This window comes from Jaculus jaculus, chromosome 10 (assembly GCF_020740685.1).
Source record: "Jaculus jaculus isolate mJacJac1 chromosome 10, mJacJac1.mat.Y.cur, whole genome shotgun sequence".
NCBI classification, from domain to species: Eukaryota; Metazoa; Chordata; class Mammalia; order Rodentia; family Dipodidae; genus Jaculus; species Jaculus jaculus.
The window spans coordinates 36,779,365-36,923,543 of NC_059111.1; the positions used below are offsets into that span (position 1 = coordinate 36,779,365).

General features: G+C 37.9%; 1 pseudogene; it reads left to right on the top strand.

Annotated features, from left to right (window-relative positions):
- The first annotated feature begins 43,867 nt into the window (after nt 1-43,867).
- On the top strand, nt 43,868-110,642 carry LOC123463948 (annotated as a pseudogene).
- The last annotated feature ends 33,537 nt before the right edge of the window (nt 110,643-144,179 follow it).

Here is a 144,179-nt window from a genome sequence, read left to right on the forward strand (position 1 = left end):
GCTTTTTTATGACAAACACAGGAGAGTTCCAGGAACTAGAGGAGTGATGGATATGTCTGGCCTCCAACTGTTGATCAATAAGTATGTGGAATTGGTGTAACCTTGAAGAAGGAAGAGGCCACTGCTCAACCCATATGGGATCCCCCGGTCTCCACTGGATTTTAAATGGGTGGGAGGGGGAGCTGGGCAGTGGCCCTTAGAATGTTCACTGGAGTACACTTGTCTGAATTGCTCAAAGTAAGGGTCATCTCTATAATTGGGATGACGTTCCCTCACTGCCTCAAATTGTTGTTGATATTCTTTTTTATCTAACAAATCATTACAAAAGGGCTTATGGTCAGTAGTGATGAAAGCCTTTGTATCTCCAAGGATGTCTTGCCCTAGTAAGTTAGCAGTGAGCCCAGTCACCACGAGAGGGCAGACTTCTCTACTGTCCCCACTTGGGTCAGTCCAAGGGAGCCACGTGAAAGTCTTCCAGAAGGAGGATTGCCCACCAACTCCCAGTAGGGGAGGGCTGGGCACAAGCTACCAGGAGGGGGGCACTGCCTCCATTCTCAGGACCATTCGGTCTGTTCCAGTGTCGATGAGAAGTTTGAATCTTTTATTGCCAATATTTAAAATATTTTAGGTCTAAAGCCAGGAACCAGGGGGATGGTCCAATGGGCTTTGATGGTCTCTTTCTCCTTATTTAATGGGGCTAGGGGAGCCCCGGGAGGAGTTTAAAGGCTTTCCTTGCATGTCAAACTTCGACCAACACTCCCTAGCCCAATGAAACTCCTTTTTGCATTTAGGGCAGTGGGTGCAAGGGGTGTTGGTCATCCCCCAAGAGGGCGGGGGAGGCTTTGTCTTGTTGGAGCACTCCTTTATAAAGTGGTCCTTGTCCCCGTACCCAAAACATTTTGATTTTTTAGGGTTTAACTGTAATGCACAGATCATAGTGGCCAAATCTCTCTATTTTCCTGAAGGGCAGCAACCATGGCCTTAGCCTGATGGGAGATAGTGCCAATGTCCTTCGTGGCTACAATCCATCTACTCATGGAGTTGTCCTTGAAACCCTCACAGGCAAGGCGGTGATCGGCCGTCATCCCTTCCAAGACCAACATTTTAGTAAACTAATCCCATAATGCCCCTGGGGGAAATTTTCTTTGGAGACTTTATTCCACCCTATCTATAAACGTAGCCAAGTCCTCAGATGGTTTCTGAGTAATACCCATAAGTGGGGGTTCAAAAGGTACCTCATCAAGCCTTTTCCATGCCACCAAGCCCAGTGCCCAGACCTGGTCCCTATACAGATCGGGTATAGCCACCTGTTGAGTGCCTGTAGCATACTGAGCAGAGGTACCAGAGATCATCCCAAAAGTTACTGGCACAGGGTGCTGTTGACTTTGGTTTCACTCTGCCTGTTTATGGCACTCATTTTTAGAAAAGGCACACCACTTAATGTATAGGGGACATGACAAGACAGCCCTGACTAGATTTTTCCAATCTTGGATTGTACCAGGTTGATGGGCAAGTCCCTGTAACAGGGTCTCAGCCCAAGGAGAGTTAGGTCCATCCTCTGAGATGGCCTTAAAAAGCTCCTTAAGGTTTTGAGCTTCCCATGGATACCAGGCAGCAGGTTGATTGCCCCTAGGATTTAGATTGACGGGAAATAAAAAAGTAGCTTTATTTTCTGGCAGCTTGGTGGCCAAATGTGAAGGAGGGGCTGAGGGGGTCCAGCAAAGGTAAGTCAATGGAGGAGGTGGAGGAGGTCCCCCGGAAGGCCAGGGAGCACTCTCTAAGGGATCGAGTGAGGGGTATAAAGATGTACCCTTTTCTGGGGTTTTTAAAGCTGTATCTCCAGGAGGAGTAGCTGGATCAGGCTGTATACTGTCTTTTCCCTCTGTCTTTTGTTTATGTTTAGTTGGCCTTGGAGGGAAGCAGACCTTGAGGGCTGAGATCTAGGGAGGACCCATAAGGAGGGTATTTGACCCTTCTCCACATGTGCCTGACAAACAAGGGCCTCTACCCTATCCCATGTGTCCCAATCAAAGAGATTTCCTTCCAGCAGCCATGGTGCCTTCTTAAGAAGGCAATCCCAGAGAGAATTGTCTATAAAATTAGGGCTATAGCAACCCACAGACACACGAATACAACACAAACACAAGGATCCAAAAGATAGGTAAACATGCTGTACAAAAGCCTCAGTTGCAGCTTACCTGCCAACTGAAAGGAAAGAGAAAGAGAACGAAGAGATGTTGACAAACAAATACAGGTTATAGAAGCAAAGTTTAGCACATTAACTATGAAGACTGCCTCATAAGTTATTAGGGTACACTTACCTACACATATACACTGAATGACCTCCTCAACAAAGGCCTCTTATGGGGCACTAGTCTGCTGGGTTCCCATTGCCCCATGTTGGGTGCCAGATGCTGGGCTCCCCCCACAGGTAGTGGTTGGGGAGGACCAGGCCCTCTGGTTCGTCTCAAGTGGTTGAGGAGGAGGGTGGGTGTCGATGGCCAGGAACAAAACCACAAAGCTGGGATTCTCGTCAAAGCAGGAACTCGCTTTTTTGTTACAGGCGGTTGTTTATATAATGTTGAGAATGAGGGCGGGGATTTTAGGATGGCCGCCTGCTGAGCTCTAAGTGTATAGGGCAGGAACTCTAACTTCCTGTGCAGAAGTAGCAGGCCAGAGGCCATTTGGTCCCCCTGCTGAGTCATAGCTGGCTGGAGGCAGTTCACCAAACTTTAGCTAGGCTCAGGAAGTTCCACTAGGCCTCACATCTGGGCCTCTCAAGGCCCAACACATATTCACTACATACATTTAAGAACCACTAAATGCAACATTGAAATCCTCTTCTAATATCCACCTGCAAAGTCTCTGGTGTTGATCAGAGATAATGATAGCTAAAACTCTTACAGTGGTCTTTGAAGTAAATGTTCTTTTTCCTCATATCTGTAGAATATGCCTATTGGGAAGACTACGTGTCCATTGTGTGACATTGGCCTTATACATGATAATATCCTATAGGTTAAGCTGGAGTGTTTTAAAGCATATTTACAGTGTCACACTCCTCAGTAGTATTTATCCAGCCCAAATCTCCCTTGAAATGACAGATAGTAGCAGCCACCTACTAAGCATAATCAATAACATAATTGGTTTCATCTTAGAGACCTCAGTACCATAGAGTCTCTCATAAACACCACATTCTAGTAGTTCTGGCTCTTTTTCATAGAAATACAGAGCTGCTGAAGTAAGGGTTAGAACTTCTCATCCCTGTATATGAAACTTTCAGTGACTTCTCACCTCAAGGAGTCCAAGAGAACAGCATCACAGTCTTCAAGTCCCCTGACACATCTGGGTTTCTCATCTAACCTCTCTCTGCTACTGCACTCTGACCACAGAGATTCCTTAATGCTTGTTCTGTCATGTCATGCCCTCTTCCACCCCAAGGTTAGACAGCCAGAAGTTTTTCCAAGCCTGGAAGTACCATTCCCAGGTGAAGCTCCCAGGTGAATGTATCTTGCTTCTTCCTCTTTTTATGAATTTATTTTAAAATCATTATATTTGTTTGCAGTGGATGCAAATTTATAAAATCCTTGATGGATTAAAACAACATAATTTCATTTTCTCCTTATCACTGGGACTAAATCAAGATGTAGGCAAAGTCATAATTCCTCTGGAGGCTCAAAGAAGAATCCACTATGTTGGTTATATCTTCTGGCTTCTAGTAGAGACTGGACCTACAGCTATATCACACCAACCTCTGTCTATGGCCACAATGGCTCCTCTTCTCTCCAAGAGTCTCCCTTCCTGTAACAAAGACACTTATGTAACATTTAGCAGCCATCCAGATCCTACAGGAAAAGCTTTCTCTACAGCTTTAATTGATTGCAGCTGGAAAGCTTCCCATTAAAGTGACTTATACATGTTCTGGAGTTCAAAGTATCTTAATTGAATAGAAATTAGAGTGACAGAGTCAATAAAGTAGCCTCTCAAAATATTTTTTCCAGCTGGGGAGATAGCCCAGCAGTTAAAGGTATGCATTTGCAAAGCCTGCCAACCTGGGGTCAATTCCCTAGTCACATAAGTAAAAACCAGATGAGAGTTTACTTGCAGCAAATGTCCCTGGCATGCACACACACACACACACACTGCAAAATAAATCAGTAAATAATTTAACAAGCTGGATTCAGATTCAAATTCAGAGAACCCATGGCTATTACCTTATATAGAAACAGATTAGGGTTACACTGTGATCTCAGCAGTAGGAGCTTATCCTAGATAATTTATATGGGCCTAGTCTGAGCACATGTAGCCCATAAGAGAGGCAGAGGGAGTAGAGCAAGACAAGGAAAAGGCAAAGAAACTATGTGACTTATGAGGGTCACAGTGGGATGGTGGGCAAGTCAAAGCAATTTGGCAGACTCCCAAAGCAAAAGGAGCAAAGAACATGTCATTCTCCAGAGTTATGGGAAGGAGTGCAGCTCTGATGAGGCCACCCTGTGTACAGACATTGGTCACTTCTAATATCTCAAGACAACCAATTTTTGGTAAATTATAATAATAGTCCTGGGAAATTGATAAAATATGGGTATTTAAATAGCTTCTAATAATACACTGGATTAAGACAGCAAAACAAAATGTAGCCAGCTATGAATATTTTACCTGTGAGATATGGGAAATAGGGCTGGGGAAATGGCTTAGTGGTTAAGGCATTTGTCTGCAAAGCCAAAGGACCCACGTTCAATTCCCCAGGACCCATGTAAGCCAGATGCACAAGGTGGCACATGCATCTGTAGTTTGTTTACAGTGGCTAGAGGCCCTGGCATGCCCATTCTCATTCTCTCTCTCTCCTTCTGCCAAATAAATAAATAAAAATAAATTATTTTAAATATGGGAGATATTCTTATCTTGGAATTATACTTAAATTGTTTCTTGGATTCTTGTTATTAGAGAAGAGATCTTAAGGACATGACCAGATGCATGTGACATGACAATAGAAAGGGTTATCTGAGAAAAAAGGGAACCAGCCAGAAGGATGCAGAGGATACTGGTAAGGCTGGCAGTGGACAGGATGGATGGAAAGAAAGTATATGAAATTCTGTGACAGAACCCATCACTTTGTATGCTAACTTTAATAAACTAATTCTTAAAAAGAGAGTAAGAGAATTCTCAAGTCAGACTTTCTGTTTTAAGTCTGCCTTAACTCTAAGGATCTTGGTAAATGTTAACCTTTAGTTTTCTCATCTAAAACAATAAGATGGGGATGCTTACCTAAACCTGCATTAAGGAGGTTAGAAGTACAATGTAGGCAGAGGGAGAAGCCTATGTTAATGAAAGTGGTAGGTGCTCATCAGGTATTATATGCTTGGTGGCTTCCCCTAATCAGAAGCTGGTAAAAGTAGGAATTGAAACTACCAAATCCTATCTCTGGTCCTAAATGGGTACATTGAACTGCCAGAAGAGTATAAAATAGTTATCTAGCAAGAGGCTTTCCAATAAAAAACACAGACATGTAGTTGTCGCTGCCCTTAACACTCACCCAAATGGCCCTGTCAACTGCCTGGGGAGGAAAAGGCCCTTTAGGGGAAGCTGTCTATTTCTAGGTACTTTAAATAAAATATAAAGTACATCTAAAAATAGAGACTTGCCCAATGGTCTCTTTGGCCATTGTCTATTCACTATGAGAGTGTTTTCCTCCCCAATGGTCTCTGTCCATTGCTTACTCTTATCTCTTGAGAGTGTTTCATATTATTCTGTAATAAACCTTCTATACTTTGTATGACTCTTCTTAATTCTTTCAATGGCAATCACAATGATCAGGGCTCCCAGGGGAGTCTACAATGAAATATTACTAAAAAAGAGGATTTATGAAAAAGCCTGTCAAATTTGAACAATGAATAACAAATTCTAATGGAATTATGCCAAAATTATCTACAGACTATGCTAAAAAATATGGATGCCAACATTATTCTAGAGCCAGGATATCTGAGACTTGGTTTCAGCCATATTTATACTGATGGCCATGTTTTTTTTTTTTTAATTTTATTTCAAATTCTACTCAAGTTTGATGATTGCTTTAGAAATTGAGTTTGGAGTCTAATGGGGATAAAAAGTGAGATTCAAGTACAGGCCAGATCATGAATGATTTAGGGATATCTGTAAAGAGCTGGAGTATTATTCTGATAGTTTCTGGCCCATAAATTCCAGGCAACCTAGATATGAAGATCCTCTGGTGCTAGCAATAGACAGTTGAGAATTAGTAGTAACTTAGGCCTTCCTTTTCTCTTACCAGCCAGAGGTGAGCAGTTATTAAGTTAAATATTTCCTGCTTCACAAAGACAGACTTGGAAAAGACTGACTTCCAAGGAGAGCATTCTTTCCACTATGAATATGACTACAGTTCTCTGAGTGAGAAAGAAATCTCTATTTGTACACATGGATATTATTTCAAAGGCAAAAGTTAAAATTCATGTTTTGGAAATCATAAAAGAGGTTCACCTTTATTTTCTCAATCTTTAGATTTTATAAACAAGAAATTTGTTGTAAAAATGGGATGTTGAGTCAAGGGTGGTTGCACACACTTTTATTCCAGCATTTATGAGGCAGAGGTAAGAGGATCAATGTGAATTTGATGCCAGCCTGGTACTACCAAGTGACTTTCAGGTTAGCTTTGACTATAGTGAGACCCTATCTTGAAAAAAAAAAAAAAGGTGGGATATTTAGGAAAAGCAAACTTATTACTACATGATCAAGAGAAAGGAATCCACTAAATAAAAACTTGGTATTATTTAACAATGCACAATATGCATTAAAAAGGGATATTATGAAGAGCCGAAGATAGATACTGGCTAGGTTGTTAGGGTAACAAGGCGCCAAAATGGTCACCTTTTTGTTTTTTCTTGACTAAAATGGAGAAATGTCCTTGAGCCTATAAAAGAGGGATTCAGCTTTCCCTTATGTCTTTCTTTCCTAAAGGTGTTCTTGACAGACAGCCTCCACCCAGCAGGAAGCCAGAAATGCCAAAAGAGAGGGTCTAGTTTTTTTTACCCCCCTCTAAAGAAATTCCAGTTTCCTAGAAAACAGACATAAGAATGTGACTAAGACTACAAGGCACCTGGACACTTGGCCTGGGAAGGGCACTGACCAGCTCATTCCCCCATCCAGGAAAGTTTTTTTCCTATACAAAAGCTTCATTGGAGTTACCCTGCCAATGACCCACTCAAGATCCCTTTCAATTCAAGAGCTTTTGGCTTTATTTTTTTCTCTTAAACTCTATGATAACATTTTCTGAACCACACTCTATGGTTCATGTATTTCATTCATCCAATTAAGAAAACAAGAATGTGGAAAACTCAGAGTAAGTTTTGTGACCATGAACATCTGGCACCCTCATTTCTGAATGAAAAAAAAAATCGAGTTCTGAGATAGTCTCTGCCAAACTCAAAGACACCCCAACTTTCTGTAGCATAGTGGCTTTACAGTACCCCTTCCGGAGATCTTTTTTAAGCATATGAGCTAAGCAAGCTTAGAACCTGCCAGGTCCCCATCTGTTGCACAGGACTGCTGACTGCATGGTTTCTTAACTACAGCACTATTGACATTTTGAACTGGACAGTTTGGGGTCTGGAGACTGCCTAGTGTGTTACAGGATGTCCATCTGCATGTTTGTCTCTAAGATGACAATTTTAACAGCAGCAGCCTTTACCAGATGCAGAAACTGAAAGTGTCAGTGAAGGAGGAATAGGAGAAAGTTAGTTTCTTTGAATTAGATAGGGTCAGAAGACCAAAGAGGGAGTAAAAAAAGGTGCCATTCTGCTTATCTTGGCAAAACTGAAACTTGAGACTAATCCTATCCCTTTAAGTTGGCTACCACCAGTGACATGCCTAAGCAGCAACGATTCTCTCAGCCTTTCTGGGTCAGCCCTCTGAGTGACCCAATCAGGTCTTGGCTCCTCCTTGAACAGCCATCAATCTCTTTCATCGCTTTGTTGTTGTTGTTGTTGTTGTTGTTGTTTTGTTTTGTTTTGCCTTGTAACCTGGTCTGAGCATCCATATGAGACTGTCCTAGCCTGGTGGGACCAGACTGGCTGGCAGGAAGGAGAACTTAACCCTGACTTGAGTATTTTTCGTCTTGTATTACACCTATGCCAGGCTTTGGTGATGTCATCTCACTTTTGATGATATTTAAGATTTATTTTATTTTATTTTATTTTTTAATTTATTTATTTGAGAGTGACAGACACAGAGAGAAAGACAGATAGAGGGAGAGAGAATGGGCGTGCCAGGGCTTCCAACCTCTGCAAACGAACTCCAGACGCGTGCACCCCCTTGTGCATCTGGCTAACGTGGGACCTGGGGAAGCAAGCCTCGAACCTGGGTCCTTAGGCTTCACAGGCAAGCGTTTAACCGCTAAGCCATCTCTCCAGCCCTTAAAATTTATTTTTGGTCTCTGAATTCTTCACTATTTCTTAGTCCTCTCTGATCTGTTATTTGAAGGGGCTTCTATACCTGATCTTCTCTCCCTTTCCCTCTCCATATCTGTCTCTCTCTCTTTCTGTGTGTGTGTGTGTGTGTGTGTGTGTGTGTGTTTGTGTGTGTGTATAAAACTGCCCCAGATTTTTCTAGATAGTAATTGCCCCTAAACAAATTTCACAAATTGTGATTTCTTCCTAAATAAACACAATAATTCATAATATATTTTGCCTAAGTCCATTTTATCAATTCTTTGTTAGAAAACAAAATAAAAAATAAAAATAGGATAAGGACTCAAAATTGGGGTTCACAACTTTAAAAGACCTCTCCTGAACCACAAAATCTTACATCATCAGGACATAATGCCAAATGTCTCTTGGGAAAAGAGAGAAACAAAATTGCTCTTGGTTGAGAACTAGTGGTTCATTGATAACATGTAAGGTTATTTTTTGAAATTTCATTATTTTAAACTTCCATATATATGTGTAACCCATATTAAATTAGTGAAATTTATGTGTGCCAAAGTCCACCAAACTTCAATAATTGCTCATGTGTGCGTGTATAATTCAGTCCCAGTACAGCCAAGAGTGAGATCACGAAGTTGTGCCTTAAAGATCTACTTTCAGAGAAAACATAATGCTGTATATTCCTTTAACAGTTGAAAAATATCCCAATGTCTTAATAGCTTCAGACATCCAAAACTATCTCTAATCAATTCTAGTTTAGGGCAAAATCCTGTGATGTCAAGAGATTGAGTATAAAAGCATACTCAACATGAAATTTCAGTGTGTTCTACATACCCTCATTAAACTTTTGCTGGAGTATTTTTCCCCTACTGATTCATAGTGCTACCTAGCACATATGGCTTTGGCCAGTCTTTGCAGAATCGGGATCTCATTTTCTTTGGAATGATCATTCTTGGATCCAAAGGTAAATTAAGCTCCAAAAAGACTTATAGAACAAAATAACCTCCAGCCACTCTTAATCTGACTTCTGTAGATCTCATTTTGATTCATTGCCTCCAAAGAGTATTAAATCTAACACACTTATTTAAATTTGACAGTAAATACTGGCATTTTCCCCAGTATTCACAACTCCATCTCTGAATGTATTTTCAGTGACATATTGCTTAGGAAAAATTTTATATTTTATAATTATAGAAACTACTCCCTGACAATAAGAGGATATTTAAAAATTACTCCAGCCAGGCGTGGTGGCACAAGCCTTTAATCCCAGCACTCGGGAGGCAGAGGTAGGAGGATTGCATGAGTTCAAGGCCACCCTGAGACTACAGAGTGATTTCCAGGTCAGCCTGAGCTAGAGTGAGAGAGTGAGACCCTACCTTGAAAAAAGCAAAAAAAAAAAAAAAAAAAAAAAAAAAATTCCATATTCATTATCAATCATAGTGGAGAAGAATAATTAATGACATGTTTAGATGCTAAGGTGAAGTTGTAAAAGTAAAATAGAAAACTCATAAACAGTATGATCTTGATTTTATAACTATATACATATATGATTTTATAAAAATGTATTATAAATATACATATGAGATATTCATCACTCCTACTCATCAGGGAAATGCAAATTAAAACAACTATAAGATTCTACCTTATCCCAGTAAGTATAGCAAACATCAAAACATTAAATGAAAATAAACACTGGGGAGGATGTGGAGAAGTAGGAACACTCATCCATTGGTGGGAATGTAAGATGGTACAACAACTTTGGAAAGTAATATGGACACTCCTAAAACAGCTGACTGTAGATTTACCAACAGACCCAGTTATTCCCTTACTGGGCATGTACCCTAAATCCTTCAAGCCTCTGTCCAGACAGATTTGCTCAACCATGTTTATAGTGGCTCAATTCATAATAAGTAAAAGCTAGAACCAGCCCAGATGTCCATCATTAGACAAATGAATAACTTAGATGTGGTATAGTTACACAATGGAATTCTACACAGCAGTAAGAAAAAATGATGCAACGAAATTTGAAGAAAAATGGTTGAACATGGAACAGATATTCATTTTCAGTGAACTTACCCAATCACCGAAAGATAATCACTGTAGAGTCTCGCTAATCTACAGCACCTAACCTGAATCTACCCAAGATGCCAATATTTCTTCCTTGTCTTCATGGGCACTGACCTGTAACTTCCAGTACCAGAAAGTGGCTGTCATCCACAATGAGCTTTGGATCAGAGAGACCTAAAAGGTTTCCTGAAAGAATGACAGATTTCTGTCAGAGTACTTGATGACCCTCCAAAGGTTAGTGGTAAGACCCTACTGCTGAAGACACCATATGCGGTTGGCAAGTAACATGGAATGACCTGGCTGGAAGAGAGTCAGTCCCCAGACAGTCAGCGCATCTGGTGCCAGAGTGTGCTACATGGGCGGCTGGGGGAAAAAGACCAATATCTGTTCAAGCATCTAACCTACTTAGCAGCAAATAACCTGTCATGATGCTCACACAAGTGCAATAGAGGCGCACAGCCATTATTGGGAACCAACTGCTCTTGATTTGGCTAATTGATCCCCTCAGTGGTATGGGACCCATAGCTGGAGCTGGGAAACAAGTCAGAACCATATCCAAACATAAGCCCACTGTCCATTATCAAGCTACCATCAATCATGGGCTACAAGAGGGCCTACACCTATTAAATTCTCTCTAAAAAATAAGGGTTGTCCCATTCATCTGGTGCTAACTTTACTGTCCATTGGAGAATTTGCTTCTCTTTTTCAGATAGACACAGATCCTAAGGAGAGAACCACCCCATCATACCTCGAAAGGGCCTCAGCTGAAACTAAGAATAATTGGCAAAACAAGCAAGGGTGTTGTTCTCTTGATGAACCAGGTACCAGCACAAGGGTGAAGAAGATCAACACAGAGAAAAAGCAATTCCTACAAAATCAGATATCCAGAGACCCAGAGGCCTCCAACACCTCATCCCTGAAATAGACCAAAAATGAACCCAACATGGCTCAGGGAAATTTGCAGAAGAGGGAGCCACACGTTGAGTCATGATACGCAGAGATATTTCCTCCTACCCATAACTGAGAGCTAAATCCACAATGCATGACCCATATACATCAACAAGGAGGGACCAGGGGGAGAAGGGAGGACAGGGAACAGGCTAACTATGGTACCAATTTTACTATATTCACTGAGTACAAATCTTAATTAATAAAAAATATATAAATATGTATTACAAATATGCAAATATGTTTTATAAATATACACATATGGTTTTGAAAATACATATATGGTTTTATAAATATAAGTATATATGATTTTATAAATATAGACATGATTTTATAAACAGAGATATATATGATTTTATAATACATAAATAGGTGTGATTTTTAAACCTACATGTTAGAGGTGAATAAGGGACTTGCCTGTTCAGAGCAAGACAGACCCACTGCCTCTAGACCACTTTCAGCCTCCCCATGCTGGAGAAGCCTCTGCATCCTCATTCTTTTTTTTAAAATTTATTTATTTATTTATTTGACAGCGACAGACACAGAGAGAAAGACAGATAGAGGGAGAGAGAGAGAATGGGCGCGCCAGGGCTTCCAGCCACTGCAAGCGAACTCTAGACGCATGCGCCCCCTTGTGCATCTGGCTAACGTGGGACCTGGGGAACTGAGCCTCGAACCGGGGTCCTTAGGCTTCACAGGCAAGCGCTTAACCGCTAAGCCATCTCTCCAGCCCTGCATCCTCATTCTTATTACACCAGTAACAAAACCTTGAGCCATCCTTCATCTGCAGCAGACTCTACTCATGTGGACCTTCCATAGTCTTTTTGTTTGTTTGTTTTGTTTATTTTTATTTACTTATTTGAGAGTGACAGACAGAGAGAAAAAGAGGGGGAGAGAGAGAGAGAGAGAGAGAGAAGGAGAGAATGGGCATGTCTGGGCCTCCAGCCACTGCAAATGACTCCAGACACATGTGCCTCCTTGTGCATATGGCTAATGTGGGTCTTGGGGAATTCAGCCTCAAACACGGGGTCCTTAGGCTACACAGGCAAGCGCTTAAACACTAAGCCATCTCTCCAGCCCGCTTCCATAGTCTTTGATGACTAATCTTCAAGCCTTTTTCATTATTCATCCAAGAAGTCAAGGTCTATTATTAATAACAGCCCCTTCTAGTCTCAACCTCTTTGGGAAACGTGCCTTTACTTTCTGCTGACAAGAATCTGGCTGTCTCCCATGAACACTATTCCCTGAAATTCATTCAAGTGGAAACTGAATTGTTCTTCTGTACCTCTCAGCTTGGACATGGCTTTAGTGTCCTTTTTGTTCCTTCTTGTCATTCACAAACCACTTGCCTTTCTTGCTAAACTTTTACTGCTCCCTTAAAACCCATCCTGTCCAAGCATATGGCCCACTACCAACACTAGGCAGGAGTCCTTGTAAGGGCTGTCAGTGTAACATACATTCCTTCTGTGATCTTGTCTTAGGTTATTCATTTCAATATTTCTGTGCACGGGTCTTTTGTCCTTGTCATGGGTGGGCTTCTCTCATAATTCCACTCAAATCCTATTCTCTCATATGCAGTTTGGATTATTGAATAGATATATATGTGTTATACCAGAAGAAGGCAAAAAGTACATTTCTAGAGATGAGGTAGAAAGGGAATTTAAGGTTATTGTTATATGTAACAGTTAAAAAAAAGCATAACCTCAAAATTGTCAACAATGAATGAATTTTAAGCAACATGAAACAATAATAACAAATGCAGACTTTCTGACCTTTTGCTCAAGAACACAGCTTATGCAACTAAATGGCACAGAGGATTTATATGAGATTGGATCACATGAAGTTTACATATAAGCACACAGACAACAAGGGTAGAGTGGGCACAACTCAGCCTGATCTACCTTTAGAGCATAGCTGAATTAGAGTCAAGGATTGGTGTGAGAATGTAACTAAGGGTGATTTTCTAAGAGGATGACCTGAAGTACTAAATAAAAATTGATCACATTGATGATCTGAGTGCAAATATTTCTTGACCCCTGTTGGCCTATTGACTCATCCATCGATGCAGTCATAGTTGGTAAAAAAAAAACATATTAAATTCTTGGCAATCTGTTATCCCTTATTTCCACCAAGTAACTATGACTATATTGATGGAGTCCTCACTGCTGAAAAACTGTACAGTTCGTTTTGCCTGTGACCTGTATTTGACTAATTGGGCTTTTCTGACAATTACATGGTCTTTCCTGATACTCTCTATACTGAACAAGATGAAATGCTAGTAAGTAGGCTTTGTTGAGTACTAAGTACCAGACACTGTTTTAGTGTCCCAGTGTCATCTCATTTAATTCTTACTACTCAGGCAGACTGCTATCTCCTGTTGAGATGTTCATATATTAAATAACTTGTTATGTAACACAGTCAACAGAAAGAGGTGGTATTCCCTCTTAAACACAAGGGCTATTAAGTCTATGTTTTTACTCCCATTCGGTGCCACTTCCCTCATATTTTAAATGTCCAATGCCATACATTACATGATGCATATTCAGAGAAAATTTGTTCCAATTGTTTTATAGTTTTATCTTTAATCATCAAATATTTTTTTCTGTCATAAAAATGCACTTTGAGTGTTACTATTATGAATCATAATATAAAGCTCAGGTAGGCTCACAAACTTGTTTTAAGATTCTCAGGTGTTCAGTTATAAGCTTGTCAAGATTTGTATTTCTCTTGCTTCTGCATGGATTAATATTGTAAAATTGAAAAATAAAAGAACTTTTCTCTGATTTGAAAAACCAAGGCATCCTGGTTTCACTGAATGAACATAGCCATGCAGGCAGGAAGAGCACAGATGGTGATGGTCTGTCACTTCCACTGTCTCTGATGGGACACCTCCAGGAGATCTCTCTAGTCCTAGTAACTGCTCCACCTGACACTGACAGTCCTTTCTGTGGCCTTGTCATAGTCATCCTAGGACCCAATGCTGAGATCTAATGGGTCACCTTCTATTGACAATTATGAGAAAAGCAGCAATTTTAAGAATCTTTGTCTGAGATGACCAGTGCCTTCATTTGCCAACCTGCAGATCTCCTTCCTCAGAAGGGCATGTTGTCAGCACACTAGGGCAGGGATGCCTCACTGCTCTCCTCAGCTAAGTCACCATCTCTAATACATTCAACCCATACTCTGGTCTATTTTCTTGTGTATTCTGACAACCTAAAAGAATCACAGTCTTTTTTTCTTCACAATACTCTGTGTAGTTTCTGACAAATGGACTAAACTATTCTGAAATTAATTGTATCTTCTATTCCCTTTGAAACCTAATCAAAACCTATCACAAAATCAAGCAAGTATTAGCTTAAATACATAATTTTTTTTTCCTGGTAGCAATTGAGATGAAATAAGAAATCTCTCTACCTTTTGGTAATTAAAGCTTCTTAGCAATTATCTTAGGCATTAACACAACCAGGGGGCCTGGCATTCAGTACTCCTTCCACCCTAAATACCAAGAGGATGAGTTATTTTGGACCAATTCTCAGTTTCTTTCACACAGTTATTTCAATCGAACAAAGCTGGACTGATCACTCTGCAAGTGAATATCATATTATTAAAACTACATTTTTGCAAGGCTGGTACAGAGCAATGTCACCATGGGAAATATTTACTCATCAATTCCTTGGCAAATGCACTTGTGGTTTCTTAGTGTTAGGCTCATGATATTTTACAAGAGAAAAAGGAGCTGGGGAATGGCTCAATGGTTAAAGTACTTGCTTATAAAGCCTGTTGGCCTGGGTTTGATTCCCCAGTACTCATGTAAAGCCAGATGCACAAAGTGGTGAATGTGAATGCATTTGGAGTTTGTTAGCAGTGGCAGGAGGCCTCGGCACACACATCTTCTCTCTCATAAATAAAAATAATAAAAACTAGACAACAGATGTGATTGCACTTTCAGATACAGGACACCAGCCAATATATAAACTTTTTGTGAATTTTCAAACACTGTTTTCTTTAAGATTTCCAATACTGTCAAAATGATATTGGTCATAAAAAGGGGAATGTTATTGGTAAGATATTTCAGGAAAGCTTGGCAGTTATTGGCCAGATTTAAGCAGGAAGGTTAGAAGTTGAGGATATACTCCTTTTACTAAGTTCTGCACATTTTTCTACTCCCTAAGTTATCATTAATTTTGTTTCACATTGGGGAAAACAAGTTTACAGAGAATTAGTTGTCCTAAGATCATGTGGCAATGCTTACAACCAAGTTTTATACCTTGGCCTTATCTGACAGCAAAGCTGTCATATCATGTCACTGTCACTGTCATGTCAGTGTCTAATATTATGCTTCTTTGGAAGTCCAGTGGTTTATATAGCCCTTTCTTAACATGTGTGACATTGGCTACATTTACCAGGGACCTCCTATGGTTTAAACAAAATGCTCCAAATGCTCAGTTCACCATAGGTCTTTCTCTGTTCACTCTCACTGACTTACTCTTTTTGTCAGGCTGTTCTGAAAACTCCAATGGCAGCATTTTTGTTGCTGAAGTACCGCCTGGAGTGGCAGTTTATAAATGTTTGGAAGGAAATCAGAAATGCAATAACTGCTTTATTAAGTATAAGAGATCACTATACACTGAGTTTAATTAAAACTTTGGGAGCTGGTGAGATGAAAAGGCAGATAATACAGATCAGACCTGTTTCTAAAAATTCCACTTCTTGCAGATCATACCTTGAGAATAAGATAGTGGCCCCTGGTGTCAAAGGAAATTGTGAGATCTCAGGGATTAACCCTTGAAGGTACACTGCACAGCCGGACTGTCTCAGCACCATCACTGCCACCTTCAGGGACACACAGACCAGCACTCTTTTCTCCAAATGCTGTTAGAATTAATGTTGAAGCAAAAGGATATTCTAGCACAGATACTATTATAAATTTTCATTATTAAAAACTCATTGTAGGGCTGGAGAGATGGTTTAGCGGTAAAGCACTTGCCTGTGAAGCCTAAGGACCCTGGCTTGAGGCTTGATTCTCCAGGGCCCACCTTAGCCAGACGCACAAGAGGGTACATGGGTTTGGAGTTCGTTTGCAGTGGCTGGAAGCCCTGGTGTGCCCATTCTTTCTTTCTCTCTCTCCCTCTCTCTCTCTCTCTCTCTCAATCCCCCCCTCCCTCTTTTTCTCTCTGTCACTCTCAAATAAATAAATAAATAAAACTCATCGTAGTGAGATATATGATAAAATTTCCTCATAACTAATGGACCATTAATCACAGTAGAAATATATGGAGATTTTCCGACTAAATATAAAATAGGAGAGGGAAAAAATATTGGAGGTTTTAAGATGTTTAATGTCTGTTAAATTTGGTGGATAAAGGACTCTTGTTGACAAGGTACTTTTTTTTTTTATAATTCACAAAAAGGTATTAGAATGAAATGTGTCTTTTAGAACTTCTATCTCTTAGCAAGACTGTTGGCACACATCTCTAATCCTGACTACATAGTGGGCAGTGGCAAAATAATAATAATAATAATAATAATAATAATAATAATAACTGCAAGTTCAAGGAAAAATAGCAAGTTCAAGGAAAATAAAAGAGAAAAGAACAACTCTGGGGAAATAGTACAATGGTTAAGTATTGGGGTAACATGAAAGGACTTTTTTAGGTTCAATCCTCAGTACTCAGAAGAAAAATAAATCTTCCATTTACCCTCTGAGAACACTGAAAGCATCTGTAATAAACTCATCACTTGAATGTGGATTGGAAAAGAGGTGCATGTGAGCCAAGATTAGCTGATTAAAAGACTATTATCAAAGTACATTAAACATATATGTGAATATATATATATTTATTTTATATATACATATATGCATATATACATATATATAGTAAAACCCATATGTCTATACATATATGTACTTAAAATGTGTAATTCAATGTCAAAGATGCAATAATTAAGTTAAAATAAAATTTAATTAATTAAATTAAGCTAAAAATTTTAGTGAATACATTTAACATGTAGCTAATTATTAGTAATTGAACTTTTACCAAAGCATAGAATTATCTTATTTAGTAGTTTTTTTGTCCTACCCCTTATTGCCCTGTGACTTTATTTTTATGTCTATTTTGTTGTAGCAGTTTAGTGGAAAGGGAAGTCAGGGCCTCATGTATGTTAGACAAGCCTGCTACCACTGAGCAACACCTCTAGTGAATCACTGGTAGACTCCAGGCAAGTGCTCTACTGCTTTGCCACATCCTATGTCCTTCCCACCTGATTTTCTGCTCACTTGGCTGTATTCCTTAGGTCTTGAGGTCCTTGGGCTTCCAGAAGTTCTAGGGGTCTCCCTGTGAGACCAAATCCTCCTAGTCTCTGGCTTACTTAATGATTCCTGTGTTTCCTCTTTGCGAGATGTCTCTTAATCTTATTTCATGTGAGATGTCTCTTAATCTTTTTTTTTTTTTTTTTTTTTTTTTTTTTTTTGGTTTTTCAAGGTAGGGTCTCACTCTGGCTCAGGTTGACCTGGAATTCACTGTGTAGTCTCAGGGTGGCCTCGAACTCACGGCAATCCTCCTACCTCTGCTTCCCGAGTGCTGGGATTAAAGGCGTGTGCCACCACGCCCGGTTTGTCTCTTAATCTTATTACAACTAGTGAGCATTTAGCTTTTTAAAATATTTTCTTTTGTAATATTTATTTATTTGAGAGAAAGAGAGAGGGAGAAAGAAAAAGGATGGGCATTCCATGGCCTCTTGACACTGCAAATGAACTCCAGATGCATGTGCTACTTTGTCTACCTGGCCTACATGGGTACTGAGAAATAAAATCTGGTCCCTCAGGTTTAATAAGTAAATGTGTTTAACTGCTGAGCCATCTCTTCAACTCCTCATCTACTCTTCTAATGTAACTTTTTCTTTGGTTTCATAAGGCAAGCCCAGGCTGTTCTGTAGCTCAAGCTGGCCTTAAAACTCACTTCAATTCTCCTAGCTCAGCCACTCCAGTGCTGTGATTAAAGGCATGAGACTTCAAGCAAGCTTTGTTTGGTGTTTAGCTTCTCAATGGATGATGCACCAGTGGGAATTTTAATGTCATGACTTGTGGGTGAAAGAACAGATAATGATGAGATATGTAGTGAAATGGGGGAGGAAATACATCTGAACATACAAGGGAGAATATTAAACTCTATTTACATCTCTACCACTAATTAACCACATTATGCTGTGCAAGGTGTTGCATACTTGAGAATCCAATTTCAAAGTTCCAACTAAGTTTCTATGATTGCTTCCTGTATAGAGCCAAGCTAACCCAAGACAGAAATGTATGAGCTAACTAGATGCCAGTTCTTAAGGAATGTTGTCTTTAGTTCCATATTCTGAAAATAATTAATAATTATGAAATGAATTATCTCACTCAAATAAATAAAACATATAAAAAAGAAAGGAAAAATTATGTAAAAAAAGAAATTAATTCAGTCAGTTTAACCAATTCGTATTATATTCCATATGTTCTTCCATTAAATAAGCTAGGTTATGCTTTGGTAACAAATAATGACATCTTGGTATCTGAATGTTGCTTATCTGTTGTCCCTAAAAAGTTTCCTGGGTCTCTGGCAGCTCCCCAGGACAGCTTTCCTTTATATTTTGACTCAATTTTCCATACCTTTGTCTGGCTCTTGTACCCTTTCCCTGTTGTTACATGATTCCAGGACACATGGCCCAGACAGCAAGCAGTATGAGGGGTTGACCATCATCAATGCTTCTTCACACATCATCTTCCATATTTCTAAGAAAAATATGTGGTCACACCAAAAGTTAATGAAAAAGCAGTTCTGCTTGATTTAAACCCAGGCAACCTGACTCTAGAATTCAGGACTGTCTTCCTTCCTGGGAAGTGGCATTGTTTTGTATTTTACTTTCTGTCTTGATTTATGTGCCAGTTCCACGACATCACCTCATTGCTTCCTTCCTTCCATGATATTAGAGAACATACATTTAGAATCCTTGTGTTCAGGAAAGTTTGCATAAAAGGAAAATAACTAACCTACCCATTTCTAAGCTAGCCCACAGTGTCCACTGTCAGGGCTTGTTTTCAAATAATCAATGACTTCTTACATCAGAGTTCATTTTCTTAAAAAAATCAAGGTATTATATACTTTTACAATTAACATTTATTTAAAACCTTGTCTCGATATCAAAAAATCAGATAGTCCTGAAATAAACATTGAATAGAGAATTTAGTGTGAATAATTTTTTTGTTATTGCAAATATCAATACCATGATCCTTTATTAGATTAAGAGATGTACTAGTTGGTCAACACAGGATTAAGTAATTATGTGTGTTTCTTCAAAACATCCAGTTTGATAAAGTTTGATATAATTTCCATATACCAAGTCACAGGATATATATTTCCTGACAAGATATTTAGGAGACTAACTGATATACTATTGTTTCTTTGCTCCTGAAAACCATGGCTACTATCTCAAAAGCATAACACTTTTCAGCAAAACAACTCTGAAGAAAACAAATACTAGAAATTAAATGAAATTGTAGCTGACAGTATGTCAAAAGTATCCTTAGCTGATAAGAAAAATGATTAATTTTATTGTGTGTACTCTTATCCTATTGAAGGATATAAATTATTTCCCAATAGCCTGACTACCAGAAAAGGTGAATGCTTGATTCCTTCTCCAGGCTCAGCTTTTTCTGGTGCTGACCTCCAGACAACCTATGGAGTGGCTCAACAGGCTCCTCTGAAGAGACTCTTTTATTGCTGTTACTGTTTACTTAATTTCTAAGCTCTGCAAAGTAATTCAAATAGGTGTATTATAACCTCAAAGGTCAGATCTTATAGTGCAGGAATCCCAGAACTGAAATAAAACCTGAATTTATTTCTAATCAGTTCAATTACCCTATGATTACATTAAATTACTCAATTTTTTATCAGATTGTCCATTCCATTCCTACACAGACATAGTTGCTTGCTCAAAACCTCTTTGTGAAACCAAGCCTAGCTTTTTTCTGTGGTCCTCACAGAGAGCCTTTAGTGAAAACATACTTTTTTTTTGGGGGGGGGAGTCCATTGAAAAATTAAAATGTGAGATCTTTTGTTAAAATATTATGAAATTTTTCAATGTAGTGTCAGCAAAGCTTGAAAACCAGTATAGGACTCTTCTAGGCCAGGCACCTTGTGTGCCCACCAGGGCTGCACACACATATTCTTCTGCCAGCCACCAGCAATTATGATGGCAGCAGAAGCTAACCACTTCACCTAGAGTGATGCTTTTAAACAGTGGGGACAAAAATCAATAGCTGGATTGACACAATGTACAAAATTCACTTTTCTTGCCCCAACTTGGAACAAATCAATAAGGCCATGGCACCTTCAGAGTCACTGGTTCTTGGCTTAATGGTCCTCTAAGATGACTTCAGGTCTCAACTTCTCCCCATTCTTCATCTGGTTCCATTTGCCTCTATCTCTCTCCCTTTTCACAGATATTGATTTGGATGCACACCCTAAAAAAACTTCTGCATGTTAATGTCCCTGAAGTCTGTTTCCCGGGAGCCCAATCTGTGAATCTGGACTTCAAACCCCTTATACTTGTAAACATGGTGGTCATTAGAAGAGTACCTCTCCCAGCCTATCACTGCTGTACATAATTATCTAGATGGCACTGAACTGGAACTTCATGTAGCCTGATGTGGAAATAACAGCAATTCTAGAGGAATGAGGCTGCAAAGTTTGCAATTGGTGTCCACAGAAATTTTAGCTTCTCCTAAGGTTGTGTATTTACTAGTAAATATGCAAGTTTGATTATTTGGTCTTCATGAAATCCTTGGTGTATTACTTGAAGTAGTAGAATTTCCTACACCAGGAATGTAAGCAGCAGAAAAGGGACACATGGCATTTATGCAGATTATCAAAGTTACCTAGATTACCAGCCTTACAGTTAGCCTATAGCCTTATAGAACTATAGAACATGTTCAATGTCATATATATAGTTCCTGTTGAATACTATTTTTTTCTATATCTTGATTTTTCTCGATGAAAAGTACACCTTCCAGCCAAATGCCAGAATCCATAAACCAGTGGCAGGGTGTCTCAATTTCTCAATCCCAAGAAAAATCTGTTTTTCTGGATCACCCCTGACAGACTCTAGGCAACTGAACTATGAGAGCTCAGAATGTTTTTTACTTTGCATGTGTGCTCACACACAATTACCAAGAGAACTTTACATAAATCCTATAAGCTTTGCTGAGAGAGGACACCTGAAAGCTTGCACTTTCTATCTTTCAGACTTATGCCCATGTACTTTGCACCTTAGCCAAATTTATACCAACTCTTTCATAATAACAAGCCATAACCATAATATTAAAGCACGATCATATATAGCTTCTGATCTTTATGAATTAGCAAATGTAAAGTGATGTTAAAGATTCCAATATAGGGCTGGAGAGGTGGCTTAGAAGTAATAAGACACTTGCCTGCAAAGCCCAAGAACCCAGGTTCAAGTACCAAGAACCCACATAAACCAGACAAACAAGGTAACATTGTGTACAAGGTCACATATATACACAAAGTGGCACTTGCATGCAAGGTGGCACACACGTCTGGAGTTTGTTTACAGTGGCTAAAGGCCCTGGCATGTCAGTTTCCTCTCTCTTGTTCCCTCCCTCTCTCTCTCTCTCTGTCTGTCATAAAAAAAATTAAAAAAGAAAGATGCATGAAGTTTGTATGGAGTCATATGATGCTGAGGTTTAAACATCATGAATGGAGCTAGGGTATAGAAAACAGGTATGAAGAGGTTGGGAAAATGAAAATTTGAGGAGAATAAGTAAGAATAAGCCTGTGAGCCAAACTATTAATCACCGGCCACAAACTATTATATACCCACCCTTCTAACTGGTCTTCCTTCAAGAGGAAATGAGGAATCAGATATAGTATGTGACGTTCTGCCCACAGAAAGTATTTTCCCTCACCACACCATTTCATAGCCACATCAGGGTGGGCTGTAGTGTCATTTCCATTCCATCTCTGGTAACACCACTTTATTGTACTGAACTTGTGTCTTTTAATCACTTGGCCACAGAGCAATAGAGCCACATGTACAGAAGAAATGGCATGAATGTGAAATGATGGGCTACGTATTGTCTTCAATAAATAATTTTGGCATCACTACATGTGGTGGCTCATGGGACACACATGACAACAACTCATGAAACATGAAACCTAGATTCTTGTATGTCTTTTATCAAGAGGAAATGGCCTCTCCTTCAGTAAGAGGTCTGGAAAGCACCTCTGGGAATTGTTAATTAACAATGGGCTCAAGTTTAAAAATTTTATTGAAGAGCTGTGAATTTTGCTTGCCAAATTTGAGGACTTTAGTTGGCTACCCGGCTGTTTTTCTACTCAAGAGACCAATCAAAGCTGAAAGTTTATGCCCATCAGACCATTCCAATGACTACTACAGAGCTGTGAAGAATTACAGTTACAATTCCTACATTTTCTTTCGTCCTGGACCACTTGGCCCCCTCCACCTGAAATAGCCTCATCCTTTCCTGCCTATAGAGACTAAAATAGCACTCTTCAAGAAATATAGGGCTTGCTTTGGAATATCTCTCAGTGACAATAAAGGAATGTTCCCTTCCTATGGAAAGTGTTTAGGAAGAGGGCACACTGACTTTGAATGATAAATCAACCATAGCATCAGGATGGTCCAAAGCCTTCGGACATAGTTCTGTCCAATATGATGAGGAAGTCTAGCCTTAGTGTGGCCTTTTGATACCTATTACTTTAGGCCACCAAAAAGTCTGAGTTTCAAGCTAGCAACATCAATTGTTAGAGCAATTTCCAGCACTTTAAGTTATATATGGAATTCAAAATTCTGTCAAGTGAAGCAATTTCAGTAAAATTGGCTAGATCCAATTTTACTTCCTTCAGCTTTGATTGCATACCCTTAGGATCATTCTCACATTTGTCTCATGAAATATATGCAAATAGATTAAAAATAGTATTTTCAGGGCTGAGGAGATAGCTCAGTGGCTAAAGGAGCTTGCATACAAAGCCTGCCAGCCTGGGTTCAATTCCCCAGTACACACATAGGGTCATATGCACAGAATGGTGGATCCCTGAACAGGGTGTCAGAAGCCATAGATGGAGGATGAGACAGGACAAGGGGAGTCACCACAGGCAGAAGCAGTGGGAGCAGATATCCTTTCTTTTATTTTCTTTTACATTGTTTTAAGTTATGTATACAGTGTGTATCCAGCCATGTTGGTTCCATCATTACCCTTCTCTCTGTCCTCCCCACTACAAAAGGATCCTCCTTGTTGGGGGGTATAGGTCATGCACTGTGGGGTTAGCCATCAGTTATGGGGAGGAGGCAATGTCTCTGTGCATAATGACCCAACTTATGGCTCTAACAATCTTTTCACCCCTCTTCTGCAAATTTCTCTGAGGTATGTTGGGTTCATTTTAGGTCTACTTCAGGAACCTCTGTGTCTCTAGATTTCTGATTTGGTAGGAAGGAGTTGAATGTTCTCTGTATCTATCTCCTTCACCCCTGTGCTGGTACCAGGTTCACCAAGAAAGCAGCACTCTTGCTCATTTCCCCATTTACTCTATAGTTTCAGCTGGGGCCCTGGTGAGGTACGCTGTGCTGATTCTCTCCTCAGGATTCTGCATCGATCTGAAAAAGAAAAGCAAATTCTCCAATGGAGATTGAAGTCAGCACCAGATAAATTGGATAACTATTATTATTTTAGAGAGAATTTAATTGGTATAGGCCCTCTTGTAGCCCACAATTGGTGGGAACATGATAATAGAGAGTGGGCTTGTTTTTTGAATGTGGTTCGTCTTGTTTCCCAGATCCATCCACTGAGCAGATTCCTTAGCCAAATCAAGAGCAGTTAGTTACCAACCATGGCTGTGTGCCACTATTGCATTTGTGGGAGCACCACATCAGGTTATTTGCTGTGAGTAACTTAGACCATGAGTTGCTTGGACAGATGTTGGACATTTTCCCCCATCTGCTCATGTAGAAGCTTCTAGCATAGATGAGCTAACTATCTGGGGACTGACTCTTTTCCAAAGTCCAGCCTGGTCACTTCAAGAGGAACAGATATCTTAACAGTGGCACCACATGACAGTAACCACCTGGGTGGCCAGATGGCCAACAGCAGAGCAAATCTGGAAGAACCTTCAGGGAAAACTAAGCTGTTGAGTGATGTTCAGTTCCTGTGTTACTCTGGTAACTGAAACAGCAAGAGAGCATATTTGCCTCCAGGTGGGTATTACAGGCCAGGGGACAATGAAGTAGAAAATACCAACGTTTATTAGGTAATCACCAAACCAGGGTCTAAACAGGCATCTTTGGAGAAGAGTGAGGAGACCTATGGTGCTGGCGCAAACAGGGGAAGGAAGGAGCTTTGGCTGTGAGCTGAGTCTATTCATTATCATTCAAGAGCAATTCCAATGAGAATTCAGAAAAATTAGCTTCCTCAAATTAGATTGCATGTGATTGTTAGTGACGTGGTACATGTTCATTTTTGTCTGCATCTATATGATGAAAGCTTTAACATGAGCTGTTGCAGTTTATTTATTGATGGCACACAGTTTATTTATTTATGACACACAGTTGTCTCCATTTGATTATATAGTTCCCAAGAGTGCTTAGATCCTAAAGTGACTCTTGATTTTCTCAGAAAATGTTTGTGTATTCATTGAAGACTCAAACTAGAAATTTTTAAGGTTCCTCTATTTCCCATACTTATGTTTAAACAATAGCAGTTTTGCAGTCTGAAATTACATCTCTACCCTTTCCAGATATACTAATTTTATCATGGGCACCACATTCAATTACTACTTTACCTGCTTTGGATTTGCATGCATCTTTTGTTCATGTCCGTAGTATTGAGATATTTCAATTTATGCATTCAATCACATCAAAAATTTAAGTTTTATATCTCTTGAGATAAGATTTAAATGCACACAAAGTAATATTTCTTAGAGTCTTTATTTATAAATAGGAAACTATGTAAAGAATTAAAGAACAAAAAAAACACACCACCTACATAGGCTATTTCTGTAAAATATTTTCTAGCCTGAGAAAATAAAAATAAATTTCTCTTCTGCTGCCACCTAGTGGTTTAATATGTATAAATATACTGGGAAATATTAACTATATTTTGAATTTTTTGTTTTTTTTTTTATTTTACTTGTTGTATTTCAATATAAAAGGTAGTAAGAAAAATTTAAAAAATTTAGTAGCATTTACAATGCTTACAAAGAAAAAGGGTCCTAAAAGCAATTTAGTTCATATTTTTTTAAAAATTCTACTTAGGGCTGGAGAGATGGCTTGGTGATTAAGGCTCTTTCCTACAAAACCAAAAGACCCAGGTTTGATTCCCCAGGACCCACATAAGCCAGATGCAGAAGGTGTCGCATGTGTCTGGAGTTTTTTTGCAGTGGATGGATGCCCTAGCACACCCATTCTCCCCCCCCTCTCTCTCTCTTCCTTTTCCCCCTCAAATAAATAAAAAAATAAAACATTTTTTTAATTTCTAATTAAACGCAATACATCTATTTCCAACTATTCATTTTGGACAAATATTTAAGAGAACATTTGGTAAATATGTCTACTCTGTATTTGCAATATTTTTATATAATCACTGATTATTGGGATATCCAGTCCCCATTTTCCCAATACAACAAGGAAGACATATATGTATGACTACTTAAGTTAAAAGAAGAAATAAAGCAGAGAAGCCCAGGGCTGCAAAAATATATACAAGCATTTACCTTTTCCAAAACTCAGCATTTCTCTCATAAAAATATCAAATAGCCAATCCCTATAGAACTAGGGCCAGGACTCCTTCAAATATAACTTTTGTATTTCAAAAATATAAGGCAGAAAGTGTTTTGGGTGATATTTGCACATTTTCACATAATATTTCTTGAACCCTAAATGAATCATGAGGCATTATGCAGAATCAAAGCTTATTTTCTTACATTTAGTCTCATAAATCTCTAATATATACGTAGGTAGATAACTACATTTTAGTACAAGAATTGAACTCAATAGGAGGTCTGTATAGAGGACTTAATTTTCATAACCATATATTTCCAAAGTTCAGACCTCTACAGTAGGTAGTCTGTAGACATTCACTCTGCAAGACGAAGCAATACCTTTTTTTTTTAAAGCCTACCAACAAAAAGGCAGACAAATCCTACTATGGAATTTTTTTAGATGTCATGAATATTTCCTGTGTTATGTGGGATAAAAACCAGGGTTAGGGAGAACCTAATCTCTCTCTTTACAGTGGTAATTTCTGGATGAAGGATACCCTTTCATTCACTCAAATCTCTGCTGTGATGGCAGTGTTAAAGAGTATAGTTGCACAAATTAAAAATGTTTTTGTTGTTCCAGGATTTAAATTGGATGAGCAGCTTGGGACATAAAAGCATTTTCTTTTCATGTGGAATGGGGGTTTGTACTCTCTCAATATTCTTGGCTTCATACCGCTTTTGTTCATGCTATACATGCCAAAGTCCCTGTTATGTGAGTTACAGGCTATCTTCTTGGTTTGGCTATAAGGCAGATTCAACTGACTGAGGCTTCGTCTCACTGCCCATAATGTCAAATCTATGGCAGCAGCCATCCTCACAGTCTAATAGGCTAAGGCAAGTGAAATTAATTACCACAGAGAATGTGCATTCATCAGTTATTAAAGGAGCAACCTAAAATAAATGAGTCATGGGAAAAAGGGAAAATATACACTTTGGGGGGTGAAAAGAATGTTGCATATGAGGGATATCCATTCAATCTGGGACAAAGTAAAACATGGAAATGACTACTCCAAAATGTGTCAGAGAAATGAAAGATTTGAAGAGAAAAAATTTCTGTGGTGAATAGATGTCATCTTTTTGTTTTCTCTTCCAACTGAAAATGAATTCAGGCACTGTACCATTGACTTCTATTTGGAGTAGAAAATAGTTACAACTTGAATTCATTCACAGTAATGAAACAACTAAAGTTGTGGGATTATAATAAAATGATCAATCTTTACTTTATGCATAGAGTCATATAAAAATCATTAAGAATGGCCTCAGATTAATTCAGCTAAATTAGTTTTAATTCTAGGTTAACTTTTAAAACCAATAGTGAGAGCTGGAGGGATGGCTTACTATTTAAGGCATTTATTTGCCTGCAAAGCCAAAGGACCCAGGATGGCACATGCATCTGGAGTTTGTTTGCAGTGGCTGGAAGCCCTGGCATGCCCATTCTCTCTCAATCTCTCTCCCTCTCTCTCTCTATTTCTCTGTCAAATAAATAAATAAAAATAAAATATTTTAAAAACAACAGTAAAAGAGCCAGTGTTGATATTATTTGTAAAATTTTAATTTTTTGCAAGGCAATTTAAATACTTAAACTTCCAAATGAAGAGAGGTTTGAAGTCATTTGCCAGCTGGGACTAATTTTTCCCTGAATTTAAACAAAAAAACTACTCTGTAGAAACATACAAAAGTCTTTAATCATTTCTACAAGTAACATAAACATTCAAAATAATGCTCTTTTAGAAAAAAAATGTTCTTCATACCTCCAGTTCTAAAGCTTTTTATATCACCTCTTTCCATTGGTCTTATCTTTCCCTAAAGACAGGTATGGTTCTATATTACTAAGACTTGGCCAAGTTATGGTGGGCCAAAAATGTGCATAGTTTTCAAGTTTTTATTTAAATAACAGATTACTTCTTTTGGAATAAAGACATATAAGAGAACTATTTTGAACCATGTGAATGGAGTATACTGTCAATGATGACAGAGCAAAATGATATCAACTTGTACTAAATGCAGACTCTTCAATGGAAGAAAGAAAACTTGTACCTAACTTCTCTTATTTTCGGGACTCTAGTTTATATTATATCAAAATCAACAAAATTTGTCATTTTAACAATAAATATTTAATTTCAGATGCTGCAGAAAGTAAAAACACTGATATTTGCTGGACGATAACAGCAAACATTATGGATGGGTGGCTCACACAAAGAGATTACATTCCCAGTTCTAGAGACCACAGTCCAATATCCTCATGTCAGCAGACTTGATTTTCTCTGTAGCGCTGCCCCTAGACTTAATGTTGGCCAACATCTTCACATGTACTCACATGGTCTTTCTTCTTTGCACATTCATAACTGGATAATTATCTTTCCATGCAAGATCAGCAACTCTATTGGATTAAGACCTATGATAATGACCCCATTTTAACTTAATAACCTCTTTCAAAGCCACATATCCAGGTATTGTCAAAAAAAATGTATAGGCTGTTAGCACTTCAATATACAAGTTTTAGAAGGATGAAATCCCTCCCTTAACTGAGTAAAATTATTTGTTGGATACTTGATATCAAAATAAAAGTACTCCAAACAAAATAAAAAATATTTTGTGTAAATATCCTTAAAGAAAAATATCAAAGTTCTAGGCAACCTCACAGTTCTGAGTGTCAGCAAATTCAAGATAAGTGTGCTGTTGTCTTCAGTGGAGGTTCTCTGACTCCTCTTGAGCAGCTTCTGGATACATGCTCACGTGATGGAAGAGGCAAGCTAGGTTTCTCTTTTTGTGCCAGAAGTAATCCCTCTTTAGAGAGAATAACCGAAAGTTTTCATAACTTGATCTTCTTCTGAAGGCCACTTTCTAATACTGTCACATTTGTGACTAGTCACATTGTGATTCAAAATATGAGTTTTGGAGGACATACACATTCATGTCATAGCAGTGGGGTAGAAATTAAGTAGACAGGCCAAAGAACAACTCATAGAATTTGTGGAATTTCCTCCTCTGAGTCAGGCTTATGATCCCTGACCCTTCCACAATGATCTTTCATACTCACCTGTATTCAGTAGGTCTGTAATCATCTTTGGAACTTTCATTTTCTCATAGACCAGATAGTGTCCATAAATTCCATGAGTACCTCAAACATCATTTCCAAAAAATATAGTGCTTTGTTTCTTCTGGTCCATTTTGAAGCCAAACATAATTTTGAAATTTTTATTTTAAATCCATTGCTACATATATGATTTTCAGCAAATCATTGAATCTTCTGGGGTCATTGCTCTGTGAATGGGAGGATGTATCTAAATTACCACATACTTACTATAATATCATCTTCAAGTAATATAATTTTTTAGTCATTTAGGATATTGCCTCTGCAAATCACTATATTGAAGTTTTTACAAGAATAGCCAGGCAGCCATTCTTTCCTATTGGGCCCAGAGTAAACATAATCATACTGTAACTAGAAGGTAATTAAGACAGAGTACAACATTCCAGAAATACTCCTTTAAGATTCTTCCATCATCCTCTAAGAATCACACTCTCCACATGTCATTTATGCATTAAATAATTTTTAGTTATTGTCCCAAACATAATACTCCACATTCTAAAGCCTTAGTTATCATTTAAAATTTTATTTACTAACTTTCTCTTTCAGAAAACCCGGGGCCTACCCCTGGATGAGTCATATTCATTACAAAGCTCAGAGAACATTATAGAGGTACTCACAGGCAGAATATTAGTGTTGTTCTCACTGCTATTCAAAGAACCTTCTCTATGGTAATGGTGGTAGACACAGAAAACACTCAAAACTCAAAAGCAGAAAATAAGAGGCTATGGAGAGCTCAGACTAAATGATTTTCTTATATCCTCTATGGCTCATAGAACACTGTAGAAAAGAGGATAGAAAGAATGCAAGAGCCACAGGAGTGGGGGGGGGGAGAAGTACTTTGGGGCACTGCCCTCCTGAAATGAACCCACTAGTGAATTCAAGCTCCACAGTAATTACCAATACACTCACCAGATTAGCAGATTTCTGATCCTATCAACATTCTGTCATGGAAGATGGAGAAGGGAAAAAGGAACAAGATAACAAAACAAAAGAAGAATTACCTTGAAAGAAGAATATCTCCAGGGACAAGGTCAGGGGAGAAGGGAAAATAAAGATAAAGGATCTGAAACATGATTGAATTACTATATGTTCAATAATAAAGTTTTAAATTAAAAAGTATCTTCCTCTTCCTTTGAATAGAAGCTGTAATCCTGGTACTTTAGCCTTTGATATGTTTTTCTAAGTTATTTAGTTAACACATACATACTATAGCTATATAACCACACATGGGGGAAGGAAGGGTATGGAGAGAGATCGATAGAGTTTATTTTCTACCTGTATCCAGTACTGTCCTACACAAAAGACTGATTACCAAGTATGAGAATAAAAATGGTTACTATACCAGAAGCATAAGCCTATCCCTGTAGAAAAAAATTTATAAGCATCAACTTGGCTTCTATAGTATAAGAATTTTTTTTTCCTCATATACTGAAAGAAAAACAGTCTTTAAAAATGCCTCAAGCAGTTATAACAAAATGCCAAGCACCTTCAAAAATTCTAACCTGTGATTAAGGAATTGTATTTTAACTAAAGGTTATTATTCATAATACAGTCACTAAGCTTGGCTTATATAATGTAGTTAATTTTATATAATTATATATAATAATTTCATATAATCATAAAGTAGGTAACAGAAGCAAAACCAATGGCAGCTGCCTATGAAAAGTGAAGGGAGTACTCTTCAGGACTCATTCAACATGAAGAGGAACTCTGGCCTGTGAGACCTTCCACAAAATGAATTTGACTTTAAATATCAAGATTATATTTCTCATGAGCTGGAGGACAGTGATACATATTCTCAGAGAGAAGCAAATAGAACCTGAGTAAGAAGAGACAGGATTGGCATTGCTGTCCTTGTGAGAGTATGTTCACATGATGGGATGGAGGACTGAGGAAATCATGCCACTGGTAAAGAGAGCAAACAGGCAATCAGTAATAAGATTGAGTTTATGCTATGGTTGTAACATGGAACATAGACAAAATTCACTGAGTCAATCTCAAAATAAGAAATAGCTTTTAGTCCTTACAAGAAGCCTATTTTAGTCTTACCAAGTAGGAAAACAAAATTACACAAATAGAGGGTTAGGTATAGATGAAAAGGCGGTAAAGGAAATGGCACCAATAGCTCCATGTTAAACAAAGATGAAAGAAGAGGCAGCGAGGAGGACAGCATCACCCTATGACACTTTCTTCACATGATTCAAAGACATCATAGCTGAGTTTTTCTCCCTGAAAATCCTCACAATTTGAAATGGGAAACTGATCAGGCCAATAATCAGGAAACTATGAAAGATTCACCACTGCTTATGTCCCCAAGGAGAAAAAGAAAGGTCCCGGAGATGAGGAAGGCTGGGCGCATTCTGCAGAGAACTTGGACTGAGATTGAAAATCAGGTGGGAGCTTTGAAAACTGAGCCACATTAATTTATTGAGACAAGGAGATTTATGTCCAGTGAGATTCACTAAAGTATCAAAACCTTTACAGTGATAACTTCTATAATATTAAATGGTATTTACTTTCTTACTGTTGTTTCTATTGAAAAGAGAAAGGTTGTGATTCTCCCCTTTGGTTTTTCAAATACCTTAGCAGAAAAGTCAGACCAGACAGTTGCTTCTGAAAATCTAAAACTGTCTTGGAGGTTTTTCATCTTTGGTCAACAGCATCATACCTGTCTGCTGACCTCAGGGGAAACAGGAAGGTGGACAGCTCAGGATCTCACAAGTTGGCTACTGATAGCTGCCAAAGGCAAAGTTTTTTTTTTGTTGTTGTTGTTTTTGCATTGTTCCCTTGAGATGATAGTCCCAGAGCTTGCAAAACATGTGCCCAGAATAACAATGTATTCCTAAGCAATCTATGTAGTCACTTCTATTTGATGCTGAGGTTCATTGAAAAAGCCTGAAACACTAATATTGTAGTGTTGAGTTATATAATAAACCATAACAAGGATAACTGGAAATTTATTAAAGTTCTATCTTCCATAAAGGAGCACAGAGGTAGTCTGACTATCTGCTCAGCAGTTTGAAATTTGGTTTTAAGGTAAAAATAAATTATCAAGTTTTTATACAGCAGAATTGAGTGCACTGCAAAGCAGAGAGACTTTAGTTTCAATCCACCATCATGGCATCCTTATGCCTTCTAGCTCCATAATGCACAATTTAAAATTATGTCAGGATATTAAAAAGAATGGTAAGAAGCATGGTATATGTTGACAACCATTATTAAAAACCACTCAAAATTTGGTGAGTAGTCTGGGTATTCTGATAAAAGTCCATGGTGACTTCACACTGAACCCCAGGAAAAATAATGATAAACTCCAAGCACCCACTAGTGCTGATGATATGTCAAAATACACTGTAAGATGGTACTGGAAGAATTACAAATTGGTATAAAATGTGCTTTAACATGGGATGAAGAGATTGTTCAGGAGTTACAGTGCTTACCTGCAAGTCTAGTGACCCAAGTTCAATTTCCCTGTACCCACATAAAACCAGCTGCACAAAGTGTCATGTGCATCTGGAGTATGTTTGTAGTGCCTGAAGGCCCTTGCATACCCATTCCCTCTTTTTACTTCTCTTCTCTTCTCTTCTCTTCTCTTCTCTTCTCTTCTCTTCTCTTCTCTTCTCTTCTCTTCTCTTCTCTTCTCCTCTTCTCTTCTCTTCTCTTTTCTCTTCTCTTCTCTTCTCTCTCTCTCTCCATTCAAATAAATAAATAAAATAAATATTTTTTTTAAAACTTGAACAAAGCTGGATGTGGTAGCACACACCTTTAACCCCAGCACTCAGGAGGCAGAGACGGATTGTGGTGAATTCAAGGCCACCCTGAGATTGCATAATTACATATTTAATTCCAGGTCAGACTGGACCAGAGTGAGACCCTACCTCAAAAAATAAATAAATAAAAACAAAAAAAAAACCTCTTGAATAATTCAATAAACATACATTATATTATAGTGATTATATTGCATTATGTGAGGGGAATGTGTGCTTGTAAGTGTATTTGTATAGTTGCACATGTATGCATGCATGTGCATATAGATACTTCAGATTGAAATTGAATGTCTTTTTCATTTTCTTTCCTCTTTTATTCTTTGAAACTGGGTCTCTCATTGAACCCAGATTTCACTGTTTTGGTAAGATTACCTAGTAAGCGACCCATCCATTACCTATCTTGTCTCCTCAGCACTGGAATCACTGTTCCCAGCCTATATCAAACAAAGTAGACAGTGAGGATCAACACCCTGAGGTTATCCTCTTCCACATCACTCTGCATGTGCATGCTACCGCACATACACACCTATGTATATACTCATAACCTGCACATATGGACACACACATGCACACACACAAGAAAAATATCTCAAACCAGAAAAGTGTTTCTATTATATAGGTGGGATAAAAGATGAAATATAATTAATTCATTATAATCTTTAAGAAAATTACAGATGACAGTACTTAAAGAAATATAAAGAGGTAAAGATAGTAGAAATACAGTGAAATTTGTGGAAATTTAGTTCTGTATTTTCTAAACAAATAATATACACATTACTAATGTAAACAAAAATACTAAGCTTGAGAATCCTCTACATTAGCACAAACCATTGTCTAAGTGTAGAAACCATAAAAAGAATTAAGGAGGTGAAGGAAAAAGGGAGGAAAGACTGTGGAAGGAAGGAAAGAAGAAAATTAGCATTTCCATTACATCTAATTCTTTGCTGTCAGCATTAGATATTGCATTCTGATCACTCGATAAAATATGAGGGTTTATCTTTGCACATTATCAAGGGTATTGGTGCTATATCATGCCTACAAATAAGGTCAGGATACTAAGATTATCTTTAGCAATTTCTAGAGCTCTCCAAGTTCCCTTTGATACGTAATGGGCAAAATATGTCTCGCTATGACTATATCCTACCAGAGTACCCTGTGACTGTCACATAAACATTCATAGAAACATCTCATGATAACTATTGAACCAAGTATGATTGGATAGTCGTTTTATTCTTATAGGCTATATGCCAACTTGAGTTGGTGAGGTAGTTTTAATGGATGGCCCCAATATATTCAGTGTTTTATTAGTGTGTAGTTTGGATCTGTAGCCACCTGGCTGGAGGAGGTGTCACTGGGTGGATCTTAGGGTCCAGCCCTAAGATGTGGTGGTAGATTTGCAATTCCAGTCTAAAGATATGCAAGGTACCTGCAGTTCCTGAAGTGTGTTTATTGTGGTGTGACTTTTTTGTTTGTTTGTTTTGTTTTCTTCTTTTGCTTGTGGCTTCCCTCTCTCTCTTTGTTTCTGTAAGAGTAGGCCAACCTTTTTCCACCATTATAGAACATCCCCTGGATCAGTAAACTTCAATAAATATCCCTTCCTCCAAGTCTGTGCCTGGTTTGCAAGTTCATCTCAGTGAACCTAAAGTTGTCTCCTAGAAAAATCGGTACCAGAAGTGCGGTGAAGTGAATCTGATCATGTGGATTGTGGTTTTTTAGAACTTTTGTTCTGGAGGAATGTGCATGGACTTGGTGCTTACAACTGAAGATGCAGTTTGGAGTAGCAAGCCAAATATTATGGACAACTGTGATGAGAGTTTGAAAATGCTAAATACTTACAGAAGTGTATTTGTAAGCTTAATAAATAAACTTTCTAAGGGGATGAAAAGACAACAGAACTTTGTTGGAACTGGGCTACTGGCATAAGGGCTGGCTGTGTTCTGCTGCCTAGGCCCAGAACGTATGATCAAAGTTAAATTTTTAATGGACTGATATGCTTGGCTAAAGATATTGGACTTAGAGATTTAAGATTTTAACTTGGAAAACCTCAATCAAATTAAAATTATGGGCACTGAGACTAGTTTTAGGTTATCGAAGCTGCTACTATCAAACACACTAGCAACCTTAAAGAAGATAGCCCAACTGCTTTACATTAAAACAATGGAAAGGGTGCCTAAAGAAAAACTGAAGGATTTATGAATCACTCACCTCCGTGGAAAAATTCTTTTGAGCCACAAAACTTACAAGTGTGAAGAAGGCCAGATTCCTGGAGCTATCAGGCCACCTAGGAAACAGGCCTAATCCCCTTGTAGCAGTTGATCAGTAAACAAAGGAGGAGGCTCTGTGTTCCCATTATTAACTCCCAAAGAAAAGTAAACAGAGGATAGAAAGCACTTAAAGTTTATTTAACTCTACCCCAGTCCCTATATCTTGGGCTGTCCTAAAGCCTAACTTCTTAAAATCCCCAAACACCTAGTCAAGGGGGCTACCATCCTCATTTCCAGTGGGAGAAGACTGCCCCTCAGTATATTCCATTAAACTCTGTGGTATTGAGGTTGGCTTTTCTTCTCTCTTTCTTATATTCCTCATGTCATTCTGGTCAATCTTGAATTTTAACAAATGGTGCTGAACCTGGCTCTCTCCAGGAGACTTTTTTTCCTCCCTACCCCTCAACTTACCAGATTGCGCTGCATGGAGAAATGCTGCTCACTTGTGGATACTGAGGATTTTCTGGTCAGAACTGCTCTCTTATGAATGTCCAAAATCCCCTGGAGTTTACCCAGACCCCCAATGGTCCTGTTCAGGGTAGTCCACAGGACTGAACTCTCCTCTTACTATCTTCCCTCCCTGATCTTCCTTTTCTTACTGGGTTCCAGACTAGTTGCCAGTTGCTACACGAAGCTTTGGCTTCTGCAACTTTTTCTGTGTGAGTGGTGTAGGCCCATGGAATTAGCATCTTATTGACACATTTGAATAAACTCAGCTCCAGTCTTTTAGCCCTCTCTGGACCCCTATTCACTATCCTATGTCCTTCGCTTCCAGCACCGACATCTCTTGCCACTTGAACCTCCATACATCCAATACCACCAAAGGTAAGGCTCAAATGCAGTCTAGAGATTCCCTAGACTGTTGTTCTCTATCCTACTGGATCCTAGGGATCCTCTGGCTTTGGCTCTCAGGTGGTAAAGACTGGGACCACCCTTCTCTGCTCCTGGGATCTCTGCGCAGCTCTAAAGCCTCCAACTTTATCTTGATATGAAGTGACAGCCTAATACCAAGATCTAGCCCAATCTTACCTATCTATAAAATAGGCTTTAAGCTCTCCATTCCCAGGGACACTCACTTGGGTTGCCTAAAATCAAATCTAAAATCAAAGCCAAACTTTTAATTATGCTTTCTACATCTGTCCCTAATTTGCAACTTTCAAATTACAAGTCCTCACTGATTTGGACAACTTCATAAGATGGAATGGCAAGAGATCTGAGGTTCCTTATTCTTAAGTTTTGTGTTTTTTTTTTTTTTTCATTTGTGTTCATACTTCTCTCAGTCTAAACTGCTCTGCTAACCAGATATTCCTTCTACTCCTTCCTCTGTGCAGACAACTGCTCCCAATGATTTCTATTCACTGTCTGCCTTTTTTGAATTTGATCCTGCAGATGAACCCCTTCCCTTCTAAACTCTTGGCTTCCCCCAAGATAGCCTCCTCTCTGGAGATGATCTTGGTGCTCTCTCTCTCTCTCTCTTTCTCTCTCTCTCTTTCCAGACTCAAGCCATTCCCCCAAATTGGGCACCAGCTCTTCTAGAGTGCCCTACATCTGCCTACAAAGGGAACTGCTATTGTTACTGGGCCTGTTTAACTTCTTCTGCATGTGGATATCTAATTTCTCTCTCCTTGATTTCCCCCTTTCCTGCCAGTGAAAACCCTGCAGGGGAGGTGGGACTATCACAGTAAACCAACAATAGCCTCAAAGCTATATAAAATAAACAAAGGCAGGCACCTAGGGAGCTCCATCCTTGTGACTAACGGTCAGTAGGAAAAAACATAATGCCAGTTTTAAAATTCAAGCTAACGACATCTACTGCCATGTTGCTGTGGGGTGTGCTTGTTCCAGGCCCAAACCAAAATCCCATACAGTTTCTGGTATCCACTCTATCTCTTTTTCCTTTCACCATGATAAATTGCTTGAAAATTCCAACTTTCCTGGGCTCTCAAAACTCCGAGATTGTTGGAACAAATTTCCAACAGCCAGATAGAATAATTTTCCTGCCCTGCCTCCAACCATAGAGAGACCATTTGCCATATCCACTTCATCTTTAGCTCAAGAAAAGGTAAACCTCTGTCCATCCATCTTCCTAAATTACCTAGGAATATAGATCCAGACATAGCTCCCTTGTCTTGTCATCAGAGGACTGCCCTGGGATCCTGCAGTCAGAATGCCTGCTTTCTTTTGAAACCCCATTTCTTCTCCAGCAGAAAATCTCTGGTCTTTATCTTCAGATCAGGGACTCCTAATCCTTAGGCAGATGGCCCAGACTTCTTTGGGTTCCCAATTTTCAAAATTCCACTGGCCTGCCTGCTGGGTTGCCTCCTCATCAATCTTAAAACTCTTGGCCTAAAGGGAGACTTAAAATCCAAGTGCCTCATTTTTTACTGCAATACAGTTTGGCCACAAGGCAAATTGTCCTAGGAGTTCCTTTCCCTGAAAATGACACATTTGGCTTTCAAATTCTAAAAGACCTTGATAACTTCATAAACTGGAGCTGGCAAATGGCTGTGTTATTCTACCCCTGATCTTTTCTCTGTCAGCTCTGCTCTCTGACCCAGGCCCTCCTTTGACCCCATCAAACAGTTCATATTAGTGATTTACCTGGTTCTAGGCTAAGATGGCCATGACAAATGGCCATCTCTATCTCTTTCTCCTCTCTGAGTGTAATACTAAACTTCAGTTAAGTTTTCTGAAACTGATTCTGTTCAAAGTACAGCTACAAAACTGGCCTTTGTGAAAGGCTTCCAGCCCATTCCCTAGATTCCACTGGTTTCTTTGAGGCTTTTGTTCTTCCTTAAAGATTTCTAATATGATTTCCTTTCCCAGAGAAACCTGTCTAGTATCAACAGCCACATAGTGAGAAGGGGACTCTGTTCTGTCCCATGTGGGTCTTCCTTTACCCATCATAAGCAGTGGCCACATAGATTGTTCTTTATGACTCCAGATAGCATAAATAGAACCTGCTCATCAACTCCATGCATGCATGCCTCTCCCACATGTTAAAATCTTCCCAAAGAAGAAGAAAAAGGAAAATTAAATCTTCAGGAAACAATGACTCTTTGTGTTTCATGTTCTTTGCTATGTTAATGCTGGCCAGCCATATTATATCATGTGTCCTATATTTCATGTAGTCTGTCTCTATGTGTGATTAAATTCATGGTCATTGATTATTCCAATGATAATGGTCATTAAGTGTTCTGATGCTTATAGATATATTTTAAGATAATGTTAAATTATTAAAACCAGGTTTATGATGTATTTCTGATTTTATGCTTGTCATGCTTACTATAACCATAGAAATGTTTATATGTCAACATTTGATCTGGCTCCTAACAATGTCTTCTGAATGTTTATTATAACTTAAACCTTTAAAGAAGAGATTAATTTTGGTTTACTGAGAAAACACAAACATGTTGATATGTTTTGCCTATATTTGTCAATGTTAAGGTATGGTATATGCTTTCTGTGGAGCAAAATTATTTTAAAATGTCATATTTCTAACATTCCTAGTCTATATCAGTCTGGATGGAGTATAATCAATGTATCTAAGAATACATGTGGATGTGAAGACTTCCGGTCAAGATGGTGTACACCTAAGCATGCTTTAGTTCCTGGGGTAATACCAGGCAAGATGTGTGGGGTTCCAAGGTCAGAAGGTCCTAGAAGACCTCCAGTGGAAGGTGCATAGGAGCACAGTAAGGAATCCACTAATTCCCATGCTCCCAGGCAGCCCACTAGTCCCCCAGACCCCTAAAGCATCAGGCCCAGACACCATGCCAACTGCCATGGACAAGGCTCTCTTCTGTACTATCTGCATGCACTGCAGATTGAGGACCCTCACCTTTCCTCCTGCTGACCATCTCTTATGCCTCCTTCCAGCACCTTTCCTCCCTTCATCCTTCCTTTCTCCCCAACCGGGACTCTGCCCCCCGTCGTACCACCCACACCATGTCATCCCATCCCCCCATCTGCCATGCCACCAGCTTGTGCCACTAGCTCCACGCCACCAGGTGCAAGCCATCCCAACCCCTTTAAGCCCCATAGTACTGGGTCTGTGCTGCCAAGTCCAAACCATCCTACACACACCCCCTTCCATGCTAGTGGTCCATGCCACTAGGTCTGCACCATTGGGTCTGTGCCGTTCCATCCCTTCACCCCACCACATAACTGGGTCCTCCCTACCAAGTCTGTGCTGCCAATGAGTCGGTGCCATCCTATCTTCCCTGTTCCACCATCCACCTCCAGAACATGCCATCTCCTGTGTCCTGTCCTTGCAGCTACCACCTGTTGTCTGGGTCCCCACCAGGGCCATACTGGTATGGATATATCATGTATTGGCTGGTAGCATTATTTCCTTCCTCTGGTCCCCATTCCACTGAGGGCCCTTCTCAGTGGGATTGTTGATATTCACCATGGGGGTGTGGGTTTTGAGTTGTGAGAGCAGCAGTCAGTCATTGTGGTAGGTGGTAATGCCTCTGGATATTCGCTCCCACCTTGAGGCTCTTACAGTCTTTCTGCCCCCTCTTTCACAAACTTCCCTGATAATTGGTAGGTGTTTTAAGTCTATCTTAGTCTTGAGTTCTCAGAAGCTTCTGGACTTTTGTTTTGTTATATTTTGCATGTCCTCAGTGTCTACCCCTGTCACACTGGCATAGGTAATTAGGCTCACAATAGAAGCAGAACTCTTGTTTATCTTCCCAATTCTTCTGTGGTTTCACCTTAGTCCTGGTGGAAGGGGTGGTTTATCTCTTCACAGGGAGTCATCTATCTATTCTTGTACTGATAAGATTTTGGTTGTCCTTGGTCCTTGTTACTTTCTGAAGAAGAAAAACAGATTTTCCTATATAGGGAGAGTTCAACATAGGTTAAAGGGGATAAGCATCAATAATTTAGAGAAATTCTGATGGGTATATCCTCTCTTTGGCCAAAGACTAGTGGGAGCTTCTCCTTGGAGTCAATAATCTTGATCTCCATAGAATTCTGACTTGGTTCCCACTTCCAGCTAGAGGCTTCTTTCTACTGAGCAAATTTCTTAGCCAATCAGAGAACTCTTTTTTAAATATTTTATTTATTTGTTAGAGAGGGGGCGGGGAGGAGAGAAGGAGGTAGTTAGTGAAAGAGAATGGGCTTCTAACCACTGCAAATGAAATCCAGACCCATGTGCCACCTTGTGCATCTGGATTATGTGGGTACTAGGGAATCAAACCCGAGTACTTGGTTTTCACAGGCAAGTGCCTTAACTGCTGAGCCATCTGTCCAGCCCCAATCAGACAGACATCCCTTTTCTTCTTTATTACTTGAATTTATTTAAGACAAAACCTCACTATGTAGCTCAGGCTGACCTTAAACTTTACTTCCCAAGTTCTGGGGTCACTGATGTGTACTATAATATCTAGCCAGAAAAAAATCTCATTAATTAACAAAATCTTATCCAAAAGACTTTCGCTAAGCAGATTGGTTACTCACAGTTACAGAGCTGGAATTAAAGCAAAGATATCTGGGGGCAGGGGAGATGGTTCAGTGGAAAATACACTTTGGTGTAAGTATGAGGACCAGAGTTTAGATTGTACAAACTCATGGAAGAAGCAGAATATTCTTGTAAGCATTAAAAGACTTCCAATAGAAGCTGTTATCCAAATAGGGTCATAAATGAGGGAAAAAAATAACAGTCAGAAAAGACATTGAAATATATTCTAGGCAAGAAAAGAGCATGGATGAGATGGGAAACATATCATAAAAGCACATATGGATAATACATAATAATAAGGCATGGTTGTCAAATGAGTAAGAAGGTAGAGATAAATTTAGATGCCTAGACAAGTGGTACACACAGCAGAGACTATGCATGTCAGTTCTATCTTAGAATTATTTCGGGCAAAGAAATAGTCAGCCATCTCTCCAAAAAGTCACTTTAGAACCTATTTTACGTGGCCCCCAAAAGATTAAATAGTATGCCACCCTTTAAAAATACAAACATGCTGCCGGGCATGGTGGTGCACACCTTTAATCCCAGCATTTGAGAGGCAGAGGTAGGAGGATCAAGGCCACCCTGAGACTCCATAGTGAATTCCAGGTCAGCCTGAGCTAGAGTGAAACTCTATCTTTAAAAATAAATAAATACAAACATGGGCTGGGGGGGGGGGGGTTAATAGCAGTTAATACATTTGCCTGCAAAGTCAAAAGACCCAGGTTCGATTACCCAGGACCAATGTTAGCCAGATGAACAAAGGGGTGCACATGTCTGGAGTTCATTTGCAGTGGCTGAAAGCCCTGGCATGCCCATTCTTTCTCTCTCTTTCTCTCTTTCTCCCTCTTTCTCTGTCAAATAAATAAATAAAAATTAAAAATCAAAAATTAAGTACAATCATATGTTTCATAGAATTTTGGGAAAATAGACTAGCTTAAAAATAAATAGGAAGGTTTCTCCTACAAGGTTTCCCAAAACAATGACAGACTTCTGTCAGAGTACTTGATGACCCACCAAAGGCCAGTGGTAAGACCCTGTTGCTGAAGACTCCATACGCAGCTGACGCGTAAAATGGAAGGACATGGCTGGAAGCCAGGAGAGAGTCAGTCCCCAGACAGTCAGCCTGTCTAGTGCCAGAAGGTGCTACATAGGCGACTGGGGGAAATGACCAAGATCTGTCCAAGCAACACATTGTTTAACCTAATTAGCAACAAATAACCGGATGTGATGCCCACACAAGTGCAATAGTGGTACACAGCCATGGTGAGGAACCAATTGCTCTTGATTTGGCTAACTGATCCACTCAGTGGTACTAGACCCATAGCTGGAGCTGGGAAACAAGTCAGAACCATACCCAAACACAAGCCCACTCTACAATATCAAGCTACCATCAATCACGGGGTATAAGAGGGCCTACACCTATCATACTGTCTATCAAAAAAGTAAGTGTTATCTCAATTTTCCGGGTGCTAACTTACTCTCCGTTGGAGAATCTGCTTCTCTTTTTCAGATACCTTCCTAGACAGAGAGCTGCCCCAACATACCTCAAAAGGGGCCCAACTGAAACTAAGGACAACTGGCAAAATAAGCAAGGGTGATGTTTTCCTGTGAACTGAACACCAGCATGAAGGGGAAGGAGACCAACGCAGAGAAAAATCAACTCCTACCAAATCAGAGAGCCAGAGCCTCAGAGGCCCCCAACACCTCAGCACTGAAGCGGACCAAAAATGAATCCAACATGGCTCAGGGAAATTTTGCGGAAGAGGGGGCGGAAAGAATGTCAGAGTCACATGTTGGGTCATGATTTGCAGAGACATTTATCATACCAATAACTGAGGACTAATTCCACAATGCACGACCCATTTTCACTAACAAGGAGGGTCTAATGGGAGGGGGTAGATCACAGATGAGACTAAATAATGGTACCAAACTGCCTGTATTTACTGAAAAGAAAACTAATAAATTAAATTAAAAATAAATAAATAGAAAGACTACACTCATAGCATATCAGTTAGCAGATGTTCTAATACATAATAGCATAAATAATAACAGGGTAATTAGTTTTTTGTGTATTTATTCAGTTTAAGTCACTTATTTGCAATCCAAAACTAATAAGAAGTCTCTGACACATTTAAGAACTCATCCTATTATGGGTTTTTTGTCTATTTGTTTGTTTGTTTTCATCCATAACACGTACACACACTGCCTGCTGCACCTACGTGCACTGATGCCTGAGGAGAATCAAAGACCAAGAAGCAGTTCAAGAGTGAAAACTTTAGTATACTGTCTTCCTATGTATTCAGGATGGTAACCTTCCTCAGATGTGCCTCATAATGATCCACCACCACAGAAAGTGTCAAGTTTACTCCTGTGTAACATAAGATGTAATACACGCTCGATATGGCCAGAGAATAGAATGAGAAAAAGGGGCAAAGGGATCATGTTCATGAAAAGCCACAGGAAAGCAAGCATTGTAAAAGCACGTGTGTCTTCCACACATACTTCAAGGGGACCCACCCCTTCCTCCTGGCATTTCTTTTGTGCATAAACCTGCAGTCTCATGTTCATAGCATGTGGGTAATTATATTTAACCTAAGTCCATAAAAAACAAAAACACTACCAGAATAGAATAAGGGTGATCACATGGTCCTGCTTTTTTAGCCAATGAGACCTAAAAAAAATCAAGTAGGAGTTCATAAAATAAGTTTCTCTTCTTGATTAAAAGGGAAATGAGACAATGTTTCTTTTTCTTTCTTTCCCTTAAAGCTGCTGTTGCCATCTGTGAACATGAAGAGAACTGTCACCCACACAACTGGCAGTGTGGGAAGATGGAAAGCATGTGGGTCTCTAATGATTTCACTGAGTTATTGAAACAGCCCTTGAATCACCTTCCCCTGAATTTCTTATTATCTTACATAATTGCTTAAGCCACCATTAACTGAGGAATTTGTTCATGAAGCCTCATGCATTTTAACCAATGTATGTAATACAACACGTAAAATGACAGCCCAGGAATATACTGGAGAAATTAAGGGGCAAATCCAGGTCACAGATTATGGTTCTGAGTTCAAGTTCTTGGGTACAGTTTTGGGAGAGTATATAAGTATGTTAAAATGGAAAGGTTTACCTTAAAGTAACTTTATATTAAATATATTTGCTCTAACAAAATCAAGTTTTAATAATTAGAAAAAATGATATTTTATTTACCAACATCAGAAGTAATAGTTCACTGATAATGCTTATTATGCACACAGACAACTGTTCTATTATACACCCAGTCACCAGGCTGCTTCTACATCAGCCCGGGAAAGGGCTATGATGGCAGAAGGTGTTAATCACTGCAGGAGCAAGTGTCTGGGAGGTTTTCCATGACACATCTGGCAGAAATGCAACAAGGAATGTCAGTGATTGACATGAGAAAATTCTGACATTAAAAACATTTCTGGAATAGAAACTTTTCCCCCTGCTATCACTGTATTTGCTTTTATAATATGTCAGCCTTTGCAAAGCTAAGTAAAATTTATAGCACAACCAAATAGATAATTGATTACAAGGTTATTTCTTCATGTAATGTGCTTTGGGGAGAAATTGAGAGAAAGAAAATGTAATACTGCTGATGACATATGTTTTTATATAACATCTACTTATATTAGGGTCATTTGTGGGCTAGGATGGTGGTGTGCCTAAGGCATAATATAAACATTTTATTTTCCATATTCAATATGCCAATCACATTAAAATATTATCAAAGTAAACAAGAAGATCAGGCTTGAAAAAAGGAAAGTGGGAGGGCGATATGGCATTTAGTCTGTGGAGACTAGAAGGCAGACCCTCCAACTATCTCTTGGTAGCAATGGATGATCATACACTGGTTAGTTATATCAGAATAACACCTGGGTTTGCTACAATTATTGTATTTACAAAGAACTTTACCATACACAATCTCACTCAGAGGTTTAAAACAATCATAAGCAGTAGACACTTCTCCTGTGGTCTCATAAACCCCTCCCTCACATTCATTCTTCACCCTTCTCCAGTTCTTTATGATTCAAAAGTCTGAACACTATGCACTGAGCTCCTTTACTCTGCCTCCAGTTGGGCTTAACAGTGGAAGAAAGACCCAGAAGTCTCAAGGCAAAAGAAAAAATGGTCCTTCCCCTGCCTCCCTGCATGTACTATAGATCCCTCTGCAGTTACGCACCACTGTGTCCTCAGCTCTTGCTAAGGGGCTTCACTTCCATGCTTCCCTGACTCCAGTATTCCAGGGACACTGTATGCCTTGCATCTCCAAGCTTACTGTGGTCACAGCTTTAAGATGCAAGATGTGTCATGAGGCTTAGTGATATAAAAGGTACTTTGATGAACACACAGCCAGTAAGTAACAGAATTTCTAACCTATTTTTTTTCTTTGTTCATCTCTTTCCCTTATCCCATAATGTCTTTCATATACATTCTAGATATCTGCTTCTCTCTTTCTGCTTCTGCCAATCACCACAAAAATTCTTGCTATCAATATTAGAGGCATGAGAGACTACCAAATGTATCATCATTCAAAAAGATCAATGTTTACATTAGAGAAATTCCTCAAATGTAATCTTATGGCAGCAATGGGAACGTTTTTATTATTCCACTTAAAAAGTATCTTTTGGTGGGACCGCTAGGGGTAAGCTATCTCAGTTTAAATTTCTATCTTATTTCTATCTTCTTTCTTAGTCATGTTCTTCTAGGTGAACAGTTATTTTCATGTCACACTTTGAAAGTGCTTGTTCAGTCTTCTGGCTCATTACTAAGGATGAAAAGCAGTCTGGGCATCTCCACATTGTTTCCTATATTTATTTTGACTCTCCCCTTTGATCTTCTTTTTGTCTTTGATGTTTCAGAGTTCCAGTATAAGAACTCTTAAGTTTGGCCACAAATCCTCATACACATTAGACCATGGTTAAATTGTCAAGAGGCAGTTTTGTACCCACCCCCATCTATCTCTATCTCCCTCTCTCACCTTCTCTCTTCCCCTCTCTTTCTCTCTCTTCCTTTCTCTCTCTCTCTCTCTATCTCTCTCTGTCTCTCTTTCTCTCTCTCTTTTATTTTTTGAGGCATGGTCTCACTTTAGCCCAGGCTAACCTGGAATTCACTCTGTATTCTCAGTGTGGCTTCAAACTCATGCAATTCTCCTACCTCTGCCTCCTGAGTGCTGGGATTAAAGGTGTGAGCCACCACGCTCGGCTTCCCTCTCCCTCCCTCAATATCTCTCTCTCTCTCTCTCTCTCTCTCTCTCTCTCTCTCTCTCTCTCTCTCTCTCTCTTTGTACCCACAACATTTGCAAACAGCATTTATTACTTACTGACTCCTTCAAAGAGAGAAAATTAGTCCTCAAAAATCCAGGCTTGATGTAGATGGTTTCTGCTAAACTTCTGAAAAGAAACAGGACCTAATATTGTCTTTTGACCATATCAGTCTGAGACAGTCACATAATTAGCTTATGAGGGAACTAGCCATGGCTAAAAGAACTCCCTTAGAGCAGCTAGGGACTTGAAGACATCTCATCAATCTCTCTGGATTCATCCTTTTTACTCTACTTTTGCCCTTTGAGAATTTTATTTTCCTTATTGTGAATCATAAATGCATTTACAGATGCAACTGTCAATAAATCATTAACCAAGGGATGTGGACAAAGAAGATAATGGCCACAGCACTGAAAATACAAGTGCCTGGTGGGATTGCAAAATAAAAACATCACAAGCATGATATTAGAGTTCAGCTGAATTGAGTCCCTGTGGTTAAACAGATGACGCACTGCTTACCAAACACTGTGCACAATGAGCAGCAGTCTTCAGCAGGAGTTCTGCTGTACACTTCCAGCCTTTATTCAGTAACAACACGAGTTATTGTTGAGCTCAATGTTTTGAGATAATATAAGGCAAATGTACTCAGAGCTTTGGGAAACTGCTGACCAAGGGGCTATGCATTCTCTATAATCCCTTGTATCTGAACCCTTAAAAGAGCCAAACAGATTCAAATAATCATTCAGGTATATTCTTTATTATCCAAATTGTCACTGCCCTACATCTAAAATTAGGGAAGCAAATAGATTGAGAGATCTTCAGAGCCTTCAGTATGTGAACACACTACCCAAGTGCAAGTCATTTGGATCCAGGAAATTAATACATTCAGATGTCAAAACATGCTTGTAATTGGTTGGATCTAATTTAAGAAATAGGCATATATGGTATAGGTGATTTAGAGTATAGATTTATGGACAAGAAGATCAGTGAAAGATTAAGAACCAGGTAACAGAAGAAACGGATGTCAGATTTCCTAAGCCATAAACAAAAGAAGAAAATTATCAAAATGTAATTACAAGAACCACTCCTCATTCATTAAAAAAGTTTATGGGATTAGAGAGATTGCTTAGTTGTTAAGGTGCTTGCCTATAAAGCCTAAGGACCCAGGTTCTATTCCCCAGTACTCACATAAGTCAGATGCACAGATAGTGAATGCAACTGTCTGGAGATGATTTATAGTTACTAGAGGTCCTGTGACACCCATTCTTTCTCTATCTCCTTTGTTTCTCTCAAATTAAATAAATAATTTTTTAAATCATATGAATTATCTTTTTATCATACTGCCACACATCTTTTCTTCATAGACTAATTATGGTTAAAAATATCATATTTAACAGCTTTGGGCTTACTTCTGTGTGTTAGCCATAGTGTGAAAATATTGCTGATTAAGCAAAATGAAGAGAAATGCATAAAGTCATTTAAAACATAATTTTATGCAGCCTCTTTTCCTCCTTTGTCTCTTTAGCAACCCTATTAAACAAAGGGAAATTTCTTGTTCAGCTGTAATCTCTTCTACATTTATACTTTGACAAAAATTCTTTCACTTTCATATTAATTCTGCCTTTTCTACTTCTATGGTAAGGTGTTTTTTTTAATTTTTTTTTGTTCATTTTTTATTTATTTATTTGAGAGCGACAGACATAGAGAGAAAGACAGATAGAGGGAGAGAGAGAGAATGGGCCCGCCAGGGCTTCCATCCACTGCAAACGAACTCCAGATGCGTGCACCCCCTTGTGTATCTGGCTAACGTGGGACCTGGGGAACTGAGCCTTGAACTGGGGTCTTTAGGCTACACAGGCAAGCGCTTAACCGCTAAGCCATCTCTCCAGCCCTATGGTAAGGTTTTTATCTCTAACTGTGAATTGAAAAATTGGCTTCAGTTTAATGAATGTCTAGCTTCAGCCCACAAAGCAATAACTATCTAGAATGACTTTCTTGTGTTTGTAGGCCTTAATGTGTTTATCTATCCCAACTCTCCCCAAATCAGTATCCTGGCAAAATAATATATCTCTACTTTCACCTCAAACACCTGTCTGTGGCTCTGAAGATCCCTAGATGGTCCCATTTCCAGCCACAGCTGAATTGAACATTTTGTCTGGACTTCTCAATTCCAATTTAAGCACATTGAAAAACAAAGTATTGGGTTGAGAAATAGATAGATATAGGAAAAAGATTTTTTTCACATTTTTGACAATACTTAATAGTTTCACCACTATAATAAATGTTAAGTTCAGGGAAGTATCCTATTATTTCTACTTGTTATCTAATATTTTAAAGCACTCCTTGTACTGGTGACCCTTAGTGCCTGCTTAGAAGTTCTCTATGGAATATCAAGGCCATCTTCTCCTAATCTTTGCCACATGCAAAGGGATCCTATTCAGTATTTGCCATATTTGTGCTCTCTTGTTCTTTTCATAAATTTAACACTAGTAAAGATAAAAGTTATCTGGCTGACACACAAAAACAGATAGAATAATTTCAACAGATACTTTGTACAAGAGGAAGTTTATATCCACTAAACAAAGATTACACTATAGGAAGTAAAATGAACCTGGGGCTACTTTTCTTATCTCACTGGATCAGTCATAGTGGAGACCTGAATGTCACCTGAGATGGCAATTAAGATATAATGCTCCACCAGGAAAGCATAAAAGACCAAGGTCCTTTTAATGACTCTTCCTTGTGGGAAGGGTTAAGAGACTGAGCATCTATTTAATCATTTTTACAAAATTGAAAGACTACCTATCATACCAATGACTGTGGGCTAAATCCACAATGCACGACCCATATACATCAACAAGGAGGGGCCACTGGGGAGGGGGTAGGTCACGGATGAGCCTAATAATGGTACCAAACTGCCTGTATTTGCTGAATAGAAAACTAATAAAAATAAATATTTAAAAAACCTACAATAAACACAGAAATAAAAAATATAACTCCTTGAAATTGCAGACACACACACACACACACAATCAACATTCATTGTTGAGAGAAATAAAGGCTTCTATATGAATCATTAGAAAAGGTTTATGACTTAAAAGAAACAAAAAAATATATATATCAATGAACTCAGAGCTGGAGAGTTGCTCATTGGTTTAGGAGCTTGATTACAAAGCCTAAAGGCCTGGGTTTTATACACCCAGTTCACACATAAAGCCAGATACACAGAATGGCACATACATCTGGAGTCTGCAGTTGACAGAGGCCCTGGTGTTCCCTTTCTTCTTTCCTTCCTTCCTTCCTTCCTTCCTTCCTTCCTTCCTTCCTTCCTTCCTTCTTTCTTTCTTTCTTTCTTTCTTTCTTTCTTTCTTTCTTTCTTTCTTCTTTCTTCCTACCTTTCTTTGCCTGCCTCTCTCTCCACTTGCAAAATAAAATAAAATTTTAAAATATGAAGAAATGCACTCAAGTGAAACTAGTAATAAAATTATATTTTGAAATATCAATATTAACATATTAACTTTAACTTTTTAAGTAAATGTTACTTATCTCTGTCCATTGAAAAGAATAATGTCTTGAAAAGTAATGAGCTCCTGTAGAGTCTCTTGTAGCCACTATACTCTGAAATATCTTCTGCATGGAGGAAATAAAGATATTAAAACTTTTATTGTATATTGAAAAGGTTGTCTAAGGGTGGGAGAAAATATTGTTAACTATTCACCTGATGGAAGACTAGTATGTAGTACATAAAAATAACTCAAAATACCAACAAAAGGGCTGGAGAGATGGCTTAGCCATTAAGGCACTTGCCTGTGAAGAAAGGACCTAGGTTCAATTCCCCATGACCCACATAAGCCAGATGTAATGGTGGCACATGCATGGGGGGTTGTTTACAGTGGCCGAAGGCCCTGGGGTGGCCATTCCTTCTCTCTCTCTCAAATAAATAAAATAAAAATAAATAATCTTAAAACACCAACAGAAAATTAAATAATTCAATTAAAATAGAAAATAATTTGAATGGACTTTTCTTTAAAGAAGAAATATAAACAACCAAAAGTTTGTGAACAATACCTCATGCCATCAGCCAAAAAGAAATGAGAATCCAAGCTACTATGATACACTATTGCATCCCAGTGAGAATGGTTACTGACACAAAATCAATAAAAATTCATGTAAGGATGTGGATAAAAAAATTGGGGGGTATATACATTAGTATGGTCATTATGGAAAACAGCATGGATGTTACTCCAAAAACAGTGAATTTAGTGATGATCCAGATATTTGACTCCTGACTAGACATTCAAAGGAAATGAAGCCAGTTTGCACACCAGATGGTACTGAATGCTCATGATTAAGGTGGTACTATTAATAAAGAATGATATATATATATATATATATATATATATATATAATGTATACAAAATATATATATATATTATGTATACAAAATTGTAGTCTTCAAAACAGAATGAAAGGGTGATATTTGTGGCAAAGGAGAGAGAAATGAAAATCACCCTATTAAGTTAAATAAGGCAGACACAGAAAGACAAGTACCATGTGTTTTCTCCCATATATGAACATGTAAAGAGACTATATGTGTATATATTATATACCAAAATGAATATATACACATACATACATATATATATATATATATTCCTGAGCAAGTATTTGATTTGGTTGACTCAAGGTTTGCTGATACAGAGTGGGCCAAGTCAGTTGGAAGCTCATGCAGCACTACTAATGACTTGCTCAGGAGAAAGTTTCTCCTTATGCCAATTATCCATTCTTTTTCATAAAGGAGAAGAAATTATGAAATTTGAATTATCTCATTCTGCAAACCTATAATGAAACAATATAAAGAATAATTTCAATGTTTTCTGTATCCTTTTTAATTGTACATTGAGCATGTGCACAATATTGTGGTGTGCTATTGTTTATATATGCTATTCCACATATTTCCTTGAGACAGTCTCTTACTGTACCTGGTACTATTACTTTCTGTCAGAGTGGATGACAGCAAGCCTCAGTCATTCTCCTGTTTCACTCTACTCCTCACAGGACTAGAGTTATAGGCATGTGTGGCCATGTGCAGCTGTTTATGTGTGTTCTGGGGAATAGAACTCAGGCAGTCTCAGGTCCTCATTTGTGGCACATACTCTAACCTACTGTGTCATCACCTTAGCCCTAATTATGAATACACACTAATAAAAATAATGTACCAGCAACTAAGTATCTTCTTATGGAAGTACATGGTGCCACTCATAAGGTAATACTATCCAAACAATGTCGAAATAAACCCAAATATGATCAAATCACTTTGTGAAAAATGCTAGGAGGAGAGGACTAAATCCAACAATGCCACAGACCTGAACAGAACAATAAGAACAATCCAGCACTAATTTAGTTTATTATATGCCAGTATTTCTAGAAGGGCAATGCTCTTGTAATTATGCTATTAGAAAGTCTCCATCTTTTGAAAACATTTAGTAGAATATGTGAAGCCAAAAATGTAAGACATAAAATTGGCTGTAAACAATACAGACGGTCTAAGCTTGTAAGCCAAGTTGAAGTAACTTGGCCACATACTAGCTTGTTACTAGAGATGTATGATGTGCACTTAGTTCATACAAACTCCACTTCATGTATATAACTGTGCTTATTTGAAGCATTCCATAGAAATACATTTTACGGTAGTACTGAAAACCAATGAAAGGAGGATATCCTACAACATCTTTCCCCCAATATGAATATAAAGTAAAGAAGAACAAAATAACCTATAATAGCAAATAATAATCCACAGATTATACACATTAAAATTTAAGTGATCTGCAGGTAGTTTAGAAAAGGTGGAAAGGCCTAATTTATTCAACTGTTTAGTTAACAAATTTAAGTTCACATTAATTTTAATCACTTTGAATAATAAATTCAGAAAATTATTATTAAAAGTGTCTTTAGCTGGGCATGGTGGCACACACCTTTAATCTCAGCACTCAAGAGACAAAGGTAGGAGGATTGGTTTAAGTTCAAGGCAACCTGAAACTAATGTCTGGGTCAGCATGGACTAGAATGAGACCCTATCTCAAAAAAATCAAAAGTGTATCTTTGACCAATATTTGATTTTTAAAGTATAGGTAAATAAAATATTTGGCAAACTAGTTTCTTTGCAGGAACTTTGAGGAAAGAATATTTTAAAATATCTTTAAGATATAGATCCCTTGAAAGCTTGCAGATTTATATAAAAGGACAGATATATAAATAGCAAGTGTCAAAAATTTAATAAAAAGTCACTAAACATAAACTTTATCTGAGAACAACAAGATAAATCTTTAGTAAGACAGAAAATAATATGATAAGAAACAAAAGCAAGCTATAGGATGATGGGGATGAAATGGATGGTTCTAATGTGGAAGAATGCTGAGAAAGAGTATGAAAATAATAGTGCTTCATCCTTATGCTCTTAGTAGATAATAAATACCCAGGCTCACAAAAGATCATAAAATAGAGGCACTTAAGCAACTTTAGGAAATCTGTAATATCTTACTACAAAATAAGTTCTGTTGGCAATAATGTTTATATAACAAGAGCTAATGATTCATTGATATAAATTTATAGATTGTTGACTAAAGTCAGTACAAAAGATAGGCACAGCTGAGAAATGAGACATTAGTCCAGCCAATGAGGAATTATAAACAATAATAATGGTTGTTGGAAGATGTTCAGCAGACAAATTTTAAAAGTACAGTGAGTATAGAAATGTGATATATGCAACTTTAAAAACATATTTTATTTATTTCTTTATTTTCAAGCACAGAAAGATGGAGAGAAGAGAGATAGACAGAGAAATGGGTGTACCATGGCCCCCAGCCATTGTAAATGAACTCTCGATACATGCACCACTTTGTGCATTTGACTTTACTGGGTACTGTGGAATCAAACCCTGGTCCTTGTGCTTTGCAGGGAAGTGCGTTAACCTCTAAGCCATCTCTCCAACTCCACGTACAATTCTTGAATCAACTGAATGATAACCCTCCACCCATGGAATTCATATTTTCAGGATCTAGTTACAAATAATAAAAGGTTGATAATTACTCCCTCTGAAAAATCATGACCATGAATTTTCATACATCTTTGAATACAAATGTTATATTCATATAACTGAACAGAAACAACTAGTTTCTGTTTCATTTTTCTACATATGGCCATGAAATTTTTCCCACACCATTTGCTAAAAATGCTGTCTTTTCTCCTGTCTACATAATTGGCAACTTGTCAAAAATTAAGTAGCTGTAGTTATTTGACCTAAGGTTTGAGTCTTCAATTCTGTTGCATTGGTCTATATTTCTGTTCTTATGCCATTACCATGCTGGTTTTGTTTTTATAGCTCAGTAATATAGCATTACATCAGGTATGGTGATACTTCCAGAGGGTTTTTTTTTATGTTTAGATATCCGAGACCTGCTGCCATTACATATGAAATTTGAGATCATTTTTCTATCTCTGTGAAAAAATGATGCTGGTATTTTTATTGGTATTGCATTAAATATGTATGTTGCTGTTGGTAGAATTGCAATTTCCACAATATTAATTCTACATATTCAGGATCATGGGAGGTCTTTCCATATTCTCAAGTCCTCCTCAATTTCTTTCTTGAGGTCTTTATGTTTTCATTATGTTGCTCATTCATATCCTTGGTTAGTCTTATTCCAAGGTATTTAATTTTTTGTTGCTATTGAAAAATGGTATAGCCTCAATGATTTCTTTCTCTTCTGCATATAGAATGGTTACTTATTTTTGTGCAATGATTTTGTGTTGTGCCACTTTACTGAAGGAATTAATCACCTTTAGTAGTTTTGTGATGGAGGCTTTCTGGTCACTTATGTATAGGATCATGCCATCTACAAACAGGGTTAACTTGACTTCTCCCTCTGTAATTTGTATCCTTTTTATTTTTTTCCTCTGTCCTATTTCTTAGGCTAGTAATTTTAGTACTATGTTGAAGAGCAGTGGGTGAGAGTGGGCTTGTTCCTGATCTCTGTGGGAACTCCTTGAATTTTTCCCCATTAATTATTATTTGGGCTTTGGTGCTTTATATATAGTCTTTATTGTTTTGAGATATAAACCCTCCATGTATATTCTTTCCAGCACTTTGATCATGGAGTGGCATTGTACTTTGTCAAAGGCCTTCTTTGCATCAGTTGAGATTATCATGTGGTTCTATGGTTAAGTTTATTTATGTGGTGTATTACATTGACCAATTTCTATATGTTGAGCCATCCTTGCATCTCAGGGATGAAGCCTACTTGGACAAGGTGCATAATGCTTTTGATGTGTTGTTGAATTTGGTTTATGAGGGAGGACTTTGTGCAGGATATTTGCATCTAAATTCATCAGGTATGTAGGCCTATAGTCATCTTTCCAATATAATGAGTGCATATATAAAACAATTTAAAGAGCCAAAGAAATGCTGAGTCTCAAGTACTAACCTGCAGGTTCTTGCCAATCACACCTTCATCTACATGTAACATGAAGACACAAAGTAACTTCTAATGTACAAAACTATGAAGTCACATTCAAGAATTTCTCCTTAACCTTGCTGAGAGTCATTATTTCTCTACTGAAAAATGTTTTTATGTTCAAATTACCATTAAAGGATTTCTTTCATATTGCAGTAGAATCATTATACCTTTTCTTAAAATTTATAGGACATATTCTTCATGAAATTGTCCTTAAAATTCAAAAGTAATTTGTGAGCTTCATTTTGTCAATTAACTTTTTGAATACTCATGAGTGTTGTTGTTGTTTTTGTTTTTTGCTGGTTACTGTCTTAAACGTATGGCACTAAATTTTCTGTTACTATCAGAAGACATATTAAATTTAATGTACCATTAAAATAAACAAAGATCTCAAGGGTCTGCTCTATTTTTGTCCTCCTAAATCATTTTTGTTTTGCATACTTATCTATTTCTTTATTACTGTACTTCATTAAGTTTAAAAGTACATTGAAAGCAAATTTTCTGCATTTTAGTAAGTCTAAAACTAAAATGAGTCTCCAACTCAATGTCATCTTACATTCTATGGCATACAGCTAAGAACTCACCCCTTGACAATCCCTCACATCCCATGAAACCTCACAACTGAAGATGTGTGTGGAGTATGCTCTTTCATCTGGGCTTCCATCTCCCCAGATTCTGTTGGGGCCTTTGAGTGGCGTTCTCCAGCAGTAGATCAGAGGAAGGAAGGGGAAGTATGAATTTCTTTTACTTTCTAATGAAAGTTATGGCAGGATCAGAATTTCTTTATCTATCATCATATCTTTCCTTTGACAATTTCCCAAGGCTCTTGAAACTGTTCCCCCACCTTGACTTTAAAACTCAGGTTTGCTGGTAGATTCTATTATCTAGATTCTGATTTCTTTCAATGCTTTGTTTACCCAATTTTCTTTTGTAAAATATTGAATTGGCAAAATATTATATATATTTGAAGTGTGAGACATGATCATTTAATATTATACATATACTATGAAATGACACAATGTAATAAATATATGTTTCCCAGAACTTTTTCATATTATATTTGTCCCTTCTTATCAAATTGTCTCTATATTTGATTCTAACAACCTATTTAAGTGTGTCATTTTATTCTTGACATGATCCTCACTAGTAAAGTAATTTTTAGCAGGCCTCGTCTGAGGATGCATTATCTAAGTGTGAGATTTGGCTGTAACAACTTGTGTGGTTTGATTCAGGTGTCCACCATAAACTTAGGTATTCTTAATGCTAGGTTCCTAGCTGATGGAGATTTGAGAATTAATGCCTCTTGGTAGCAGTGTATTATTGGGGGTGGGATTATGGGTATTATAGCCACTTGCCACTGTTGGGCATACTCTCCTGTTCCTATTGTCCACCTTATGATAGCCAAGGGATGGAGTCCACCCTCTCCTCATGCCATCATTTCCCCCTAACTTCATGGAGCTTCCCCTCAAGTCTTTAAGCCAAAACAAACCTCTTTTATCTCTACAAGCTACTCTTGGTTGGGTGATTTCTACCAACAATGTGAACCTGACTGAAGATACCTTCAATGAACATTTTTACCAGAAGCAACCTGAGGATATGGCCATCTAATTCTGAGATTTGGCTACATGTGCCTTCAATGAACATTTTCTGTGATAAATGGGACAGTAATGATGTTGGCATATTTTATAGTGGTAATAATGGTGATGACAAGTCTGTAGGAGAGGTGGCTGTTACTATTGCTCTTTATAAAGGGCAAAAGGAAAAGATTTATTAAATGATACATATTCCAAATATGGTAAATAAGAAAAACAGCATCAGAATCAATGGAACATGTTATTACCAGTAACAGACATCCACTTAGGAATATAAATCAAATCAGGTATTCATTGTAGGTGTTATAGAGTTACAGCATCAATATAATGTGCAGTGTCTCATAAACAAGGAAAGAAATATGTTTGCTAGTGAAAACAGCTCTTTTTCCTGCCATCTGAAAGGAAGTTATGCTTTCATTTCATTGGGAGGACTTGTCTCTAAAACAAGTTCTGTTCAGGGGCCTTCCTCCCCTATGCCTTGCTTCTAGGATCATAAATAGAATGAGAACCCCCACAATCTCAGAAACAACTTTACAAGTTGTGCTCTGTGAAAACAACATGGGTAGAGCAAATTGGCAAGTTCTCATCAATTGAGAGCAGATTTTCGAGAACGCGTATAGTAGTGTATTCCTCTGGTATTTAAAAAATGGAAGACAAAATGTTAAACTAAATCAACTTTATATGAGCACATTCTCCTAGAATTCAGAATATAATGTGCTAGTAACAATGTCAATACTTGCTGAGCTGACAAAATAAAGCCTGACCCTGAGCAGAGTTGCAGTTACCTGAGATTCCACAACTCTCCCTGATATCTTATGGGAACTCTAAGATTCCAGAGATGAAATGGATATATTATATGAAACTTCATTTACAACATCGTACCACACCTCCTTGATGGCCCATAGACACTACCCTTGCTAAACATTAAGAGATGGATTACAGGGATGGAGAGATGGCTAAGTGGTTAAGGTGCTTATCTGTAAAGCCTAACCACCCTGTTTTGATTCCCTGGTACCCACATAAAGCCAGATACACAAAGCAGCACATATATTTGGAGTTCTTTTGCAATGGCTGGAGATCCTGGCATGTTCATTCTCTCTAACTGTCTCTCTCTACTGTTTCTTCTTGCAAATAATTTTTTTTTTAGCAAAAGGGATGTACTACAGAGGATCTACCAGGATACTTGAAAAGGCTAGAGATAACAATGGTAATCATGAGTTTACAGTGAAAATATTTTCATGAAAATAAGATCCTGAAAGAGAAGATGCCAGCTAATAGTTACCATTATACCCATAGGAAGTATAGTAACAGCAATAGTTATAAGAGTGGGGATTTGTATCAATGTTTGTTGAACCAAGCATCTTAAGGAAAAGAAATGTTAGAGTTCCAAGAATTTGAAACTATTTCTTGAGAAAAAAAGTAGTGGAAAAATATGCATTTAGTGGACAGAATCTAAGTTTAAGTAAGTACTGATGACTCCTTGGATGGCTCCCAGTTCACAATATGAAAACCCCTCTAAGTAAAAGAGGCCATGTGTATTTAATGAATGATCTGTAATATAAATTCTTAAAATTTCCATACATGTTTTGTCCAGATACCTTCAGCTATTTGTCAGGGTGACTGAACATTTTGAGAAGGCTAACACCAAGACGTTTTCTGCCATGTCAGATATTGGCTGTGAACTGATTCTAATACCCAGAGAAAACAAAAGTCAGAGTCTGGGCTTATACAAATTAGATGGTGCAGGGTTAAATGACTCAGTTCATCTAATGGTGACCAGTGCCAGCAGGTGGGGCCCAAACTGGCTGCCAGTGCATTGACAGCTGGAAGCATCTTTTCCTTGAGGGTCACCACCTTTTGGGAAGATGGTAGGCTTTTAATTTTCCATCTCAGGTTGGCTAGTTCTCTGCTGACTGGCCCTTCTGATTTTTACCTAGCCAATTAGGGCCCACCTATGTCTATATTAATCCCTGTATGTACCCTGTCTGTTTCAGAATTTTCATGCTTCTGGAATGCACTGTGGAACTGATGTGCTTGAAGTACAAGTCTTTCTACTCCCAGCTGCTGTGTTGATACCACCCACTGCTCCTGGAAATAACTAGACTCATAGAACAATGGAATGGGCTGTTGAAGTCTACTTTGTCAGCTGGGGTACAACACTGACAAGATGAAGCATTAACCAGTACAATTTAGAGACTATTTTAACTAGCAGGCTGGATATCACACTGTTCTCCCACAATCAAGGTGCAAGAATGTGGGAAGTAAGGATGGAGCTCACAATGGTCTATCCACTACAAGAGTTTCTTATTCCCTTCCTTGAAACCTATGGCTTGGTGGGCTTGGATTAATTCATTTTCAACAGAGAAATGTTCTACCTGGCAACACAGCCATGGATCATTTATTGGAAATGAAAGTATACAAATTTTCTGTTACTGTTGTAACAAATGATCACAGATTTAGTGCTTTAACATCACATAAATTAATTGTTTTACAGTTTGCAGATTAGAACACCATCATGGTTTCCCTGAGGTTAAATCACAATAAACAGCAGAGCTGCATTTCTTTACAGATTCACATTTCTTCTCTGATGGCTTCTTTCCCTGCATCCAAAGTCAGTTATGTTGTTTCTCCCTAGCTACCCTGCCTCTTTTTCTCCTTCTCTGCCCCCTTTTACTTTTAAGGGCCCTTGTAGTTATACTATACTCACAAAAATGATCAAGGAAAATATTTCCATTATATGGCCATCTAATGATTAATAACCTTAATTCCATCTGCAAGATTCATCCTTGCCATGTAATGTTACCAATATAATATAAACAACCTGTAAATAGGATATGGACATATTTAAGGGAGCTTATTCTGCAATCAAAGTACTATTTGGCTATTTGCTGCTGTTATAAACAATGGTAGAAAATAAAGTCATCTACCGAGAAATGGTTATCAAACTTTTTGTCAAACAGGTCTTGTAAAGATGACTCAATAAAGATGCTTTCTGAAACATGGAGGATCAGCTAGTTCATGTTTTATTATTTCCATGACCAGTAGTTAATGAAGAACTGCAGCAACTAGAAATGCAGGCAAACTAGGAACTCAGGTCCTCTAGGAAGAAAAGTTCCAACCATCACACGGAGTGGAAAATCCAACAAGTCAATTTGCTGGTGAAGGGAAGAGAAACATAGAAAGGATCATTAAATTTAAAAGTTCTGGGCTGGTAAGATTACTCAGTGGATAGAGCACTTTTCCATGTAGGCCTGATCACCTGAGTGGATCCCCAGAAGCCATGCCAATGCTGGTTTATGTGGTGGCCATCTATAAGTCCAGCCTGGTCACCTGAGTAGTGCCATGCCAAGAAGCCATGTCAATGCTGGTTTGTGTGATGACCATCTATAACTCCAGCATGGTCCAGCCTGGTCACCTGAGTGGTGTCATACCAAGAAGCTATTCCATTGCTGACTTGTGTGGTGGCCATCTGTAAGCCCAGCCTGATCACCTGAGTGGATCCCCAGAAGAAGCCATGCCAATGCTGGCTGATGGAGACCAGGGATCCTCTGAGAAAGCAGGATAGCTACATTAGCTCAAGAGTGGCTGGTGGACAAAAGAGATGGCATAGCTGCTCTATAATTATCTCCAAGTGTTGTATGCAGAGATACAAGTTAGTGGGCTTTCTACTTAGGCTTCCTTCATATTGACATTTAACTGAGCCCACAATTATTGACATCAGGCAAAGACAAGAAAGCACAAAGACAAGATGGAATATTTGCTCCATATTTCTACCTTCATAAGCATGTAGCAGTGGCTTTATTTATCCATTTGTGTCTACAGATGTTCACACAGTGTGAGTTATTGTAGATCAGAGCCTGTAGGATGGCACAGTAGCAAGCCAGGTAATCAAAGTTTGTTCATTACAGCAGGCAGAGCTGCTGTGTGCAAATGGTGTAGTAGCACATGAGCAATTAGTGCTGCCATAACCCCAGCAACAAGGGCACAAATTTTTGGTGGGCTGTAGTTTTCCCTTTCCCTGTCCAGGTTAGCTGGATCTCTCCTGAATGGTCTCTGTGGTTTCCACAACATTTGCATGCACCAAATCAATCAGTGCACTGCTGAGTGGAGGTACAACCTGCCTCTGTTGTTATAGTCCAACAACACCAAACTTGCTGCTGCATGTGACAAAGTCTTCCCACTGGCCGTTGCTGCCTACCTGTGCCCAGACCCAAACCAGCAGGCCAGTATACCTCTACCCGTGCATACAGGCTTTGGAATACCATTCCACTCTCCACTGCCCTCCATCCCAGTGTGGGGACCCAAGCCAGTAAACAGCATAGATGTACCCATGCATCCAGACTCAGGATCTCAATACCACTCCCTGCTGCCCACCACCCAGATGCATGGACCCAGGTAGGTGAGATTAGCTCCATTCAGCCTCCAGGCTCAGGAACACTATCCCACGTGTCACTGTCTGCCACCCTATGCATAGGCCCAAGAAGACCAGAGTAGCTCCACAAACACCTCCAGGCTCAGGAACACCATCCCATTGGCCACTGCTCCCCAACTCCCCTGTCCAGTTCAGGCAACATGATCATGCACTCCTCCATACCCCAAATCATAAACACCAAGCCTCTCCAACAGGTCCTCGGGCCCCCACCAGAGCCTCATGGACTCCTTTCCTCTGAGCAGGCAGGTCCAATACCATTAGAAGCCTAGTGAAAGCAAACATAAAAGAGAATAACCACTGAATACATTTAAAGGGTAGACTATATCTCCCTCCTAAATTAAATAAGCCTCCTACAGTGATGGACAGACCACAGCAGAAAAGGAATGACATGAAAATTCAAATGTAAGTAAATCCAATAATATTGCCCAGTCCCACAATGGATGTCTCTAATCAAAACAGAGAAGAGACACGCTAGGATAAGAACCCTAAAAATGATGATATAAACTATGCAACCCTGACCAAGCAAATAGCAGAACATGCAGAAAAGTAACAAAGGGCTGATAATTATGTGGGTGTTGTTCTCCTTAGACTAGATTTAATAGATAAGAACCTGGAAGGGGTCCAAAGAAAGTTACATGATCTGAAGGAGAGCAAAAAGAAAAAGAAGAAGAAGGAGAAGGAGAAGGAGAAGACCTAAATAACCAGCTGCCTAAGCTCAATGAAGAAATAAAGAAATGCAAGGATGAATCCCAAGAATCATTAAGAAAATCAGAAAATGATGTGAAAGGGAATTTGATAGAGGGATGGAAACTGTACAAGAAAAAAGTAGTAAAATATACAAACCAAATTGAACACGGCAAAAACTCTATAGAAGCTCTCAAGAATATAATCAGCCATGTGGAGGATAGACAAAACTGAAGAAACAGTTTGTGAGTGTAAAAGTTTCAATAAGTCCAAAAATTTTTGTGAACAGAACATGAAGGAACAGTGGGATAACTGTAAGCGTCCCAACATTAAGATCATGTAAATACCAGAAGGAGAAGAAATTCAGACCAAATGCATGGAGAACTTACTTAACAAAATTATTGAAGAAAACATTCCCACTCTCTCAAAATAAAGGCCCATCAAGTTACAAGAAGCTGACAGAAATCCAAACAGACTTCACCAGGGGAGAAATTCTCTAAGGCATATTGTCATTAAGACTCTAAATATTGATACCAAAGAGAAAGTCTTAAAAGCAGTTAGGGAAAAACAGCACATTACATATAAAGGTAACTCCATCAGAATGACTTCAGACTTTTCATTGGATACCTGAAAGCCAGGAGGGCCTGGAATGGAATACTGCAATGTCTAAGAGCCTATGGCTTCCAACCCAAACTATTATAGCCAGCAAAAGTATCCTTCATGATAGATGGTGAAAAAAAAAAAAACTTTCCATGATAAAACTCAGCATTAAAACTATATGAATACAAGTCCAAACCTACAGAGTATACTTCAGGAAATTCTCCACACAGAAGAATCAAATAATCAACCTCAAGTGCCTACAAGAAGCAGATCACAGTAACCAAACTCACAAAAGGCACAAAAAAAATTCAAAGTCCATGAAAACACCAACCCACATATACTATCTGAATATGGCAGGGATCAAGTCAAATCTCACAGTCATTACCCTAAATATTAATGGCCTTAATTCACCCATCAAGTGACATAAGCTAACAGGGTGGATCAGAAAATTAGAACCCTCAATCTGTTGTCTTCTAGAAATCCACAACACCACTAAAGACAAATACCTCCTCAGGGTGAAAGGGTGGAAAATGGTATTCCAAGCAAACGAGAATAAGAAACAAGCAGGCATCACTATGCTAATAATGGATAAAACAGACTTAAAACCAAAAGTAATCAAATAGACAAAGAAAGCCACTTCATACCTATCAAGGGAATGATCCACCAAGAGGATATCACAATCATAAATCTTCATGCACCAAACACAGAGCACCACAATTCATAAAACAAAACCTACTTGAAAACAAATCAGAAATAACCACCGACACCATCATAGTTGGAGACTTCAGTACTCCGCTATCAGCAATAGGTAGATCATCCAAGCATAAATTCAACAGAGAAGTGAGAAAGCTCAAAAAACCATAGAAAACCTAGACCTAAAAAAAATAAAATAAAATCTACAGAACATTCTACCCCAAATCCACACATGACACATTCTTCTCAGGAGGCCATGGAACCTTCTCTAAAATAGATCATATACTGGGTCAGAAAGCAAAACTCCATATTGTTAGGAAAATCGACATAATTTCTGGCATGATATGAGATCACAATGCTGTATTGCTAGAAAATAACAACAAAAGATGCACCAGGAATCCAATTTGCTCCTGGAAACTGAACAACACACTTTTAAACAATAAATGGGTAGTGGATGAAATAAAAAATGAAATTGTGAAATTTCTGGAAGTGAATGACAATGAGAACCAACTTGAGTAGTAAAACATAGGACACAATGAAGGCAGTTGCCAAGGGGAAAATTCATAACACTAAATGCCTACATAACAAAGACAGAGAGATGCCAAACCCAAAACCTAACCAGCCACCTAAAGGCAGTGGAAAAACAAAAAGAATCTAACCCATAAACTCCAAAAGGAAAGAATAAGATCAGAGCCAAAATTAATGAATTGGAAACTAAGGAAATAATTTTTAAAATTGATGAAACAAAGAGTTGGTTCTTTGAAAAAATAAATAAAATTGACAAACACCTGGCTAGTGTGATCAAGCAAAAAAAAAAAAAAGAAAAGAAAAAAAGAAAAAGAGATGCTTAAAATTAACAAAATTCAAAATGAAAAAGGTGAGATCACACCAGACATAAGTGAAATTTGGAGAAAAATCAGGACTTATTTCAAAAACTTATACTCCACAAAACTGGATAATATGGAGAAAATGGATTAATTCCTGGACACATACAACATACCAAAGTTAAACTCAAAGCAAATTAATCTTCTACACATACATATAACACCCATGGAGATTGAAAAGGTAATAATTTCTTTCCTTCTGGAGCTCTTTGGGTTATTAATATGTTTATATGTGTATGTATATATATAATATTAAATTATATATTATATTATTATATTATATATAATATTAAATTATATATTATATATATTATATTATATATAAAATTATATATTATATTATATATATATAATATATATAATTATATTATATATATGTATATGTTTATATGTATATATATGTCTTCTCTTATTGCTTGAGCTAGGACTTCCAGTACTATATTGAAGAGCAGAGGGTCTATTTTAGAGAATGTTCCATGGGCTTCTAAGAAGAATGTGTAGTCTGTGGATTTGGGATGGAAAGTTCTGTAGATGTCCATTTGGTCTAAGTGATCAATGGTTTTGTTGAGCTCTTACTTCCCTGTTGAGGTTCTGTTTGGATCATCTGTCTGTTACCCATAATGGCGTATTGAAGTCCCCAACTATAATGGTGCTGGTGGTTATTTCTATTTTATTGTCAAGTAGGTTTTGCTTTATGAACTGTGGTGCATACAGATTTATGATCATAATATCCTCTTCATGGATCATTCATTCCCTTGATAAGTATGAAGTGGCCTTCTTTGTCATTTTTGATTATTTTTTGTTTGAAGTCTATTTTATCTGATATTAATATAGCTATGCCTGCTTGTTTCTTATTCCCATTTACTTGGAATATTGTTTTCCACCCTTTAACCCTGAGGTGGTGTCTGTCTTTAGTGGTAAAGGTGGGTTTCTTGAAGGCAACAGATTAAGGGGTCTAATTTTTTGATCCATCCTGTTAGCTTGTGTCTCTTGATAGGTGAATTAAGATCATTAATATTTAGGGTAATGACTATGAGATTTGATTTGATCCCTGCCATATTGTGATGGTATATGTGGGTTGGTGTTTTCATGGACTTTGAAGGGTTTTTTTTTTTGCCTACTCTGTGTTTGGTTATTATGATCTGCTTCTTGTAGGCATTGGAGTTTAATTATTTGTTTCTTCTCTGTGGAGAATTTTCTGATATACTCCCTGTAGGTTTGGTTCTGTGTTCATATAATTGTAAAGCTGAGTTTTTTCATGGAAAGTTTTTCTTTCACCATCTATTATGAGAGAGATTTTTGCTGGGTAGAATAGTTTGGGTTGGAAGCCATAGGTTCTCAGACTTTGGAGTGTTTCATACCAAGGCCTTCTAGCTTTCAGGGTTTCCATTGAGAAGTCTGGAGTAATTCTGATGGGGTTACCTTTAAAAGTGGTGTGCTGTTTTTCCCTAGCTCAAATTTGCCATTCTTAAATATGTGTATTTTAGGCTTGTTATTTGTTGCTTCTTGAATTATAGTGGCATTGTTTACTCTTCTGTTATACAATAGGGAAGGGTCTCACCTGGTCACAAGCTGACTTAGAACCCTCTATAGACCAGAAATCTTAACCACTTTGTTGTCAGGATTAAGGGAGTGGGTGAGGCACCCCACAGCCTAAGGGACAGAGGGAGGACCTGGTTGTCATAATATCTACTCATGGATAACTACAATGTGCTGCTGTGCACTGAATGTTTACATTGTATAGTTAAATTTTAGAATCTGCCTGTATTTTTTCCACTTAACCTACTTGAATACTCTCATATCAGGAACACCCAACACCTAGAGTCACTTTTGTCCATACTCTGAGAGTCTTCAGAGCCACACATACGCATTAAGCTCCTACCCTAAAATCAAGATGAGATTAATCACTTAAATACACCGATAACAAGCATGGAGATTTGAACAGTTATCAATAATCTCCCAAGTAAAAAAAGCCCAGGTCCAGATGGATTCACTGAGAATTTTACCAGACCTTCAAGGAAGAGTTAACACCATTGCTTCTTAAGCTTTTCCAGAAGGAATTCTACCAACCTCTTTCTATGAAGCCAACAGCACCCTGATACAAAAACCAGGTAAAGATAGAAGAAAAAAAAAGAAAAGAAAATTACAGACCAATCTCCCTCATGAACATAGATGCAAAAATTCTCAACAAAATACTGGCAAACAGAATACAAGAATATATCAGAAAGATCATTCACCCTGACCAAGTAGGCTTTATCCCAGAGATGCAGGGATGGTTCAATATATGCAAATCTATAAATGTATCACATTATATAAATGGATTGAAGGGCAAAAATCACATGATCATCTCATTAAACGCAGAGAAAGCGTTTGACAAAATACAATATACCTTCATGATAAAAGTCCTACAGAGAGTTGGAATGGAAGGAACATATGTCAGTATAATAAAGGCTATTTATGACAAGCCTACAGCCAACATATTACTAAATGGGGAAAAACTGGAAGCTTTCCCACTAAAATCAGGAACAAGACAAGGGTGTCCAATGTCCCCACTTTTATTTAATATAGTACTGTAAGTCTTAGCCATAGCAATAAGGCAAGACACACACATAAAAGCGATACAAATTGAAAAGGAAGAGATCAAGTTATCACTATTTGCAGATGACACTATTCTATATATAAAGTACAGTGAAGACTCTACCAGCAAACTGTTATAGCTGATAAACACCTACAGCCATGTTGCAGGATACAAAATAAATATACAAAAATCAGTAGCCTTCATATATGCTAACAACAAACACACAGAAGATGAAATCAGAGAATCACTCCCACTCACAATTGCATCAGAGAAAATAAAGTACCTTGGAATAAACCTAACCAAGGAAGTAAAGGATCTCTACAAGGAAAACTTTATAACATTCAAGTGAGAATTTGCAGAAGACACTAGGAAGTGGAAAAACATCACTTGTTCCTAGATTGGAAGAATCAATATTGTGAAAATGGCAATCAAAAGTAGCAAAGAAGACACAGGATGCCAATTGAATGAAATAAAGAGGTCAATACTAGACATAAATAAGGAAATAGAAATAATAAAGAAAAACCAGTCAGAATTACTAGCAATGAAACACAGTTAATGAAATAAAAAAAACTCTGTAGAAAATCTCGCCAGTAGAATGGATGAAGGAGAGGACAGAATATCTAGGCTAGAAGACCAGGTGGCATATCTAATACAGTCCAACAGAGAAAAACAAACTTCTAGAAAAATATGAGTGGGAATTTCAAGACAATCCCGACACTATGAAAAGATCAAATATAAGAATTAAGCACATAATAGAAGAATAATTTCACTCCAAGACATAGTTGACATCTTCAACAAAATCATAGAAGAAAATTTCCCCCAAATTGTGAAAGAGGTGCCAATGCAGATAAAGGAATCCTTTAGAACATGAGCCAGACAAAACCTGGAAAGAACTTCTCCTCGCCATATTATAATCAAACTACCAAACACACGACCAAAGAAAAAAAATATTGAAACACTTAGAGAGAAAAATCAAGATACCAAAAAGGCAAGCCCATCAGGATTACAGAAGATTACTCAACACAAACTTTAAAAGCCAGAAGGGCTTGGAGGGATGTATTCCAAGTTCTGAAAGATAACAACTGTCAACCAAGGTTACTTTAACCTACAAAGCTATCCATTCAAATAGATAGAGAAATAAGGATGTTCCATGACAAAAGCAAGCTAAAGAAGTATTTGAAGACAAAACCAGCTCTACAGAAAATAGTTAAAAGAATCCTCCATGCTGAAGAAAAAGAAAAGCACACATATTAGGAAATGGAAAAAACAAACAATACTCAAATGCTAGTTAACACAAGAGAGCAAAGGTAAAACCGGAAGAACTGCAAAAAAAAAATGGCAAAAATGAACACACTTTCAATAATATCTCTTAATATCAATGGCCTCAATGCCCAAACAAAAGACATAGGTTTGCAGACTGGGTTAAAAAGCAGGATCCTTCAATTTGTTGCCTCCCAGAAACCCACCTTTCTACAAAGATCGGACAATCTCTTACGGTGAAATGTTGTAAAACAATGTTTCAAGCAAATAGACCTAGAAAACAAGCAGGGGTTGTTATCTTAATAGCTGATAAGGTACACTTCAGTTCAACATTAGTTAAGAAATATAAGGAAGGCCACCTTATATTGATTAAAGGCACCCTCCAACAGGAGAACATTACAATCTTAAACATATATGCACCTAACATGTGGGCAGCCAAATACATCAAACAAATGCTATAAGAACTAACGTCACAGATAACACCAAACACAGTGGTAGTGGGTGATTTCAACACCCCATTCTCATCAATTGACAGGTCATCCCAGGAAAAAATAAACAAAGAGGCATCTGGACTAAATGAGGTCATAGAAGGAATGGACCTAACAGATACACATAGGATATTTCATCCAAATGCTGCAGAATATACATTCTTTTCAGCAGCACATGGAACATTTGCTAAAATAGACCATATATTAGGACACAAAGCAAATCTTAACAAATTCAGGAAAATTTAAATAATTCCTTGCATTCTATCTGACCACAATGGAATCAAACTAGAAATCAATAGCAAGAAAGGCTATAGAGCATACACAAAATCATGGAATTTAAAAAGCACATTACTAAATGATGAATGGGGCAATGAAGAAATCAAGAAGGAAATCAAAAAATTTATAGAAAAAACGATAATGAAAACACAACATGCCAAAATCTGTGGGACACAATGAAGGCAGACCTAAGAGGTAAATTTATAGCTTTAATTGACTATATTAAGAAATTAGAAAGGTTGCAAGTAAATGACCTAATGTTTCACCTTAAAGCCTCAGAAAAAGAAGAACAAGGCAAACCAAAAATCAGCAGATGGGAAGAAATAATAAAGATTAGGGCAGAATATAATGAAATAGGAACTAAAAACAATACAAAGAATCAATGAGACAAAGAGTTGGTTCTTTGAAAGGATAAAAAGATTGATAAACCCTTAGCAAGTCTGACCAAAAGAGAGAAGAGACACAAATTAAAAAAAATTAGAGTTGAAAAAGGTAACATCACAACAGATGCCAGAAAAATCAAAACATCATATGGACATACTATAAAAGCATATACTCCACAAAGTATGAGAATCTGAAAGAAATGGAAATAGAAAAACATAATCCAAAAATTCATTTGAAATCCCCCCAAAACCTTGAATATCTAAAATAATACTGAGCAACAAAAATAAGGCTGGTGGAATCACCGTACCTGATTTTAACCTATACTACAGAGCCATAGTAACAAAAACAGCATGGCACTAGCACAACAGCAGACGTATAGATCAATGGCACATAATAGAGGACCCAGATGTTAAGTCCAGGTAGCTACAGCCACCTGAAATTACAAAGATTTAGCATTGCAAAGGACACTGTGAATAAATCAAAAAAGGCAACCTACAGAATGGGAAAAAACTTCACCAAATATATATCTGATAGAGGATTAATATCTAGGATATACAAAGAACTCAAAAAGTTAAATAATAAGGAATCAAACAAGCCAATCAAAAAATGGGCTATGGAGCTAAATAGAGAGTTCTCAAAAGGAGAAATACGAATGGCATATAAGGATCTAAAAATGTTCTATGTCACTAGTCATCAGGGAAATGCAGATTAAAACTACATTGAGATTCCATCTCACTTCTGTCAGATTGGCTACCATCATGAAGACAAATGATCATAAATGCTGGCACAGTTGGGGAAAAAGAGGAACCCTTCCACACTGTTGGTGGGAATGCAATCTGGTCCAGCCATTGTTGAAATCAGTGCGGAGGTTCCTAAAAGAGGTAAAGATTGAGCTACAATGTGACCCAGCTATAGCAGTCCTAGGCATATATCCTAAGGACTCATCTAATTTCCTTAGAAGTACATGTTCAACCATGTTTATTGTTGCTCAATTTATTTTTTTTTAATTTTTATTAGCATTTTCCATGATTATAAAAAAATATCCCATGTTAATTCCTTCCCTCCCCCCCTACACTTTCCCTTTTGAAATTCCATTCTCCATCATATTACCTCCCCATCACAATCATTGTACTTACATATATATAATATCAACCTATTAAGTACCCTCCTCCCTTCCTTTCTCTTCCCTTTATGTCTCCTTTTTAACTTACTGGCTTCTGCTACTAAGTATTTTCATTCTCACACAGAAGCCCAGTCATCTGTAGCTAGGATCCACATATGAGAGAGAACATGTGGCGCTTGGCTTTCTGGGCCTGGGTTACCTCACTTAGTATAATCCTTTCCAGGTCCATCCATTTTTCTGCACATCTACACCATGGAATTCTATACAGGAGTAAGAAAAAAATGACACAATGAAATTTGAGAAAAAATGGTGGAACCTGGAACAGACAATTCTCAGTAGTAAACTTACCCAATAAGAAAAAAAAAATCATCACATAGTCCCACTCATCTACAACACCTAACCTGAATCTACCCAAGATGCCTTACATACCTAGCAAGCATCTCATGGACTTATCAACTGGATGGTAGAGGAGGGAGGAGAGGGCAACAGAGTGGGTGGGAAAGACACATCTAGACCCAAACAGTAATGGTAGTATAAAATTCTATATCCTAAAAGGCAGACCAAATGTCTGAACCTTCACCAGGCCCTTAGAAAGAACACCTGAGCCAAAAATCACTGGAGAGGGTATGATGAAGACTGACCTTAATCTTCTACAGTGTCTCTCTTCTCTCTCTCTTCTCTCTAACTCTTTTATATTAGTTCTTTTTCTTCCTTTTCTTAGTGGGCATTGACCTGTAACTCCCAGTACCAGAATGTGGCTATTATCCACAATGAGTTTTTGATCAGAGAGATATAAGGTTTACTAAAAGAAACACAGATTTCTGTCAGAGTACTTGATGACCCACCAAAGGTTATTGGTAAGACCCTACTGCTGAAGACACCTTATGTGGTTGACATGTAAAATGAAATGGCATGGCATGAGGCTGGAAGAGAGTCAGTCCCCAGACAGGTAGTGCTTCTAGTGCCAGAAGGTGCTACATGGGCATCTGGGGGAAAATGATCAATATTGGTCCAAGCAACTCATGGTCTAACCTACTTAGCAGCAAATAACCTATCATGATGCTCACACAAGTACAATAGCGGTGCACAGCCATGGTGGGAAACCAACAGCTCTTGATTTGGTTAACTGATCCCCTCAGTGGTATGAGACCAATAGCTGGAGCTGGGAAACATGTCAGATCCATATCCAAACATAAGCCTGCTCTCCATTATCAAGCTACCACCAATTGTGGGCTACAAGAGGGCCTATACCTATTAAGTTCTCTATTAAAAAGTAAGGGTGATCTAATTTGTCTGGTGCTAACTTACTCTCTGTTGTAGAATCTGTTTCTCTTTTTCATATAGATGTAGATCTTAAGGAGAGAGCCACCCCATCATACTTCAAAAGGGCCCTGGCTGAAACTAAGCATAATTGGCAAAACAAGCAAGGGTACTGTGCTGTTTTCTTGGTGAACCAGGTACTAGCATAAGGGTGAAGGAGATCAACACAGAGAAAAATCAACTCTTATCAAATTAGAGATCTAGAAGCCCCCAACACCTCATCACTGAAGCAGACTAAAAATGAACCCAACATGGATCAGGGAAATTTTGCAGAATAGGGGGAAGAAAGAATGTCAGAGCCACATGTCGGGTCATGATATGCAGAGACATTTATCCTACCCATTACTGTGGGCTCACTCCAGAGTGCAGGACCCATATACCTCAACAAGGAGGGGCCAGGGATGATGAAGACTGACCTTAATCTTCTGCTGTTTTTTTTTTTCTTTCTCTCTCCCTCTTCTCTCTCTATCTCTTCCATATTACCTACCTTTCTCTTCCTTCTTTTCTTTAGCACTGACATGTAACTCCCAGCAGCATCATGTGACTAACATCCACAATGAGCTGTTGATCAGAGAGACCTACAAGGTTTCCCAAAAGAAGACATATTTCTGTCAGAGTACTTGATGACCCACAAAAAGCTAGTGGTAAGACCCTGCTGCTAAAGACACCATATGCTGATGATATGGAATATGGAGTGACCTGGATGGAATGTGGAAGAGAGTCAGTACCCAGAGATTTAGCTTGTCTAGTGCCATAAGGTGTCATATGAGTGACTGGGGGAAAATGATCAACATCTGTCTAAAGCAATTTATGGTATAAGCTACTCAGCAGCCACAACCTGATGTGATGTTCACACAAGTGAAATAGTGGCAAAGAGACATGGTGGGAAAGCAACTGTTCTTTATTTGGCTAACTGATCTGCTCATTGGAACAGAATCTATAGCTGGAGCTGAGAAATAAGCCAAAACCATATCCAAAATGAGCCCACTCTCCATTATCAAGCTAACACCAATTGTGGGCTACAAGAGGGCCTAAACCTATTAAATTCTCTCCCTAAAAAAAAAATAAAAAAAAAATGGTTATCTCAATTATCTGGTACTAACTTTACTCTCCATTGGAGAATTTGCTTCTGTTTTTCACATAGACAGAGATCCTAAGGACAGAACCAGCCCATCATAACTCAAGATGGCCCCAACTAAAACTATGAATAATTGGGGAAATCAGAAAGAATGCTCCTTTCTTGGTGAACTTGGTACCAGCACAGGGTGAAGGAGACAGACATAGAGTGCATTCAACTCCTACCAAACCAGATATCCAGAGATACAGAGGATCCCAAGTCCTCATTACTGAAGCAGACCTAAAATGAACCCAATATGGGTCAGGAAAATAAGTGGAAGAGGGGGAGGAAAGAATGTTAGAGCCCACCTTGGGTCATTATTCACAGAGATATTGCCTTTTACCCATAACTTATGACTAACCCCACAATGCACATTCCATATTCTCCAACGAGAAGGGTCTCTGAAGAGGGAGGAGGGCAGGGAGGAGGCTATTGATGGTACCAACATGATTGTATACACTGTGTACATAACTAATAAAAACAAAATAGAAGAAGAAAAAAATAACTCCAACAGCTCCTGTAGACTAAACAACACACTTTTAAATAATGAATGGGCCATGGAAGAAATCATAAAAGAAATTGTAAAATTCCTAGAATTGAATGATAATAAACAACCTACCAAAACTTATGGGACAGAATGAAGGCAGTCCTAATGTGAAAATTCATAGCCATAAATGCCCTCACAAGGCAAAATGCAACCCAAAGAGCTCCAGATGGAAAGAAATAATGAAGATTAGAGAAGAAAGTAATGAATTTGAAACTAAGAAAGCAATTTTAAAAATTGATAAAGGCTGGGTAAATGGCTTACCAGTTAAGACATTTTCCAGGTTCAATTCCCCAGGACCCAGGTAAGCAAGATACACTAGGTGGCACATGCATCTGGAGTTCATTTGTTGTTGCTAGAGGCCCTGTAATGCCCATTCTCTCTCTGTATGTCTATTATTTTTTCTCTCTCTCTTCTTGCAAATAAATAAATAAATTTTGTGAAAAATTAAAAATTGATAAAACAAAGAATTGGTTAATTGAAAAAATAAAGATTGAAAGGCCCCTGGCCAATTTGATCAAGAAAAAGAAATAGATAGAGAGAGAGAAATCTGAAGTTCACAAAATCAAAAATGAAAAAGGAGATGTCATGACAAACATCAATGAAATTCAAAGAATCATCAAGGCATACTTCTAAAACCTCTACTATACAAAATTGAATAATAAGGAAGAAGTGGATAAATTCCTAGGCACATACCACCTACTGAAACTCAACTCAGAGCAGATTAAGCTATTAAACAAACCTATCACATCTATGGAGATTGAAAAGAATATCAAAAACCTCCCCCTAAAGAAAAGTCCAGGACAGAATGACTTCTCAACTAAATTCTATAAAGCCTTCACTGAAGAGCTGAAACCAATCTTTCTCAAATTTTTTCACATTATTTGAGACCATGGATTCCTCCTCCTCTCCTTTTGTGAAGCTAGTGTCACCCTCATACCAAATCTAGAAAGAAATGCAACAAGGAAGGAAAACCACATGCCTATTTCTCTAATAAAATTGGATGCTAAGATCATGAACAAAACCTTGCAAAATGATTTCAACATCAATAGCATTATCCAACTTGACTGCGTAGGCTTCATCTCAGGGATGCAGCAATGATTCAACATACAAAAATTTGTCAACATAATGCACCACATAAATAAACAACCATAAAAACTACATGATCACCTCAATTAATGTAGAAAAGGCCCTTGAATAAATACACCACCACTTCATAATCAAAACACTGGAAAGAAAAGACATGGAGGTTTTATATCTCAACCATATAAAGGCTATATATAAAGCACCAAAAGCCCAAATAATAATTAGTGGGGAAAAATTCAAGTTCCCACAAAGATCAGAAACAAGACAGGGGTGTCCACTGTCATTATCGCTCTCAACATAGTAATAGAAGTACTAGTCCTAGCAATAAGAAAGGAGAAAGAAATAAAAGGAATTCAAACCAGAAAGGAAGAAATCAAGTTAGCCCTATTTGCAGATGACATGATCCTATATATAAGTGACCTGAAAGTCTCCATCCCAAAACTTCTAAAGGTGATAAATTCCTTCAGCAAAGTGTCAGGATACAAAATCAATGCACAAAAATCAGTAGCTTTTCTATATGCAAAGGTCAAATATACAGAGAAAGAAATAAGTGAGGCTGTCCCATATTTGGGGCAACAAAAGAAAATTAAATACCATGGAACAACACTAAAATTAAAAGGAAAAACTCAAGAGGAGGAGGTGGAAGATGAAAAGACCTTTCATGCTCCTGGATAGGAAGAATGGCAATCCTACCAAAGCCAATATACAGATTTAATGAAATACCAATAAAAACACCAGCATCATTCATCACAGATGTTGAAAAAATGATATCCAAATTCATATGGAATGGCAGAAGGCCTAGTATATCCACATATATCCTCAGTAAAAATAAATAAATAAATCTTTAGCAGTATCACCATACCCAATCTAAAGCTATATTATAAAGTCATAGTGACAAAACAGCATGGTACTGGAATAAAAATAGAAAAGTAGACCAGTGGAACAGAGATGAAGGCCCAGACCTTAGGTCAAGTAAGTACAGCTGCTTTATATTTGACAAAAGTGCCAATAATGTAGACTGGACAAAAGACAGCATCATTAACAAATGGTGTTGGACAAATTGGATGACTACATGTAGAAAAATAAAATTAGAGCCATCCATTTTACCACACACAAAAATCAAGTCCAAATGGGTTAAAGACCTCAATATAACTGAAAAACTTCAACCACTGGAAGAAAAAACAGGAAGCACTCTCCACAATATAGGACTGGGAAAAGTCTCCATGAACACAACCCAGAACCCAGGAAATTAAGCAGGCACTCAACCGAAGGAATCTTATGAAGCTAAAAAGCTTTTGCACAGATAAACATACCATAAGCAGAGCCAACAGATTACCTACTGAAAGAGAGAAAATCTTTGCCATCTACAGCACTGACAGCAGCCCAATATCTACAATCTACAAAGAACTCATACAACTAAACATTAAAAAATCAAACAACCCACTCCAAAAGTGGGCAGAGAACTGAATAGGAAATTCTCTGAGGAAGTATTACAAACAGGTAACAGTTGACTCTTAAAAGAATGTTCAACATCCCTAACCATTATGTAAATGCAAATTAAAGCATTCCTCCTTACCCCAAGAAGGATAGCAAACAGTAAAAAAATCAAGTGGGGGCTGGAGAGATGGCTTAGTGGTTAAACGCCTGCCTGTGAAGCCTAAGGACCCCGGTTCGAGTCTCAGTTCCCCAGGTCCCACGTTAGCCAGATGCACAAGTGGGCGCACGCATCTGGAGTTCGTTTGCAGAGGCTGGAAGCCCTAGTGCACCCATTCTCTCTCTCTCCCTCTATCTGTCCTTCTCTCTGTGTCTGTCACTCTCAAATAAATAAATAAATAATTTTTTAAAAATCAAATGGAAACAAATGTTAGCAAAGATGTAGAGTAATAGGAACACTCATACACTGTTAGTGGGAATGTAAGCTGGTACAAACACTATGGAAATCAATATGGAGACTCCTGAAAAAGATAAGACCCTATTATTCCCATACCGGGCATTTACCCTAAAAGCTCCACACCTCAGTTCAGAGATATTTGCTCAACCATATTTATAGCTGCTCAATTCATAATAGCTAGGAACTGGAATCAACCCAGGTACCCATCATTAGAATAACAGATAACCAAGATGTGGCATGGACTTCTACTCAGCAATAGGAAACGGTGACACGTTGAAATTTGTAGAAAAAAAAAAAAATAGTCAAACTTGGAAAAGATCATTCCAAGTGAACTCATACAATCACAGAAAGACAATAGTCACATGGTCTCACTCATCTGTGGTTCCTAATCTGGATCAGCCTGAGTTGCTGACATGCCTGAATGGCATCTAGAGACTTGGACAATAGGGAGGGTAGGGCTTGGGGGAGGGGAGTCTAGAGTGGGACACAAAACTAAACCCAAATTGAGCTGGTTCCATAGAATCATATATCCTGAAGTTAGACTAAAAGGTAGAACCCTCAGGATGACCTTATGGGGAGCACCTGAATCAAAGGCCCTGGAGAGAGTGAGATGAAGCCTAACCTTAAGCTTCTCCTATTTCATTTTCTTCTCTGTCTTTTCCTTTTTTCTTTTCCCTTGTCACTGGCCTATAATTCTCTGTGCGAGGTTGTGGTCTACATCCACAATGAGCTGTTCATCAGAGAGACCTACTAGATTTCCCAAAACAAACAAGACAGGCTTCCATCAGAGCATTTGATTACCTACCCGTGGTTAATAGTAAGACCCTACTGCAAAAGACACCAGTCCCCAGACAATCAGCCCTTCTAATGCTGGAAGGCACTACATGAGCTACCAAGGGAAAGTGGCCAACATCTGCCTGAGCAACTCAAAGTCTAAGTGACTCAGAAACAAACATCCTGATGTGATGCTCACACAAGTGCAATAGTGGCACACAGCCATGGTTGGTAACCAACTGCTCTTGGATTAGCTAACAGATCTGCTCAGTGGAAAGGAAACCATATCTTGAACTGGGAAACAAGTCAGAAAATTTTCCAGATAACAGTTTTGCTTTCCAATGTCAATCTCCCACTAATCTTGGCACATAAGAGGTTTACACTCTTTAAACTCTCTCTAAATTAATAATGATTATCCCGTTTAACTGGTGCTGACTTCACTCTCTGTTGGAGATTCTGCTTCTTTTTCTCAGATGGGAGGTGCCCCAGCCAGTGGGGAGTTGAACAAGGACCCCAGGGGAAATTAACCTGGATGAGAGATAAGAGACACACAGAAGGAGGCCACATCTATATTCGGATCAAGGTTTCTGAATCTTTATTTTTTACACAGTGGTTATATAGGGGGTAAAGGGGGGGGCGGATAAGCTGGCTGACATGATTTAGGGCCTTGGAATTGTCAGGAAACCTAGAGGGAATGTAATCAGTTGTTTATCTTATCTTGCCTCAATGGCTTAACATCCTGACTGCACCAGGCTTCACAGCCTGACCATGAACTGGCCTTTTGCAAAAGATAAGATTCTGTAAGCAATCTGCTGACCGACATTCCAGAAGTACCTAACAGAAAGCTGGATGGACCAACTTTCTGAATAATGAGCCAACTTATGAATAGGCCCAGGCAAAATGGAAAGGCTTTTGCTCTATGGCTCCCACAGAAGGAGGATCTGGGGAGATAAGCCAGCGTACTTCATCCCAGCCCCAGCTGAAACCACAGAGGAATTAGGGAAATAAGCAAGAGTGCTCCTTTCTTAGTGAACCTCATATTGGTACAAGAGTGAAGGAGATACACACTGAGGACATTTAACACCTACCAAAGCAGAGGTCCAGAGGTTCCTAAGAGCCCATAACTGAAGAAGACTTAAAACACATCCAACATGGCTTAGAGAATTTTGTGGAAGAGGGGACTAATGATTGTTAGGCCACTATTTGAGACATTTTGCACAGAGGCATTGCCTTCCCCCATAACTGACTATTTCCCTTTTAATGCATAACCCAAAATCTCCATGGAGTTGACCTGCATCTCCAACAATGAAGTCCTCTGCAGAAAAGGGGCAGGTAGGAGGGGAAAGATAGTATAAACATGTGTTGTTTACATACTAAATATGTCCATATCTAGTAAAAATAGATTCAAAAAATATTATCAAGGTTATTCCCTCAATTATATAAAATGTACAAGAAACTAAAATAAAGTCAATTTGGGGTAAAATGAGTAGGGAGAAAACTCCACTATGATTTTATGGTGTAACTTAAATTTGCAGCACTGAAAATAATATGATACTGGTGTCAAGGGAAACAAAATGATGGATAAGTGTTCTGGTTTGACTCAGAATCTCCCATATACTTGTATGGTCTGAATGCCTGGTCTCCAGCTTCTGGCAATTTGGGAGGTGAAGCCTTTCTGGAGGAGTGCTGCTGGGGGTAAGTTTAGGTATGTTTTAACCAGCTCCCTGATAGAGCTGTGCTCACTCTTGCTGCTGTTCCCAGTTGCTGTGGCAAAGAGATAATGTCCAGCCTCTGCTCGTGTGATGCTTACCTCTGCAGTCATGAAGCTTCATCTTTAAACTGTAATCTAATTAAATCCTTTCCTATTATCAGCTGCTTTGTGTTGGGAGTTTTCCCAGAAACACAGATAACTACAACAATAAGACAGAATGAAATCCCAAGATAGGCTTACACTATTTTACCTGACATCTTTATTGAGACATAAGCAATATGACACACAACTCATTGATTTAATTTTATTCTGTCTCTGTAGAATATCTCATTTCTTTCATATAAATGGATGATACAACATGCCATCTTGTGTGATTAACTTATTTCACTTAACAAATGTTTCCAAGGCTCCTACATTTTGTAACATAGATCAGAACTTTTTTTCATGCCAAATCAATACTTTGAAAATACAGAATGTTATTTGGCCTCTCATTTGTTGATAGATATTTAGATTATTTCTACTTTGGGCTATTACTAGTATGTTACTATGAACAATCATATGCAATGTTTTGATATTGATATATGTTCTCAGTTCTCTTTGGGTACATATCTAGCAGTGAAATTGTGAGCCATATGGTAACTATGTGGTTAATATTTGAGCACTTGCCAAACTGCTTCCAAAAAAACTGGACTATTGTATTTTTCTAAGTATCATGATTTCTCCATAGGTTCACCAATATTTATCTGTATGTTTATTAGAACCATCATATGGGGATGAAGTGGTATCTCCTTTTGGTTGTCAGATGACTATTCACAAAGATGCGAGGGGAATTAAATGAAAACATACTACATATGTATATGTGCATACACACACACACAATGCATACACATCACAGGATTTCCATCAGAGCTAAACTCACAAGTGTGCACACAACATTTAGCAAAGTCTTGTCCAGTCCATGATGAGCTGATGGCTTTAATTATTGCATCTATTTTCCCAGAAAACAGGTGCAACTTTCTAGAGGTGAGAAAAAAAGAGAAAAGACTTGAGAACTCAGAGCTGCCCACTATGAAGGGAAATGAAGAAGATAAATGGAATTGGAAGTAAATGTGCTCCAGTCACCTGGATACTTTAAGAACTTAAGGTGTAATGTCCTACATATGTCAAAAATAAAAGAAGTCTCCTTACTTTCTCAGCAGGAGACAAAATCAAATGCACTGAATATACATGATGTTGAGGAAACATTTTTAAAATTCTGACCTCAAAATTCCCAGGGCAATCACTAAGATATATAGCTATACATTGATGCAATGTCCCTTATTCTTTATAGTCCACTCTGACTACAGTTGGCAAAATCAATTATAATGAAAATTAATAATCTCCATGACAAATAACTTTAAATTATGTCTTTTCAGTGTCAAAAAAGAAAATTTTAAAACACTCTAAATAGTTGACCTGAACCTAACAGCCACTCATTGTTTCTGCAAATGTGTCAGTCCCACTCACCACTATTACTTTCAAAAGCTTCACAAATACTTACATTTCCTCTCATATATCCCATTTTAATTATGTATAAAAGTAGCTTTTCTTTCTCATGTTTGAATTAAGAGGGACAACTGTATCATTTATATCTACAATTCTACTACAGTCATTTGTACCTAGGTAGCAATATGTCTGACAAACAACATAGTCATACAAAAATGAGTTATTGTGTCTGCTTCAATGTCAAAAATACTTTCCATCTATGATCATGATGATGATGATTATAACAAGAGTTGATACTTGATATGTTTTAGAAGTTAAAGTTGTTGAGGAAACATATGAGACTGAAGCAAAATTATTTTTGCTTTCTGACTTATAGGTATCATTTCTAAATTTTATTAATTTATTTGAGAGAGACATTGAGACTCAGCCATTGCAAACAATTCCAGACACATGCACTACATTGTGCATTTGGCTTACAAGTATAGTAGGGAATCAAACCTGGTCCTTCAGCTTTGCAGGCAAGTGCCTTAACCACTAAGCCATCTCTCCGGCCTTAGGTAAGTCTTTGTTGGGTTTTACTCAAAGAAGTATTTCAAAACTTACTATTCATATTGAATTGACAAAATGAAGCATGTAGTCATCATAAGTACAATTCTCAGATTTCTCTATATTTCCTTGAAGGTGCAACTATGTTTTGCTTCTCAAATAAAGCAATTTTTTTGTTTATTTTTAGTTGCTATGGTCAGTTGTTTTGTTTCAGTTCATTAGGCTTGAGACATATTCTGATAGGTAGTCAAGGCTGATTTCAATCTTAAAATTCTCTGGTCTCAGTTTCGTAAGTACTGAGCTATTAAACCTTCACCACCATGTCCTTTTCAACCAAATCATTTTGATTTACTTTGTGAAGTGAAACTCATATATTGCTGAATATATTAAGACATTTGAAACCTGAGTTACATCCTCATTATTTTATAAGCATTGAGTAGACAAAATATATAGTTTTTATTTACTATATTATTCATTAAATGGAAAATAAAACAGATATGTACCCTTCAAAGTCCAGCCATTAGCATTTGAAATTGGAGTTTCAAAAATCCTGGTATATTAACCAACATTTTAATTTAAGATCATCATTGTACCATTGAATATTATTTAAGGTAAGAAGTAAGATCATCTTTGATTTCTAGCAAGTACAGACTCTCCTGCCTTGTTTACATTCAGGAGTCCAGGCCAAAGAGAAAAAAATAAAGAAAGGAAGGAAGGAAATTACTTGAATGAAGCAGGATGTAATGGTGCATACCTTTAATCCCAGCACTTTGGAGGCAATGAGTTTGAGGCTAGCCTGGGACTATAGATTGAGTTCCAGGTCAGCCTGAGTTAGAGTAAGACCCTAACTTGAAAAAAAAAAAAAATCAAAAGCAATGCAAGTATCTGTGAACAGATAAGGGACTAAGTTGTAAGATATTCATATTGTAAATTACTGAAGACTGGTTCCCTGAAAGCTACATGTATTTACATATTTATTTGGCTTTGTTTCCTTAGGTTTTATTAAGGCATAATTGCAATGTTAAAAAAAATCACATGTAGTTAATGTATGCATTTTGATGGTTTGAAAGCTGCATACATCTGTAAAACCATGATCAAGGGATCAAACAAATGCACTGCCTCCCAAACTTATTTATTATGGTTCTGTTTATTGTAATAAGAAAACTCAAGATGACAACAGTCCTCATAAGTTAACCACAGATAATATGGTGAACAGATCTCTAGGGCTTATTCTTCTTGCAGAAATGGAACCTTGTATCCATGGAGCAACAATTCCCCCATCAATTCTCTGCATTTGTCATTTCATTTTCTGATTTTATGCTTCTATAAGTTTTAAAATATTTTTATTTATTTATTTTTAGGCAAAGAGAGAGAGATGGGGAGAGGGAGAGAGAGAAGGCTGCACTAGTGCCTCTTGCCCTATGAACCAACTCACTTTGTGCATCAGGCTTTACATGGTGTCACAGTCAGGTTTGCATTGCTAACAGAAAACCCTCAACCAAGAGCAGCTTTTGGGAAAAAAGGATTTATGTTGGCTTACAGGCTCAAGTGTGAAGCTCCATGATGGCAGGGAAAATGATAGCATGAGCAGAGGGTGGATATCAGGCCCTGGTCAACACAAGATGGACAACAGCAACAGGACAGTGTGCCAAACACAGGCACACTGGGGAAACTGGCTATTATACTCATAAGTCCTGCCCCCAACAATACACTGCCTCTAGGAGGATTTAATTTCCAATTGCCATAGCATTTGGAATTCCAAATGTCAATAGCATGCAAAATAGCTAAGTTTATGGGAGCATCTGAATCAAATCACCACATTCCATCCCTGGCCCCATAAACTGATAACAATACATGATGTAAAATGCAGGGCATTGATCCAACTTTAAAAGTCCCAATAAGTTGTTATCAATTCCAATGATATTCATACATTTCCATTTCTTTTGACTGAGTCATAATACCAAAAAATAACCACAAAAAAACATAATTTCACAGAACAAACATTCACATGGCAAAAGATGGCATTGGGCATAGCAAAGAAATACTCCAGCAATACATGATTTAAACAGGGAAAACACCAAACTCTGTAACTCCAAGTCCAACTACTCTAGCCAGTACCAAGTCTTCAAGTCTGATAAGTCTAACCAGCAACAAGTTTCTGGCATTCCAATTTGTCCCCTCCAGGTAGGCTACCCACAGTCTTGGAAAACTTCCTCAGAGGCCGGCAGCTTTCCTTAGCAGCCATCTTGTGGTCCTGATATCTCCACTGGGTCTCCACGGCAATCCAAGGTTCATTCTCAGGGCTCCATTGGGTCTCCATTCAGGCAATCCAGAAAACCTGCTACACACTGCCCATGGTCATGTAAAAACACAAGAACACATTGCAAACTCAATGACCCATTCTTTCCTGCATTTCTTATATTTCTTATACTCTATAATACTCCATGATACCATGTAGGCAGACTTTGAGGAACAGGGCTCTAGAGAACTCAGTCCCCTTCCAAAGAGTCTACATTCTTCCTGTTGCCCCAGTGCAGGTTAGCTGGCCCAATCTCAAAGGTCATAATCTCTCAATTGCAGCTGAACGGGCAACAGTTCACCCAAAGATTTTTCTTTCTGTGCCATACTTCTCTGCTCACACCAGTGTATTTCTATGCAAAGCAACCCTGTACAACTTCTTGCTCAACTTCTCAGGACACAGGCATAACAGCAAGCTTCCCACACAAATTACTAATCCAGTCCAAGCAAACCTCTTTCCCACCCTCATAAGACAAACCTCACAGTCACAGTTTTAATACATTCAGGTCTTTCAACTCTGACCAGAATAGTCCATCAAGCTGTACTTACAGCACTGCAAATTTTCTCTTAGGCCAAAGTTTCAAATCTTTCCACATTCCTCTTGAAAATCAGCTCCCAAAGGGCAAAGCTGAATAATCAGGTTTCTAGCAGCAATCCCACTCCTCAGAATCACTTTACTGTTGCATTTTGGTTTGCATTGCTGGCAGAAAACACTCAACCAAGAGCAGTTTTTGGGATAAAGGGTTTATTTTGGCTTATAGCCTTGACAGGGAAGCTCCATGATGGCAGGGGAAACAATGGCATGAGAAGAGGGTGGACATCACCTCCTGGCCAACATAAGGTGAGCAATAGCAACAGGAGAATGTGCCAAACACTGGCATAGGGAAATTGGCTATAACACCCATTATGCCACCCCATCAATACACTGCCTCCAAGAGGCTTTGATTTTCAATTGTTATCAGCTGGGAAGACTAGCATTCAGAATTTCTGAGTTTATTGGAGGTACCTGAATCAAACCACCACACGTGTGTACTGGGAAAGGGAACCCAGGCTGTCACACTTTGCAAGCTAGAGCCTTTAACCCCTGAGCCACCTCTCTAGCACCTTCTTCTATAATTTGACTTTTAGATACTTCATGCATTTTTTTTTCCCTTAATTGCTTCTTTGCTTGACTTACTGCAATATTCTGTAGGTCTCTCTATATTATCATAAATAGTATAATTTCTTTCCTTTTAAAGTTTTATAATGTTCCATAATACTCCATTGTACATGCATACCACATTTCTTTTTTCTGCTACTTTATTTCCCTATCTTGACTGTTGTGAGGAACATACTATAAACATGGACCGGTAGGGTCTCACTCTGGTCCAGGCTGACCTGGAATTAACTCTGTAGTCTCAGAGTGGCCTTGAACTCATGGTGATCCTCCTACCCCTGCCTCCCGAGTGTTGGGATTAAAGGTGTGCACCACCATGCCCAGCATCTTTGGAATCTTGATATTAGTTCTTTCAGGTAAATGTTTCTTTAGTTTGGGTGAGAAAAAAAGAAAAATCTCAAGTGTGTTACACTGTGAACTATATCCTTTAATAGCATAGCCCAGTATAAAATCTTTTAGGGGATGAGTAGATGTCTCAATAGTTAAAAGTACTTGCTTACAAAACCAGGCAGCCCGTGTTTGATTCCCCAGAACCCATGTAAAGCCAGATGCACAAAGTGGTATATGCATCTGGAGTTTGTATGCAGTGGCAGAAGGCTTCAGCATTCCCATACTCGTTTTTTCGTCTCTGTCTCTTTCCTTGCAAATAAATAAATAAATTTTAATAGATCTTTTAAAATCTATTTTACATGTCCACTATTATATCTGGTGGTATTGCAGTATTCATTCATGTATTTAAGGATGTGTATTATAAGCCTGTAAATTCTACTATTGATATTTTGTCCTAGAAATGCACATATAAAATCAACTATGAAGGGATTATATTTGTATTAGCAAATTATTAGAAATAATCTAATCTAATCATAATAAACTAAAAATGTACTGTAATTACACATCCTACCTAATAACTGTATTTACTATATAATAACTGTATTTGTTATATTGCTATGAAAAATAGCTTAAGGAAGAAAGGAAGAGATTATCTTGGCTTGAGTTGAGGATACAGTCCACCACAGGAGGGAGGGTCATGGTGGCAGGACCAAGAGATACATAGTCACATTGTTCACACAGTAAGCAGGCCACTAAGATCAACACTACTTCTGAGTTTACTGCCTCCTTTGTATTCAGCCTAGGACCCTAGCCCATATAATGGTGCTGCACATATTCTAGAAACGTCCTATAGGAATGTTATAGGACTAACCTATAGGGGTTTTTCTATGGAGATTGTAAATCTGGTAAATAATGGAGGTTAACCACCACAACTCTAGCCATCTCTTGTCAACTTTCACCCCAAATATAAGGGTCTGAGAATTGCTGACAAAAGAACCCAGACTCAAATAGTGTGTAAAAACAGAGTGTTTATTCTACAGAATCAGCCAGCACAGAGGGGTCAACCAATCATACAAAACAGTGAGCTCAAGAGGAGTATACAGATCCCTTTTAAGCACAACTAGTGGAAATTCAGGTGGGTTAGGTAATTTTTTTAAATGATTGGGTAAGCAAGTGTAGCGAGCACTCTCAAAGATGATTGGTTGAGAGGATTCCGCCCACGAAGGTCAATAATACTCAGACGCTGGTGTATTCGCAAAGGAGTTTACTGGGATGAAAGTCACACACAAGCAAGTCCAAACTATCACAACTAATATTATAGCTAATATAATATATAACCAAATTATATTCATCACTACTAACACAAGAATATTTCTAACGAATCTAACATGTATACAACCTGATATTGCGAGACTTGGGACGCAGTATCGCGAGACTCAGTCTCAACGCGAGACTCGGTCTGCGAGATTTCTGACGTTACAACCTGGTGGCGCGGGGTCCGTGCTCCGACTTTTTCCTCGGTTCGCGGTGTTTCAAGGCGAGTCTTGGTCGTCTCAGTCTTGGACAGCATGTCGGGCAGATGAATTCGGATCGGTGATGCGTCTCGCGGAGGTCTCAGTCCGGACTGCTGAGCAGCCGTTCAGTCAGTCATAGTGTCGGGAGGACTGGGACAACGGCTGGTGAGCAGCTGGGTTTTTTGTATTTTCCACTACTTATCTAGGGTTGCACACACACCTTCTGGTAATCTCTTACTATGTCATTGTACTCAGCTTACTCTTAGATTTTTGCTTACAAAGGTTGACTTTGCAATTTTACTCTCACACACAAAGAAAAACAAACTTATTTATCTAAACTGTCCCTGGACCATATGCTGGTCCTTACATGCTCATAACAGCAAGCAGCAGCTACAGTTGTACATCTCTGATTGGTTGGGGCAGAAGGCACAAAAGGGTTACAAAAGGCACAAAAGAGACATGTCTGGGCATGTTTGAACATGTCTCCAGGAACTGACTTAGCCCCTGGGTGGCTATCTTCCTAGCTACATGTCAGGGCAGGTCCCTTTCCAGAAGTCCTGCCTGCCTCTCCGGGAAACTGAAACTTAGGCCTAGTTAGGGAGGCACCTTGCTGAAGTTAGTTTGGTCCCTTCACAAAACAGCATGCAAAATTGTGACAGTCTTTCTGTGACATGCAGTCTCTTTTCAAATATAAGACCAATGTATTTAAGGCACCTCTAAAATGCCCAATAGTTTGTAATTTCCCAATATTGTTAAGAAATCCAAATTATCTTCTGAGACTAAAGCCAAATTCTTAACTCTCTATAGTCAGTAAAATTAAAAAACAAGCTACATATCTCCAATAAATAAGCATTTCATTTTTTAAAATTATTTTGTTTTTTTAATTTATTTATTTGAAAGTGACAGACAGAGAGAGAGAGAGAGGCAGATGGAGAGAAAGAATGGGCATGCAAGGGCCTCAAGCCACTGCAAACAAACTCCAGATGAGTGTGCCCCCTTGTGCATCTGGCTAACGTGGGTCCTAAGGAACTGAGCCTCAAACCGGGGTCCTTAGGCTTCACATATAAGCACTTAACATTTAAGCCATCTCTCCAGTCCACATTTCATTTTCAAAAGAATGGAATGGGAGCATAGCAGAGACTAGACCAGCAAATCTAGAGCCCAGTTGAGCTCTGAGCCACACTGCAGCCTTGCTTCTGTCTCTACTAACGCATCTGGGCAGCATCATGACTCTGACTTTCTAGGTACAATCCTTTCTTTCTCATGGAAAATGACCTTAAGCTCTCAGGATTTTCAGCCTGAATGTTGCTCTTCTTCACACTGAATATATTGCTTTGATAATGTAATATTTTACTACTATAAAAAGTGAAAAAGAAAACAATAGAGAGAAAAATAAAAATGTAATACTACTCAGGAAATACTTTCATGTTTCCAGGAGTTTCAACAGCTACATAAGTTCTTCTACAAAAGTCCTATGAATAAGAAATGAATTGTATCACCTTTGCATATTTTGCAGGGGTTGTCTGAAAATAAAATTTGCTGTCAGCTTTTTCTTGTTTGTTTTTCAGAGAAAGCAAAATACAAATCACAATATGTTTAGTGACATCAAACCAAAAAGCAATTTCATAACATAAACAATCTGATTAGCACAAATGTTTACAATGTTAGGTATTTTCTCCCAAACCTCTATCTACAGTAAATCCTACTCATGGGCAGGTAGATTGAAGGATATAGAAAACACGGGACAGAATGACTGACTTTCTGTATTTGAAAAGTCACAGTTGTAGCATGAACTTAAAGTCTTAGGAGATGGTATGAACTGTGCCAAAAAAATTAGATAAAGATAAAATTATTTCAATCACATGAGCTTTCCACAATCTTCGATTTTGTGAAATGGTATTCCTTGGCACATTTAGTTATACCTCAGTGCATTGTGTCAAGTCACATGGTGTGTGTGTGTGTGTGTGTGTGTTGGAAGAGAAGGATATATTGAACTTAGAGCCAGAGGTCTTCAGTTAGCAGAACTAAGAATAAAATAATAAGAAACCTGCCCTGTTTATTCAACACAGTTGATGTGAAACTTAGAAGGACTTTGTGAACAGAATGACAACAAGCCTTCGTTAGTATTAAACTAATGAAGACAAGTCAAGTGGTAGCTGACTTCATGGAGTTACCTGACTTCAATCATAATTTCATCCCAGCATAAATGATGTAAATCAATGATTTTTCCTACAAAGAGAAAAAGACAATTTCCATAGCATTTTGAATTAGCCATGTTTTGCTTTAAAGACAACTACGAAATGGAGTCAAACAAAAGGGGGTGATGGTGATGAGGACAGAGCATGTATACACAGTCCATACTGCTTCTGTCCCTATTATCTTTTCTTTGTGAAGAATCACTGTTGGTACAACAGAAACAAATAGGGAGAAAACAGACATGCTATATATTTTGCTTTGTTTTATTTTACTAAATTATTTTGTTCTTTACATGGGAACAGATGTTTTTCTTCAGATCTCTTGGATGGTATATGTACAAGAGAAGAATTCAGCATTGTAGTAACTCAGAACATGGGAAAAGTAAAATATTTTTACTAAGTGAAATTGCCTGCAAACCCTAGTTACCTATTTCCCTATGAAGTTACTGAGACCACAAAAGTTATCATAAAATCCTAAAACCTAAAATCCAAGCCAAGCCATCCTATCATTTGACATCCAAACTAAGATGCTGTACTTTAATATTTCCATACATATAAATAATTATGCTTTGCTCATAGTTTCTTTCCCCTCACAATACCTTGTCCTTCCCCCAATACTGGTCCCCATCCTCCCTACCAATCAGTAATCCCTTTTCCTTTATCTAGGCTAACTTGTTTCCAGTTTACATTTGCTTGATACATTGACAAGAATAAAAGTATGTAAGATGTTTTCATAATAAAATAAAAATCATAGTACTTGTATAGTAAATGGGGAACACAATGGCAAAAACAAAACTTAAAAAAAAAATTTTAAGACAAAAGCCACAAAGACATCGGCGCAGCTTCATCTGATTTTCTGACAGTGAAGCCTGCCAAGCAGAAGGTTCTCCAGTTGAAGTTGGTGCTGAGACTGGGGCGGTTAATGGTCAGTTGCTTACATCAGTTAAGCTCTTCTCTTCTTTCTGAAGCCAAGTTCTCCCTTACTTCAGAGACTCTTCAGTTTGTAAGCCTTATTATACCCAATGTTTTTCCCAAGGCGTATATCCCCAGTTTTTGTAGCTGAAGGAACTGCTCAACATTAGACATGTGCCTATTGGACCCAAACTTTAGGGTTCCCAGTCTTGTGAGTGAAAACCTCAACAGCTTACCATGGGGTTTGGTCCAACTTCTGACCTTTAGCCTGGTAACCTCTGGCTCAGAACTATCCATGCAATCCTTTTGTAAGAATTTAAAGATTAGATTCCATAAAACTGCAGGAGATAGAAAGCCTATAGACCCCAACTTTGCATTGTTGTCCAAAATAACAAAGAATTGAAAATGCAGACATAAAGAAAGGTAAATTATGAATTATGAGTAGTGGTTCAGGAAAGCATCCAAAACAAAACACATGTAGAAAGCAGCAAGAGCACACCAAGGCGCCCCTTCCCACTTGGGAAGGGGGGAGATCTTACTAAAGGAAGCAAGGAGCAGAAGAGTCAGGGGACAGAAGAATGAGGGACTTAGACACATGTTCCAGGCCCAACGAAAGGTCCAATTAGGATGAACTTTATTATCAGTCTCAGGTATGTAAAGAAAAGACTTGATTGGTTAGTGAGCTAAATAGGTTGACTCAGGAAGGGCCAGCCCACAGATGTCCTAAACCCATGAAAATTGAAGAAGTCACTGCAGATTTTGCAATCAACCATCTTGGATGGGACTGAGTAAGACATGGGCCCAGTACAGGCAAGGTAGGCTTTATGTTGTCTGTGGACTGACTACGAAAACAATATACCTTGCTTGTATTCTGCATCACTATCAGTCTCAAGTTTTTTCTTCTCCTTGCTAAAAAGTGGGGTGGGGAGGCACCATTGACAGCTTCATCATGCATGCTTCCTGCCACCTAAGCTTTGTAGTGTCTTTGCCTCTTGCCCATCAATCCACAGTGACTTGTTCAGCCACCTCCTACCCAGCAGCTAAAGTAGCTTCACTCTAGGACTGTAGTAGTTCCCTATTGCCAGGCCTCCAGAGCTCACCAATTTGTAGCCAAAGAATCACATAAAAATGGCACCTTGCCAAATTTTCAATGTTAATAAAATTGTATGTAACAGTTTCATTGAATCAATTTTAAAATGTTTCTATGAAGATTTATATCATAGTTCTTTCATAAAGCACCAATAAAGACTTTGAGTGGCAAATCTACTACATGAATGTTTATAGGCATAAAGTGTTATTCAATTCAAAAGAAATAAAATAACTTTTTTAAATGATTCAACATTTAGATGCTTGTATTATCAGAAAATTCTTGTAAGTTTTTGTTGCAGTTACTTTTTCATTGCTGGGAAAACATCTGGCCAGAAGAAGTTTATGGAAAGAAAAGGCTTATTTCAGGTGCACTGGTTCGAGGCAAAGCATCATCATGGCAGAGGAAGTTGGCTCACTTTATCATACTTAGCAGAGAGAGCAAAACAAATAGCCAGTAAGCACCAATAGTCAGAGGTCAGACTGCCTCTCTACACACCTAGTAGAGCAGGACTGAAAATCTAACCCCTAGTGACATTTCCCCCATAGCAAGAATCCACCTGCTATGGACTTAAGTTTATCGTAATCAAAAATGCCTGAGTCTATACAGCCATACATTCAAACTACCAGTTTTCAATAAAGTATCAGAGGGGTTGGGAAGCTGACTTAGTGGGTAAAGGAACTTAGTTGCGTAGCATGCCCTTTGAGGTTCAGTTCCCCAGTGCTCAAGGAAAGGTACATGCACAAAGTCACACATGCATCTGGAGTTTGTTTACAGTGGCAAGAGGACCTGGTATGCCCATTCTCTCTCTCTCTCTCTCTCTCTCTCTCTCTCTCTCTCTCTCTCTCTCTCTCTCTCTCTCTCCGTCTCTCTCCCTCTCCCTCCCTCCCCCCCCTCTTTCTTTCTCTTTCCCCTTGCATTCAACACCTTGAAGAATAAATTATAAAAATATTTTTTAAAGAAAGTGTCAGGGCTAGGGAAATGGCTTAGTGGTTAAGGTGTTTGTCTGTTAAGCCTAAGGGCCACTGTTGATTCCCCAGGACCCACATAAGCCAGATGCACAAACAGGTGCATGCATCTGGAGTTCATTTGCAGTGGCTGGAGGCCCTGGCATGCCCATTCTCTCTTTCTCTTTATCTGCATCTTCCTTCTCTCTCAAATAAATAAACAGATAAAAAGAAAGCATCAGAGATTATTTGCTTAATTTAAAATGTTCTTTGCTAAAATAAATTACTATTTTCAATAAAGTCTATTTCACCAAGTCATGCAATTTATATACAAACTTGTCATAACTTTTTAAAAAACAGGATATATCATATAAGAAACTGCAGTGTGAGTGCTTCAACCACTTCTTATAGAAAAAATAAAATTTATGATTTAATTTCCTTAGCTGACATTAGCTGGAAAGAAGCAGGGAGGGAAAATGTAGACAACCAAAGAGTCAGAGGTTTAGGGGAAAAAAAAACATGAAATAGAACAGATTGGTGAACAAAAGCCTTGAAAGTCATATTTTGTTGAAAATGTCTTTGGAATAGTTGGGGAGTGGCAGTAATTTTACATGACATATAACATAATATTTAAGAATGATAGGTCCCAGAAAAACACTGAGAAGTATACTGATGCACTACCTATTAAATTTAATATAAAGAACCAAACACAAGGATAATATATAGGGTTCTAAAAATATCTTTACAAAAGTATTCACAGAAATTAAGTGGAGGAAAAAAAGAGAATTCCAGAATTCCAATTTTACTCATGCACACTAGATATTCATTGCCTTTTACATGGATGTCCACAAGAATGAATACATTCTCTTGCATGAAAATTATATGTCCTATTTTCAGAAAAAGAAAAATGCCTATTAAGTAATATAGAAATCCACAACAGTACAGTGTACACTGAAACATTAGACCACATCTGTTCCCCTTTAATTTTTATATTTAATACTGTAATTTCACACATTGAAAAACAATTTTCAGTATTGAGATTTATTTGTTCTTAAAATATTTAAAAGAACTTTACAAATATGCCCCCGTTGAGAACAAAATAATGTGTTTGTAATTGAGAGATGAGTGGCAAATGTATTTGGCTAACACATAGCAGTCATCAACCCTCTGACTAGCAGTATTTGCCACCTACACAACTTATTTTCATAAAACCCTTTGTGCTTTGCTTCCTTCTTCTCTAAACATTGTCAAGCTGTGATGTTTAAAAAAACAAAGACAGAAAATGAGTTTAGTTTGTAAAGTGTTTGTTTCAGATATATTGTCTTGAATGCCATTATCAAGTCCACAAGACCTCAGAAGAAACTTGATTGTTTCCTTGTTCTCAAGAAAAGCCCTTGAAGAACCCTTCCTAGGCAGATGGGCCACTACAAACAGGAAACCCACATATACTTAAAACAATGGGATATGCTGCACATGTCATAAGGTTTAATGGGCCCAATTAATATGTAATAGTTTTCTCTTTTCTCCCTTTAACACCTGCTGTGATGAGTTTGAAATCTGAGTATACCTAGCTTTCAAATAGGACATGGAAGGTTGAAAAAGTACACATCTCTTCTCAGAGCATGACACGTTTTTATGTTTGGTGCTCCTCATCCTGTGGTCCATCAGGGGGACTTGGAGCAGGTAGTCAGCCATAGCATCTGAGAGGCTTTAACTATTGTCATGATTTTCAGAAATGCTGTTTAAGAGAGGCAAACTATATAGATGGTTTATTCTTTGCCACATGAGCCTTTTAGGACATTTTATTTAAACCACCACACACTGAACATGATGCTATCTTGTTTTTATAATATTTGTCACTAACTGATATCTTTATTTATTTGTGTGCACATTCCTCAACTGGAAGAGAAGTTTCAAGCTGGCAGAATTACTGCCCATTGCTGTCACTGACAAAGGTCAACATCTGGAACAGGGCATGGAACATTATATGTAAATGTTGTTGGGTGATATGCATGTTAGAATGCTTGGTGACTCCCTGGGGAAGCTTTAATTGAGGAAGTGTATGGTTACTTTTGCAAGCTGTTTGTGTATATGTTTGTATACATAATTTTTTTAACTTACATTTTCTGACTTCAGTCTTGTTGCCATCCAACATCGATTTGGATGTAGAGCCTTTAGAAAATTCTTATTGTCTCTTAAAGAGTTCTTTGATTTAAAAAATAGATTTATATTTGCTTCTTTAACATGTAAATCCTGAGTACTGTCCTTAGCATTCAGGTAATAGCAGCAAACTGTATATTCTTATGCTCACTGACTTACACTGTATTGGAAAACAAAAACTATAGTTAAGAAACATAAGCCGTGTAGATGGCATGCATAGTGTGATAGGTGTTAAATATAAAATTAAAAATGGGAAATAGGAATCCAGACTTTGTGGGTAAGGAAGTAAAATTTTAGCCAGCATGGCCATTGAAGAAAGCATTGGAGTAAAGAGATAAGTGAAGTAATGAAGATAGCAACAGTCTGCCAGTGTATCTTATAGGTGAAAATAGCTAGAGAACAGAGACCAACAGGTCTGAGAAGATGCATGAGGAGGAAGGGTCAAGAAATGAGGCCAAAGTAGTAGTTTGAGGGGCATTCTATAGAGTCTTACAGGAGAAACAGAAGCTTTTACATTTGTATAATGAAACAGCAATGGGAAGTTTCAACTGATGGACAGAGTCTGACTTTGCTCTAAGCATTTCCATAGATACTTTCTTAAGAATAGATGGTAGGAAACAAGGATGAAGATGTAATGGGGTGCTCCAGGTCCAGGAAAGTCCTTGAACCTCAAACCCTAGGTTCATTTTTAATTTTAATCAAAAATTGAATTTTTTATGAGAAAGCTAATTATTAAACTATTATATTTATTTATTTTTATTTTTAATTTTATTTTATTTGAGAGGGACAGACACAGAGAGAAGGACAGATAGAGGGAGAGAGAGAATGGGCGAGCCAGGGCTTCCAGCCTCTGTAAACGAACTCCAGACGCGTGCGCCCCTTGTGCATCTGGCTAACGTGGGACCTGGGGAACCGAGCCTCGAACCGGGGTCCTTAGGCTTCACAGGCAAGCGCTTAACCGCTAAGCCATCTCTCCAGCCCTAAACTATTATATTTATTGAGGGAAGTACACAGCCAAGGAAAGTCATCCATGTGGCTTGAGATCCCACATGGAGGAACTGCAAAAACTGTGCAAAGAAAAGAGAGAAAACAAAGTCAAAGATCTACTGCCATGTGGGTAGCTGTAGGGGACAAAGAACCCATGTGGAGAGTAAGGGCTAGGGGGCTCTACCCTCTGCTCAACCAGGCTGGGGAGTGGGTAGCCCAGGCCCAGGGGTGAGAAAAGCTAACCCACATCTGGAAGTTCTCAAGTGCTCAGAGAGCCTACCCTCCTCTTGCAAAGGTATTTCTAACATTATAGTGGTGGGTTGTCTTCCTGCTCAGGTGAACCAGAGACAGCTGCTTGGTTAGGACTAGGGGCTGTTTCAGGAATAGGTTAGCCCTGACACCAAGTTCCAGGGGCTGAACTTGACCAACCACAAGGTTTAAATCCTACAAAAGACCTCCCTTCCAAAGAGGGATCCTGGTTGTTTGTGAAAAAACAGGTCTGGGGAACTAGGCAAGAAGTCAGATCAACTTTGATTTCTATAAAGTGCAGAGTTTCCTGCCTTTTTACTTTTAGAGACCCAGTCACCCTAACTACAACTCCCTCTCAAATACATGGATATTACTTGGGGAGTTACAGTATTTGTACTTTATAAGGTTTTGTGAATAATTTTAAAAGGTAATATGTACCCCTAGCTCTTGAGAAGGGTCCACCACCCCATCAATGTTTAAGGTGATTGCAGGTTATTTAAGTTTGTGACAAACACAAAAACCAATAATCAGAAGAGGAGAGAGACTTAATATTCTTTAAATATTTATTTGTTTGAGAAACTTATTCAATATATTTTCAAAAATATTTTATTTATTGATTGATTTATTTAAGAGAAAGAAAGAGACAGAGAGGGAGAGCCAATGGGCACTCCAGGGCCTCCAGCCACTGCAAATGAACTCAAGACACCGGCATCTGGCTTTATGTGGGTGCTGGGTAATAATATGGGTCCTTTGGCTTTGCTCGCAAGTGCCTTAACCATGAAGCTATCTCTCCAGCCCACCAATATGATAATACTATAGTACTATGGGCTCAAAAACAATTCTAAAATAAACAAAAATACAAAAACAATGTGGTTTCAACTTAAAGCAATGTACATTATCTTTGTAAACTACATAGACATTCTCATTAAACATAGTCACATCTGTATACTTCACATAGTACATACACATAGATTGTCACCTTACAAATACTTATCAGCTGTATTTTCTTTCATTGAGCAGTATTGAAGCTTCTGCATACATGGAAGAAATGTTGAACAGAGGACATTAAGATCTGTCTTTATTTACCAGCATGGCCTTGATGTGGTCTATTTCAGGTAATAAATGAGGGGAGCATGGATGAAGGATAAAAATGGCTTTTAGCAATACAGTAACCTGAAGCATTTAAGGTAAAGAAGGATGTAGCAAATACAAATGAATAAAAATAAAACAATAAAATGATAAAAGTATATATATATATGAATCTTTCATTAAAAAATCTAAGCATATTTTCATAAATTCCTATTATCACATGGTCATATATTACATATAAATCCTATAGATGTTCCATTTAATATATATTCAATATAATACACATATTTTGAGACTAGATTTTGTATAAAAAGATTCTTTAACCAAAGAAGCTAATTGCATACTCACTTTTTAAAAGAAAATTAGAAATGCTTTATACACATTCTTAAAGTCAAGGATGCTGAAAGATGTTTCTTCTTGAAGGAAGGACACCTAATGGTGAGTAGTCACAATGGCATATTTAAACTAGGATGCCAGCATCTAACTTTGTCTATAAGGCTATTTTATCCAGGTGCAGTAAACATGTTCTGAAAACAAAGTTTGTATTATTCATGACGTTTAGAAAATGTAATTTAAAACAAGCTCTTTTAGCACAGAAATCCTGTCCACAATGGTAAAAGAAATAATGTGGATATGGGTAAAGCAGCAAATATGTTGTAAGCAATAATGCAGTGCTCATAAAACTCAATTACCATATTTTTCCTAAATGAAAAGCTAATTCATAATGATAAACGATTTTCTATTTATATCTCAGAGCTTTTCCTTTAATAGCCAAAAACAATATCTATAAACATACATTTCTTTTCAATTTATACAATTCAAGCTAATTTAGAGGCTTTTTCTTTTTTAATATTTTATTTTTATTTATTTAAGTGAGAGAAAAATAGAAGCAGAAATATATAGAGAGAATGGGCATCCCAGGGCCTCTAGCCACTGAAAATGAACTCCAGACACATGTGCCATCATACTTACACAGGCACTGGGGAATCAAACCTGGGTCCTTAGGCATTGTAAGCAAGCTCCTTGACCACTAATCCAGCTCATAAGCCCCAGGACTTTGTCTTTTAAATCACCTTTATAATTGTCAAAAATTACAATGTCAAGAACTTTCTACTGTCATTTGGATGTGAGCATAATGCTTGAAAGAATGGAAAAGAAGCGGTAAACTAAGAAAAAAAAATAGGACTGAGGTCATAATTTTTTGAGTTATTTTCGAACCAACTAAAATCTTCTCCATGTTTGGAGGAATGTCATCAGTGTAAGAGAAGTTCTTTCCCACATGCATGACTTTCTGATTCCATTTTTAAATTGAGAACTTTAATAAGTGAACAAACTGTAATTTGATCCCATCATTCTCCTTTATACCCTCTCCTCTGCCCCTTAGCCCCTGAGGACCCTTCTCTTTCAAGGTAGTCTTCCTCTGTTTTGTGTCATTCCTGTCGTTGCCCTTAGTCCTCCATGTCAAAATGCTGATGGACTCAGAGCAGTACAGATCATGTGAGTGTGTTGGTAACCATGAGTTTATGAGAATATATATTTTGTATCATTTGGATGGAATGTTCCATAAATGTCTGCTAGGTACATTTGATCTATAGTGTTGAGTATCCCCATTATTTCTATATTTATTTTCTGTGTAGATAGCCTGTGTATTGGCTATAGTGGGTTATTGAAGTCACCCATTATGATTGTATTTTTGGAATTTACAACTGACTTGACATCTCATAGATTTTGCTTTATAAAATTTGGTGCACCTGCATTGGTTTATATCTGTTTATTATTGTAATATCCTCTTGTTCAATTGTTCCCTTGATCAGTAAAAACACTGTTGTTTATCTCTTCTGAACAATTTTGGTTTAAAGTCTATTTTGTCATATATTAACATAATCACTCCTTACTTGTTTGCTTGGGATATGTTTTTCCATCCTTTCACCCTAACATTGTATCTGTCTTGAATATTAAAGTGGGTTTCATGAAAAAAGCAAAAGGATGAATCCAGTTAATCTGTGTCCTTTGATTGGGGGATTTAGTCCATTGATATTCAGAGTTATAGTTGAAAGGTATGAGTTAATCCCTATCATGTTGAAGATTTTGTGGAGTATCATGTTTTCTTAATCTTCATTTACTGTAACAGTTGTTGTTTGATTATTGTTTTTTTTCCCCCCTCATGTGGTCTCCTGTGTATGTTTATTCTTCTCTTCAGTACAAAGTACTTCATCCAGCATTCTTTGTAAAGTTGTCTTACTGCTCATATGTTCATGTAACAAGCTTTTGTCATGGAAAGTTTTTCTTTCTCCTTTTATTATAAGGGATAATTTTGCTAGGTATAGTAATTTGGGTGGGCAACCATAGTCCTTCCATATTTGAATTACTTTCACCAAAGTCCTTTTCATTTTTAGAGTTTCCAATGAAAAAATAAGCAGTAATTCTTATTGGCTTACTCTTAAGACAACCTGTTTCGTTCTTGGAGCTTTTAGTACTTTGTTTTTGCCTTATGATATATGGTTAATTTCTTTTCCACAACCATCTATTTGGCATCCAATATGCCTACTATACATAGATAGGCTTTCATTTCATAAGATTTGAAATTTTTTCTTCTATAATTTTATTGAACTCATTTTCCATGTCATTTACCTAAAGTTCTGTTTCTTCTTGTATGCCCATAATTCATACATTTTGTCTTCTTAAGGTGTCCCATGTTTCTCTAATGTTCTGCTCAAACGTTTGTTCATCTTATTGATTTTAGCCTCCCAACCTACTTCTTACATCTTGTCTTCAAGTTCTGATATTCTGTCTTCCACAAGATCTATTCCATTTGTCTGGCTTTTCTGAAAGTATTTTAATTGGGTTACATAATTTTGTATTTCAGTTTGGTGTTTCTTCAACATCTCTAGCTCTTTATGGAGCTCCATTCTCATTTCTTGGCTTGTCTTTTCCTTTATATTTAGTTGATTGTGCTCTCTTGTAGTTTATCCAGGCATTTTCACACATCTTTGTTAAATGGTGTGTGTATTTAGTTGAGTATTGGAATTCTTTGTCTGGGATTTCCTCTAAATAGCTCTCATTGTATGCTTCAACAATGGATCTACATATTCTTAGTAGGGATATTTTGCCTTGGTTTCTTGCATTACTTGTTTTGCATTGGAGTTCTGGAGATAAACCCTTTGTCTTTCTGACACTGTAGCATTAGTGGACCCACGGGAAGACATAGGGTGGACTGAGATTAGGACTATTCCAATATCAGACACACATCTGGAAATCCAATTCTCTGGGGCTGAGCCAGGACTGCTCTAGGTAGTCTACTAGAGTCAATGTTGAAGATAGATCCTTCTGGGCTGAGGCCTGTGCATTATATGCCTGGACCTCTTAGTTCCAATGTGTCCTACATGTGTTTGGGTTAGTTGGGGTATGATGAGATCCACTGAGGGTAGAGGCTTGTGCTGGGCCGGGCTGGTCCTCCTAGCTCTGTCCACCACTTACACATGTCTACACATGAAGAAGTGGGAGCCTGTTTGAGCTTACTAGGGTAGCAGGGCCTGTGCCAGGTAGGGTTGGTCCCTGTGTATCCAGATTGGGGGTAAGGAGAAGTCTACACACATCTGGGTAGGGCAAAAGGGAGCAAGTGGTGAACTAACTGGGCTTAAGGACCTATTCTGAGTGGCCCTGATCCTCCTGGCTCCTCAGGCAGCTTTCATGTGATCTGGTTCTGTTTTTCATGCTATGCTTATATATAGCATGTATACCAGATATAGCATACCAGATGTTAAGTCTTCAATCATTCTTCTCTCCAGCCATTGAGCTGTATCTCCTCCTCTGCCTCCAGCCTGTACTTTACTTTTCTCATTTCTATTCCACTCAATCTGAACAAAAAGTAAAGCCACTAGGCACTCACAGTCAATTAGCAAGAGATCAGAAGTTATGAGAGTCAAAGGAGTTGTGAGGTGGGATCAGTAAATTATATTTGAAGGCAGAGAGGAGAAACTATATAAAAATATAATGATTCAATCCTTACTTAACCTATACTGTTCTCCCAAGCAGATGAGCCTTTATTATATGCTTTTAAGAACCAAAGTGTAGCCGGGTGTGGTGGCACATGCCTTTAATCCCAGCACTCAGGAGGCAGAGGTAGGAGGATACTGTGAGTTCGAGGCCACCCTGACACTACATAGAGAATTCCAGGTCAGCCTGAGCTAAAGTGGGAACCTACCTCATAAAACTAAAACAACAACAACAAAAAAAGAACCAAAGGGTGAGTAGCAGAGAAATGCAAGGGAATTCAGCACAGCATCAGGGCGAAGCTTCTGTGGACTTTCCCTGATTTAACAGTGGTTGTAAGTTTCATATTTATTTTCAACATACCTGATATTCTGTGACTGTAAAAGATATTCCAGGTGGATCATGAAGCTCAATTAATATTTCCTTTTCTGGGTAAGTTTTAGGCTACAGCTATATCTATAGTATCTTTAAAGATCAGATTTCAAATTAAAATGGAGCAGGCCAACTGGCTTCTCACAGGTTGTATATGTCTGTTGCCTAAATTTCCTCTGGCAAATATAATGATTTTGGAAAGATTGCCTTATAATCCCTTCAGCTACTATACAGAAACATGCTCCTCAAGCCTTGACCACTCCTTGATGTATTGTAGTCACTCTGATTTCTGTATTAGTTTATCTGTACTGTATAGATTAGATAGGTAGATTATAGATTAGATACAGATACATAGATAGAGTGACAGAGATATATTCAGATAGAAACCTTTCAGTAAATATGGATGAACCAAGAAAGGGAAATTGAAGCCAGGGTGCTTTCCTGCTTGTTCAACTAAAGTGTGCTCACATAGGCATTTGATGGATTTACATTTTCATATCTCATATTCTCCACTTCAGTTTTCAAAGGCTGCTTGGGGTTTCTACTACAGTTCCTTTTTTCTAATTTCTCTCTTTTTTTTTTTTTTCTACCCAGAAAGTGACAAACTCTTACTTCTGTTAAAACTAAGGGGCAATTATTAAAGATATAATTTGAGAACAAAATGTAAATCTAAGACTTAGAGAGAAATCAACAATTTCCTTTGGTCTATCAAAGATTTCTTCTTGTGACTTTTATTTTTATTTATTTATGAGAGAGAGGGAAAGAGTCAGATAGAGAGAAAGAGAGAATGGGCATGCCAGGACCTCCAGCTGCTGCAAATGAAATCCAGACACATGTGCCCCCTTGTGCATCTGGCTTACCTGGGCCCTAGGGAATTGAACCACAATCCTTAGGCTTTGCAGGCAAATACCTTAACCACTGAGCCATTTCTCTATCCCTTCATGTGACATTTTAATCAAAATATACAAATGTGCACTCGTGTGCGGATCTGGGAGCAATGTGTAGCCCATCCTAAATTTCTTTCATCTTAATGCCCTACATGTGTTATTTAATCCCTACAAAGGTCAGGTTTGCCACTCACATTGAAGGAGACACTTACTTTTTGTCTTTTCTATGCCCCTTTGATATCCTCATATCTAAGCTATTATTTGCCACATTAGATATTGGTTTCTTCTCAACTTTCTGACTCAAATGCCACACTACTTTCCTTTATATCATGACAGTGCTCACTCTAAATATCAAATCTTGACAAATTGAAGCAAAACAGAACAAAACTATAGCTAAAAATTGGGAGACTTCTGATAAGAATGCAAATTTTCAACCATTATGTCAGAATAAATTTATTTCCATAATGTAAAACTTAATACCATATTAACAGTCAGTCCTATATTTAAAAATAATTTCTTACCTTTGCAGAAGACATGAATGTTATCATTCAATATCTCTTTTAGAATGAAAAATAATTGTACTGAAAAGTAAAAACAAAAAAATCAATGTTGTTAAAAGATTTTAACTGCATTGGCAATTAAGAAAGAATTTTAAATATTAGCAAAATGAAACATAAAGTGATATAGGTTGCTTTGAGTTAAAGTCTTCTCCATCAAGTTTTTCCCCATGTGTTGTTTATCTCTGACCTCTGGATTAGCATTTGTCATTTTAACTTTTTACAAGTAGCTTATTAAAAATGTTTGCATTCATTTCCAATTTTGTTATGTAATGCAGCAAACACAGACAAAAAATTCTCAACTGAAAAGAAAAATTTAGAATTATTCAAAACATACAATAGTTCTTCTTAACTAGTACAGTTCATATAATGACATGAATATAGCATATACATATGACATATACATGAATGGTATATAAAACAAATATTTATTCTTAACACTATGTTCGCTATCTTATTCACTGTTTCCATTAACAAACAACTAATATGGCTAATATAAACAGATAACCATATGAAGTAACAAGATTCTAGACTTTTCTTTTGTCATATTAAATATCCATATAGTATTCCTTCCCAAATCTTCCTACATTAGTATTATTTATGTGAGAACAATAGCCTTCAAAAACAATAATTAAAAAAATAAAAAATAAAAAAACAATAATTTAGTCATATTGTTAGCCTTTCAAAAGTGCATTTAGATTAATGGATTTCTTTAGATTTTATGTTTTCAACATTTTAGATATATTTACTATTTGCATTTGATATTTCTGAGATAAATATACTGAAACTGAGGAAGTTTCTTCTTTTCATATAGATGGGGATTTTCCCAAAGCCTATGTACATTGGAATTTACAGGTCCTTGTATACCACCAAGTTAACTCCCCAGTCATGTTTTACTTATTAATGCCTTTCTTTGTTTATTGTTGATACTAATTTTAGTATACTTTTCTATTTTTTTCCTCTGGGACCCATGAGATTTATGTGACGTGTAGTAATATGTAGTGAAAAGCCCCTAACTTCAAGCGATAGCTTGTGTATGCCCTAAGAAAGGTATCACTAAGTACAAAACAGCTGCCAAGGTGAGCACTGTAATCCCAGAGGTTTGAAAGCGGAAGCAGGAGAACGCCCATTTGTCACCACACTGAGCTATGCTGAAAGTCCAAAGCCAGCCTGGATGTGCTGTAAGATCTTTCTAGAAACAAACAAATGAACACAATAGCTACAACTCTAAAACTAGTGGATTACTGCATATTGCTCATTAATTTACAGAAATAAAACATTAGCAGTAACTTTTAGTTTTGCATGGAGACTTATGTGTAGTATTTATGATATTAATAACCACCAGTTTGAAATTTATTGCAATAGATTTTTTTTTCTGAAGTGCTCATAAAGTACTCTGGCACTTGATCCACTTTTATAATCATTCAGGAGCATTGATAATCACTTGTACCATCATCTCTAACCTTAGGATTTCATTAATTCTTTTTATTTGTTTTCTTTCTTTCTTTCTTTTGCTTTTTTTTTCTTAGATACAAAGATGGGGGGAAGAGTAGAGAATTGGGGGAACCATGGCTGCAGCCACCTCAATTGAACTCCAGATACTTATGTCACCTAGTAGGTATGTATGACTTTGAGCTTGCCTCACCTTTGTGCATCTGGCTTATGTGAGATCTGGAGCGACATTGAACCTGGTTCCTTAGGCTTCACAGGCAAGTGCCTTAACCACTAAACCATTTCTGCAGCCCTGTTTTTCATTTTTGAATATATTAGTAATTTATAAATCAAGTTTTCATATGTCATTTGTTTTACTTGGAGTGTCTTTAAAAGAAATATAGCCATTTTTTTTTTTTTTTTTACTTTTGGTTGGGAATTAGCCAGGAGTTAGGGTGCCAGATGTTTAGAGTAACAAAAAGATCTACTGAGTCAGTTCCCTCAAGGTTCTCATGAGCTTTGAAAATTTGAAATCCACAGACAAAAGAGGGTAGAGTTTAGAAAGATGTCTGTAGAGCTTAGGTGAAGGAATGAAGTTAGCATTTCTGTTGTAAGGCAGAAGAGGGTTCCCAGCAATGATAAATCTCACCTGGTATTTCATATGAGGGTCTTTTATAGGAACTTGGTGGACAGGGACTAAACTAGTCAGTCCAGCTCCTATACCAGGGGTCCAGGTGCTGCTTCTTATAAGGAGAACGCTGTAGGGAAGGGGTAAAAAAAGGAAAAAGCAGACTCTTCAGGCCTCTAGTCAGATGGAGACTGTGAGGACTCCTGTAGAGAACAAGATAATGGAAAACCAGATTGACTCCTTGTAGGTTCAATGGCACTTCCTGCTTTTAATTCATTTTGGGGAGCCCTAATAACCCCGAACTTTCTTAGTATTCTAGATGTATTCATGTTCTTACCAGTTGAATTATTATTTTGGGAAGCTTAACATGTGCCAAGTAATTCACTGTCATAGATCATACATTCTAGATGTTCTAGGGGATTATATCAGATTCACAAATTTAGGAAGCACCTTTAACATTTAGACTAATTTTACTGAGAAAATCAAAATTAGATAATTTTAACTTCATTACTTTGTATTATTGTCTATTTGTTTTTCTATGAATGTTATAAGTTAAAAAAAGAGATCATTGTCAACTTTTAATATTTTATGGCCTGCCTAAAGGAATTTTAAAACTATGAGTAGCTCACCCATCCATTTGCAAGACATCTGACACTTAATCTAGATTCTCACTACTATATGATGCATCACATTAAACACAGTGTTGAAGATTCCTTATATTGTATATGAATGTATATTGAAAATGTGCCTATAGATTCCAATATGTACCTGAGTCTCAAAACTTGAAAATAGAACGCTATCTTCTTACAGTTTTATTTCCCATACTTTCAGTTACTTGTGCTGAATCTCAGTCGAAACATGTTAAATGGAAATTTTCAGAAATAAAGAATTCTTTATAGTCATCCTGAGAACCATACTAATTATTGCAATGTTACTCTGTCTTTGTTCAAGTTACAGTTATTCTATACAATGACACTAAAGTACTAAAGTAATATTGATAGAAATTCACATATGCCAAAGAGAATCTATAATGCATTCTTGGAAAAGAAAGGAGGAGAGTTCTTGATTTCATAAGGCCGAAAAATATTATATGTAGAGGTCACTAAGATCTATAGTAACAATGAAATTCACGTTTGTGAAATCATGAAAAAGAAGGATGAAATTGGCATTGGTTTTGCTGTTGAACCTCACACTATAAAATTTATAGCCACTATGGAGTATTTAGTTAATATAGAAAATATATCAAATTTGTAGATATAAAACTTGAACAGAAAATGTATTTTGATTGATAGCAATGTGCTAAATGAGATAAAATCTAAGTCAAAAAGGCATCAATTCTTTTGTTGTGAATGTAGATAGAAAAAACTGTATTATTAAGTATTTTGTTATTTTTTATTTATTAGATAGGGAGAAGGAGGGAGAAGAAGATACAGAGAGAGAAGAAGAAATAATATGGGTACTCCTTGGCTTCAAGCCACTACAAACAAACTCCGGATGCATGCACTACCTTGTGCATATGGGGATTTGAACCTGGGTCCTTTGGCATTGCAGGCAAGCACCTTAACGGCTAAGCCATCTCTCCAGTCCAACACCAGTATTTTTATGCTGAGGATAATTTTGGCTATTGGGGGTCTTTTGCAATTCCATAATTTTAAGAAGTTTTTTTTTTCCCGCTTTTGTGATGAATAATAATGGAATTTTGATTTGGGTTGCATTGAGCTTGTATAATAATTTTGGTGGGATAGCCATTTTCATGATATTAATTCTTCCAATTCATGAGTATGTTAAGACTGTTTCATCTTCTCAGTACTTCTTTAATTTTTTTCAGTGTTTCAAAGTTTTCCTTGTAGAGGTCTTTCATTTCCTTGGCTAGAGATAATCTAAGATATTTAATTTGAATTTGTTATGACAATTGTGAGTAGGATTTGTTCCCTGATTGCTTTCTCAGTGTGCTTATCATTGATAGGTAAGGGGGCTACTGATTTTTGTATGTTCATTTATATTCTTTCCTGAAAGTGCTTTGCAATTCTAGTTTTCTGGTGAAGTCTTTGGAGTCTCTTGAATCATCTCATATGCAAATAAGGATAGTTTGACTTGTCCCTTTAAAATTTTACCCTTTTTATTTATGTCTCTTCTTTATTTCTCTGGCTAAGACTTCAAGAATTATATTAAGTGGCAGTCAAGAGAATAGATACACTGGTCTTGTTATAGATCCTTGTTGGCATGCATTTAGTTTTTCTCCACTTAGTATGATGTTGTCAATTGGTTTGTTATGATCTCCTCTAATTGCTTTCTTTTGTGCCCCCTTTCCCACTCCCAGTATATTATGGAAATTTTTTTGACTATGCTTCTTAGGGATATAGGTGTAGTTTTCTTTTTGTTGTTTCCCTATGTAGTTTTTCTCTAGTGCAATGACTTTGTAGAAAGAGTTGGGCTGTGTGTCCTCTTTTTCTGCCTTATAGAATAGTTTCAGAAGTAGTGATTTCAGTTCTTTTAGGTCTGGTTGAATACTACCACCAGTGTAGTAAACAACATACTATTGAACAATGAATATCCAAAAGTTTATATATGAAACTGAATGGAAATTAAATCACAACTTAGAAAACCTGTGAGATACAATGAAATCAGTCCTACCAAAAAGCTACTGTATAGCTAAGGAGACCAGTAACCAAAGAAGGGCAAAAAAAAAAAAAAAAAAAAATCAAAATAGAGTGAATAGTTGGAACAAAGCAGGGTTTTAGTGAAATGAGGGGGATGCAGGGAGACCAAAGAAGGTAATGGAAGAGGGTTATGATTGCATTATAGTTATGTTCATATATGAAAATTCTCAATGGACAGCAAAAGAGCATATATAGGGTCAATACCATATATTATTTCAGGTACCTATTGGGGATTTTGGAATGTGCCTCCCTAGATAAGTGACACTATTGCTTAACCAGAAAAATATTTTAATTTATTTTTATTGGGTATGGACATACTTATGAACAACACATGTTGGTACTATGCTTTCCCTCATCCCTGCTCCTTTTCCAAAGGGGCCCTCCTCATTGGGGATGCAGGTCATCCCCATGGGTATTGTTGATCATGCATTGCGGGGGCTACAGTCAGTTACAGAGGAGAGGCAATGTCTCTGTGCATAATGTCCCAATTTGTGGTTCTAGCAATCTTTCCACCCCTTGTTCTGCAAATGCCCTGAGCCATGTTGCATGTAGTTTAAGTCTTCTGCAGTGATGGGCTCTTAGGAGCCTCTGAATCTCTGTTTTGGTAGGTATGGAGTGTCCTCAGTGTCTATCTCCTTTGCTCTTGTGCTGATATCAGGTTCACCAAGAAAGTAGCACCCTTGGTCATCTCCCCAGTTCCTTTATGGTTTTAGCTGGGGCCATGCTGCAGTACAATGGGTCATTTATCTCCTCAGGTCCCACTCCCATCCAAAAAAGAGAAGCAGGTTCTCCAATGGAGAATGAAGTCAGAACAGGTTTTGTTCTCCAATGGAGAATGAAGTCAGAACAGGTTAAAAAGGATAAGAATTATTAATTTAGAGAGAATTAAATGGTATAGTCTCTCTTATAGCACAAGATTAGTTGGAGCTTGGTATTAGAAAGCAAAATCATGTGGATATTGTTATGACTTATTTCCCAGTTCCAGAAAATTTGAAAAGTTGTTTGTACTTGACTCCAACAAGATGTACACACATCTTTGATGTTACTAAGAATATTTCTTGTTATTTTTTAATATTGTTAATTGAATATAAATATTAATATCAATGTAATTTTAAATTCCCTTTTCTTGATTACTAAAAATGTTGATTAGTTCTTCCCTCAATTCTAGGTGATCTGTTTCCTCTTCTATGAAATATTTTTCATATATTTTGTTTTTTCTTCTGTGGAGTTGTTTGATGTTTTGTTCACAGGATGGAGTTCTTTAAACATTCTTGATACTAATATGCTGTTGATTTTACATAGTAAGAATACTTTTTGTAGTTTATATGATCCTCACTTATGCAAAATATCTCCTGCTAAGTAAATTTTCTGTCTATTTTTGTTGTATCATTTATCAATATTTTAATTTAGAGTGCATTTTGTTTTGTATTTTGTTCATGAAAATATTTTCTATCATAAAATAATCTAAGAGATATATTTACTTTTATTTTAAATCTGGCATTGATATTTAATCCTATAATAATCTAGATGCTGTTTAAAGAAGTCTAAATTAATCCATATTTATATACAAACATTTTTATATTATATTGCTATTTCCCAAATAGATTACTGCTTCTAGAAGCTAGTGAGATAACTCACTCATTAAAGTGATTTCACCAAAAGCCTGAGAATCTGAGTTCATGAACAAAACCCATGTAAAAATACCAGTCATGGTAGTGTGCACTTGTAATAATGGCACTGGGAAGGTAGTGATACATAAATATCTATACATGTAGCTTTTCCAGTCATCTATTTGTAATTATTTTTTTCATGTTTAGCCTAGAAATTCCATTATAATATGGAACATATGTTGTAATTTTATAGACTCACTACATAATTTATTTCCAAAACAATTCCTCCACTGGCAAAAGAAACCAATTTATTAGATTAAAATGTTAATTTCTAATATTAATTTTACAATAATGATTTTAATTGAGGCTGCATTTTATCAAATATTTCCCCAACTGAAATGATTATATGATTTTCTTTTTTATTTTTAACATGTTAAATTACATTTATGGCTTTCCTTATATATTAACATATCCTAACATGATTATAGTCTATCTTTTTCATACACATTGAGTGGTCTTTGCTAGTATTCTTCTTTTGTTTTGCTCTAGAGTATTACTGAAAGGATATATGTTTGTTTGTTTCTTTCTTTCAAAATGACTGATTTTAGTAGATGAATTGGATATAGAGACTTGGGACTGGAGAATTTTTGCTTTTCTGTTATGTAGGTAATTTGGTAGAAAATTGAGATGAACTGTTGATTGAACCAGCATAATGCACAGGGGTGGAGACAATAAACAATGGATGAAAGCATGGAAAGAATACTGCCAGCAAAGCTGTGTGAGTTGAAGAATAGGCACAGGCCTTGAGGACACTCCATGAGGAGGGAGTGAGAGAACTTCAACAAGTTGTCCATTCTCTCAGCTTTTGGAATACTTGTCACTGAGCTATTCCTTTGCTATCTTATCTGGAGTGCTAGTGGAACCTACATAGTTTGGTGCAGGTAGCTAAACACAGAGAAACAAGTGGATGGCCTATTAGTCCCAGCATAGCAAGAGAGGTATAAAACAAGAGTTGAATATGCTTCCAGTCTCCTGGTCCTGGAACTCATAACTCTAGAGAAGAGGAATCTTTGTGAATTGATTTAGAGGGGCATGGGGAAATTGTTCAGTGGTTAAAAGCATTTGCCAGGGCTGGAGAGATGGCTTAGCAGTTAAGCGCTTGCCTGTGAAGCCTAAGGACCCCAGTTTGAGGCTGGGTTCCCCAGGACCCACGTTAGCCAGATGCACAAGGAGGCGCACGCGTCTGGAGTTCGTTCGTGCGGTGGCTGGAGGCCCCGGAGCGGCCATTCTCTCTTTGTCTCTGCCTTTCTCTCTGTGTTTGTCTCTCTCAAATAGATAAATAAAAAAAAAATTTTTTTAAAAAAGTATTTGCCAGCCCAGGTTCAATTCCCAGTCATCCATGTAAACCCAGATGCAAAATATGGCACAAGCACCTGCCCTTCCTTTCCAAAAGCAAGAGAGACCCTGGTGTGTGTGACCCTTCTTTTCTTTTCTCTTCTGTTCTCCTCTTCTGTTATCGTCTCTCCCCTGTGCTCTCCTTTTCTCTCCTCTCTCTCTTACGCACACAAACACTAATTGATTGATTAATTAATTAATTAACTTTTAAAAAAGAAACTATGAGAAAACCAGAATTTCTAAGTGGGCATATTGATGACTATTTTCTCTGTGAAAGAATGTAAAGATTGGGACACATGACTGTTCCTAAAAACATACAAACCCCAAGGGGGGAGTGGGGGAGAAAAGCAAGATGCAATGAAAGGAACAAAACAAAACTAATAATGACACTAAATAACTAGAGATTCAAAATAAACATCTTGAAGAAACTGAGTTACAAATAGATACACATATACAACTAAATAAAATAAGTAAAATAATAGATAAATAATATTAGATCATCAAAAACGATATAGGGGGCTGGAGAGATGGTTTAGCAGTTAAGCGCTTGCCTGTGAAGCCTAAGGACCCTGGTTCAAGGCTCGATTCCCCAGGACCCATGTTAGCCAGATGCACAAGGGGGTGCACGCGTCTGGAGTTCGTTTGCAGCGGCTGGAAGCCCTGGCGCGCCCATTCTCTCTCTCGCTCTCTATCTGCCTCTTTCTGTCACTCTCAAATAAATAAATAAAAATCTTAAAAAAAAAAAAAAAAAAGATATAGGGAGGTGAGGGCGACATGAGGGCTCGGCCTCACTTTCAGCTTCCACAGCGGCTGCGACACCCTCCCCGGCAACTCCAGCGGACCGATCCCCCTGGAATAGCTGGACAAAGAGCAGATTAGAAAAGCAGTGGAAGTTCTCCGGGCACAGTCCAGATCCAGAAAAAAAGATAATGGATTGCTTTTGAATGAGAAGGAGAATTTGTTCTTAATGGCAATATTATGAAAAATTCCAGAAAAAGAACTGCAGATCAATTGCCTTTGCCTCATAGTATTCCAAATGATTTGGCGGAAATCTGCTTATTCACTAAGGATGAGCTGAATCATCTGAACAGACTGAGCGATTCTATAAGAAAATTTTGAATAAGCATGGAGTTAAATCCATTTCTCAGATTATCCTTTTCCACACTTTAAAAACAGAATACAAAGCCTATGAAGCCAAGCTCAACCTCCTGAATAGCTTTGACTTCTTCCTTACTGATGAAAGAATTAGGCGGCTTTTACCCACGCACATAGGGAGACATTTCTATCAGAGGAAGAAATTTACAGTGTCTATAAACCTTCAGGCCAAGAATTTGTCCCAAGAGATCAGCAACTGTGTCAGTGGAAGGGTCTTAAACATCTCCAAAAGTGGATCTTGCAGCACTGTACGAATTGGTCACACTGGAACGCTGACACAGCATGTCATTGAAAACATTATGGCTGTCTTGGAAAAGCTTTCAGAAAAACTGCCACAGAAGTGGCAGAGTGTGAAACTCCTCTTTGTGAAAACTGAGAAGTCAGTTTCCCTTCCCATCTTTTCTTCCTTTGTCACCTGTGGGGATGGAAACCACATTGTGTTCTTAAGTAGTGTGAAGAAGAAGATGGGAAAGATAAAAACAAAAGAGAAATACCAGGGAAAACAAAAGTTGAAGAAACAAAAACAAAATGTTGAGACAAAGGGCCAAGAAGGCAGCGTCAGTCCTACCTGGAGTTAAAAGTCATGAGGTCAGCGGTGCTGCAGTGAAGGGCCCTGACTCTGCGAAGAAGAAGAAATCAACTGGAAAAGTGCGTGCCCAGCCCAAAGTCACAGGCGATTCTGACGATGAGATTCCACAGCTGGTACCAATAGGAACAGCTCCAGCTACAGAAAACGTCAAGATACAAGAGCATGTCACAGAAGAGTCTCCAAAAAAGGGTCCTAGTCCCAGCACACCTCTCAGCAAGCAGAGAAAGGCCCTTCCAACTGAAGAGACACCAGAAGCTTCCGGGCCTGCGGACACAGGGAACAGCCCAGGGAAGAAGCCAAAAATGGAATAAGAGAAAGAAAGAAACTTCACTGGCAAAAAAAGACCCAAGACAGACTCCAAAAAAGCCAGAGGCCAAATTCTTCACTACTCCCAAGAAATATGTAAAGAAAGTTCCCAAAACCCCCAAACAAACAGTGAAAAAAACAATATACAAATTCAATGCAATACAAGCATCATTCTTAACAGAGATAGAAATAATGATATGAAGTTCATATGAAATGGTAGCAGGCCTCATATACCCAAAAATATCCTAAGCAAAAGAAACAACTCTGAAGGTATCACTGTACCTGTTCTAAAGCTATATGACAAGTCCATATTAATAAAAGCATAGTACTGGCATAAAAACAGACATGTGGGCCAATGGGACAGAATTGAAGACCTCGCCCTTAGGTCAAATAACAGTAGCTACTTGACCTTTGACAAAGGTGCCAACAAGGTACAAAAGAGAAAAGACAGAAACTTTAACAAATGTTGCTGGACAAATTGGATAACCACATGTAGAAAAATAAAACTAGACCCACTCATCTCACCATACATAAAAATCTACTCCAAATGAATTAAAAACTTCAATATAAGACCTGATAATGTTCAAGTACTGGAAGAAAAATAAGAGGAACTCTCTATGATATAGGAGTGGGGGAAAGACTTCCCAAGCAATAGTTCTGTATTCCAAGGAATTAAACAATCACTCAACCAGTGGGGTCTAACAATGCTAAACGTGTTTTCACTGACACACATACCATATTCAGAGCCAGTAGATTACCCACAAAATGGAAGGCCTAATATCAAGAGTCTGGAAAGAACTCAAAAAGTTAACAATAAAAATACAAACAACCCAATCAAAAAAATGGGGCAGAGAACTAAATAGGAAGTTCTCAGAGGAAGAATTACAAATAGCTAACATACACTTAAGAAAATGTCCTTAACCATTAAGGAAATGAAAATTAAAACAAATATGAGATTCCACCTTACTCCAATCAGGATGATAATCATTAAAAAATATCAAATAGCCATAAATGTTGGTAAACATCTGGGGAAATAGGAACCCTCACTCACTGTTGGTGGGAAAGCAAACATACAACCACTATAGAAATCAGTATGTAGACTCCTGAAAAAGATCAATATAGAATTACCAAGAGACCTAGTTATTCCCTTACTTGGAACTTGCTCCAAATGCCCCATGCTTGACTACAGAGATATTTGCTCAACCATGTTTAAGTTTATAGGTGCTCAATTCATAATGGCTAAAACTGGAATCAACCCAGATGCCCATCACTGAATGGATGGATAATGAAGTTGTGGTACATTTATACAATGTAATTCTACTCATCAGTAACAAAAAAATTATACAATGAAATTTGTAGGAAAATGGATGGATTTAGAACAGATCATACTCAGTAAACACACACAATCACAGAAAGATGAACACTGCATGTTCTCACTCATCAGTAGTTGTTAACCTGGATCAGCTTGAATTACTGGTGTACCTGACAGGCAACTCAAGGCACAAACAATAGGAATGGAATGTTTTGGGGGCAGGTAAGGGGAGGTTGGGAGAAAATAAACACAAAACTAAACCCAAAATGAACAGGTACCAGAGAAATCTTTCTTTTTGAAGGTCAACTAAAAGATTTAACCCTCAAAAGGAATATGGTGGATTGTTTGGAAAGAAGGGCCCTATAGAGGGTGGGATGAAGCCTAACCTTAAAACATTTGGCTCTGGCCTGTAATTTCCAGCACCAGATTGCTATCACATTGACTTTTTGATTGCAGAGACCTATGAGTCTCCCACAAAAAGACAAACTTCTGTCAAAGCACATGATTGCCCACTTGAGGTAAAAGCGAAGACCCTATTGCTGAAGAAACCATATGCTGCCACACAGAACACTGAGATATCTGGCTGGAATCTTAAGGACAGCCAGTCCCCTGTTAGCCCATCTAGTGCTAGAAAGGACTACATGGGTTACTGGTCAAAAAAAAAAAGTGGTCAACAATGGTGTGAGCAAGCACTGGTTTAAGCTTCTCAGTGGCAATCAGCCTGACAAGATGTACACTCCAGTGCAATGACTTGGAGCCTTGATGGGTAACCAATGGCTTTCTGATTGGCTAAGAGATCTGCTCAGTGGAAAGGAACCCATAGCTGGAACTGGGAACCAGGTCAGAATCCTATGGAGACCAAAATTATGGCCTCCAATGACAAGGTTCCACTAGTATTTGGGTAAGTTGGGGAGATAAGAAAGAGTGCTACTTCCATGATGAGCCTGACAATCAATGCCAGGGTGAAGGAGACAGATGTTAAAGGTACTCAACACATACTAGTGCAGAGATCCAGAAGCTCTGAAGAGCTCATCAGTGAAGGAGACTTAAAACACACCACCATGGCTCAGAGAATTTTGAGGAACAGGTGGTGGGAAAGATTATAAGAGCCACAGGTTGGGACATAATAACCAGAACCATTACCCCACTCCCCACCCAATGACTGTCTATTGCTCTCACAACACATAACACAAAACCCCATGGGGAATAACAGCAATCCCTCTGAGGAGGGTCTTCAGCAGAATGGAGGCAGGGCAGGGAGGAGGGAAAAGATGGTACCAACACATAATGCATCAATACAAAGTATGTTCTTAATTTTAAAAAAATAATAAAAATTTAAAAATCCAGAGAACAAAGAGAACAAAAATGATTTGCTTTCTTATTTTATGTAAAGTATAAAACCATCTTAGTTTGATATTTTCTTTAAGTATTAATTTGTAAACAATGGCTGAATGGCATTGACAGGATATAGAAACATTAATACTTTGATTGCATCATGGGAAAATTGTCACAAGTGCATTTTATATGAATTAATTCACTTTTTCTCTTTTTAAATTATTGTGAGTCAGTCCCCAGACAGTCAGCGTGTCTAGTGCCAGAAGGCGCTACATAGGCGACTGGGGGAAGTGACCAAGATCTGTCCAAGCAACACATTGTTTAACCTAAGTAGCAACAATTAACCGGATGTGATACCCACACAAGTGCAATAGTGGTACACAGCCATGGTGAGGAATCAATTGCTCTTGATTTGGCTAACTGATCCACTCAGTGGTACTAGACCCTTAGCTGGAGCTGGGAAACAAGTCAGAACCATACCCAAACATAAGCCCACTCTACAATATCAAGCTACCATCAATCACGGGGTATAAGAGGGCCTACACCTATCAAACTGTCTATCAAAAAAGTAAGTGTTATCTCAATTTTCCGGGTGCTAACTTACTCTCCGTTGGAGAATCTGCTTCTCTTTTCCAGATAGATGCAGATCCTAAGAAGAGAGCTGCCCCAACATACCTCAGAAGGGGCCCAACTGAAACTAAGGACAACTGGCGAAATAAGCAAGGGTGATGTTTTCCTGTGAACTGGATACCAGCACAAAGGGGAAGGAGATCAATGCAGAGAAAAATCAACTCCTACCAAATCAGAGAGCCAGAGCCTCAGAGGCCCCCAACACCTCAGCACTGAAGCAGACCAAAAATGAACCCAACATGGCTCAGGGAAATCTTGCGGAAGAGGGGGCGGAAAGAATGTCAGAGTTACATGTTGGGTCATGATTTTCAGAGACATTTATCATACTAATAACTGGGGGCTAACTCCACAATGCACGACCCATTTTCATTAACAAGGAGGGTCTAATGGGAGGGGGTAGATCACAGATGAGCCTAAATAATGGTACCAAACTGCCTGTATTTACTGAAAAGAAAACTAATAAATTAAATTAAAAAAAAAATTATTGTGATATTATTGCTGTTATTGCTTTGCTATTGTTATATTTCCTTATGTGTGTTTGTAACATCCTTTTATTCAAAATACTTATTTTTGACTATTTTGTCCTTTGTTTAGTCATGACAGTTTTGTCTGTTCTAGTACTTTTCACCCAAGAAATATGTTTTTGCCTTCATTGAATATCTCTTTGTCATCTATTTGTATTTTATTTACTGCTGCTATAATTGTTTCTTCTGTTTGTTTTTTCTCTCTCTCTTTCTTTTTTTTTTTTTTTTTTTTTTTTTGAGGCAAGCCCAACTGACTGGCCCTTTTTTATGCAAGAGAGGGAGAGAGAGAATTGGTGTTCCAGGGTCTCTAGTCATTATAATCAAACTCCAGACCCTTGCACCACCTTGTGTACATGTGTGACCTTGCCCACTTGCATCACCTTATGTGTCTGGCTTACATGGGACCTGGAGAGTCAAACATGGGTCCTTAGGTTTCACAGGTAAGCACCTTACCTGATAAGCCATCTCTCCAGCCCTAATTTTTTTCTTCATGACATTTTTAGTCCGTAGAATTTTTATGTTTCTTACTTCAGTTGTGAAGTGTAAATACAGATATATTTACATAAAAAGAGCCTTTTGTTGAGCTGGGAATATGGCTCAATAAATAACGAAGCTTACCATGCAAACATGAGGGCCTGAGAAGAGATGATTCACACTGTGTTCCAATTTCCAGCACCACATAAAGAGCTGGGTGATCCCACATATGCCTGCAACCACAGTCCTTTGGGGAACAGAGACAGGAAAATCACTGTGGCTCATGGGTCAGTCTGACTGAAAAATGGCAACTCTGGGGTCAGTGAGAAACTCTGTCTCATGAAAAAAAAGACAAGAAAGTATTAGTTAGGGTTCTCTAGAGGAACAGAACTGATAGAATGAATTAAAATGGAATTTATTCAATTAACTTACAACAATAGCAGATTACAAGCCTGAGAAGCAAGGAAACTGGTAGCTGCTCAGTCCATGAGGCTGAATGCCAATCTGGTACTGAAGGCCTGGAGGTTTTCTGGAAAGATGCTGCTCTTCAGTCCACATACACCTGTCTGTTGCAGCATCTCAGATGGTCCCTGACAGGCAGATAAAATTGGAAGAACAGATGTGGGAGAAAGATACTGTCCATAACCAAAACATGGTAAAAGTGTATGAGGCATGTTAGTGAAGGGTGTTGAAGTAAAAATGTTTATAGCAGGCAGATGGGAGATAAATGCAGGATTTTACAGTCAGACACTCCCGTCAGATCTCTGCCATAATGTACAGGGCCCAGGGTGAAACTTTTGGTGGTCCTCAATTTTTGAATCCATGCTTTAACTTGAATATGAGAGTCCTGAATACATCACATGATATGATCCCAGCACCATCTGGTACTCAGATGAGGAAGAAAAATAATGACATGTCTTCTCCTACATATTTATAGGCATAAGGGCTGAAAGCTTCTTGTGTTGATTCAGCTAAACAGAAAAAAAAAAAAAAAAAACATCTGGTTTGTACAGCAGCCTTGAAGAAGCAAAGTTGCAGGAACAGAAATTAAGAAACCTAGGGCTCTCAGAAAGGACAACATTAGGTAGAGATCCAGGATTGACATGGATCCTAAGGCATAGTTGGGAATGGAAGGAGAGTAGCATGTGACACTGTAAATTGCTGTAAACTTACCTTTCAGGAGCATGTGCACTATAGGAGAGAAGCTATGAACACTGAAACAGACCTCTTACATACAATTACAGCCTCAGTGTGATGGTGGTGTCCTACAGCCCTTAGTGTTCCCAGTTTCACCAGTACTGGGAAGTGTGGGCTCCAAGCTCAGTGTACCACTCCTGACAGCAAGCATGGATTCAGTTCCTAGACACTAAAAGCATCATCTGGGAATTCTTAGAAGTTCTTGGAGAAAGCACTGGTATGGAAGACTGGAAGTCCTATAATCACTTTGTTATTACACTTGGACATATTTAGTGCATAATCAATAAATGCTGGTACCATCTGTTCCCTGCTCCCTGCCACTTTTCCGAAGAGGCCTTCCTCAATGGGGACACAGGTCAACCCCATGTGGATAATGGGTCATGAATTACAGGGGCAGCTGTCAATTATGGGGGAGAGGCAATGTCTCTGTGCAAAATGTCCCAACTTGTGGCTCAAACAATCTTTCTTCTCTCTCTCCTGCAAAATTCCCTGAGCCACGCCAGGAGTATTTAAGTCTACTTCAGTGAGGGGCACTTAGGACCACCTGAATCTCTGGTTTGGTAGGTGTTGAGTGTCTTCAGTGTTAATCTCCTTCACCCTTGTGTTGTTATCAGATTCACTAAGAAAGAAGCACTCTTGCTCATTCCCCCAATTGTTACGTGGTTTCAGCTGGGGCTGGATGGAGTGCACTCGGTCATTCATCTCCTCAGGTCCAGCTCCCATCTGAAAAAGAGAAGCAGATTCTCCAACAGAAAGTGAAGTCATCACCAGTTAAATTGGATAACCATTATTACTTTAGAGAGAATTTAAAGGGTGTAGCCCTTCTTAAAGCCAAAGGTTAGTGGGAGCTTGACAATGGAAAGCAGAATTATTATCTGGATATGATTCTGACCTGTTTCCCAGTTCCAGATATGGTTTCCTTTCCACTGAGCAGATCTGTTAGCCAATCCAAGAGCAGCTGGTTACCAACCATGGCTGTGTGCCACTATTGCACTTGTGTGGGCATCACATTAGGTTGTTTGTTTCTGAGTCACTTTGACTTTGAGTTGCTCAGGCAGATGTTGGCCACTTTCTCTTGGTAGTGCATGTAGTGCCTGCCAGCATTAGAAGGGCTAATTTTCTGGGGACTGGCTATCTTCCAGATTCCAACCAGGTCTCCTCATGGTCTGTATCAACAGTGATTGGTGTCTTTGGCAGTAGGGTCTTACTATTAACCACTGGTGGATAATCAAATGCTCTGATGGAAGTCTGTCTTATTTGTTTTGGGAAATCTAGTAGGTCTCTCTGATGAACAGCTCATTGTTGATGTAGACCACAACCTCGCACAGGGAATTATAGGCCATTGACAAGGGAAAAGAAAAAAGAAAAAGACAGAGAAGAAAAAGAAACAGGAGAAGTTTAAGGTTAGGCTTCATCTCACTCTCTTCAGGGCTTTTGATTCAGGTGCTCCCCATAAGGACCTCTTGAGGTTCCACCTTTTAGTCTAACTTTCAGGATATATGATTCTATGGAACCAGCTCAATTTGGGTTTAGTTTTGTGTTCCCCCAAGCCCTACCCTCCCTATTGTCCAAGTCTCCAGATGCCATTCAGGTATGTCAGCAACTCAGGCTGATCCAAATTAGGAACCACAGATGAGTGAGACCATGTGACTATTGTCTTTCTGTGATTGTATGAGTGCACTTGGAATGATCTTTTCCAAGTTTGACCATTTTTTTTTTCTATAAATTTCAATGTGTCACCTTTTCCTATTGCTGAGTAGAATTCCATACCACATCTTGGTTATCCATTCTTCTAATGATGGGCACCTGGGTTGAATCCAGTTCTTAGCTATTATGAATTGAGCAGCTATAAATATCTCTGAACTAAGGTGTGGAGCTTTTAGAGTAAATGCTCAGTACTGCATTAGTGGGATTTTGTTCAGAACATCTTTTTCCAGTCTTATATTGTGGAGAGTGCCTACTATTTTTTCTTTCAGTAGTTGAAGAGTTTCAGGTCCTATATTGAGGTCTTTAATCCATTTGGACTTGATTATTATGTATGGTGAAATGAGTGGGTCATTTCATTTTTTATACATGGCCATCCAGTTTGTCCAACACCATTTGTTGAAGATGCTGTCTTTTCTCCAGTATATTATTGCCACCCTTCTCAAAGATCAAGCAACTGTACTTAATTGACCTAAAGTCTGGGTCTTCAATTCTGTTCCATTGGTCTCTGCTTCCATTTTTATGCCAGTAGCATGCTTTTTTTTGTCACTATGGCTTTGTAATATTGCTTTATATAGGGTATGGTGATACCAACAGAGTTTTTTTTTTGTTTTGTTGTTGTTTTCTGAGGATATTTTTGGATATCCAAGGCCTTCTGCCATTCCATATAAATTTGAAGATCATTTTTCCAATCTCTGATGAAAGATGCTGGCATTTTTACTGGTATTGCATTAAATCCATACATTACTTTTGGTATAAATACCACTTTCATAATATTAATTCTAAGAGCAAGGGATGACTTTCCATCTTCTCCAGTCCTCCTCTATTTCTCTCTTGAGTATTTTTATGTTTTCATTATATAGGCCTTTCACATCATTGGTTAGTGTTATTCCAAAGTATTTAATTTTTTGTTGTTGTTGCTATTGAAAATAAAACAGCCTCACTGATTTCCTTCTCTGTATATTTTTTCTTTGCATATAGAAAATATGAATTTTTGTGCACTGATTTGATATCCTGCCATTTTTCTGAAGGAAGTTATCACCTCCAGAAGTATTGAGATGCAGACTTTCAGGTCACATGTATAGGATCATGTCATCTGCAAATAGGGCTAACTTGACCTTTTCCATTCCAATATGAATCCATTTTATTTTTTTCCCTGTCTTATGGCTTGGGCTAGTCCTGCTAATACAATGTTCAAGAGCAGTGGTGAGAGTGGGTACCCCTGTCTTGTTTGCAAACTCAGTGAGAACTCCTTGAGTTTTTCCCCATTAAGTATTATTTGGGCTTTAGGAGATTTATATATAACCTTTATTGTGTTGAGATATAAACCCTCTAGGACTATTCTTTCCACTGTTTTGATCATGAAGTGGTGTATTTTGTCAAAAGCCTTCTATGCATCATTTAAGATGATCATGTTCTTGTGGTTAACTTTATTTATGGGGTGTATTATGTTGGCCAATTTCTGTATGTTAAACCATCCCTGCATCCCCAGGATGAAGCCGACTTCAGGTGGATAATGCTTTTGATGTGTTGTTGCATTAAGTTTGCAAAGATTTTGTTTAGGATCTTTGCATTTAAGTTCATTAGGGATATAGGCCTATAGTTTTCATTCATTGTTGCATCACTGTCTGGTTTTGGTGTTAGGGTGATTCTAGCTTCATAAAATGAGTTGGGGCAGATTCCCTGGTATCCAACTATGTGAAAGAGTTTGAGAATAATTGATGTCAGTTCTTTAGTGAAGATTTGATAGAATTCATCTGAGAAGCCATCCAGTCCTGGACTTTTCCTTTGGGGAAGGTTTTTGATTACCTTTTCAGTCTCCATGGATGTGATAGGTGTGTTTAGGAGATTAATTTACTCTGAGTTTAGTTTTGGTAGGTGGTATGTGTCTAGGAATTCATCCATTTCTTCCAGATGATTTAATTTTGGGGAGTACAGGTTTCAGAAGTATGCCCTGATGCTTCTTCCAATGTCATTGATGTCTGTTGTTATATCTCCTTTCTCGTTTCTGATTTTGTTAACTTGAGACTTTTTTTTTTTTTTTTTGCTTCATCAATTTGTCCAGGGGTTTGTCAGTCTTGTTTATTTTTTCAAACAACCAGTTCTTTGTTTCATTGATTTTATATTTTTTTTTCTTAGTTCAGAAGTCATTAATTCTGCTGTAATCTTGATTATTTCTTTCTGTCTGTAGCTCTTTGGGTTGGATTCTTCTTGTTTCTCCAGTGCCTTTAGGTGAACAGTCAGGTTATTAATTTGGAATCTCAATGTCTTTATAATGAAGGCATTTAGGGCTATGAATTTTCCCCTTAGGATGGCCTTCATTGTGTCCCTTAAGTTTTGGTAGGTTGTATTTTCATTATCATTCAATTCTAGGAATTTTACAATTTCTTTTTTTATTTCTTCCATGACCCATTCATTGTTTAAAAGTGTTTTAACATTGTTTGATCTCCAGGAGCTGGTTGAGTCCTTGATGTGTCCTTGCTGTTAAATTCTAGCTTTAAAGCATTATTATCTGACATGATGCAGGAAGTTACTTCAATTTCCCTGACTTTATGAAGGCATGCTTAATGGCCTAATATATGGTCAATTTTGGAGAAGGTTCCATGGAATGCCAAGAAGAATGTGTATTTTGTAGAGATGGGGTGAAAAGTTCTGTAGATATCTATTAAGTCTGGTTGGTCTATGTGATTGTTGAGCTCTATTATTTCCCTGTTGATTTTCTGCTGGATGATTAGTCTGTTGGTAATAGTGGAGTATTGAAGTATCCAACTATAATTGTGTTGGTGATTATTTCTATTTTGCTGTCAAGTAGATTTTGCTCTATTAGCTATAGTGCACCTGTGTTTGGCACATCTATATTTATTAATGTGATGTGCTCATGTTTGATCATTCCCTTGATGAGTAAGAAGTGACCATTTTATTCTTTCTGTTGGGGGGGGGATTGAGGTATGGTCTCACTGTAGCCCAGGCTAACCTGGAATTCACTATGATGGTTTGAAGTCTATTTTATCAGAAATTAATATAGAAACAGCCACTTGTTGTTGTTTTTTTTTAATTTCCATTTGCCTGGAATATCGTTTCCAACCTTTCACCCTAAAGAAATGTCTATCTTTAGTGGTGAGGTGGGTTTCTTGAAGATAGCAGATTAAAAGTTCCATTTTATTGATCCATCCTGATAACCTGTATCTTTGGATAAGTGAGTTAAGACCATTGATATGAAAGGTACTGTGAGTTTTTAATTAATTCCTGCCATGATGAACTGTTTTATGGGGTTTCATGCTTTCTCATGTTTTGTACAATTTTGAGTCTGGTCTATTTTGTTTATTGTGATCTTGTTGGCTCTTGAGATTGGTTGTTTGTTCTGTGTGGTCTATTCCCTCAAGTATTCTCTATACATTTGGTTTTGTGTTCATATAAACAAAGAGTTTATTTTTTTATGGAAAGTTTTTCTTTCACCATCTATTATGAGCCTTTTGTTGGGTAGAGTAGCTTGGGTTGTAAGCCATAGTTTTCAGACTTTAGAGTGTTCCATTCCAGGCCCTTCTGGCTTTCAGGGTTTTCATTGAGAAATCAATGTACTTCTGATGGGATTGCCTTTGTATGTTGTGAATTGTTTCTCTCTTGCTGCTTTAACACTTACCCTTTGTTTTCATTGTTAAGAGTTTTAACTATGATGTGTCTTGGAAACTCTTGGAGAGTTTCTTTTTTGGTTCTGTCTGTTTCATGTTCTCTGGGATTATTGTATCTGGACGAGCCTCTCTTTTGATAGATTCAGAAAATTTTCTTCAATAATTTTGTTGAACATGCTCTTTATGCTTCTGGCCTGGTTTTCCTGTGGTGGTCAGTTCCCTAGAGAACAGTTCAGCAGCAGTAACACAGAAGCCTGCTTTGGCTTTTTTCCTGATCTGAAAGGTTTCCTTTGTCCCCTTTTTACATAGCAGAGATACCACCTGGTCTAGGTGGTGACAGTGACAATTATGCAAATGTTAGGCTGAAAACATCCTCCCTACAGACAACAAATCTTGCTCTCTAAATATGTGTCAGAATCTTATCTTTCTAGTTTAATTAAGAACTGGCAGATACATTATATTGAGCCTGTCAGATTAAACTTGTCTATGTTTAATTCTATGATTTTTCAATTTCTTGGAAGTGTGCATATTCAGTCTTATTAAATATATGCATTCCTAATGAAGAATTGTGATTACAGACATAGGTGAATAGAAAGACATAGGAAATATTGGTAATTGGTGAGGTGCTTGTGTTATTTCCACATTACTTACTTCTAGAGGCAATAGATTAATTTATCACATTTACTTTAAGATATTAAATGTAGTAACAATTTTGTAACAGTTCAATATAAGTGATGTTTATAACCATATAATAATAGTTTATTTCTGTAGAAGAGAATATGTAAATTAGAAGACTCTGTGTTAGTAGTTCTGCATCTAAATTCCAGCTCTATTACTTTCTAGCTGAGAAACAAAGTATGTCACCTAACCTAGTTTTTCTCCTCAATAAAAGTGTGAATATATTTTTCTCTGCCTGGTTTGCCTTCAGACATAATTGAGAGGTTAACATATATATGTGTGTGTGTGTGTGTGTGTGTGTGTGTGTGTGTATAGAGAGAGAGAGAGAGAGAGAGTCAAGTAGAGATTATATATATATATATATATATATATATATATATATATATATATATGTCCTTTCACTTTCCTCCACTTTGTTTCAGATGGGCCAGTCAACTTCCAGGATAGCCCAAAAGTCTCTGCTAGCCTGTCTCCTGAGAAACGGGGTTCATTTATGTAGTATAGTGAGAACATGAATTTCTTATTACTTTCCCCAGAGAAATTACAAAAGCTGATAGCCAAACCAGATAATAACTTAAAATAGTTATTCTAGGTGGCAACTTCTGTTTTATTATAATCAGGAAGCCAAGAAAAAGAAAAAAGGGACCATAAAGGGAGATAAAGGAAAAGGATAGATGGTAATGAAGGTTTCTCAGGGAAGGGCCTTTTCACTGAAAAATTTAATTGGGTAAAATCTAATGTTTACCCGATTCCAAGGTTTTAATCAGTAGAGAAACTGAGCCTAATGGTTAAGACTTCATTCACTAACAGCTCACTGATATTAATTTGTTATGAGTTAAGGGTAATAAAAACTGACTCCCAGTAAAGTAAAACAGGTTCATCCATTCATCAAGGTTTTCAGTATTTAGAAAACTGAGCCTTAAGATAAGTGTTCATGTATAAGTCTTTAATCTTCAAAGATGAGGTACTCATACCAAAGACACTGTGAGTTTAAAGATAGCTTCTGTTTTATTTATGCTAATTCTATTGAATGGGCTTCACTAGGTTTAATCACTTAGGTTTAATGGATTTAATTTCAGTCACTATAATATTTAGCCTCCTGTTAGGTAAAATATGTTGGGATAGCTTGTCTAAACTTTACCAATTTTAGGTCTCAGTAAGATAAATTATTTTATGTTAATAAAAATTTCTACAATACCTTTGATCGACTGCTATCAAGATTATGCTAAAAATATTGGTTTGCAAATGGCGTTTTCTCATTCAAAACTGATGCATCTGGGGCTGAAGAGCTGGCTTAGTGGTTAGGCTCTTGCCTGTGAAGCCCAAGGACCCCATTTCGAGGCTTGATTCCCCAGGACCCACATTACCCAGATGCACAAAGGGGCGCTCGTGTATGGAGTTTGTTTGTAGTGGCTGGAAGACCTGACACGCCCATTCTCTCTCTACCTGCCTCTCTCTCACACTCTCAAATAAATAAAAATGAACAAAAAAATATTTTAAAAATCTGATGCATCAAGGGTTGTCTTAGAGCTTAGCTGTTTGGGCTCAACAATGACCCTATTATATGTAAAGTAACTTTCTCATTTCAAGCATCTCACATCCAGTGCTTATAACAAAATTAACTCTTAAGACATTCCCTGCTATAGAGTACAACCTTATGCTCAAACAATGGTCCTCATCTGAGTGAAATAATTTCAAGTTGTGGCTATGTTTCCAATATTCTCTGGGTAATTGGTACCCAAACAGGTATCTGGACAAATCAAAGATGTTTTCAAACACAGGTGCTAATTCTTTATACTGTCTTACTTAAACTTTTGTTGACAATTTCTAGGTTAAATTAATTGGTTTAGATTTATATTGTTTTCAAGACTGTTAACAGGTTCTATCTACATTCATAACTGTTAGATATTTAAAGGATAAGATGTGCCTACTTTCTATGCTTCAGCTTTGGCTTATACTTTCACAGGACAACTAAATTAAAAAGAGTTGGACAAAATGCCTTTAAGCTTTTGTGCCGTTCTTTAACTAAAACTATTTCAGTAAACAAATGTACTCTGTATGTACATACATCCAGGTTGGTGTAACTTCCTTTCTAAGTGTCTTAATAATCTATGTAGAAGCCAAAGCCAGTTGGAATTATCAGAGCCAAAAAAGTCGATATTTGGCCTGTGCTCCAGGTCATGAGGCCACTGGAGAACACTGACACCCTGGTGAGTCACCTGTCTTTCTAATCACAGAGGACACAGAGACACAGAAGCAGAAATCAGTGTATGGTCTGAAACAAGAGTCACAACTGAGGAAAAATCTGTCCTACTGGCTTCCCCATGAAGGGAAAACTACTTGGGCAACATGGTCCTGACTCATCCTAGCAGACAGAAAACCCCAGTATTTGAGAAGCTATAGGGCTATTCCTGAGTCCCTAAAGTCTCCTTTGGAGAGACTTTAATGACCTCCAAAATTAATTCTTGATTAAATTTTGGCTATCCACTTGGTCTTAAACACTCAGAGGACAATGTATAATAAAAAAAAAAAGAAAGAAAGGAATGTATAACCAAAGATAAAGTGATACCTCAAATATATGAATGGCCTACTAAGTAATACAACAAAAGCTTGCCAAGAAGGAAAAAAAAACAAGGTCTCAAGATATGTTGCCCCCAACTCTAATAATTCTAATTTTATAATGAGGAAAAACAACCATATGTGTCAAGTATTATCTTCAAATCTAGGATATATTTATAGATGATTCTTTCCAAAGATTGCTTAATTCAAAAGACTTCTTTATACTGGGAACAATGATGAAACACTTTTAACTTGTACTGGGACATTCTTAAATAAGTCCTGAGACCAAAAATATATTTGTGCAGTCTTTAATGCCACCCAAGTACCCTATAGTCCCCATCTTTGGCCCTGACTATGCCTAGGACAAATTTAAAAGGGTACACTTTGGAAGGCTTGTATACAAAATGTAATATCGAAGTTATGTTTCTGATAACTCTGCTAATATCTCATCTGTTTTACAAACCATACAGAAAGAGATTCAGGCCATGTCATACACTACTATGCCATTCAATGAACAGTTCTGGAAGAAAATCTCAGCCACCTCATGCCCAGATGGTCCCAAGACAATCCAACTCCGTCTACCTGGGTTCCCTTGAATGCTTCCCAAGGTCTATAAATCCATAAGGATAACCCTGAAGGCAACCAGTTTGCTGTGTGCTCACTTGGCATGAACTCTTTATGTTTATTCTTTCTCCCCAACATTCTCTTTCAAGACTATCTTTCTGCCCTCCATCAATACACTGTCAGGATCCTTTAAAGTACCTTGCTCTCTAGTACTCTATAACTGCCACAACATCATGCCTCATTCAGCAGGAAATAGTTAATGATCTGACATCATTGCCCTTGTCCTCTAACATCAGTTAGAGTGTTTTCTTATGAGTGAGGAAAATGAGAGGGGGATAGAGTTAGGGTGACTGGAGCCCTGAAGGTAAAAAAGGCAGGAAAGTTTGCACTGGCTAGAAATCAAAGATGATCTGATTTATCATCTCTCTTGTCCACAAACAGTTAGGACCCCTGCTGGGAGGAAGGTCTTTCATAGGATTTAAACATTGTGGTTGGTAAAGTTCAGCCCCCAGAACTTGGTTGCAGGGCTAACCTCTTCCTGAGATAGCCCTAGCCCTAACCAACCAGGTATCCCTCTCATTCTCCTAAGCCCACCTCCACTAAAAAGGTGATAAATACCTTTGCAAAGGGAGGGCAGGCTCGGTGTTCACTTGGGAACTTCTAGCTGTGGGTGATTTTTTCCCTCAGCTGGGCCTGATCATGAGGGCCCTTATTCTCCACATGGGTTCTTTATTCCCTCCGGATCCCACATGTCAGGAGCTCATTGCACTTTCTTTTATCTCTTCCTTCCATGCTTTTTTTTTTTTTTTTTTCCCCAGGCCCTCCACATGGGATTTCTAGCCATATAGGTGCCTTTCCTTGGCTCTACTTCCCTCAATAAATACTTTTACTTTTTCACTTTTATTCAATTATTTGACTAAAGTTAGAAACAAACCCAGGGTTTGGGTTTCAAGGACTTTCCTGGATGCTTAGCACCCCATTACAGAAAGAGTACAGGCTTTGTCAGAAAGATTCAGGCAAATGTCACACCTCTCTGAAAGCATCCATTCCATATAGTGGATGATGTTTACTAAGCAAGACTTATGGGCAAATTATTATAGCTGAAGCTGCACATAAAAATATAACTATGGGGCTAGAGTGAGGGTTTAGCAGTTAAGGTGCTTGCTTGCAAAAGCAAAGGACCTAGAATCAATTCTCCAGAACCCACATAAGTCAGATGCACAAGATGGCACATGTGTCTGGAGTTTATTTGAAGATGCTGGAGGCCCTGGCACACCTAGTCTCTCTCTCTCAAATAAATCATTCATATATATATATATATATATATGTATATGTATATATGTTAAGTTATTGGTAAGAAGGAGTCCTTGTATGTAAATAGTAAGCACAAATTAGAAGGGGACACTAAGAACTATTAATTTACATTAGCTTTTGAAATGATATTAGTAATAGTGACAATGTAACCTTTCTACCAAAGATAGCATGAAGCGTGTACAAGCTGTACTCAGACCCAGAATAGACTCTGAGACAGACTTCTGCTTGGTCATTCAGGAGAATTAAATGCCAATATTATTCTGCCATTGAGTTCTAGATTTAAAATGGGACAAAGATTGAGATACATACCACAATATTTACAGGATGTTAATACATTTATAAAATAAGCAAGGAACAGTATTGCAATTGCTAGTTACATTTGAATTTTAGAAAATGTATTTATTCTGTTAGTTAAGGCTATATGACAAATCAATTTTAGTTGGAAACAACAATTTGTTACTATCTCTCAGGGTTGAGTGAGTTGGCTCAGTAAAGTGGGGAGGGGCAGGTAATCTGATTGGAGGGTTTCATGAAGTTTTGACCCATAGAGGCTGTGAGTAGGGATCATTACACTTGGCTGGGGGAGTTTCCACAATGGCTTTGCTCACAAACCCAATGCCTCCTTCCTCCTTCAGGAAATATTTCTTTCCAGCCTAGGGCTTTCCAAGGGTAGTTCAGAGCTCTGAGGTAGGCACTGTTAGCCCTCTTAACAATTACATTTGCAATGGCAGCAACTTCACTTCTGATGGACTCTTGATCAAATATGCATGCATCAACCATGGTCCAAGGGCGTGGAGGAAAAGATCCAACATTTCCATGAATAGTAGCTATGTTTTGTGGATCTTATTAAATTCTCACTGTGCAACTTACTGGAGAAATGTTGGCCAATTTGCTTCACCTCTTTAGCCTTAGTTTTTCATATGTAATATAGAGTGAATTCATTAATTTACAGATTTGAGAAAATGCTAAGTGTACTGTCTTCAAAAGGATTCCCACACTTCCTGACCTAATAAATAGCAGCTATTATGGGAGTTGTACTTGGGAATTACATTATATTAAGTGTGAAAACAAGTCTCTGAGAAATGTATCTATTTTGGAAAAATAGGAAAATTGTTTCTATGATGTTATTATTAATTTACTTCAAAATATTGATTAAGGTGAGGATAATAGGTGGGAGACATGGTGGGTTCCTCTTGCGATGTCCTGAAACTACTGAGTAGAGCAGTATCCAACCAAATAGAAAGAGTAAGCAACTGCAAAAGTGTCACAAAGATACAGAGATGAGGTACCGGCAAAAATACTAAGGAGTAAGGGAGAGATTCAGAAGAGATATTAAAACTAGTGAGGAATAAGTAAGAATATTCTAGAAACTCCACTAACTGTTACTCAGAGTAAAAAGGACAGGCTTTATGACAATAGCAATTACTTTTCTTTGATTGGTACAAAATCTCATTATAGCCTGAGTCAGAATCTGACAGGATTAGGGAGATGCCACACTTGGAGTGAAGAATTACAACTGACATTAAGGTTCTGATACTGGAGCATTACTTGTTTTGAATACAGATCTATTTGGGTTTCTGCCTTTGTATGTTTCTGGGTATATTCCCTCTTCTTTGTTAGCATGAATAGGAATGAAAAACTACTATGTTCTGTGAGATTGTTAGGATTGTGGTTTTGGAAATCTTTCCTTCAGTTTGTTGTTTAAGGAGGGGATGGGAAATAATATAAATATTTGTAAAGATAAGAAAGAGCACATTCAGTCATTTTTTTTTCATCAGCTTTATTTAAACTTGGCATTTTCTTCCATATTTTTTAAAAAAGTAATTATTTTCTAATGTCTTCTTTCCTGCACTTGCGCCCTAACCACTAAGCAACCTCTCCCACCCCTTATTTCCACCCCCACTATCAAGTCCAATTGCACCCCTCACACAGTGGTGGTTGACAAAACAAAGAAATAAACAAAATGAACTGCTCCCTTCAGTGGCTATCTATTGCCTCATTTGGCTTACATTAAAAGGCCTTGGTGGATTCAGGGGTGAGAATCCTAGACTCTTTGTACCATTGTCTCCTCAGCCTGTATCTAGACTTCTTTCTTGTTCCTTGACTGCCCTAAACCTTACAGCTACTCCACCCTCCTTCTATAACCTATCTTTAAGGAAACCAGGACTGCTCTTACTTTCTGTTGAATATTAGCTCAGGGTTCATAGCAAAAAAAAAAAAAAAAAAAAAAGAAAGAAAGAAAGAAAGAAAGAAAGAAAGAAAGAAAATAATGAAGAGAAGAGAAGAGAAGAGAAGAGAAGAGAAGAGAAGAGAAGAGAAGAGAAGAGAAGAGAAGAGAAGAAAGGAAAAGAAAAGAAGAGAAAATGAAAGAAAAGAAAAATACAACTGCTTACACAGGAGTAGGAGGCCCTGCTCATTGCTTCTAACACTCCTTGGGTTTATGTGCATGTTGTCGTATAATTCATTTATGTGAAAATGTAGTTATCTGTGCTTGCTTCTGATACCTCGTAAGACCATAGATCACCTTGCAGATTAACTACATAATACAGCGTCACTGAAAGTTTTCTGATGTGGTAAATTTTGCCTGTGATTTTCAGGTTTAGATGTAGCTACTGTGTTTTCTTTTCGAAGGCAGAGATGGGTGTGGCAGCAATGTTAAGTGCTTGGGCTTTCACAGTCTGGCAGGCTTTCTTCAAATCTGGCCTTTCACCTCCATTTGTGAGATGTGGAAAAGGCACTTACCACATCAGACCCTCAGCTTGCACACCTTTAAATGCGGTGACGAATCATCCATTACAGGACTGCTGTGAGGAGATTACAGATAGCACACCTGAAGCATTTACAGATACACTGCACAAAATTTGACAGACTGAGCATTTACCTTTGCAAGGGTTTCCAGAACTGTGGATTTCAAGATCATCTTGGCACACAAGGCTTTTGGTCTGCATTTATCCATTAAATAAAAGGTAATTGTTACCCACTATGTATAAATAACAGCTCTACAATCCTTTATAGAATTTAATTAATTACATAATTTTGGTTTTAAGCTTCCCATGTTTTATTAATAAATTTTCATCATTTCATTATTATTTCCATATTCATTGCAGTTGTTTTTGTTTCCTATAGTCAAATAAATACACTTTAACTAGTTTTCTTCATTACCCCTGTTCATTTTAAAATAAAATTTCCATAAATTTTTACATTTGTTTGGAAGATTGTACCTAACAACTCATAAGTCACTTTTATAAAATTTTAGATCATTTATTGCAGGTCATAGATTCCTGTAGTTTATTATAGCTACATATTTCTCATTTTACTTTTTTTTAACTTTGCCTAGAGGAGCTCTGAAGCTAATGTAACCTTATAGGTCACTGGAACCTTCATGTATACCTCACTCTATGTGAATGCCCAACTGAAGATAATAACCATAAAAACAACAGTGCTATTAATCCTAAAAAATGTCAGAAGTTTATATGGTCTGGTAGTCCCTGCCTCTCAGTGAGTACCATTTAATACTAAGGGAAGGATACAGAATTCATTATGCTCCAAACTATACAAAACCATTTTAAGAAAAAAAAATTAGTTTTCTCATAGTTAATCATCATCTTGAGGCTGAAACATAAGGATATAAGAATGTGGTACATGAGAAATATTCCCCATAGCAAAATACTAGAAGCTGTTCTTATGCGTAGGTGTCCTCTGGTAGTCAATATCTCCCAGGATTGTTTTATATTACACTCTGCTGACATTTATTTAAGAATAAATAATTAATTATTCATTTATTTCTTTCTCTTTGTCTTATTTACTTGAAGGCAACTTTGGATTAACAGATCAAATTAAATTTCCATTCAGGAGAAAGTATTATTTTTTAAATTTTTTTGTTTTATTTTATTATTTATTTGAGAGTGACAGGCAGACAGAGAAAGAGGCACAGAGAGAGAGAGAGAGAGAGAGAGAGAGAGAGAGAGAGAGAATGGGCACGCTAGGGTTTACAGCCGCTGTAAAAGAACTCCAGACGCATGCGCTCCCTTGTGCATCTGGCTAACATGGGTCCTGGGGAATTGAGCCTCGAACCGGGGTCCTTAGGCTTCACAGGCAAGCTCTTAACTGCTAAGCAATCTCTCCAGCTGCAGGAGAAAGTATTTTTAAGACATACATTTAAAAATATGTTTTTTATTTTTATTTACTTATTTGGGAGAGAAAGAGGGAGAGAGACACACAGAGAGAAACAGAGAGAGAATGGGCATGCCAGGACCTCCATTGCAAATGAACTGCAGATGCATGTGCTACTTTGGGCATCTGGCTTACTTGGGTCCTGGGGAGTCAAACCTAGGTCCTTTGGCTAGGCTGGCAAGCACCTTAGCCACTAAGCTGTATCACCAGCCCAAGACACACATTATTGATACTGTCATTTCCTCATTCTTTCTGACATTCTTCTGCAAAACCTTTAGTGAAAGAGGACTACAATCTATTGTAATTTTAAAAAATTTGATAATGTACTGAAGTGGAAAACCCAAAAGACCAAGAAGAACCACAGGCATATGACCTAGACCACTGGTCCTGTCACTGTAAATTGAGAAGTCTTATTGAGTCATCTTTGAAGTTATATAACCATTTTCTTTGGGTTACTCCACATAAGGCACTTGGCCAAAATAATGAATTTAAATATGGAAATATCCTTAAACACTGCCTTCAATCATCTTGACCCAATTAGCATCTGCATGTGTGCTGACAGGATCTGAGGGCCTTTGTTCCTATATGACAGTGCATTACTTATCTTCCAGATGAACATTAGTGAATCTAGTGCCTAGAAACAGTAAGTTAATTTTACTAATAATATGTAAAGTTAAACTGGTAGAACACAAATAAAGAAATAACCAACCCTGTTTCAAAGCAAATCCCAGAGAATAGGACAACCAGCCAATACCACAAGGAGGACACAAGTCCCCTTGCATTAGGGGTGGGTTGTATAAAATTATTGTGTAGTAGTTTAAATATATGGCTCCCAATATAGTCAGTGTTGTTTTTTTGTTTTTTGTTGTTTTTTTTTTTTTTCAGTTTATAGTTTGGATATGCATCTACCTAGCTGGAGGAGATATCACTGTGGATCTTAAGGTGTGGTGGTGGGTTTGAAATTCCAATCTAAAGATATGCAAATTGCCTAGTTCCACCTGGAGTTCCTGAGTGTGCTTTTTGGTATGGCTTTTTCTCTCTGTCTCTGCTTGGTCCTTTAAAAGGGGGCCAGCTTCATCTGCCATTATAAAACTTCCTCTGGATCTGTAATATTCCTTCCTCCATAACTGTGCCCAGTTTGGAAGTTCATCTCACTGAACCTGAAGCTGTCTACTACATATTGAAAAGTGATTTTTTTCTTACAAAACTAGAAATATTTACTACCATACATAAAAGCTACTCATTTAATCCTTACTATATGTCTATGGATGAATTTTATCATCCTATTCTTTCTAGGAGTTAAAAATCTCATACACATTTAATAAATTACACAAAGTCACACAATTTGCCAGTATGATCTAAAATTATTTTTTCAGCCAATCACAACACCTTCTTGCCAAAAATGTGTCAGTAAATAGTGATGGAAGGACTTTGAGAGAACAAACATTAGTACCAAAAAGTGTCTTGAAGGGCTGAGGACATAACTCAGTGGATAAAGCACTTGCTGTTCAAACCTGACTGTCTCCTGTTTAAAAATATGGCAGGCTGTAATCCCAGCACACTGATAGAAACACACTGGGAGGCAGGGATGGAAGAATTTCCCAGATGCAGATATGCCAACATTGAATGGGAGCCACAATGAATGAGAACAAGAGAGAACTTGTCTCAAATGAGGTGGAAGGTGAGGGCTTCTACCTGAAAGTTGTCCTCTGACCTCCACGTGCATGCTGTGACCATCACATGCAAACTATGACCTCAACATGCACACTATAACCTCCCTGTGCAAACTGTGAACATAATGTGCATACTGTTCCATGTGCACACTGTGACCTCCACCTCCACTGGGGAACATGGGTGCTCACACTCACACAAGAACATGTATGCACACATATGTACACTATACACTGATACATTTACACATACATTAAGAAAAAAATTCTTAAAATAACAAGGCATGATACATCCAGTCTGGGTTAACAAGCAGAAATCAGCATTACACCAGTATATATTAGGTATTAGCACTACATTAATCCCCTATTCATATTAAAAAAAAAACAGTTTTACATTATCATTCAGCAAATCAAGGTTAGCTGAATGTTTTTTATGTGTCTTTTTATTTAAAATGTCATGAAGCTGTTACTTTTCAACTTTGCTCATGGATGAAATGTGAAGTTCAGAGATTTTAAATTTTTAATACGTCACAACATAAGGAAATCAGGGTGAGCTGACTTCAGTAGTGCATACCCAGCCTTAAGACTCAGCTTTTTTGGGAAATCACCCATAAACTATCCTTGAAGTCCATACTGACTTGATAGAAATTAGAGGCCTGATCCAAAATAAGTAGCATCAGGAATATAACATGGAGGGCTGACCTCCTCTTACTCAGAACAGCTGTTACTAAATACCATCAAATAAACATATTTTTTTGAAATTTCATGTGAGATATCAACAATCAGCAGCTACTCATCCTTTGTTTCTCTCTCTCAGATTTACAAAGTTCAACTCATTTCTATTCTTTTAATTTCTTTCCTTATAAGCTACCTTTCATATATGAAGCCAAGCCTGAATATGCTTTGCCTGGCATTGCTAGCCAGTACAAGGCTGTTTCAAGTAGAAGGAGGATTGTGACTATTTTCCACATAAGTACAGAATATGAACTCTCACAAAACACACACACACACACACACACACACACACATACACACACCTTGATTTTTTCAGGATTCTGGAGAAGCAACCAAATGTGGTCTTCTGGTTCCCATATTATTTCTTTTAATGCTATACTGTGCTGAAAAGGAACCAGATCTCATTGAGTAATATCATTCTGTGCCAGGGGAAAATAGTCAAGACAAATCTGGCATGAGTTAAGACATTTCATTTTCCTGGGGCAGTGATAAGGTCAAATTGTTTATCATTTTTCAAGAATTGAACTTCATTCAGTAGACCAGATTTAGTGCTGTGCTCTCTAGGAAAAGCTGCAGGTGAAGAAGATATTCTTGCAACTAGACAATATCTCACCTGGGAACATTTTATTATAGCTTTATTTTGTTTCTGTTTTTTTATTTTTGTTTCTGTCAAAATGTAATTGCAGAGAGTGATGTTTGCACCTAAATCAAGAGTGATATTGTGAGATTAAGAACATGAATCTACTATTGGTTAAATAGCTTACATAAATGGCAAAGTCATCAATTTGATGTTTTGTTTTGTTTTTTAATCTCATCAAAGAACTGCTTGTTAAGGTCTAATTGCTGATTTCTGATTTGGAATAAGTCTACAAAAATTCACTTTAGGACTTTCTTATGTATATCTTATAAATTCTTCAGCTCATTAAGTTCATTAAAATAATCAACTGTCAAAAGTTAATAAGTACTTTAAGTTTTCAGATTTTGTTTGCTTTCCATTTAACAGAAATAAAAAGTGAGACTTCATAACACAGAATTATAAATTCTAAGCAAAATACAATTTAACTCAAATGCTAGATCCAATTTAGGATACATTCTAATGATAATTAATTATTACATCTAGTTCCTAATAAATACACAAATTGTTTTGTAGAGGAAATGTACTATGCAAAAAAAAAAAGTTATACTTTTCAACATCACTAAGAAGTCAAAACGCAAACTCTTATATTGTGTTTGGTAATTTTATGAGTTTATATTTGTTTTTTTTCCTACCCCTTACAGAGTCAGACCCCTGTGTAACCTTGATTTTTAAATTCTAATGCCAAGACACCCTTCACAATGTATTAAAAGTACATTGTCTGTGACAATGGCCTCAACCTTTCTCTGTCACCGTCATCTTACAGTGTTTTCTTTTTTTTTTTAATTTTTTATTTATTTATTTGAGAGCGACAGACACAGAGAGAAAGACAGATAGAGGGAGAGAGAGAAAATGGGCGCGCCAGGGCTTCCAGCCTCTGCAAACAAACTCCAGACGGGTGCGCCCCCTTGTGCATCTGGCTAACGTGGGACCTGGGGAACCGAGCCTCGAACCGGGGTCCTTAGGCTTCACAGGCAAGTGCTTAACTGCTAAGCCATCTCTCCGCCCATCTTACAGTGTTTTCTTCAACAATCTTATATCTTAATGTGAGTGGTTTTCTGTATTTGTAATTTAGTATGCATTTTCCTTAAAAATGAAAGCAGAACTGTCAGTGACCTTAGCACTGACCTCTTCTTTGGTAGGAAACATGTATCATAAAGGCTGAAAGTTTAACTCCCCTATTCTCCTGGATCTGAATTTACCACACCTACTTTCTGATATTGACTAGTATGTTAGGTCAAAGTTAATCCTAGAAAATCACACTAGGGTTCCAAGGTTTAATCCTTAAGGATTAAGGTAGCAGCCACAACTCATGCAGTCATTCAAGCACCATGGCTCCCCAAGGAGTGATTTCAGGAGGGGCACCTACCTGTCCTAAAGGCTAATTCAAATGCTTGCACAAATTTCAGCAAAGCCCCATGGCCAAACATCAATTTTGGCACAAAATTGCATGAGAATTTTTATTAATACATTTAACATAATTTTTTTCCAAGGTGGCTGTTAAGTTACTAACAACTTTATAATCTTGTAAAAATTTTTTGTGTTGTGTGTATTGCTGAGATTAGTGAACTGTATGAATTTCAACAGATAATTCAAATGTAACACTAAAAAAACAAATCCTTGGACTGATTTCTTCTTGATACCTTTCTGATACACTGTACCTCCAGTTTCCAAGTTCTAAACTTCCATTCCCACAAAAACACAAGCACTGGTCATTTGGTTCAATAGAGCAAGACCAAAAACAAGAGTATTTCAGTAGCAAAATATAAATCAAACAAGTGCTAAATCTATTATGGAAAGAATTTTGAACACTGAAAATTAATATTTGTGATCATTTTGAGAACTGAACAAGTTTTATTATATTGATGCTGGAATAACATAATTTCACTCACATTTACCGTAGTTTGCTCACATTTAAGCAGTGTTGGCTGTTATAAAACTATATCAGTAGTTTTTTCCATTAAAAACTAAAATGAAATCACTTTATTTCAATAGGATTACTGTGTCACTTATTTTAACTTGACATAAAGAAAAGACTAGCTTAGTTGGTTAGGTAGTAGAGCAGCACATGTATTTAGAACATTGCTGTGCTTGTCTGAATGTAAAATGTCCCTCAGGGCCTCATGATTGACTACTGGCTCCCAGTTGGTGGTGCAGCTTGGGAAGATTGTAGAAGCCATGTCACTGGGGAAAGGTCTTAAGGCATTATAGCCAGCCCAACTTGCTGCACTTAGATAACTGTTAACTTGATCTTTGTTGATGTGAAGATATGATGCCTAGCTGTTTGCTACTGTCCTACTTTCCCCACTGTGATGAAACTTCTCCTTGAATCTATAAGCCAGAAATAAATCCTTTCCTTCTATAAGCTGTTTCTGGTAGGATCTTTTGTCCCAGTAATGAGAAACTAGCTCCTAAAATTACCACATTGTCATCATCAGTTCTATCTCTATAGATTCAATCAGAATTTATTAAGAGCATTTAATGTTCCTATTTCTCAACATCTCTTATAATATATCCTTAAAAATACCTAGCCCCTTAGCTCCAGGTCACATACCCCTGCCTTTTCCTGAACTCTGAATGCTTACGTACCAATTCTTTTAGTGCAATAACTTTCTTTCTTTTGGTCTTTGATAATATGTATACTATTTTGACACTTACATGGGAATTATCATAAACCTATATTGTTGAATCTTTATCATCACTGCAATTTTACTTCACTTCAACTTAAATAGTAGAACACTCCATTAAAGTAATACAGGCAAGGAAAGAAATCTGCAAAACCTGTTTTTACTGGTTCCTGAACCTCCACATTTAAAACAGTAAATAATCAGCTAACACACCAGTACACCTTACAAGCACTCCTCCTCATATTTATTATTTAATTTTCTGTGTGTGTATTTTCCCCAGAGCATGTCATTTCAATTCTGCCTGACTTCTAAAGGCTTACTTCAGCAGATGTTCCGTACAGACCTGGAAGGAGTTGACTGCTAGTCAATTTCTATAATTTTAATCAAATGTTCAGTCATGTGAAGCCAGAGGGAGTTTCTGTTTGAATTACTCTAAATTTCACACAGAGCTACTGTGTGATGCAAAGAATCTAAAATGTTGTTTTCTGGAAGGTTAGAAAGTCAGGTGAACAACAGTTGAATACAAATACAACTATCTACGCAAGTGAAAGTACTTGTCTACTCCTTTGTCTGGACCTCAAACCCAGGCTGCCCTTGTGTATTGCCTGAAAGTTCCTGACACAGGTCTGACCTGTGCTTGTTCCCCGAACCTCCCTCCTGACACCTGACTTTCCTTCAGAGCATATACAGGAGCTCTCTTATCAGAGATATGTAGAAATGCATGCATGCCTGGGACAGAAAAAATTCTAACTTCTGTTTGTACCAAAGTGTAAATCATTGGCTGTAGATGTAGGAATGGAACCTGTGACTGTTTACATCTGTGAAAATCATGGAGGAGAGGAAAGAAGCTTAAGAAATCAGTGCTAGGACAAACAAATGAGTCAGGAAGGAAGACACATTTGATTATGATTTACAATTTTATTTAAGACAAGTTCTTCCTTGAATCTTAGATAAGATACTGCTGAGAAAAGAAGAAAAGCAGAATTCAAAATGAAAATGAGATGAAAAGATTGAAAAAATTGGAAATGATAAAAGTTGAACCTGTCTTCTGACTTTATGGTCCTCAAGACTGCAGCTATAGGGCTGGAGAGATGGCTTAGGGGTTAAGCAAGTGAAGCCTAAGAACCCCAGTTCAAATCTTGATTTCCCAGGACCCACATAAGCTAGATGCACAAAGGGGCACACATATCTGGAGTTTGTTTACAGTGGCTGGAGGCCTTGGCATGCTGTTGCAGTCTGGTTTGCATTGCTGGTAGAAATCACCGAACCAAGAACATCTTCTGGGGAAAAAAGAGGTTTATTTTGGTTTAAAGACTCAAGGGAAAGCTCCACGATGGCAGGGGAAAATGATGGCATGAGCAGAGGCTGGACATCACCCCCTGGCCAGCTTATGGTAAACAATAGCAAGAGGAGAGTGTGCCAAACACTGGCATGGGGAAACTGGCTATACCACCGTAAGCCTGCACCCAACAATACACTCCCTCCAGGAGGCATTAATTCCCAAATCTCCATCAGCTGGAAACCTAGCATTCAAAACCCTTAAGTTTATGGGGGACACCTGAATCAAACCAGCACATTCTGTCCCTGGCCCCCATAAACTGATATCCATACATGATGTAAAATGCAATGATTTCAACGAACTTTAAAAGTCTCCATAGATTTTATCAATTCCAGTGATGTTCATACATCCCCATAGTCCAAGATCTTTTAACTGAGCCATAATACCAAACAACAACCTCAAAAAAACCATAAAGACACAGAATAAAGATTCACACTGCAAAAGATGGCATTGGGCATAGAAAAGAAACATTCAACCAATACAAGATTTAAAATAACAAGGGCAAACATCAAACTCTGTAGCTTCAAGTCCAACAACTCTAGCCAGTGACAAATCTCCAAGTCCAATAATTCTAACAAGCAACAATTCTCTGGAGTTCCAATTCTGCCCCTCCCGCTAGGCAACTCACAGTCCTGGAAAACTTCATCGGGGCTGGCAGATCTCCTTGGCAGCCATCTCATGGTCCCAGCATCTCCACTGGGTCTCCACTGCAAGCCACAGTTCATCCTTATGGCCCCATGGGGTCTCCATGCAGGCAACCAACAAAATCTGCTTCACACTGCCCATGGTCATTTCCAAAACACAAGACCGAGTTGCAAACTCAATGATCCTCTTGTTCCTGCATTTCTTATACTCCACAATACCAGGTAGGGTGCCAATTTGTTAATCCAGGGGGGAATAAAGTAGACTTTGAAGAACAGGACACTCCTTGAGCACTCAGGCCCCTTCAAAAGAATCAACATTTTTCCTGTTGCCCCAGCGAAGGTCAGCTAGCCCAGTCTCAAAGGTTGTAAATCTCTCAGTTGCAGCTGAACGGGCAACAGTTCACACAAAGATTTTTCTTTCTTGCTATATCCCTCTGCTCACACCAGTTCATTTCTATGCAAAGCAACCCTGCACAACTTCTCAGGACATGGGCATAAGAACAAGCTTCTCATGCAAACTGCTAGCCCAGTCCAAGCAATGCTATTTCTCGCGCTCATAAGCCAAAACTCACAGTGCATGGTTCTTAGTGCATTCAGGTCTTGCAGCTCAGACCAGAATAGCTGTATTTACAGCACTACAAGGCATCTCTTAGGCCAAGGTTTCAAATCCTCCCACATTCCTCTTGAAAATCACCTCCAAAAGGCCAAAGCCATGCAGTCAGGTGTCTAGCAGCAATCCCACTCCTCGGTACCACTTTACTGTTACAGTCTTGTTTGCATTGCTGGTAGAAATCACCGAACCAAGAACAGCTTCTGGGGAAAAGAGGTTTATTTTGTCTTATAAGCTCAAGGGGAAGCTCCATGATGGCAGGGGAAAAAGATGGCATGAGCAGAGGGTGGACATCACCCCCTGGCCAAGGTGGACAATAGCAATAGGAGAGTGTGCCAAACACTGGCATGAGGAAACTGGCTATAACACCCATAAGCTGGCCTCCAATACACTCCCTCCAGGAGGCATTAATTCCAAACTCTCCATCAGCTGGAAACCTAGCATTCAGAACACCAAAGTTTATGGGGAACATCTGAATCAAACCAGCACACATGCCATTCTCTTTCTCTCTCTCCTTCTTTCTCTCTCTGTTGCTCTCAAATAAATAAATTAATTAATTAAATTAAAATTTAAAAAAGATTACAGCTATGCCTTATTCAGTCCTGCTTTATTACTGGGCTCAGATTTCATTTTAAGAAGAAAAGCTTAAGCCTTCGAGAGGGTGGACATATATTTCAGAATTACATAGTTTCTCTATGTGTTTTATGTTTAAGTGATATGAAATACAGCTTTAGCTAATGTCATAGTTCCAAGACAAAAGCAGAGTGAGGCAAAGCCTCTCTCTGTATGCCTTTATAGATTTTTCTTTGAGCATTTGGTATTTTAAATGACTTTAATTCCTGTTTCCACTAATGGCATATAATATAATTTCTATGTTGATATAATTAGTAGTATATAGACAATTGGACATGGAAAATATGTCACAAAATTTTAAAAAATTCAAAAATCTTTCCATTCATGCAAAGACAAGATTCTAAGAATTTTTTACTCTGTAATTATTTAATACCAGTGTTCTGTATTTTTAAAAAATGGCCATTTGACGATCACCTTGTAGAACTATGTCCCTCTATGCTATGGGAACTTGGGTGTCTTTGAGAAAGAGGAAGCCATTCTTGTCTCTTGGTAGATCTTTTAATTCAGGAGTTAAGGTGCCAAATGGTCATGATCACATAAACCTTCCCCTGAATCAGTGGCCTCAAAGTTCTTGTCTCATGAATTCAACAAACGAAATCCATGGACTACAGAGAGTCAACTTTAGAAAGAGCTTATAGGCTTAAGAAAAGGAAAGAAGTCAGAGTTCCTGTGTAGATAAAGGGGTCTCCAGAACTGGAATAACATTTAAGCAAGATTTAAGAAAGTAAAACAAGAATTTTTCAGGTTGGAAGAGCCCTGTGTGGGTAATCCACCTGGTAACTTAGATTGAGTTTCTTATAGGAATAAGGCATTATGGGATGAAGTGTTCAGGCCAGTTCCCATGCACTGTCTTGATACCTTGCAGTCTTATTCATGTCCTTACTTCTAGTTTCTAGTAATGGGAAACAAAGAAGAGATAAGGAAAAAGTCATCCCCTCTTGTAGTAGTTTGAAATTGTATAGCCCCATAGATTCAGGTGTTTTATTAAAATGAAACTGGTAATTTGGGACTCCATCCCCTAGCTGTAGGAGATGTCACAAGGCAGAGCCAAAGTTGTTTTGGGGGATAGGAACTTAAGACCTGCCCAAAGGTGTGGAGAGAGGAGTTTGAGCTCTTGCTGTGCTTACTGTTTTTGGTGTTTGCTGGTGTTGGTTTTGCTTGCTGCAGCCTTTTATTCTCTCTGCTTGGATCTATGGAAGTAAGCAGCTTTTTCTGACACTGATAGAACTTTCTCTATATTTATAAGCTTGAAATAAACCCATTCCTCCATAAACTGTGTCTGTCTTGGATGTACATCCAGTAATTTGAAGCTAACTATAACATAATTTAGTACCAGTAATGATATCTTGCTGAGATGAATATGATCATTTTGATTTTGGTCTTTTGGAACTTTTGTGCTGAAGGAGTGTGTAAGAACTTGATACTACAGAAGCATCACAGTTCAGTTAGTCCAGATTTATAAGCTATTCTGGTGATAGTTTAAAATGCTATGCAGAAAGAGTTGTATTTGGAGGCTTGGCTTTGGCACTTTCAAAGGGGAAGAAGAGAGACCAGAGAACTTTGTTGGAACGAGACTACTGCCATAAAGGCTGGCTGTGTTCTGCTGCTCAGACTCAGAATTTGATAAAGGTTAAACTTAAAACAGATTGGTGTGCCCTATGTGTGTGTATTTCATTTTCATAGAAATGAGTTGAATAATTACCTAGCATTAACTGAAGCCCAAAAACCTTATCCATTCACAACAACTTTTGGTTTTCTATACCAATGGTTGTAACCATTTCCCACTCTCCTCTGCCACCTATAGAACCCAAGACAGGTCCAAAGACTAAGTCCATAGCCTTATACCTTGCAGTTCAATGGACATATGTTTGATATCAATTTACTTATCTGCATAACTACATAGTGTTATGTCATACGTCTTTCATACACATTTGATATATAGCTTCAGTTTATCACAGGCATGAAATTGGTCTAGTACATCTATTAAAGATGAATTCAAGAAAATGAGCAATAGCAGTTACTTTTTAGTGAATCTGACAAAAATGGTGACAATCTCACTACTACAGCTCCAGGCTGCTTAAACTTCTCTAGCAAGAGTTGCTAGATTATTCCAATTCTTGTCTCAATTACTTAAAAGCATGCTAAAATTAACAGTTTTGTCTCTAATCACTATTGAATTTTGCTCACAGTTCATAAGCAATGTGGATGAGAGTAGAAGGTGGTCTTATTTATAAATATCTCCTGGGCTCCAATGGCAATAGAGGGTAGAATTTTATTCTGTTCTGGGGATCAGCAGGAGATGGGAAAAGAGATAAGAGATGAAAATCAGAGCCAAGTACATGATATACATGTCTGAAAATGTTACAGTGAAATCATCTTTGCACAATGAATACATTTTAGAACTGGGAAAAAAAAGAAAGAAAAATGCCAGGCATGGTGGCACATGCCTTTAATCCTAGCACTTGGGAGGCAGAGGCAGGAGGATCACTGTGAGTTCAAGGCCACCCTGAGATTCTGGGCTAGAGTGAAACCCTACCTCAGAAAAAGAATGAAAGAAAGAAAGAAAGAAAGAAAGAAAGAAAGAAAGAAAGAAAGAAAGAAAGAAAGAAGGAAGGAAGGAAGGAAGGAAGGAAGGAAGGAAGGAAGGAAGGAAGGAAGGAAGGAAGGAAGGAAGGAAGGAAGGAAAGGGAGAAAGAAGGAAAGAGAGAAAGAAAAGAAAGATAGGACTGGGAAGATGGCTCAACAGGGAAGAGCACTTGCTCTAAGAGGGCATGGTTTGCCCTCAGTTCAATTCTTCAACACCCATGTAAACATCTGGTATAGGCACAACGGTTTGTAATACAAGTCCTGTCGGGAATAGAGATAGGAGAACCACTTGACTTGGTAAGCAGTCAGTCTGACCAAAATAACCAGCAGCTCTGGATTCAAGGATCTATGTGTCATCATTCTCCTTTGGCCTCCTTACATGTGCATAGTAGACACACATATCTGCATACACACCACACCACAACTCATATACTACACATAGACATGTAAACACATACGTTTAATAGTGGTGAGTGCATATAGTATTTATCTAAATGTTAAAAAGATTTTTTTACAAGACGGGCATTGTGGCTCACACCTTTACTCCCAGCACTTGGGAGGCAGAGGTAGGAGGATCGCCATGAGTTCAAGGCCACCGTGAGAATACAGAGTGAATTCTAGGTCAGCCTGGGCTAGAGTGAAACCTTACCTTGAAGAAAAAAAAAAAAAAGGTTTTTTTTTTCAGTAAAAAGTTTGTGTTAACTCTACTTGTAGACAGAGATATGTGGTAATTAGTTCTGTTCTAGAGAGCCAAATCCCAGCATGATTATTATTTATCATTGATTATCCTGGTTATTGTCCTTACAAGTGCATTGCCTTGGGGTTGTACTCATTAACTTCCATTTTTTTTCATTAAAGTTCAAATTTATTATTGATAGAGGTTAAATTTGCCTAGGATATGTTTTTGGCTTAAACAGTTTTATTTTATACTTGGTGGGTGGTGTATACAATTTTTATTTTTATTTTTTGAGAAAGAGAATGGGTGCACCAGGGTCTTCAATGGCTGTGAATGAACTTCAGATGCGTGTGCCCCCATGCACATATGTGACATTGCATGCTTCTGTCACTGTGCATTTGGCAACATGGGACCTGGATATTCAAATTTCCATTTTTAGGCTTTGCAGGCCAGTGTCTTAACTGGTCTCCAGTCCTGCATACATTTTTAATAACATATATGCTAATGGTTTATATTCTTTTATTCCCTTACCCCAACTCCCATTACAGTGGGCATCCTCCTTAGTGGGGTTATGTATTCACTGTGGGGTTATGAAAGTCTCAGTCAGTTCCTATGGGATAGCAGGGTACCATGTTTCAGGTTACTGCTACCCACCTTGTTGCACTTGTAATCTCTCTGGAGCCTTTTCCACAATGTTCCATAAGGCATGGCAGGCTTGTTGATCATCTGATTTCTTTATAGCCTCTCTGGATTTCTGCTAGGATACTTTTTAAATATTACATTTTACACACGGTGGGGCGGGGGGAGAGAGAATAGGAACACCAAGGACTGTTTCTGCAGCAGATGAACTGGAGACACATGCACCACTTTGTGCATCTGGATTTATGTGGATACTGAGGAATAAAACCCAGGGCATCAGGTTTTGCAATCATGTGCCTTTAACCACTGTCTCATCTCTCCAGTCCTACCTAGAATACTTGAAAAACCCTCATCCATTTTCTGAAAGATAGTTACCAAGTAAAAATTATACTTGATTATGTCTTCCATCACAATTATATTGAGTTTTATAACCCCTAAAATAAGAAGCTTGTAGGGAAATTATTTTAAAATAAATAATTTTGTCCATAAGCCTGCAATTAAACTGAGAGGAACAAAAAGTGTTAATGAAGACAAGCTCAATGTAAAATAAAATCAAATTTCAAATGAGAGGAGTGTTTGTCAGATTCAGTGTCTCATCTAAAGCAAGTGTCATCTTACAATCTATTTATATTGTATCTGAATTCAAATTTATTTTT